This window comes from Ranitomeya variabilis, chromosome 2 (assembly GCF_051348905.1).
Source record: "Ranitomeya variabilis isolate aRanVar5 chromosome 2, aRanVar5.hap1, whole genome shotgun sequence".
Classification (NCBI taxonomy): domain Eukaryota; kingdom Metazoa; phylum Chordata; class Amphibia; order Anura; family Dendrobatidae; genus Ranitomeya; species Ranitomeya variabilis.
In genome coordinates, this window is record NC_135233.1 from 86,826,941 (window position 1) to 86,971,119 (window position 144,179).

The following is a 144,179-nucleotide window of genomic DNA, read 5'->3' on the forward strand; positions in this document are numbered from 1 at the left end:
GCACCTGGGTCCGGGTTGCGGGTAGCTATGAGAGATGGGAGGGTCTGGCTACCCACATACCTCACCATTGGGTGAGGGCACTCACTGTACCTTTTTCCCTGCAGGAGTATGAGGACCTGCAGTGATGTCATGATCACGTGATCAGCCCATGTGATATACCTCACCTATGGGGTGTGGTTACAAGGTACATAATGTGACCAGGGTGTGGGTCACATGTCCCTGTGTATGTTCCTGGGTTGGAAGACCTGGGAGTAGGCTTCCTGGAAAGCACATGCTGGCGTTGGGAGGTCCTGGGAGTAGGACCGGATCCCTGAGCAGCGTGGGAGGTCCTGGGAGTAGGACCAGATCCCTGAGCAGCGCACAGTGAAACTTGGGGAAGCTACCGTCCTCCGGTGGGTCTGGACTGACTAATGTGTGCCACCCAGGCAAGCTGGTGATCCCCGTGGGCAGCTTTCCCAGTGGACTGACAAGGAGTCAGCAGGTAATACCAGACTGTGTGTTTGGCTCCAGAGCGAGCCTGAATATTGGACTCGACCAAGAGTGTATGGTCACAGTCCTGATGGAACAGAGTCATGCTGTGAATATTGTTACTTTGTTTTGCCGTGCTATGAAGATTGTTGTTTTGTGTTTTCTGCCACTGGGGTTTATGGAGTAATAAACCCAGTTGAACTTTTGAAGAAAACGTCTTGCTGTGTGTTATATCGCTGCCAAGCGAGTATTCCCCAACCCGTAAGTAAGTGCAATCTTACAATATGTATATATATATATATATATATATATATATATATATATATATATATATATATATATACTGTATATATATATATATATTTATATACATATATATATAATGTCTGTGTAGACTGTATATATGTTTTCACGAATATTTGAGCCCATGGATACATGTCCATTTTGCAAGCCGGTGAGGAAATCTTGCAGTACGGATGCCATACAGATGACACACGGATAATTTCTGGAGAAAAAAAAATGCATCCTCGCTTTGAATACGGATCACTGTTCAGGGAATTTTCTGCGTATCTCGGCCGTAAAAAACGGACCGTATTTTGATACATTAGGTGTGACCCTGGCCTAAGCCTGGATAATGGAGCCTAAAAATGTCTGTCGTAGTTTTTCCTTCCCCCATTCTCACAGTATTCATGAAACTTTCCTTTCCAGTAGTCAATATAAGCCCTACTGTCCTCTTCACTTCCCCTTCCCAGTACCCTGCACAAGGCCACTACTTGCTCAGTTGACACAGCAGTTCCTTTGCCACTTCCCCAATAATCAGATCAGACTTTCCTATCTCCCCAGTACTCAAAGCAGGTCTATGCTACCTCTCCCAGTTATCACATCTGCCCCTGCCTTATGTCTCCAGTAGTCCTAGGAGGGACCCGCTTTCCAGTAATCACAGAAGCTTTCAACTTTTCCCATTATTCAGAGTATCTCCATACTAGACCTGGTAGTTCCCCTCCCCCCAAAATTATAAGTCACAGCAGCACCCCTTAGTAATCACAATTATTGATGCCTCATGCATCAGTGTATTCTGGGAGAGATGACGCTTGATGTTTTCAGTGACAGCTTGTAACTATGTATTTGGCTCCATGTACAGTATGTGACCCTGGACTTCCAAAATCTTGTCCTGGTTTTACAAGGATTAATATTTAAGAATTGACTTAGTCCCGTAATCCAAGCACTACAGCTGTAAAGTAATCTTGCAACAAAAATCTGTAATGAAAAGAACAAAAAAGATCAAACAACTACATAAACCTGAAATTATTATTATTTATTTATATAGCACCATTAATTCCATGGTGCTGTACATGTGAAAAGGGGTTACATACAAGGTTATAGATATCGTTAATAGTAAACAAATTTACAATGACAGACTGGTACAGAGAGGAGAGAACCCTGTCCTTGCGGACTTACATTTTTCGGGATAATGGGGAAGAGACAGGAGGTCAGTGCGCTGCAGCACTGGTGGTGGTGAGGCGGCAGTTCTGGCGGTGGTGACACGGCAGCTCTGGCGGTGGCGACACGGCAGCTCAGGTGGTTGGTGGGGCGGTAGCGGCTCAGGTGGTTGGTGGGGCGGCAGCTCGGGTGGTTGGCAAGGCGGCAGCTCGGATGGTTGGTGAGGCGGCAGCTCGGGTGGTCGGTGAGGCGGTAGAGTGGTTATTGCAGGCTGTAGGCTTTCCTGAAGAGATGGGTTTTCTGGTTCCGTCTGAAGGATCCGAGGATGATGGATAATCGGACGTGTTGAGGCGTGGAATTCCAGAGGATGGGGGATATTCGGGGGAAATCTTGAAGGCGGGTGTGTGAGGAATGAATAAGTGTGGAGGAGAGTAGGAGATCATGGGAGGATCGAAGATTACGTGAGGGAAGATAGTGGGAAATTAGTTCAGAGATATAGGGAGGGAACAGGTTGTGGATGGCTTTGTAGATCAGTGTTAGTAGTTTGAACTGGATTCTTTGAGGAATTGGGAGCCAGTGGTGGGATTTGCAAAGGGGTGAAGCAGGGGAATAGCGAGGAGAGAGGTGGATTAGCCGAGCAGCAGAGTTGAGGACAGACTGGAGTGGTGCAAGGGAGTTAGCGGGGAGGCCACAGAGGAGAGTGTTGCAGTAATCGAGGCGGGAGATGATGGGGACATGCACAAGAGTTTTATTTCATTGTGGGCTAACGAAGGGACGGGTTCTGGCAATATTTTTGAGTTGGAGTCGACAGGAGGTGGCAAGTGTTTGGACGTGCAGTTTGAGGGACAGGGCAGAATCGAGAGTTACCCAGAGGCAGCGGATTTCAGGTGCGGTGTTATGCCGCCGCCACCCGCTTCCTCCTGCTATACTTACCTGTCCTCGGCGTCCCAGCGCGGCTCTGCTGCTGCGGAGTCCCTCCTCCAGCGCTCGCTCTCGGCGTCAGCTGATCGTCGGGTGCGCGCGCACGCTGGCTTCCGTTCTGCGCGTGCGCACCTCTAATCTCCTTCTAACGCTGTATGCCCTGCCCACTCTATGATCTTGGAGGACCCTCTCCACCCGGAAGTAAGCTCAAGCGCTACTATTTCTTCCTGTCTGCTCCTTGCCTCTGTGCCTGATGATCACTTGTGCTTCGCAAGTGCTCCTGGTCGCACGTACTCTCTGTGCATCTTTTTGTGCTCTGATCTTGTGCTCTGTTATTTGTTTCTTCCCGCAGTTCCTGCATTAGTTCTTGGCCTCGGCTCCTGAAGTTCCAGTCTCGTCGCTGTTCCTGTGTTTCCAGCTCTCCTTGTGTCTCTAGCGGTACCGTGTTCCTTCTAGTTCCCCGTCTCCCTGCGGTCTTCCTGTATCCTTCCCTCTACCCCCGTGTCCTGGCTCTCTTCTCCAGTCCTTTTTCTCGTTTTCCGTTTCTCTCTTTCTCCTTGGTCCCCCAGCTTCCGTGGCGATAGTCCCTCAAGCACCTGCCCCTAACACTCCCTGAATAAAGGGTGGTCCACCTGGTCAGCTCGTCCGTGAGGGGATCGTCATCACGGTCTTAGAGGGTCCACCTATTTTTCCTGAGATTTCTCACAGTATCATCAGGCCATGGACCCCGCTGGTGTTTCGGCCACCCAGAAGGAATTACTCTTCCTGTGTGAAAATCAGACCAGGATCATGTCTTTCCTTACGAACATGGAGTCTCGTCTAGCGGCCTTACAGTCGTCCGATCCTGGTAACGCCACACAGCGGGCCGCTCTTCAGCAGGAGCTTGGTCAACAAAGGGATACTCAGTCCCATATCTTGAATTTTATGGCCTCTGTGGATGATCGGCTTCGCTCTCTCCAAAATGTCGCCTCTGCTCCTGTCCAGGCCTCCGATCCCCAACCGTCGACCCGTTTAGCTAGGCCTCCTCGGCATGGAGGGGAACCTAAACTATGCCGCGGTTTTCTTAATCAGTGTCAACTGCACTTTGAATTATCTCCACTACTCTATCCCACCGACCATGCTAAAATAGCTTTTATTGTTTCTCATTTGGAGGGTGAGGCGCTGGCATGGGTTAATCCCCTCTGGGAACGAGTTGATCCGTTAGTCACTCAACTCGCACTGTTCCTTGATACCTTTCGTAAAGTCTTTGACGAATCAGGTCGCCTGGTCTCTACTACTGAGTCTCTTTTCAACCTTCTTCAGGGTAGTCTTTGTGTAGCTCAGTACGCCATCCGTTTTCGAACTCTGTCCTCAGACCTAGGTTGGAACGAGGCTTTGGTTGGTGCATTCAGCCGTGGTCTGTCCTCTCGGATTAAGGATGAGTTGGCAGGACGAGATACTCCCACCTCTCTGGATGATCTAATCTCTTTGGCTATACGCATTGATTTGCGTTTTCAGGAGCGTTCTCGCGAGCTTGTCAGAGAGAAGAAACCCCTCCGTCTGTCTACACCTTCTCGAGGGTCTTCTCTTCCTCTAGTCACTTTGGCTGCTTCCACTTCCTCTCCTGTACCCATGCAGGTAGATCGCCTCAAGCCTGCCGAGCAACGTCACAAGGAGAGACTCGCACAGGGTCTTTGTTTTTATTGCGGCAGTGCCTCTCATCTCCTACGTTCCTGTCCTCTGAAGCCGGGAAACGCCTCCGCCTAGGACAGGTAAGAGAGGTCTCCCTAGGCAGCTTTGACTCCTCTCCCCCCCCCCCGATTCTGTCCGTTATTTTACATTTGCGTTCCCGTCGTTTTTCTCTTGACGCCTACGTTGATTCAGGTGCTGCTGGTAACTTTGTTCAACTTGAGGTAGTAAACAGACTTGGGATACCTGTAAGACCTCCTGGAGACTCCTAGACATATAGCTTCTGTTGATGGTCAGCTTTTGCGGGAGACCGTCAATTTGGTCACGGAGGAGGTTGAACTTCAGATCGGAGCCCTATATCGTGAGAAATTGATTTTTTGGGTTTTACCATCTCTGTCTCATTCTTTTCTTTTAGGGCTTCCCGGAATAAGAACTCATGAGCCCACTCTGGATTGGCGTTCGGGGGATATTTTACATTGGGGACAGTCTTGTCAGAATAGATGCCTACTCTCCGTCACGCCAACTGGCTCCTCTCGAGCCTCTCCGGAATCTGTGAATATCCCTTCAGCCTATCACTCTATTTCGGATGTGTTTAACAAGAAAGAGGCGGAGATCCTACCACCGCATCGCTCTTATGACTGTCCAATTGATCTGGTTCCTGGTTCTACTCCTCCTAGAGGCCGTATTTATCCTCTATCGCCTGCTGAGACTCAAGCCATGTCAGATTACGTCCAAGAAAATCTGGCCAGAGGCTTCATTCGGAAGTCTTCTTCACCTGCTGGAGCTGGCTTTTTCTTCGTAAAGAAGAAAGATGGGTCCCTTCGGCCATGCATAGACTACCGGGGCCTCAATGCCATCACGATTAAGAGCAAGTACCCACTCCCTCTTATTTGATCGTCTGCGAGGAGCACGAATCTTCACCAAGTTGGATCTCCGAGGGGCCTATAATTTGGTCCGTATCCGTTCAGGTGATGAGTGGAAGACTGCGTTTAACACCAGGGATGGTCATTACGAGTACCTGGTCATGCCCTTCGTGTTATGCAACGCACCCGCAGTCTTCCAGGAACTGGTAAATGACGTTTTTCGGGATCTTCTTTACACCTGTGTGGTAGTGTACTTGGACGATATTCTCGTGTTTTCTCCAGATCTGTCTTCCCATAGGAGAGATGTTCGGCAAGTGCTTCAGTGTTTGAGAGAGAACCGGCTTTAAGCAAAACTGGAGAAATGCGTTTTAGAACAATCATCTCTACCTTTTTTGGGTTTCATTATTTCCGATGCTGGTCTGTGCATGGATCCAGGAAAGGTTTCTGCTGTTCTCAACTGGCCAAGTCCTGGTCGCACGTCCTGGCTCCTGGTCGCACGTACTCTGTGCATCTTTTTGTTCTCTGATCTTGTGCTGTTATTTTTTTCTTCCTGTAGTTCCTGCGTTAGTTCTTGGCCTCGGCTCCTGAAGTTTCAGTCTCGTTGCTATTCCTGTGTTTCCAGCTCTCCTTGTGTCTCTAGCGGTACCGTGTTCCTTCTAGTTCCCCGTCTCCCTACGGTCCTCCTGTATCCTTCCCTCTACCCCCGTGTCCTGGCTCTCTTCTCCAGTTCTTTTTCTCATTTTCCATTTCTGTCTTCCTCCTTGGTCCCCCAGCTTCCGTGGCGATAGTCCCTCACGCACCTGCCCCTAACACTCCCTGTATAGTGGGTGGTCCACCTGGTCAGCTCATCCGTGAGGGGATAGTCGTCATGGTCTTAGAGGGTCCACCTATTTTTCCTGAGATTTCTCACATGCAGGAGAGAGCGTGATGCCGTTTACCATAATAGATCAGGTAGGGGGGATATTTGAGATGGGGGAAAGATGATGAGTTCGGTTTTGTCTACATTGAGTTTTAGGAAGCAAGAGTTGAAGAAGGAGGATATGACTGACAGACACTCCGGGATTCTGGACAGAAGAGAGCCAGAGAGGTAGATCTGAGTGTCGTCCGCATATAGGTGGTACTGGAAGACATGGGACAAGGGTATAGATGGATATAAGTAGAGGCTCTAGGACAGAGCCTTAAGCGACTCCAACAGAGAGGGGGCGGGGTGAGGAGGTAGTGTGGGAGTCGGAAACGCTAAATGTGCTGTCGGAAAAGTATCAGGCAATCCAGGACAGAGCAAGGCCTTTGATGCCTGTCACCACCTCGCGGTCCGGGGCACCTACTTTCTCTTCCCCGCCTGTTCTTACCTCCTCCGGTTCTGTCCTGAGCCAGCAGGGTCACGCTCCGGTCATCCGCCGGCGCTCCGGGGTCCATCCCTGCAGACATGCTGCCCGGGTCCTTGCTCCCATGTCTGCTGCACTTCCTCGTTCCTCTCCCTCTCCTAGGGAGTGCATAGGGGGCGGGCAGGCCAGCTCTCTGGCTTCTTAAACGGCCAGCCCGTTCCTACTCACTGCCCCTCCTCCCGGCCTATCACCTGCAGGCTGGAGGGATAAAAGGATCTCAGTCACTCCTGGACTCCGCCTGGGCAACTTCTATTATCCTGAAGTTGCTGCTCCAGGTCTTGTCCTGCTATGCTTACCAATCCAGTTTGCCTGCCTTACTCTGTGTTCCTTTTTCCCCTAGGATCGTGTCTGGCCTTCTCGGCATCCTGTGTCCTGGATCCTGGACGATTCCCTGCAGTCTTCAGCCTGCTTCCTAGTTCCACGTTCTGCCCTGTCTTTTCAGTTCATTTCTCCCCAGCCTCCTAGGTCGGTTTAACACAGGTGTCTGCTTCATCGGACCCTCTATTGGTGGTCAAGGGGAAATCCCTGTATAGGGGTCACTCCAAGCCTTGGACTCCTTAGAGGCACCCTGGTGTTGTGGTCCTGTGGCCCTCCTTTGGGGAGTCTCCCCTAGTATTTGTATTACTTTACAATAAACCTTTTGAACCTGCTTTCTTGGTCTGGCTCTCCCTTCCTGGTATCAGCAACCGCTGTATTTGCGGTCCAGAGGGTCCACCCGATAGACCCATCTGTAGGGCGTGACAGATTTTGCCCAGGCCATGGACCCCGCTGATGCCAGGTTCGATGCTCAGAGGGAGCTTGCTAGTCTCCGCCAGAGCCAGGAACAGGTTGTTGTGTTCATGCGGACCCTGGAGGCCCGTCTAGGTTCCCCTCAGGGGGTGGATGCATCTTACTCCTCTCATCTTGCAGATCTACATCAGGAGCTGGATCAACAAGGACGGATACAGACCCAGATGCTGGAGTACATGACGTCTGTTGACGAGCGGCTCTCGAATCTACAGCGGTCTCCTCCTGCCCCGGTTACTGCACCCGTGTTGGATCCCGTTGCCGTAGGAGGCGTCTTCTCTTCCCCTCGTCTCTGCAAACCCACCAGGTACTCTGGGGATCCAAAAATGTGCAGGGGTTTCATCAACCAATGCCAGCAGCATTTCAGGCTTCTCCCTCATCAATACCCTACGGATGTGGCGAAAGTGGCCTTTCTGGCATCACACCTGGAGGGCGAGGCCTTGGCCTGGTTCAACCCACTACTGGAGAGAGAGGACCCCATTGTATCTGATCTGCGGTCCTTCTTGGACACCTTCCGGAAGATCTTTGATGAGCCAGGTCGAGTGGCTTCGGCCACGGAGGAGTTGTTCAGCTTACAGCAAGGTACTCTCTCGGTTGGCCAATACGCCATACAGTTTCGCACTTTGGCTTCGGAGCTTCGCTGGTCTGACGAGCCCCTGATCGGTGTCTTCCGGAGAGGGTTATCCAGTCGCCTGAAGGACGAGCTTGCCGTACGAGACCTCCCCGATACCCTGGACGAATACATCTCCCTTGCCGTCCGGATGGACCGCCGCCTACAAGAACGCACCAAGGAGAGAGCCCAGGAGAGAAGACCACCTCGATTGGCACCCTCTTTACAGAGGCCCCTGTTATCAGGTAACGCCTCGTCTGCCGAAGCACCCGAACCCATGGAGGTGGATCGTCTCCGGCTGAGTCCCCGGGAGCGTGAGGAGAGAGTCGCCCGGAGGTTGTGTCTCTATTGTGGTGGCTCCAACCACTTCCGCCGGCAATGTCCCAGAAGACCGGAAAACTCCTCCACCTAGGACAGGTAAGAGAGGCCATCCTAGGTGAGAGTGATACCTCTCTACCATTAACTGTTTCCATACAGGTGAAAATTGGTGACAGGCGGTTCTCAGAGTTGGCGTATTTGGACTCGGGATCTGCAGGTAACTTTATTCAGCGAGACATGGCTCTCCGCCTCGGCATCCCTATACACCCCCTGCAGCATCCCCGCACCATTACCTCCGTTGATGGGAGACCCCTACAAGACTCCGTTGAGGGCATTACCAGTGAGGTGGAGATTCAGATCGGAGCTCTCCATACTGAGAGGATTGCCTTTCTCGTGCTACCCACTCTCTCCCCACCTTTCTTGCTCGGTCTGCCATGGCTGCGTATGCATGAGCCCGTCATAGACTGGCGAAGTGGGGAGATCCAGCGTTGGGGTTCGGCCTGCCATAGCCATTGCCTGCTGTCCGTCCGGCCTATCCGTTTGCCTCCCTCACCTACGTCCTTGCCTGGACTTCCGGAGGCCTACTGGGCATATGCGGACGTCTTCGATAAACGAGAAGCAGAGGTCTTGCCCCCGCACAGGCCTTATGATTGTCCCATCGATTTGGTTCCAGGTGCCTCTTTTCCTACAGGACGAATCTACCCACTGTCCCCTGCTGAGACCCAGGCGATGTCAGAATACGTCACAGACAGCTTGGCCCGGGGATTCATCCAGAGGTCCACATCCCCTGTCGGAGCCGGGTTCTTCTACGTGAAAAAGAAGGACGGGTCTTTGCGTCCTTGCATTGACTACCGTGGATTAAACGCCATCACGGTAAAGAATAAGTACCCTCTGCCTCTTATTCCAGAACTCTTCGATCGGCTCCGGGGAGCCCGGTTGTTCACCAAGCTGGACCTGCGAGGGGCTTACAACCTTGTCCGCATCCGGGCCGGTGACGAGTGGAAAACCGCCTTCAACACCCGTGATGGTCACTTCGAATACCGGGTGATGCCCTTCGGACTGTGCAATGCACCAGCCGTCTTCCAGGAGTTCGTGAACGACGTCTTCCGTGACTTGCTGTACGTATGTGTTGTGGTATACCTAGATGACATCTTGGTTTTCTCCCCAGACCTACCCACACACAGAAGAGACGTCCGACGAGTTCTCCTTCGATTACGGGAGAACCGCTTGTACGCCAAGTATGAGAAATGCCTCTTCGAGCGGTCTTCTCTGCCGTTCCTTGGATACATCGTCTCTGACTCTGGGCTGGAGATGGATCCTGATAAGGTGTCGGCCATCATGAACTGGCCTCGGCCGGTCGGGATCAAAGCCATCCAGCGCTTCTTGGGATTCGCCAACTACTACCGGCAGTTTATCCCGCACTTCTCGGATCTGGTCAAACCCCTCACTGCACTCACACGCAAGGGAACACCTGCTAATGGATGGGCTCCAGAGGCTGAGTGCTCCTTCCAGGCACTCAAACGGGCCTTCTCCTCCGCACCAGCCCTGCACAGGCCCGTCGCTGAGAAGCAGTTCTTTCTGGAGGTGGACGCATCCTCCACAGGTGCCGGGGCCGTCCTCACGCAGAGAGCCGCCTCCGGACGTAAGGTCTCTTGCGGCTTCTTTTCGAAGGCCTTTTCCCCCTGTGAGCGGAATTACTCCATTGGTGACCGTGAGTTGCTTGCCATCAAAATGGCCTTGGAGGAGTGGCGTTACCTCCTAGAGGGAGCAGTGCACCCGGTGGTGATCTACACTGACCACAAGAACTTGGCCTATCTCCACTCTGCCCAGAGGCTCAATCCTCGCCAGGCCCGTTGGTCTTTATTCTTTGCTCGGTTTGATTACCGTCTTCATTTTCGTCCCGCAGATAAGAATGTCAAGGCTGACGCCCTCTCCCGCTCTTTTCTTACCGACGATCATGAGGAGGAACCTCGTCCCATTATCGATCCATCCAAGGTGATCATGGTTGCACCGCTCCGACTGTCGCAGGTACCCCCAGGGAAGACGCTGGTGCCTGAACCTAATCGAGAACGCATCCTCCGCTGGGGACATTCCTCCTTACTAGCTGGGCACGCGGGTCTGACTAAGACCCTACAGTTGATCGGCCGGTACTACTGGTGGCCTGGGATGCGTCAAGAGGTGACAGACTACGTCTCTGCCTGTTCTTCCTGTGCCTGCAACAAGACCCCCAAATGGCTTCCCGCCGGTCAACTCTTGCCCTTGCCTGTACCATCAAAACCATGGCAACACATTGCGATGGACTTCATCACGGATCTTCCTGCATCCTCCGGGAATACTGTCATCTGGGTCGTGGTGGACAGATTTTCCAAGATGGGTCACTTCGTTTCTCTGCCTGGTCTTCCTTCGGCACCCAAGCTGGCCGAGTTGTTTGTTCTACATATCCTCCGGTTGCATGGGTTACCCTCCAACATTGTTTCCGATAGGGGAGTTCAATTCGTGTCCCGATTCTGGCGGTCTCTCTGCAGGAAACTCGATATTACCTTGGACTTCTCTTCGGCTTATCATCCACAGACTAACGGACAGGTGGAACGGGTAAACCAGGTGTTGGCAGGTTATCTACGGCACTTTGTCAACGCACACCACGACAACTGGACATCCCTACTGCCTTGGGCGGAGTTCTCGTACAATAATCATGTTGGTGAGTCTTCACGTAACACTCCATTCTTTATTGTATATGGGCAGCACCCGAGGATCCCGACCCCCTTGGACATCGCTACTACCAATCCTGCAGCAGAGGCCGTGGCTCGTGACTTCGCCGACATCTGGAACAAGACTCGTGTAGCTCTTGAGAAAGCATCCCAGCGTATGAAGGACCATGCCGACAAAAGAAGACTTGATGCCCAGATGTTTCAACCGGGTGACAAGGTATGGTTATCAGCCAAGTACGTCCGCCTTAAGGTGCCCTCCTTCAAGCTCGGACCTCGGTACATCGGACCGTTCGAGGTGTCCCGGAGACTCAACGATGTGTGCTATCAGCTACGACTGCCTCCTTCTCTGCGAATACATAATTCTTTCCACCGTTCCCTCCTCAAGCCTGTGATCCTCAACCGCTTCTCCCAGGATCCGGGAGAGCGTCCTCCTCCTATATCGGCCAATGACGAGTATGAGGTCAGTGCCATTCTGGACGTGAAGAAGAGAGGGCGTGCCACATGGTACCTGGTCGACTGGAAGGGGTTTGGTCCTGAGGAGAGGTCCTGGGAACCGGAGGGCAACATCCATGCTCCTCGTCTCCTACGTCGGTTCCTTGCCAGTCGCCGCCCGGGGGGGCCTGGAGGGGGGGGTACTGTCACCACCTCGCGGTCCGGGGCACCTACTTTCTCTTCCCCGCCTGTTCTTACCTCCTCCGGTTCTGTCCTGAGCCAGCAGGGTCACGCTCCGGTCATCCGCCGGCGCTCCGGGGTCCATCCCTGCAGACATGCTGCCCGGGTCCTTGCTCCCATGTCTGCTGCACTTCCTCGTTCCTCTCCCTCTCCTAGGGAGTGCATAGGGGGCGGGCAGGCCAGCTCTCTGGCTTCTTAAACGGCCAGCCCGTTCCTACTCACTGCCCCTCCTCCCGGCCTATCACCTGCAGGCTGGAGGGATAAAAGGATCTCAGTCACTCCTGGACTCCGCCTGGGCAACTTCTATTATCCTGAAGTTGCTGCTCCAGGTCTTGTCCTGCTATGCTTACCAATCCAGTTTGCCTGCCTTACTCTGTGTTCCTTTTTCCCCTAGGATCGTGTCTGGCCTTCTCGGCATCCTGTGTCCTGGATCCTGGACGATTCCCTGCAGTCTTCAGCCTGCTTCCTAGTTCCACGTTCTGCCCTGTCTTTTCAGTTCATTTCTCCCCAGCCTCCTAGGTCGGTTTAACACAGGTGTCTGCTTCATCGGACCCTCTATTGGTGGTCAAGGGGAAATCCCTGTATAGGGGTCACTCCAAGCCTTGGACTCCTTAGAGGCACCCTGGTGTTGTGGTCCTGTGGCCCTCCTTTGGGGAGTCTCCCCTAGTATTTGTATTACTTTACAATAAACCTTTTGAACCTGCTTTCTTGGTCTGGCTCTCCCTTCCTGGTATCAGCAACCGCTGTATTTGCGGTCCAGAGGGTCCACCCGATAGACCCATCTGTAGGGCGTGACAATGCCAAGGGAAGAAAGAATCTATAGCAGTAGGCAGTGGTCGACTGTGTCGAAAGCAGAGGACAGGTCGAGAAGGAGGATGGAGAACTGTACTGTCTGTTAGCTTTGGCTGTAAGTCATTAGTTATTTTGGTCAAAGCAGTTTTGGTGGAGTGGTGGGGGTGGAAGCCAGATTGGAGGTTGTCAAGGAGAGAGTTAGATGAGAAGTGGGAGGAAAGTTGACCATGGACATGCTGCTCAAGGAGTTTAGAAGCAAACGGGTGCAATGATATGGGAGGATAGCTGGGCATAGCAGTTGGGTCAAGGATAGCTTTTATGAGGATGGGTCTGATGGTGGCATGTTTGAAGGCAGAGGGGAAAGTACCAGAAGATAGCAATAGGTTGAAGAGATGGGTTAGTGCTGGAATGAGCGTGTTAGTGAGGTTGGGGAGCAGGTGGGAATGGATGGAGTCAAGTGCACAGGTGGTGAGGTGTGATTTGGAAGTTCTCCTTCAGTCATGTTGGAGAGGGAAGATATTGGGTAAGGGCAGAGGTCTGGTATATGGAGTGGTTGGGGTGGTGGAACAGTAAAGGTTTACCTTGTTTGGTCGATCTTGTTTTCGAAGTAGGTTGCAAAGTCCTCAGAAGAGATGATGGGAGTTGGAGGTGGCAGTGGCGGGCGGAGGAGAGAGTTAAATGTGCTGAACAGTTGTTTTGGGTAGTGGGATAGTGAAGATACAAGGTTAGTGAAATAGGTCTGTTTAGCAGAAGTGAGGGCAAGTTTGAAGGCAAGTGTAGCTTGTTTGAAAGCGGTGAAGTCGTCTGGCAGGCGTGTTTTTTTTCCAACGACACTTACCTCAGCCTCGATTTTGGGGGTGACAGATTCCCTTTAAAGGGAACCTGTCACCTGAATTTGGCGGGACCAGTTTTGGGTCATATGGGCGGGGTTTTCGGGTGTTTGATTCACCTTTTCCTTACCCGCTGGCTGCATGCTGGCCGCAATATTGGATTGAAGTTCATTCTGTGTCCTCCGGAGTACACGCCTGCGCAAGGCAATCTTGCCTTGCAGAGGCGTGTACTACGGAGGACACAGCTATGGACGAGTGCTATGCGAGAAAAAAAATCACATAGCACTCGGACCAATGTTAATCTCCCATCACTTTTTTTTTTTCACGGCCATATTATATGTGCGAGTGAAATTGCAGTATGCTGCGATTTGCACCGTATATCAGCCGAGACTCGCCAATGAAAGTCTATTTGTGCAAGAAAAACTCGCACCACACGGGCCATCAGTGTGACTTGCGAGAAATACACAACGGTGTCCTTTGAAAGGCCGACAATTCAGGTGCAGTGTACAGTAAAATCACACTGACAGGTTACAATAGAATAGATATACTGTATATACACAGTATAGGTGTATATAAAATCTAAAGAGATACACTACAGACCAAAAGTTCTGGGCTTTGGGCAGATGAGTCCAAATTTGAGATCTTTGGTTCCAACCACCGTGTCTTTGTGCGATGCAGAAAAGGTGAACGGATGGACTCTATATGCCTGTTCCCACCGTGAAGCATGGAGGAGGAGGTGTGGGGGTGCTTTGCTGGTGACACTGTTGGGGATTTATTCAAAATTGAAGGCTTACTGAACCAGCATGGTTACCACAGCATCTTGCAGCGACATGCTATTCCATCCGGTTTGCTTTTGAGTTGGACCTTCATTTATTTTTCAACAGGACAATGACCCCAAACACACCTCCAGGCTGTGTAAGGGCTATTTGACCAAGAAGGAGAGTGATGGGGTGCTACGCCAGATGACCTGGCCTCCACAGTCACCAGACCTGAACCCAATCGATATGGTTTGGGGTGAGCTGGACCGCAGAGTGAAGGCAAAAAGGGCCAACAAGTGCTAAGCATCTCTGGGAACTCCTTCAAGATTGTTGGAAGACCATTCCCGGTGACTACCTCTTGAAGCTCATTAAGAAAATGCCAAGAGTGTGCAAAGCAGCCATCAAAGCAAAAGGTGGCTACTTTGAAAAACCTAGAATATAAGACACATTTTCAATTGTCTTACACTTTTTTTGTTAAGTATATAATTCCACATAGTTTTGATGCCTTCAGTGTGAATGTACAATTTTCATAGTCATGAAAATACAGAAGAATCTTTAAATGAGGTGTGTCCAAACATTTGGTCTGTACTGTGGGTGTATGTGTATATGATGACACAGGTATCTATATATATATAATTGTCTAAGGGTTTTTCTGTCTGTCTGTCCTGGAAATCCCGCGTCTCTGATTGGTCGAGGCCGCCAGGCCTCGAACAATCAGCGACGGGCACAGCATGGCGATGATGATGTCATAAAGGTTGCCTCGACCAATCAGCGACGAGCACAGTCTGCCGCGAATTCGCCTCGACCAATCAGCGACGGGCACAGTATCGACGTAGATGTCATAATGGTTGCCATGGCGACGATGATGTCATAAAGGTTGCCTCGACCAATCAGCGACGGGCACAGTTTGCCGCGAATTCGAGGCCTGGCGGCCTCAACCAATCAGTGACGGGCACAGTATCGACGTAGATGTCATAATGGTTGCCATGGCGACGATGATGTCATAAAGGTTGCCTCGACCAATCAGCAACGGGCACAGTCTGCCGCGAATTCTGGAATCATCATTGTCCATATACTACGGGGACATGCATATTCTAGAATACCCGATGCGTTACAATTGGGCCACAATCTAGTATACTATATACAGGAAGAGATGAAATACAGGTATATACTATATACAGGGGAGATGACACACACATATATACTATATACAGGAGGAGATGACATACAGCAGGTATATCTATATATATAATTGTCTAAGGGTTTTTCCGTCTGTCTGTCCCGTTTATTCATTCTCTGATTGGTCGAGGCCGCCTGGGCCTCGACCAATCAGCGACAAGCATAGCATGGCGATGATGATGTCATAATGGAAATCCCGCATCTCTCTGATTGGTCGAGGCCGCCAGGCCTCGACCAATCAGCGACGGGCACAGTATCGACGTAGATGTCATAATGGTTGCCATGGTGACGATGATGTCAAAAAGGTTGCCTCGACCAATCAGCGACGGGCACAGTCAGAATCATCATTGTCCATATACTACGGGGACATGCATATTCTAGAATACCCGATGCGTTAGAATCGGGCCACGGGCACAGCATGGCAACAATGATGTCATAATGGAAATCCCACGTCTCTGGCGGCCTCGACCAATCAGCGACGGGCACAGTATCGACGTAGATGTCATAATGGTTGCCATGGCGACGATGATGTCAAAAAGGTTGCCTCGACCAATCAGCGACGGGCACAGTCGGAATCATCATTGTCCATATACTACGGGGACATGCATATTCTAGAATACCCGATGCGTTAGAATCGGGCCACAATCTAGTACTATATAAAAGAGGAGATGACTATATGACACACAGATATATACTATATACAGGAGAGATGACACACACATATACTATATACAGGGGAGATGACATACAGGTATATACTATATATAGGAGATGACATACAGGTATATACTATATACAGAAGAGATGACATACAGGTATATACTATATACAGGAGGAGATGACACATAGGTATATACAATATGCAGGAGGAGATGACATACAGCAGGTATATACTATTTACAGGGGAAATGACATGCAGGTATATACTATATACAGGAGATGACATACAGGTGTATACTATACGTAAGGGAGATGACAAACATGTACAGGTCCTTCTCAAAAAATTAGCATATAGTGTTAAATTTCATTATTTACCATAATGTAATGATTACAATTAAACTTTCATATATTATAGATTCATTATCCACCAACTGAAATTTGTCAGGTCTTTTATTGTTTTAATACTGATGATTTTGGCCTACAACTCCTGATAACCCAAAAAACCTGTCTCAATAAATTAGCATATCAAGAAAAGGTTCTCTAAACGACCTATTACCCTAATCTTCTGAATCAACTAATTAACTCTAAACACATGCAAAAGATACCTGAGGCTTTTAAAAACTCCCTGCCTGGTTCATTACTCAAAACCCCCATCATGGGTAAGACTAGCGACCTGACAGATGTCAAGAAGGCCATCATTGACACCCTCAAGCAAGAGGGTAAGACCCAGAAAGAAATTTCTCAACAAATAGGCTGTTCCCAGAGTGCTGTATCAAGGCACCTCAATGGTAAGTCTGTTGGAAGGAAACAATGTGGCAGAAAACGCTGTACAACGAGAACAGGTGACCGGACCCTGAGGAAGATTGTGGAGAAGGACCGATTCCAGACCTTGGGGAACCTGAGGAAGCAGTGGACTGAGTCTGGTGTGGAAACATCCAGAGCCACCGTGCACAGGCGTGTGCAGGAAATGGGCTACAGGTGCCGCATTCCCCAGGTAAAGCCACTTTTGAACCATAAACAGCGGCAGAAGCGCCTGACCTGGGCTACAGAGAAGCAGCACTGGACTGTTGCTAAGTGGTCCCAAGTACTTTTTTCTGATGAAAGCAAATTTTGCATGTCATTCGGAAATCAAGGTGCCAGAGTCTGGAGGAAGACTGGGGAGAAGGAAATGCCAAAATGCCTGAAGTCCAGTGTCAAGTACCCACAGTCAGTGGTGTGGGGTGCCATGTCAGCTGCTGGTGTTGGTCCACTGTGTTTCATCAAGGGCAGGGTCAATGCAGCTAGCTATCAGGAGATTTTGGAGCACTTCATGCTTCCTGGCACCTGCTCACAGTGCCAAAACCACTGGTAAATGGTTTACTGACCATGGTATTACTGTGCTCAATTGGCCTGCCAACTCTCCTGACCTGAACCCCATAGAGAATCTGTGGGATATTGTGAAGAGAAAGTTGAGAGACGCAAGACCCAACACTCTGGATGAGCTTAAGGCCGCTATTGAAGCATCCTGGGCCTCCATAACATCTCAGCAGTGTCACAGGCTGATTGCCTCCATGCCACGCCGCATTGAAGCAGTCATTTCTGCCAAAGGATTCCCGACCAAGTATTGAGTGCATAACTGAACATTATTATTTGATGGTTTTTTTGTTTGTTATTAAAAAACACTTTTATTTGATTGGACGGGTGAAATATGCTAATTTATTGAGACAGGTTTTTGGGGTTATCAGGAGTTGTATGCCAAAATCATCAGTATTAAAACAATAAAAGACCTGACAAATTTCAGTTGGTGGATAATGAATCTATAATATATGAAAGTTTAATTGTAATCATTACATTATGGTAAATAATGAAATTTAACACTATATGCTAATTTTTTGAGAAGGACCTGTATATACTGAGAGGAAAATGAGGTGTGAGGTGAAAATGAAAAGGTGTGAGTGCAAAATGAGAGGAGTGAGGGAAAATAGTGGAGTGATCGGAAAATGACAGATGTGAGGTCAAAATGACAAGTGTTAGTGGTGAACAAGAGGAGTGAGGGGGGAATGAGAGGTGTGAGGGAGAAAATGAGAGATGTGAGGGGAAAATGAAAGGCATGATGGGAAAATAAGAGAAGTGAAGTGCTATAACTAGCCACAGATATTTACTATGCCCAGGCAACGCCGGGCTCTTCAGCTAGTAATATATATAACTGACAGGGGCCCATACATTCTGATATCATCACTAATATATACCTGACAGGAGCCCACACATTCTGATACCATCACTGATATATACCTGATAGGAGCCCATACATTCTGATATCATCACTAATATATACCTAACAGGGGCCCATACATTCTGATATCACCAGTAATATATACCTGACAGGGGCCCATACATTCTGATATTATCAGTAATATATACCTGACAGGGGGCCATACATTCTGATACCATCAATAATATATATACCTGATAGGAGCCCATACATTCTGATATCATCACTAATATATACCTGACAGGGGCCCATACATTCTGATATCATCAGTAATATATACCTGACAGGGGCCCATACATTCTGATATCATCAGTAATATATACCTGACAGGGGCCCATACATTCTGATACCATCACTAATATATACCTGACAGGAGCCCATACATTCTGATAACATCACTACTGTAATGTATACCTCACAGAGGCCCATACATTCTGATATCATCACTAATATATACCTGACAGGAGCCCGTACAGTCTGTATCTACAATAATATATACCTGACAGGAGCCCGTACAGTCTGTATCTACAATAATATATACCTGACAGGAGCCCGTACAGTCTATATCTACAATAATATACACCTGACAGGAGCCCGTACCGTCTATATCTACAATAATATACACCTGACAAGAGCCCGTACAGTCTGTATCTACAATAATATATACCTGACAGGAGCCCGTACCGTCTATATCTACAATAATATACACCTGACAGGAGCCCATACAGTCTATATCTACAATAATATATACCTGACAGGAGCCTGTACCATCTGTATCTACAATTATATATACCTGACAGGAGCCTGTACCGTCTGTATCTACAATAATATATACCTGACAGGAGCCCGTACAGTCTGTATCTACAATAATATATACCTGACAGGAGCCCATACAGTCTATATCTACAATAATATATACCTGACAGGAGCCTGTACCGTCTGTATCTACAATAATACATACCTGACAGGGGCCCGTACAGTCTATATCTACAATAATATATACCTGACAGGAGCCCATACAGTCTGTATCTACAATAATATATACCTGACAGGAGCCTGTACAGTCTGTATCTACAATAATGTATACCTGACAGGAGCCCGTACAGTCTGTATCTACAATAATATATACCTGACAGGAGCCCGTACAGTCTATATCTACAATAATATATATACCTGACAGGAGCCCGTACAGTCTATATCTACAATAATATATATACCTGACAGGAGCCTGTACAGTCTGTATCTACAATAATATATACCTGACAGGAGGCCGTACAGTCTATATCTACAATAATATATATACCTGACAGGAGGCCGTACAGTCTGTATCTACAATAATATATACCTGACAGGAGCCCGTACAGTCTGATATCATCACTAATATATACCTGACAGGAGCCCGTACAGTCTGTATCTACAATAATATATACCTGACAGGAGCCCGTACAGTCTATATCTACAATAATATATACCTGACAGGAGCCTGTACAGTCTATATCTACAATAATATATACCTGACAGGAGCCCGTACAGTCTATATCTACAATAATATATACCTGACAGGAGCCCGTACAGTCTGTATCTACAATAATATATACCTGACAGGAGCCTGTACAGTCTGTATCTACAATAATGTATACCTGACAGGAGCCCGTACAGTCTGTATCTACAATAATATATACCTGACAGGAGCCCGTACAGTCTATATCTACAATAATATATATACCTGACAGGAGCCCGTACAGTCTATATCTACAATAATATATATACCTGACAGGAGCCTGTACAGTCTGTATCTACAATAATATATACCTGACAGGAGGCCGTACAGTCTATATCTACAATAATATATATACCTGACAGGAGGCCGTACAGTCTGTATCTACAATAATATATACCTGACAGGAGCCCGTACATTCTGATATCATCACTAATATATACCTGACAGGAGCCCGTACAGTCTGTATCTACAATAATATATACCTGACAGGAGCCCGTACAGTCTGTATCTACAATAATATATACCTGACAGGAGCCCGTACAGTCTGTATCTACAATAATATATACCTGACAGGAGCCCGTACAGTCTGTATCTACAATAATATATACCTGACAGGAGCCCATACAGTCTATATCTACAATAATATATACCTGACAGGAGTCCATACAGTCTGTATCTACAATAATATATACCTGACAGGAGCCCGTACAGTCTATATCTACAATAATATACACCTGACAGGAGGCCGTATAGTCTAGTATCTTCACCACCAGTGAGCTGGCTAGACTGTATGGGCTGCAGTCAGGACCTGGCAGGAGCCCATATATTCTACTGGCTTTAATAATTTATACCTTGAAGGAGCACATACATTCTAGTGTCATGTATGGGCTGCAGTCAGGGCCAGGCAGCAACCTATAAAGTCTGCTATGTTCAGGAATATACACCTGGAAGGAGCCCATACAGTCTAGCGTCTTCAGTAGTGAGCCGGCTACACTGTATGAGCTGCAGTTAGGACCTGGAAGGAGCCCATAAGGATCAACCCAAATCCAGCCATGACAACATCCACAGCTTCCTCTGTCTGCTCTAGTATGGAGGAGGAGGCGCCGCCCCTCCTGGTCACATGGGTATGACGTCAGGGAGGTCCTTTAGCCGTCTTGGATGTAGCCTCTACCATTACAAGCCTGTCTCAGGAGCAGAGCGCGCTACTACATGCGCCGCCTTCGATGCCCTGATGAACCAATCAGCGCTGCAGCTCACAAACACTGCCACTCCCACAACACACTTCCTGGTCGCTCACTGTGTGGATGATGATGGCGGGCTCCGGGAGGCCGCGCACAGGACGTGCAGGGGTGGCGGCATTGCTGGCCGCGGTGTCGGCGCTGTGCTGGGCGCCCGGGCGGTGTGAGGTGACGCAGCAGGAGGACGCAGTGAGGACGGTCACCTCCAGCAACTGGACGGCGGTGCTAGAGGGGCAGTGGATGGTGACGTTGTGAGTATCCTGCCGCCACTGACAGCCGGAGGGCGCGCACTGCTGTCACTCTGCTCGGTGCTGTCATTGTGTGGGCGCCATGGACGTGTCATAGCTGTACCGCCATTTATAGGGGTCTCACCAGGAGCCCAACTGCAGCCGTACATGCCCCCAGTAATCAACACTTGCAGAGTTTGGCCCCTAGTCCTACATAACGGACACAAGGACCAATCAGATGTCTTCATGAGGACAGGCCCCGCCCCTCGGACGTGTTAAAGGGAACCTGTCACCACGTTTTTGGAAGATGGGATAAAAATAGCGTTAAATAGGGGCAGAGGTGGGCGTTACATTAGTGTGTTTGTTATGCGTTTATTACCCACCTAAGTTGCCGAAATACCTTTGCAAAGTCTCCGTTTTCGCCTGTCAATCAGGCTGGTCTGGTCAAAAGGGCGTTGTCTTCCCCCAGATTTTGCGTAGTTTTCCGTTGGTGGCGTAGTGGTGTGCGCATGCCCAAGGTCCCGAATCCTCTGCCAGGGGATTTAAAAGAGCGCGCTGTTCGTTTTCATTGGTGATCGGTGGGCGCGGCCATCTTCCTTTGGCCGCGCGTGCGCAGAAGCGGCGCTCTGCTGGCCGCGGCTTCAGGAAAATGGCCGCCGCGATATCCATCTGCGCACGCGCGGCATCCCGCGGCCATTTTCCTGAAGCCGCGGCCAGCAGAGCGCCGCTTCTGCGCACGCGCGGCCAAAGGAAGATGGCCGCGCCCACCGATCACCAATGAAAACGAACAGCGCGCTCTTTTAAATCCCCTGGCAGAGGATTCGGGAACTTGGGCATGCGCACACCACTACGCCACCAACGGAAAACTACGCAAAATCTGGGGGAAGACAAGACGCCCTTTTGACCAGACCAGCCTGATTGACAGGCGAAAACGGAGACTTTGCAAAGGTATTTCGGCAACTTAGGTGGGTAATAAACGCATAACAAACACACTAATGTAATGCCCACCTCTGCCCCTATTTAACGCTATTTTTATCCCATCTTCCAAAAACGTGGTGACAGGTTCCCTTTAAAAGCCTGGAAGTGCTTCGATAATCACATGACTGTGTTGTAGGCTCTGATTGGCTGAGGGTTGTGTGTGGGGATATAGGAGGCCTTCTGCTAGGGGGCTGTGTACCAGGCAGAGCTGGAGTTGTGCTCGCTGTGGGTAGAGGGTCCCCCATAGTAATGTGCAGCGTGTCCATGGGATGTAGGAAGTGTCACATGTGGCGCGGCCTTCCTGATCTGGGGCCGCATTGGGTTTGGCAGTGGCCTCTTTCTGGAGGGAAAGGTTTCAGTAAAACTTGTATTTTATTCCTAGAAATCCTTGGTGTTTGTATGTATGAGTCCAGTGGACGGTGCTATTGAGTGACTGACAGCAGCGGTGAGCACACGAGCTCGGATACTATGTTGGAGTCCCCGCGGCTGCATGTCTCCGGGCTGTTTGACACATAGAGGGATTGCCTGTCTGTTAGATGAATAGCCGTGAGCCATGCAGCCGCGTCTTCCTGTATGACTGTGCACGCAGATCGCTGTCAGTCACTAGTAGGACCGCCCCCTGGACTCCTGTACATCCACACACCAGGGGTGTCAATGAATAAATTACAAGTGATACTGAATGTTTTCCACCGGACCCATATATCACTCTGCTCAGCTTCTCCCCTTACCCCGTGCCACCCACAGATAAGACCTCACTACCACGGACAGGTCCCCTTTAATGCCACGTATCATTTGGAGCTTTGTTATGAAGGGCTCTTCTCACCTGTGATGGGCGCGTTTACAGGTTCGCAATTTACTTGTTACTAATATTCTTCTGTTTCCAAGAGGGATTTCTAATGTTTTACTGCTCGTTGTCTGTTAGTGGCCGCCGGTGCCAAACCTTCCCAGTGCTTACAAGCTGTTTCTCGTGGATCTTGTAAGCGCTGCTGTGAAGATCGCTGTGAGGCGCTGGTCGCTCCTGATCCCGGCCGGCCATAGTGCAGCTCCGTCCTCTGAGGCCTCAGGTGCCAGGCCGCATTATTGGGAGCACATAGTTTGGGCCAGACTGTGAATGAAGCAGGAGCGCAGCAGGCGGAGGAGCGACGCGCTCCTGAATACAATAAGGTCGGACAATTCTTTCTCTTTATTCAACGTGTTTGTCCTGAGCTGTGGTGACTTGGTGAACGAGTGACCTGTAGGAAGTTGGATCTTGTGCAGCCTAGAGAGGTCCACCAGGGTCTTCTCCACCGTTATCTTGATAGTATGAAGCCATCGGGTGCTGGTCTTCCTCTTCGCCTTGTTCCTTCTATTCATCCGACCACGATCTCCAGTGATTTCTCCCTTCCTGTGATGTGTCTACAGTAGGCCAGTCGTAGCTTAGTGATCCTTGCTTGGAGTGACATGTCTGGTCTGATTTGTTCCAGAATCGGTTTGTTTGTTGTTCTTGCCATCCATGGTATTGATGACCTCCTTCTCCAGCTGCACATTTCAATAGTGTCGCTTCTTCTTCTGACTTGTTCCTTTATCGTCCAGGTTTCGCATCCGTATGTTACCACTGAGAAGACCAAACTATGTGCGAGCCGTGTCTTCGTCTCCAGTGAAATGTTCCTCCATCTGAAGACCTCGTCCGGTGACTTCATTGCTGATTTGCCCATAGCTATTGTCCTATCGACTTCTGGTGTCGTCGCTGCATCTTGAGTGATCATTAATCCGGGCAGATTTTCACCTTCCAGTTCTTCGCCGTCCATCTCAGATGTGTCCTGGTCGTACCTGGCAATAGTGAATATCTTTGTGTTCAGTATCGGTCCCATGTTCGAGCTTTCCATCTTGACTCCTTCATTCCATCTTGTTGCTGTCAGTATTGTATCTGTGTGTTCCTAGGTGCGATTCCTGTAACCTGTGGTAATACGAGGTAGACTGTGTATAACACCATTCATTGATGATTCAGTTTAGGACCATGAGGTGACACATTTCATCCCTGCCGCTTACATTGCTCCCTTGAGCCTTGCGTCTTCATGACGCCTGTAGTGCGATGATGCCTATGAAGAAGTGCGGCCCATCTTGGCTTTATCTTGTCTTACAAGCCAAGGCGTAGCGCCCTGTAGCCGCCACTGTACTCGCTGTGACAGGCGTTCAGCCTGATAAAGAGCGGTGGCCTTCCTGATAACCAGAATACAAAGCATGATCTATAAAGAAACATAGCGACCCCCTCAGATGTGTCTAAAAGCACCGAGCCCCAACCTCCCTGCCTGCACTGTGCTACAGGGGAATCATATATTTTTATATTGGACTTGCATACAAGGCAAAATAATCTGTGCAAAAGGAAATAACATCCGGTTTTACTACGGAACAATATTTGCTTTTATAAAGGTTTTTATTCTCTAGGTATGGAGGGAGTAATCGGTGCAGGAGCCCCAATGTTCGGATGCTTGTCACCTATTGTCTGCATACAGTTGTGCTCCACATTATTGACACCCTTAATTGTTTAATATAAGAAGCCAGTATCTCCATAAACAAGTGGCTATATGAATTTCTACCACTTTGTATCATTAGAATATTTTAATGGTGGCAAAGGTTAGTTGCTCTTTTTATAAAGGGGTGTCTCATCTCGTGCAATCATTGCGTATCTTGACAATAGGCCATACATGTATAGTAGATGCCTGTTCATCAATGGCAGCCGCATCTTTCTTGTGGATGGGACATATGTTGTTTTCAGTGGAGAGATGGTGCTTGTGTTTTTTTTTTTTTTTTTTTTTTTTTTTTTTTTTTTTTTAAACCTTATAGGCCAGGGAGCAAAAGACAGAGAATGAATGAGAAAAAATGTGCAAATTGGTGCAATGAAAACAAGTTATTACCCAAATATCAATCCCTTTCTACAGGTTAGTTTATCTCTTTTTACAGGTTAGTAAATAATTTGTGTATTGCTGAAGGTCTGACTACTTGGAGCCCCTTGGAGATCTTAAAAGGAATCTGTCAGCAGGGTTTTGCTATATAATTTGGGAGCAACATGATGTAGGGGCTGAGGCCCTGATTCCAGCAATGTATCACTTACTGGACTGTTTTTTTTTTTTGTAGTTTCAATAAAATCAGTTTTATCAGTGGGAGATTATTAGTAGAGGACTAGTTGTCTCATGCAACATATTCCTCCTGCTCTGTGAATTCATTTTATTAAACTCCACCAATCAGACCAGTAAGTGACACATTGCTGCAATCAGCGTCTCTGTCCCTACACTATGCTGTTCTTGGGTTAAATGGCAAAAAACTGTTGAAAGATTACCTTTAAGGCCGGGGTCACACTAGCTATGAATACGGACGAGTGCTATGTGAGAGAACATTCCATAGTACTCGGACCAGGATATTCCGCTATGGGGCCGCTCCCATCACCGTTTTTTTTCCTTGGCCGTATTGTATGCTGCGATAGTCACCGACACTCGGCCGAGTCTCGGCTCACTCGCACCCATATAAGCCTATAGGGGCGAGTAAGACAATGCACATCACTCGGATATCATCATATACGCTGAGCCCGGCAATGGAGAATTTCATTTCTCCGCCTCCTCCGCAGCAGTGCTCCGATCCTCTACGTGCGAGAGGCACGGAGCACAGACGCATGACACTCAGCTCCCGCTCGCAGCAGAGCAGGAGCCGAGGGTCATTAGCATATCACATCCGATGCCATGCGTTCGTCTGACCCCGGCCTAGGAATGTGGCTGCAGCTCGACCTCCACTCATTGTCTGTGGAACTGCCGGAGATAGTTGAGTACAGCACTCCTTTTGCTTTTGACAGTCCCATAGAGCATGAATGGAATGGAAGCAAAATTTCTCTTCCAATTTAGGCAATGACCCTTTATAGCTCAGAAAGGAAAGAAGGATTTCAGTAAAGGTTGGGGATTACCCTCTGGGAGGGATGTGCTGGACAAGGGAGCATGTGCCATCGGAGTCGGCCCTAAACAGTAGATGTTTAGGACCAGAATCGGATTATAATATGGCATACACTGCATACCACCATATGGTACCCTAAAATACAAATTTTATTAAATATAAATTTAAAATGCCAACAACCAATGGCACACCAAAAAAGAAAAAAACACCGTGAAAAAACTGGGGTGGGGGAAGAATCATGCCCTAGTATATGTCTATGCTGTGAAGCTGCCTATCTACGGGGGTTGGCACCCTAGGGGAAGCATTATGGCTCCCCCGCTCCGCGATGGCTGGCCCTGGGGTCCCTGATTTGACCCTGATCGACCCTCAAGGTCCCTCTACCCAAACACAATTGCACTGAAGGTACCCCTATTAGCTATACATAGATCAGACCTACACTTAGGGAGACCTAGACCCCACACTGTGCATAATAAAAACAAAAAGAGAACATGTAATTAAGGCGTTTAGTGGCAGAATTTGCAAAATAGCCCTGATTATAGATGCTCTTTGGCATGAAAATTGCCTGACATGGATTGCCACAATATCATTGGCCCCAGCTCCAAAGCAATAACAAATGAGTATCGTTAGTCTCAGTTCCAATAGCAAGTGTTTCACTCAGTAGATGCAGTAATGAGCACATAGGATGGTGAACAATACGTTCCAGAATCATTTGATAGGTTTTACATGCGCCACATATTGCAAGAGCTAGAGCATATCAATCCATATATATTTTGATACTCATTGTTCAGGTGCAATGCCGCCCGCCTTCTGTCTACTTAGCCTCAACGCGTTTTGCCTCTCTGGCTCATCAGGAGGCCCGATTTCTTGTCATGTTTCTCGATAGGTTGTGATAGAATTGAATCGCAATTCTATTACCTCAGTTTTTAAGGCCAGGGCACCGGAACTTTCAGTGTTGGTGCTTCCTGTTTTCCAGTATGAAGTGCACCCATAAAATGCTCCCTAGTGTCAGGGGAGAAAGTGCATTAGACATACGAGGCGGAACCTTTCTCCCCTGACACTAGGGAGCATTTTATGGGTGCACTTCATACTGGAAAACAGGAAGCACCAACACTGAAAGTTCCGGTGCCCTGGCTTTAAAAACTGAGGTAATAGAATTGAATCGCAATACTATCACAACCTATCGAGAAACATGACAAGAAATCGGGCCTCCTGATGAGCCAGAGAGGCAAAACGCGTTGAGGCTAAGTAGACAGAAGGCGGGCGGCATTGCACCTGAACAATGAGTATCAAAATATATATGGATTGATATGCTCTAGCTCTTGCAATATGTGGCGCATGTAAAACCTATCAAATGATTCTGGAACGTATTGTTCACCATCCTATGTGCTCATTACTGCATCTACTGAGTGAAACACTTGCTATTGGAACTGAGACTAACGATACTCATTTGTTATTGCTTTGGAGCTGGGGCCAATGATATTGTGGCAATCCATGTCAGGCAATTTTCATGCCAAAGAGCATCTATAATCAGGGCTATTTTGCAAATTCTGCCACTAAACGCCTTAATTACATGTTCTCTTTTTGTTTTTATTATGCACAGTGTGGGGTCTAGGTCTCCCTAAGTGTAGGTCTGATCTATGTATAGCTAATAGGGGTACCTTCAGTGCAATTGTTTGGGTAGAGGGACCTTGAGGGTCGATCAGGGTCAAATCAGGGACCCCAGGGCCAGCCATCGCGGAGCGGGGGCGCCATAACGCTTCCCCTAGGGTGCCAACCCCCGCAGATGGGCAGCTTCACAGCATAGACATATACTAGGGCATGATTCTTCCCCCACCCCAGTTTTTTCACGGTGTGTTTTTCTTTTTTGGTGTGCCATTGGTTGTTGGCATTTTAAATTTATATTTAATAAAATTTGTATTTTAGGGTACCATATGATATTATATATATATATATATATATATATATATATATATATATATATATATATATATATATATATATATATATATATATTTATATTAACTACCCCATTGGATTCATTTAAAATAATATACACTGCATACCACCTAAAAGCGGCCTGAGGCCACCATAACCAGGCTGGGAGCGATAAATGTATGCGGTGAATATTTGCATGTGTCCATGTGTGAGGAGTATATGGGCGTGCGTCCGTATGCGGGGAGTGTATGGGCGTGCGTCCGTACGTGCAGTGAGTGTATGGGTGTGTGTCCGTATATGCGGAGAGTGTATGGGCGTGTCCGTATGTGTGGGGAGTGTATGGGCGTGTGTCTGTATGTGCGGGGAGTGTATGGGCGTGTGTCTGTATGTGCGGGGAGTGTATGGGCGTGTGTTTGTATGTGCGGGGAGTGTATGGGCGTGTCTGTATGTGTGGGGAGTGTCTGCAGAAACTTGTAGGTGGGGGTCTCTAAGGCTAGTTTCACACTAGCGTTTTGAGGAGCTGCAGAGTGCTGCGACTTCCTCCGTGAAGCCCCGCCCTTGGCCGCACCTCCGCCGCTAGCTCCGACTACTTCTGCATGCAGCCTTCATGCGGCCGGCGTACGTATCTTTAACATTAGATATGCAGGTCGTGCCGCTGTATGCGGATGGTTCCACATGCGTCGTTTTGACGATGCGGCGACCAGCGTAGAACGCAGCTTGTAGTAATTTTTTTTTTTTTTCTTCTCTGCATCGTCAAAACGACGCATGCGGAAGCATCCGCATACAGCCGCACGACCTGCGTACCTAATGTTAAAGATAGGTACGCATGCCGCATGCAGAAGTAGGCGGAGCTAGCGACCGAGGGCGGGGCTTCACGGAGGAAGTCTGCAGTCCTCCGCAGCTCCTCAAAACGCTAGTGTGAAACTAGCCTAACATATTATTGGAGCACGCTGAAGTCCCTCTGTTAGCACCGAGCATGGTCGGACAGCGCGTTATCTGAGCACCTTCGCTCCTCACTAGTGGCCGGCTCTCCTGCCTCCTGTATTCCCAGCACCTTCTGTAAACATCTTGCTCATTCTGTCTGAGGTATAAAGCAGAATGATCCGTCCTGTTATTTCAGAACATTTGTTCGGCAGTCGTTTTTTTGTGTGTTTGTGAAGGAATAAAACTGCCGCAGGGACCATCTCCGTCCCCTCTCCACCTCATTACAGCTATGGCAGCTGTTTCCTGCAGCAGAAATCCGTTATTGTTGTTGGTTTTGGTTCATTTGATTTAGATTTTGCAGCGTTGGACTAAATTTAAAGGGAAACGGACCTCAATTGCCCTTATACATCATTTCTATATTGTATTTTTATTTTTACTGTATTGTTATAGTAGTAAGAATGTAAGTAATGCTAACTAATACCCTCCAGCACTGCTGGGATTTACAGGCTGGACATGTCGCTGTGTGATGGTCAGTGCAGTGCAGGGTGCTGGTTACATTTAAGGCTGTGTTCACACGTTCAGGATTTCCATCCTTTTTTTTTCCTGACTGAACTGCAGGTCTCTGCAGAAAACGCAGGTGCGTTTTTTGGTGCGTTTTTGGTGCATTTTGGTGCGTTTTTTGGTGCGTTTTTTAGTGCGTTTTTTAGTGCGTTTTTTGATGCAGTTTTGTCTGCAGATTGTCTGTGTTTGACAGAAATAAAGTTTACTGCAGTGGGGAGGAAAAAAAAAAAAAAATGATGTCATTTCCTTGTCCAACCCTTTTCTTCTTCCATCCTCCATTTTGGAACTTAACACACCAAAATGAGTGGACGTGTTTGTAATGACAGCGCTCTGCAGAGTGCTGAGAGTAGGCCAGATGACAGCCCGCGGATCCAGCTCCGCACACCACACCGGATTGCGATCCTGGGGTTGATTCTTCTAATCTTGAATCGTCATAAACGTCAGGTAAGCAGATGTCTGTTTGTTTTATATATTGGGTTATGGGTACATGGCCACGTTCTGGAAACGCTGTGTGTTTGGCGCTGCGTGGGGCCGCAGCGCCAAACATGCAGCGTCCAGATGTAACAGCATAGTGGAGGGGATTTCATGAAATCACGTGTCCACTGTGTGTCATGCGTCAGCCCTGCGACTCTGGACATGCTGCGCGTCTTTTATGATCACAGCATGTCCGTGTTCCTTGCTGAGAAGCTGCGGCTCCGCAAGGAATAAAACAGGGCCCTATGCGTGGGGTGCGATGATGCCGGATTTGTACAATGAACACATCTGGCATCATTGCGTCCCAGAAGGGGGTGGGCCTTCCTGAATGTGGACACGTACCCTTACATAATCCACATTGTTTTCCAGGCATGTTGGATATATTTTTCATTGTTGTGTTTACAAAATATATATTTTTTTTTGTATTTTAGAGGCTGCGGCAGAGAAGACGTGCGCATAAACGAATGTGGGTGCACCCGCTTGTAGCAGACCGAACGGAGAAGGGGCACTTTTATGTGCTGTACAATGATTTGAGGAGGTAAGTAGAAATATATTGAATGACTAATTTACATTTTTTTGCTAGCAATACTTGTGAAGTAACCCTTTTTTGTGTTTCTTTTTAATTTTTCAGATATCCTGAAAAATTTATCTCTTTTTGTCGGCTACCAATTACGGCCTTCGACAGACTGCTTACCATCCTGGCACCCCATTTAAAACGGCAAGACACGGTGATGAGGAAGTCCATCTCTGCTGAGGAAAGGCTGCTCATCACCTTGCGGTAAGTAACAATTTTTCAGGGGGGAATGTAGTTAGGTCTCTATTTTACACGTCTCTGTGTCCAGTATGTGTGATTAAACCCACCCAGTCCTCCTGTTGGACGGGGGGCACACATACACACACACACGTGAGATACGGCCGAGTGTTGCATGGTAATCCCCGGCCCTGCCGCCTGCACTCTGGAGCGGAGTGTGCACCCACATACCAATACATGGAGCCGCACGCTCCACAACGGAGTGCATGCAGCAGGTCCGGGGATTACCATGCAACACTCGGTCATATCTCGCATGCGTGTGTGCACAAGTCCCATCAGGCTTTCTATTTAAATTTTTTACACCCTTTGTGTTGTGCTGGGTGTTAATGCCATCATTATTGAATGGTGCTGGACGCATATTATAGCGGCTTTACTTGTGACATGTTGTAATTACCTTTTTGTGTGACATTTCTAATTTTCTTTTTTGTTTCTTTGCAGATTTTTGGCCACAGGAGAGAGCTATACATCCCTGCACCTCCAATTTAGGGTTGGTAAATCTACCATCTCTAACATTGTGAGGTGCACATGTACCGTGATCTGGCAGAAGTTGCAGCCTATAGTGATGCCTTCCCCAACCGAGGAGACTTGGCTGCAGGTTGCAGCAGGCTTTCAGTCTGTGGCCAATTTCCCAAACTGCATAGGTGCAGTCGATGGTAAACATGTTCGGGTTCAGCAGCCACCACGATCAGGATCACGCTTCTTTAATTATAAGAAGTATTTTTCAGTGGTCCTGATGGCGGTGGCTGATGCCCATTACAAATTTGTTGCCATTGATGTTGGTGCCTATGGTAGTACTGGGGATTCTCGGGTGTTGCGAACGTCACAGATTGGGATGCAAATTCTTCGAGATGGCGGCACGCTCCCAGCCCCAAGACCTTTGCCGGGTTCCACACATCCAGTGCCCTTTGTGATGGTATCGGATGAGGCGTTTCCCTTAACGACAACCCTGCTGCGCCCATACCCACGAAGGGGACTGGATGCCCGACGGAGGATTTTTAATTATCGGCTGAGTCGTGCACGCAGATATGTGGAATGCACCTTTGGGATCATGACTAGTCAGTGGAGGATCTTTCACACTGCCATTCAGTTGGACACAGACACCGTTGATGCTGTGATAAAGGCTTGCTGTGTACTCCACAACTATGCTCGTGAGTACAACACTGACGTAGATGTGGAGTACCAGCAGGCAGTATTTAATCCAGTGGTCAACGGGGGTCTGGGCAGGCCGTCCAACTCGGGTGTGCGTGTGAGAGAATCCTTCACTGACTACTTCATGAGTCCAGAAGGTGCCGTGCACTGGCAATACTCCTGTGCTGGTGTTGAGCAGCCTGACCAGCAGAGAAGGATGCATCTACACTGACCCCCCCAGAAATGTTGCCGACATCGCTGATAACAGTTTTGCCAACATCCCGAAGAATGAGAAACGCCAGCAACCAACACAAAAGTTTGAAAAAAAATTTTTTTGTTTCATGTTACCAAAAAAAGTTTTAAATAATTGGTTGTAATATCAATAAAAAATCTATTTGGGTGTAATTTGTTTTTTTTTGTTTTTTTTGGCTACAAAAATTTTGGTGTTTTATGAAAATAATAGCAGTATGACGTATACAATTGTTAACACATCAACACATAAACCACTAATTGATAGCCCATAAACCCAGGATAGCGGCCTTGACCGCATTGTAATAAAGACGAGAATATTATGTGTGAAATATAATATATTTAAAAGAACACAAATTCTTTGCAATATTTACAAAAGATTTTTCAATTAGAAAAAAACAAAAAAAAGCCCCTTTCAAAGGCAACCGGCAACTGGAGCTAAAAAACAAACAAAAAAAAACTCGGTGCCACTGAAAACTTTTGCCCACGTTCAATTCAGAAAAGTATATTCTGGAGAATAGAGGAAATTTGATCCCTCTGATTGATATGGTGCTCCCCCCATATGCTGCGAACTTCCTCTATCTCCAGAAGTAACTTGGCTGTGGGCCAAATACTGGGGTCTGGAAGCTGGTGTTTCCGGTGTTCGGTGTCGGGGCCTGAAAAGTCCCAACACCCCCATCAGAACTTCATTGTATGGAGATATCGGAGCAGGGTCCTCCAGAGCAGTGAGGGACATCTGGACCATGGACATGAAAAGAGATTGTCTATCCGGTGGCAGGGAGCGTGTTTTTCTTGCCACAGTTATTGCGAAGGAGTCGCAGTGGTCATCAGAACTTGATTTTTTTAATAGATCTAACGTGTCGCAAGCTATTTGGACAGTTTGGTCATCTTGGTTTTTCTTTGTTTTTTTTTTTTTTTTCTCTGCTGCCACCGGATAGACAGCTCTCTTCTCCACTCTCACAGCTTCTGCGGAATCAGATGCTTCAGCAGCTGCTGAACTAGATGTTGATGCAGCAGCTGCTGAAGTGGATGCTGATTCAGCAGAAGCTGTGGGAGTGGAGGTAGAGATGGTCCCTCCCACTCCAGAGGAACTGCCTGCTCCATCCTCTTTGTCGCTGTCCTCCAAATCAGCCACCGACATGTTTCCTTCCGTCCTGTTGGCGAAAAAAAAAACATCAATTTTTCGCACAACATATTATATTTAAATAATCATGTGGAGTGGATTTTAACTTACTTTCTCAATGTCCTACTGGACACAAGAAACTGCAGCTCTTCGCTAAAGGGAAATTTACTTTTGCTTGGCGAAGAGCCACTCTTAGAACATTCGTTCAGGAACTTCGTGAAACGGTCTCTGATTGAGCGCCAACGTTTCCTCACATCGTTAGCTACCAAAAAAAGGTTACAAAATACAACAACATTTTTTGTGAGATCTAAACAAATTATATTTTTAATATACTCAAGGTTTACTAAATAAATTTAAATAAAATTACCAATTTGCTGCTGTGTACTCCCTGGATACTTGTCCCAATCTGGGATAAGGTCTCGTACTATTTTAGTCCAGGCTAGTTCCCGGAAATATTTATCCTTGTAGGATTCATCAGCTGGGTCCCACAAGGCCGGATAATCCCGAACCTACAATAAATACAATAGTGTCATCTCATAATCTATAGCGCGACCAAGTAATGTTAAACAATTGCTGGAATTGTTTGTGTTTGGTGTGAACTTTAGTATTGTGCTAAGTCGCCGGACACAGGGACAACTCTCCCATCCTAAATACCGCATGGGAGTTGTAGTCCGATACGGCGACTTAGCACAATAGAGGCATATCGTCGCATGGGGACGGACACACGTATTTAAGTATTTAAGTGCCACGTATAAGTGCCACGTGCCACGTATAAGTGCCACGTGCCACGTATTTAAGTGCCACGTATAAGTGCCACGTATTTAAGTGCCACGTGCCACGTATTTAAGTGCCACGCATAAGTGCCACGTGCCACGTATTTAAGTGCCACGTATAAGTGCCACGTGCCACGTATTTAAGTGCCACGTGCCACGTATTTAAGTGCCACGTGCCACGTATTTAAGTGCCACGTATAAGTGCCACGTGCCACGTATTTAAGTGCCACGTATTTAAGTGCCACGTGCCACGTATTTAAGTGCCACGTGCCACGTATTTAAGTGCCACGTATAAGTGCCATGTGCCACGTATCACGTATAAGTGACACGTATCACGTATAAGTGACACGTATCACGTATTTAAGTGCCACGTATCACGTACAAGTGCCACGTATTTAAGTGCCACGTCTTTCATTTGCACGTATTTTTCCTATTGTAAGGTGGCATTAATCCCGGTTAATAATGGAGAGGCGTTAATAAGACGCCTATCCATTATTAATCCTATTAAAGGGTTAAATGGCGGAAAAAATTGGCGTGGGCTCCCGCGCAATTTTCTCCGCCAGAATGGTAAAGCCAGTGACTGAGGGCAGATATTAATAGCCAGAAGAGGGTCCATGGTTATTGGCCCCCCCTGGCTACAAACATCTGCCCCCAGCCACCCCAGAAAAGGCACATCTGGAAGATGCGCCTATTCTGGCACTTGGCCACTCTCTTCCCACTCCCGTGTAGCGGTGGGATATGGGGTAATGAGGGGTTAATGCCACCTTGCTATTGTAAGGTGGCATTAAGCCCGGTTAATAATGGAGAGGCGTCAATAAGACGCCTATCCATTATTAATCCAATGAAAGGGTTAAAAAAAAAACCACAAACACTAGAAAAAAAATATTTTAATGAAATAAAGACACACACTTTTTGACCATATTTTATTGTACGCTCAATCCGTCCTGAAGACCCTCGACCTGAAAAAGACGCAAAATAAAAAAACAAATTCATACTCCCTGGCCCTGTCCGCAGAAATCCATCGAGGGTCCAACGAAGATCTTCCATGGAGAACAGACACATCCAGAGATATGTCTGCTCTCCACGGCTGCAGCAACACACTGACAGGAGCCATAGTTCCTGTCGGTGTGTCACTGCGCATGCGCGAGCGAGTTAACCGGCGGTCATTGACCCCGGCTCTCTCGCTTAACGGCAGTGCTGCGTGGGAAAGTTCAACGCAGCTGTACTGCCGTTAACCGAGACGCCGGCGCCATTGAGCTCCGGGACAGTACGCGATACACTGCTAGGAGCTTCGCTCCTGGCAGTGTATCGCCGGAGAGCAGCCGATCGGCGTGGGACACTCGGTTATGGATTCTGCGGACAGGGAGTATGGATTTGCTTTATTATTTTGGGATTTTTTCATTGAGGATCGAGGGCTTCGCCTACAAGTGTGCTGTTGGTGAGTATATACTCTGTGTTATATGTTGTATGTACTGTACTGTGTGTCATGTTTGTGTATTGTGTGTTTGTGTTTGGTGTGAACTTTAGTATTGTGCTAAGTCGCCGGACACAGGGACAACTCTCCCATCCTAATACCGGATGGGAGTAGTAGTCCGATACGGCGACTTAGCACAATAGAGGCATATCGTCGCATGGGGACGGACACACAGACTTACCAAATCAATCAGACGCCCGACATCGATCCCCATGCGACGGTATAACTCCATGATGACAGTCTCTTCGTGACACAGTCGGGACCACACACGCCGCCCACGGACTTCCGCCCACGCACTTCCGCCCGCTTCCCCGCACTTCCTGCAGCAGCGGTTCTGCACATCAAACCGCAGTAAAACACGCAGATATATTTTTGATCTGCGTGTTTTACTGCGATTTTGACCTCACAATGGAGGTCTATGGGTGCAGAACCGCTGCGGTTCAGGAAGAAGAATTGACATGCTCCTTCTTTTTTCCGGGAGCTATTCAGCACGGCTTTTTTTTTAAATTTCCGGACCATGTGCACAGTGTGTCCTGTTTTCCATAGGGTACAGTGTACTGTACCCTGCATGGAAAACAGCTGCGGAACCGCAGCGGCAAAACCGCCGCGGTTCCGCGGTAAAAAACGCACTGTGTGAACATGGCCTAAGGGGTGCGTCATTTTCACCTATCACCTAATCACAAATGCGTGAGAGTCGTATGGAGAAGTGGCCAAGCATTTGTGGTCGGACCCTCATCAATCTAACATTGATCACCTATACTGTGGCTATAGGATCGATATTTCCCCCTAACAACTGGCATACAGTGTTTGTTGTGGCCACTGATATGGGGTGCTCACCTTCTGTGTTCAGGAGCGCACTGCTCCTCTGCCTCACGGCCTCCTTCTTGCCGGGGGAGTATTGTGTTCCTGGAGATTGACGATTCAGATAAGTTGCAACGTTGTACCACTGGTTTGAACTTTGGGCTCTCCCATGCTGCAAGCCGAGGAGACTGTCGGGGGTGGGGTGGGGGTGCGAGGAGACTGGGACTGGTCAGATCCAATGACCCAGAAGGTTTCAGATCAGACCTTGAAAATGTTAAAGCTAAGATCATGCAAGCATTGTGCTTCTTGCCAGAGACTCCTTCCACCACTGATAAGCTGCAGAGGTGACCGGTAACCTAGGCAACAAGCTATTCACAATAAAATTAACAATTACATTTTTGATAATGAAGATGGTTTTTAATAGAAAGTAAATTGCAAAGTGTCTTGTATCTAAAATCTTATGTAATTGTATCCATTTATCTAGACGAGGCATCTCCTTGGTGGTAGTTCTTCTACTGGGCTGATGTGAGGGTAGTGCTTCAGGAGATGGCAGCAATGTGCTTGTGAGAGGCTCGGCCTCTAGTGTCAGTGTCACACATAATTATAGCAGCAAACGATCACCGCTTCTGATCCTGCATAGTGGCAGAAGAAAAGTAAACTTCTTATGGAAATGTCGCTGTCATTACAACAACATTACTGCCGGCGAATAACAAATCTTATGAGAAACATCTTCTTTCTCCACTTCTTCTTTTCTGTCTCTTGAATAGAGATGAGCCACCTCCCTAGTGTTCGGATTCAGTTCGTCGAACAGGGACGTGTTCCACGAACTGTTCGAACACCGTTGAACCCCATTGAAACCAATGGCAGGCAAACACAAACACATACAAACACATAGAAAACACCTTAAAAGGTGTCCAAAAGCTGACAAACTGCTCAGAAGACACAACAAACACATGGAAAAGTCACAACTACATATAGTCATGCGAAAAGAAGAGGTGGAGGAGTAAAAGGAGGAGGAGACACAGATATAGGCATGTCATGCCCTTCTAAAGTTAAGAAAGGCTGGAGTAAAAATGTAAACTCACTCTACCAACACCCAGACGTCTTGACAAAAAAAAGAAAAAAAAGAAATATCTTTAGGTAGAATGGCGGCGGGTCCATTCAGAACACTTTCCTTAGAAGACGTAGTGGTACCCCCGTTGGGAGTTGTGCCAGAAAATGAACCCAATACATTCAGACTAATCCACCATTTGTCATATCCAAGGGGCAGGTCAGTAAACGACAACATCGACACGGAACCAAGTACAGTACTATGGCTGTACCTCCTTTGACGAGGCAATCAGGCGGGTCACGAAGTTGGTAAGGGGCACCCTAATGGCCAAAACAGACATTGAGGGGGCGTTCCGGTTACTACCTGTGCCTCCGAATAGTGTCCTCCCATTGGGCCGCTTCTGTGAAGGAGCATACTACATAGATCGCTGTTTGCCCATGGGGTGCTCCATATCCTGCTCACTATTTGAAGTGTTTAGTTGCTTCCTCGAATGTGTCGTCATGGACGTTTGTAAGGCGGCACATATTATCCATTGCCTAGACGACTTCTTATGCCTGGGCCCAAAAGATTCGCCACAGTGTGAAAACACGAGGTAGTCCACCTGTGAGAAGGAGAGAGCTGGAGGGAGCGTGGACACCCCAGAGCCGAGGGGATAGATTGAGAAAGAAAGAGGGTGGTGTAGCTTGCTTCATGGGTGGGGTACTCTGCTGAGTAGCAGAAATTGCTACTAGGCGGGCTACAGGCGGGCTACTCAGATGACGATCAGACAATGCTACTAGCCCAAAAGGATTGGCTGAGCTAGATTACACCAAATGCTGTGACTAACACTTGCACAGCACTGGCTCAGACCTGCCTGGCAAACAGTGCTATGAACTGCTGTAACCTACCCTGAAAAGGGCTGATATTACAACTAGTCCCAACTCCCGACTCCCTAAACCTATCTCTCAGAAAATTCACTGGCAAAAAAAGACTTTGAATGTATAGCGCCCACAGCAGCAGCGGTGCTGTCTAACACTAAGCTGCAGCAGTGAGGAAATGGTGGCGACGGGGCAAATGGCTGGTTCTTATAGGGCAAGGACATGTGACATACACAGCCAATGACATATGCCCTTGCTTGTGTGCATCACATGCACATTGCTGTGTGTGTGCACTGCTGATAGGCTGAGAGACTGCACCGCGCCTCTGTAAATGCGGGAAAGAAAAAAAAAAATGGAGATCGGCGTTATTTAGGCACAGACCTAACCCTCCCCTCCCACTATACACTGAAACAGTCCATTAACAATGATAAACAGTTTTAATGTGCAAATCAAGCTAGGCTTTTGGTGAACGAACAGTTATCGAACAGCCGAAGTTTAAGCAAATTGTTTGGGTTCGTCGAACGACTTGAACACGGCCCAAAACAGCTCGAATTTGAAATTGGCGAACAGTTCGACTCGAACACCGCTCATCTCTACTCTTGAACTCCTCATTCACTCTGCAAACAGCTCAAACCCATCTTGTTATTTTCTGCTGTACTTTGGGATTGTCCAGTAATGGATTTGGTCCAGAATAGCTGGAATACGGCAAGTAATCCATTACATAGGATGAAGCCACCATTGTCTCCAGCTTCCTGTTGGTGAAGCGGTGTGCGGGCGTATGATCCGGATTGTCATGAGGCTGACCCACGCTGTACTCTCCAAGACGGCTTTGTCTCTGCTGTATCTGAGGAGCGCTGGGGTCCCTGAAGATGGCCGGCTCCGGCGGCCTCAGAGCAGCGCTTACTCGCTCTATAGAAAGGAGCTTGTGCTTCCTGCCTAGTACACCGTCCACCCTGATAGACCGCCGGAGGTGGCTGGTAGTCTAGGCAACAAGCGGTGACAAGAATTGAAAATCCATCTGTCCTTGGGGCTTTTAATAACAGAGAAATTGCTTTTTAGAATTAATGAGATTAACCCTTTATTGTCCATACTAGTCAACGTGGTTGCTTTATAATTTCAGCATTTGCTTCCACAGCTTCCCCCCAGTAAAATGGCCACAGCTGCCGGATGCTCATGCTCAACCTTCATCTTAAGCTGGTTTGACCCAATAAGATTTTGGCCAAAACAGGAGTCGATTGACAACCTAACAACTGGTTTGGCGCCCGTTAAGTCCTTTTTCACGAGCTGGTGATATTAATACGATCTTTCAGTCCCCTACCGTTCACACAATGCCTGCAGCACATGCCTGGTGTACACAGGTAGATTTGTTTCTGACAGTGATGATCTTAGGCACACAGCCACATTCGGGATAGCCATTGAACAGGCGTTTTGCTTGTTTATCCTCTGATCTCTGCCCTTTTTATTTACATAGAGCAACAAATGGGGACAAGCCTTCTTTAGAACACCCAGATGGCTGAGTATAAGTCTGGATAATGGCGCCTACAAATGTCTGTCGTAGTTTTTCCATCCCCCCTCATTGTCGCACTATTCATGAAACTTTCCTTTCCAGTAGTCAATATAAGCCCTACTGTCCTCTTCACTTCCCCTTCCCAGTACCCTGCACAAGGCCACTACTTCCTCAGTTGACACAGCAGTTCCTTTGCCACTTCCCCAGTAATCAGATCAGACTTTCCTATCTCCCTAGTAGCTAAAGCAGGTCTATGCTGCCTCTCCCAGTAATCACATCTGCCCCTGCCTTATGTCTCCAGTAGCCCTAGGAGGACTCGCTTTCCAGTAATCACAGAAACTCTTTCTACTTTTCCCATTATTCAGAGTATCTCCATACTAGGCCTGGTAGTTCACGCCCCCATTAAATGTCACGGCAGCACCCCTTAAAGTAATCATAATTGATGCCTCATGCATCCGTGTATTCTGGGAGAGATGACGACGCTTGATGCTTTCAGTGACAGCTTGTAACTATGTATTTGGCTCCATGTATGTGACCCTGGACTTCCAAAATCTTGTCATGTGAGATGTGAAGACCAAAAATTGTGAAATTAATTTCATCCTGGATTTTACAAGGATTAATATTTAACAATTGACTTAGTCCCGTAATCCAAGCACTACAACTGTAAAGTAATCTTGCAGCAAAAATCTGTAATGAAAGGAACAAAAAAGGTCAAACGACTACATAAACCTGAAATCCCCCAAATCTGTACATAAGTAAAGGCTTTTGTACGTTGGATGTGATTCCTTTGTGGAAACTAAACATGCAGTAAAGAGGTCATAGGTGTCCGAATTATATATTGTGATCTATGTTGATCCTTATAACAATTGGGCAATACAGTACATAATTTATAATCTAGCAATGACAGTCCTTTAGGTAATCCAGCATGTGACCTTGGGTCTCTTTTATTGGCGTTTGGTATCCTCGGCACAACATGACAGTGTGATTGCCTCTGGCAGAATACAGGCTGCAGCATGTGCCCGCTGTGCGCTCCTACAGGTGTCTACAGAGGAGCAGAAGGGAATTACATGAAGGAGTGGACCAGTTATTCTGGCCACAAAGCAAACTGCTTTAAGGCTACGTTCACATTAGCGTTGTGCGACGCAGCGTCGGGCGCCGCTGCGTCGCCACATGCGTCATGCGCCCCTATATTTAACATGGGGGCGCATGGTCATGCGTTGCACTTGCGTTTTGTGACGCATGCGTCACTGCGGGGCACGCGTCAGGGCGCAGAGGACGCAGCAAGTTGCATTTTTTGTGCGTCCAAAATGAAGCAAAAAAAGGACGCATGCGTCACAAAACAATGCGTTTTGCATGCGTTTTGCATGCGTTGTGCGTTGCTTCGCCGATGCGTCGCCAACGCAACACACAACAACGCAAATGTGAACGTAGCCTAAGAGCGATATGTTTTCCTATATGAAGATCTCTAGCCTCTGAACTAATTTAAGTTCATCACCTAAGATCACATGAATTTTCTGTAGTCTTCATTTATCATCACAGGCAGAGTTACTGAAAAGTAACACCTCTGGATGGATAGCACACCATCTACCATTCTCAATAGGTGATGGTGACAACTCTCCTCCTCCCTCCTTGCGCAGTCACCTCCGCCCAGGTCTCGGACCATGCCCACAGCTTTCTTCCATGCAAGTGAAAAAGTAATCTGATTGAGAATTGCTATAAGTCTATAAGGCTTGTAGAGCAAATCTCTGAATTGTACACAATCAGAGCAGCAGCTCAGGGAAGATGGCTGTCTCAATGAAAAATCAACACCGATTAAAACATAATGGGCCATGTACAACCAGCTTAAAGGGAATCTGTCAGCAGGTTTACACTACCTAGGGGCAGATACTCCGATTCCAGAGATTTATCACTTCCTGGGCTGCTTGCTGCAGTTTGATAACATTCCTGCTTTTTTGGCTGCAGATCTACGAGTTCTCTGAATGCTGAGCCCTGCATAACCCCTCCAACACCACTGACTGGCGATGCTATGTGTACACTGTGCATAGGCAGAAAGCCATATCAGTGGTTGGGCAGGGTTATACAGAGCTCATGGATATGGAGGACTACATGGCAGCAGGTTTACTAGTCTCCTGGTGATAAAATCACTGCTGTATCAGCAGGAGATTATCAAAACCATAGCAAGCAGCCCAGTAAGTGACACATCACTGGAACCAGGGTCTCTGCCCCTACATCATGCAGATCTCGGATTAAGTGGTAAATACCTGGTGACACATTCCCTTTAAAATGTTATCCTTCAGAATAGAACAAAGTCTTCACAGAATCTCTCAGTAGTTATCAATTTCCTACACCAATGTCCTTCTGGCATTAGGTGGTGATGTGCCCAGGACTACACTAATGCCACTAAGGTCAGGTGCCAACAGCTCCCTCGCTTGTCTCCTGGTGCAGAACCACTGCCATCAGTCTTCCCACCATTGATCACATCCATTTCCCATGAGAGAAGTCAGAAACTGCTGGGGGTCTGAGAGTGCATGGACCATGTAATTGCACAAGTTGCCATGTTTTGGTTTGAGGCCATCTTAACCGCGGGCCATGTGAATCTCATATAAACGCTAATGTGACATATATTGTAGTTAGAATAATTTTATTTTGTGATCCTATCTGTGCACAAATGAAAGAGTAAAAATAGTTCTCTAATTTTGTAAAATCATTCTTTCTCTTGTATCGATCCCTAGTTATAGAAGGTGTTAAAGGGTGGTCCGAAACCAACTAAATCTCTATTTAATGGAATAATCTAGTCTTTATTCTAATATACTTACATTAAAAACTCCCTATCTGTTTTATTTTTATTTTTTTTTATCTCCTTACTGTTTGGGTTTGAGAAGCCTCAGTGCATGCTGGGATACTCAAATGAGAAGGGGCAGAGGCTGCGGTAACTGCCGAAGCCTCTGCCCCCACCCTGAAACAAAGCGTCATCGGTGACATCCATTTCAGGGGCTTTGCTAGTCCCTTCTCTACTGAGCGTGCGTCGGTTGTCAATTCCAACATACGCTCGTTACGATCTTGTTATTGTGCAATATTCTTCTTAATGCACAGTGACAGTGCGCTCCCTCGCCGGCTCTGATGAGCTCTGCTCTACAACATACTGCATACAGAAAAAGAACTGCTCACTTGACTCCTGAGCAGAGAATGAGAAGTACCATAAATGAGTTGCAAGCAATAATTCTTGTTACCTAGAATATTGCATTTTCTCCAGCTCTATAAGATACTGCTTTAATTTCAGAGCTCATGTTCAGTGTGATTGGAGGTTAAGGTTACTCTGCAAAAGAAGGAAGCAGCTGCCTCTAAACAGTAAATTGAGCCTGTCACTACATTCTATACCAGGGCTCCCCAACCTGTAGCTCGGGAGCCACATGTGGCTCGCGGCCCCATGAATTGTGGCTCGTGACTGTCTGCCAACTTGTTGCATTAGGTCCAGGTCTAGCAAACAGGTATGAAGAGTACATCTCAAAATGGTGAATTTTGTGAGTAGACCTGCACAGAAGTTCAGATCTGGATGCACATTTACTGGTCTTTGGGGTTTAGAGATCTTTTAGGTATGGTACACTGGAGAATGGTACTACCTGTTAGAGGAGGTGCTCAAAGCTGGATGTGACAGTGTGTTGAGAGTCCTTGCTGGGAAAATGCTCAATGGGGGCATTGTGGGAACCCCTGGATCTCAGTCTACTGCTTTGGAGTGATTTCTGTGGAAAAGCTTTGTTTATCATTATACCTGTTATCATTATACCTGAAATGGGGGCTTTGGCTCACCCTGCTTTGAAGGGGGTGGAAACTGGATGTGGCTCACGACCCTCTCTCAGTGCTGAATGTGGCTCGCGACCCTCTCTCTAAGCTGAATGTGGCTCTCAAGGTCAGAAAGGTTGGGGACCACCTATACGCAGGCTACCTTATAGAGCACAGTAGAAAAGAGCAGGGTGGATTGATTTAAATCACGCCGATTTAAATCATGATTTAAATCACGATTTAAATCAAAAGATTTTTTTTAATATAAATCACGATTAAAATGAAAAGTGAGAGCAGTGCGCATGTGCGCCCATAGTTACACGGACAAAACTAGGGGCAACGATCTAATGCCAGGGTGAGGGGGGGACCATACCTCCCAACTTTAGGGGAAGGGAAAGAGGGACAAAGTCAGCGGCGCGCTACGCGCGCCGCGGCAAATTTTAGGCCACACCCATTTCACAACTAGCCACGCCCCAACCACACCCATTTAGCACTTCTGATCACAATGTTTCGTTAACAATAATTATGAACAAAAAAATATGGCCACACACGACGCTCCATACTGTACAATGCAGCACAGCCCCATAGAATATAATGCAGCACAGCCCCATAGAATATAATGCCGCACAGCCCCATAGAATATAATGCAGCACAGCCCCATAGAATATAATGCAGCACAGCCCCATAGAATATAATGCAGCACAGCCCCATAGAAAATCTCGCAGTACGGATGCCATACGGATTACATACGGAGGATGCCATGCGCAAAATACGCTGACACACCCTGACTACGGATCAATATTTTGGGGACATTTCTCCGTATTACGCCCGTAGTACGGCCGTATAATACGTGGCGTATTGTCTTACGCCGAGTGTGACGCCGGCCTTAGGCTGGTATAATTATTATAGGGGCCAAGTCCCTTTTGTATATATATGCAGCACTCATGTTACTTCGACAGCGCTGCAGCCAATCAGCGACTCATGCCGTCAACTCTGGGTGAGAAACTGAGTTAAGTGATTGGCTGCAGACAATAACAGACACTAGGAGCAGCGGCGGCAACTCAGAGGTGGACCTGGGGAGAGGGAGTAACACACACAGTGAGGCCGGGGGACGGGCGAGGGCCCCTTTTATCATAGTGGAGCGACAGCTCGTACACGGTCGGCTGCAGGTCTTTTCTACCGTCCAGACCTCCACTTGCTGTCAGTGAAGACTGATTTCCCTTTTAATCATCCAGAAGCTGAAAACAGCAGCGGTTCCGTTACAACTGCATCCAGTGCGATCATTTCCCCTGCACTGACACATTGTAGCAAACAGTCAGCCTGCTACAGCTGGAGGAGATTCAGGTGTCCAGTCACTGACAGCAAGCAGAGTGGTGAACAACACGTGCAGACATGATGCGGCAGCATCCCAGATCTCCGGGCCTGCTGGCACCTGTAGTCCCACCAGAGCCACGCATGCCCAGCCCTGAGCCTCACCTCCCGGCCGTTCTCCTGCCCCACCAGCCCGGCCGCCGCCTGCTTGGCCATCCCGCTCTCATCCAGGCCGAGGCCCTTGACATGGCTGTGGGTGGCGATGCGCTGAGTCTTCGTGGTGCTCTTCACCTCCTCGATCTTCATGGTGCCGGGAGCGGACGGCGGAGCTGGGGTCAGTGCGTGCGGCTCCTCACAGCGTGCGCGGGAATGTGCGCCCGTACAGCGGGTTACCATGATGCGGTTACCAAGGCCGCAGCAAGAAACGCCCACCGAACCGACATGCTGCGTCCTGATTGGTTGCTATGGCTTGGATTCCGCACACTGAGATTGGACAATTAAAATGCCAATCTGTAATTTCAGTCAGCAACTTCCGCTTCCCGAGTGGGCGGGGCTGCTTCACCGGCGGCCGCAAATTCGGGATTTTAAATGCCCGAAGCGGGACAGCGGGACCCCGGTGCCAAAGCGGGACTGTCCCGCTGAAATCGGGACGGTTGGGAGGTATGGGGGACCCCAAAGTAAGTAAAAATCTTTTTTGTTTTACTATATGGCAATAGGTAGGTGTTTAAAAGCAGCATGTCTTAATTGTATAAACTATTAATAGCCTCCACATTTTGTTCATACTGCCCCTTTAATTCCACACTTCTAGCTTGGTTTCACTTTTGGTTTAGTTTCTTTTTCCATTCAGTTGACATGCCCAAACTTGTTGGATAGTCAGCATCCTACAGAAACCTCTGGAAGAGCATGGCATTGTGAATGTTACACATATACAGCCTTTATTCTACTGAGTTAAACAACTCAGCTTTATCTCATGATGGAAGAACCTTTGGATGGTAAAATATTTTCCTCAAAAAGCAGTTTATTGAAAAAAATCCGATTTAAATCAAAAAAATCCGATTTAAATCAAAAAAATCCGATTTTTTTGATTTTTTTTTTAAAAAACATTGATTTTTATCCACCCTGGAAAAGAGTAGTATGCAAACAATAAGGGATCACCAGAAGTATTTACCAAAATATAACAATTTTATTAAACCACACTCTTTGAACACTACACCTGTGCCCGGTGCCACCCGCTTATATATTTCTTCCATCTTCTATTGCCCTGATCTATCCTATGGGGACGCTACCTGCGAGTCCTGGTACATTTTTGTCAGGTAGTATAGTACACCCTATGGTCTGACTGGTTGTGAGCCATGGGGGAACTTTCATTCTGATCCTGCAGGTAGCCTTTAGGGTGGCACTGTGGTTTGACCTTATCACAGGCCTTGTCTCTATGATTTATTTTGCTATGTTTTTTGCAAATTTTAAGTGCTTTTAATTATTTTGTGTAGTGTTCAAAGAGTGTGGTTTAATAAAATTGTTATATTTTGGTAAATACTTCTGGTGATCCCATATTGTTTGCATACTACTCTTTTTTTTTTTCTCTGTTTTTTTCTACTGTGCTGCTCTGTAGTATGCTAGAGGTGATCCCTGGCGGTGGTGCCTGCCTGTACTTCCTCTTGTGGCTACCTTATAGAGCAGTTACAACATTTAGCCTAGTTGCTGTTTGTAGCCGCTCCTTCCTGCTGTTCCATCATACACAGGAATCCATCTTCCATTGCTCCATATATACATCCAGTATGATGTATGGCAGCAGTTAGGCCGGGGTCATACAGCCATATATTCTATCATTCCAGAGAACTGGGACGATTATTCCGATTTCACTCAGATTGTCACCTTAGAGTGATCTGATTCTCTCATATGAGCGAGACTGCTAAATCTGGGTACTTTCGCAATGGATCACTGGGAACGGAAGCTGCCGGCCGCATCGCGAAGAGCGGGACAGCTTCGGTGGACGTCGGAAGGTAAGAATAGAACGATATTTTAATTTTTTTTAACATTATATCTTTTTACTATTGATGCTGCATAGCCAGCATCAATAATAAACATTTGGTCTGGGAGACACACTGACACTGACTGGAGGGGAGTAGGGAAGGGCGAATTCGCGGCCGGACTGTGCCCGTAGCTGATTGGTCGCGGCCGGCCGCGACCAGTCAGCTACATGGGATTTCCGTGACAAACAGATGGAAGAATACCTTAGACAATTATATAGATTGTTCTTGTAATAAATGTCTTGCTCGGAGCTACTTTTGGGAGTATGATTAAGATTCAGCCATGGAAATTGAAGTACCTTGTTTTCTTTTCTGCCTTTTCTCCTCTCCCCTAAAGTCGCACAAATTGTTTTATCTCGGAGATGTACATTCATAATCCAAAGGGCAGATTGCAGAGATGTTAGAGCCTTGGGAGACATTTAATTATGTTGTGCTCATCGGCCCTTACAGCATCATAGAAAATAGAAATCTCACTTCCAAAGCTTGTTGATTATATTTTGCAAACAGATTTGATTTGTGTCACTTAACAATTTATAGTGGTAGTGGAAATCTGCAGGTTACTGCCATCAGTCACTGCTGACCCATTACTAGTCTGAGAAGGGCTGAAGACCGGGCAGCATTCTGCTACTTCTGATTGTTGGAAGTTGTAAATTTACAGCATTTTCATGAGTTTGGTAACACAAATGTGATAGAAGTGTTATGTGCGGTCTTTACAGTTTGTCTACTACACAGTTATGAAATATTAATGCTGGATACGCTGTAAATATCTTCTACCCCAACTACACTTTCCTAAACCATGAGCGTCATTAGCTCAACAGACCTAGACAAGAGCTGTGTTTCCTACAGTTGTATATAAATTGGCTACTAAGATCATCCTGAGACTGTTTGCTGTGAGAGCGGAGGAGAGGGCTGCCTGACTCACAGTCCAGTCACAAGGGTCTCATAAAGACCACAAGTGTTAAAACACTAAGAAACAGGGGCATAATTACCACGACCGCTGCGACCGGGCCCGGCGGGTCAGGGGCCCAGAAGGTCCTAGGCACCCCACACCATGTTGCTGTGCAGGAGATTTCTCCCTCACGGCAACAGTCAGAGGTGTATCTAGGGGGAGGGGGCAGTCAGGGCATGTGAGAGATAGGAAGCAGCTCCAGTCAGCACCGTGAGACAGCACGGTGAGACAGCTTCTCCTGCTCTGCAGCCCCAGGACAGAAGGTGAGAGCAGGGGGGAGGTGCGGGACATAGCTGCTGTAGTCAGGAGAAGCTGAGGAGCTGCATGTTTATATCAGCCTCCCCTGTACCAGAGAGGACAGTGTGAGATGTGTGTATGAGCTGGTATTGTGTGTGTGATCTGTAGTGTGTGTGATCTGTAGTGTGTGTGATCTGTAGTGTGTGTGATCTGTAGTGTGTGTGATCTGTAGTGTGTGTGATCTGTAGTGTGTGTGATCTGTAGTGTGTGTGATCTGTAGTGTGTGTGATCTGTAGTGTGTGTGATCTGTAGTGTGTGTGATCTGTAGTGTGTGTGATCTGTAGTGTGTGTGATCTGTAGTGTGTGTGATCTGTAGTGTGTGTGTGTGTGTGATCTGTAGTGTGTGTGTGTGTGTGTGTGTGATCTGTAGTGTGTGTGTGTGTGATCTGTAGTGTGTGTGTGTGTGTGTGATCTGTAGTGTGTGTGTGTGTGTGTGTGTGTGTGTGTGTGTGTGTGATCTGTAGTGTGTGTGTGTGTGTGTGATCTGTAGTGTGTGTGTGTGTGTGTGTGTGTGTGTGTGATCTGTAGTGTGTGTGTGTGTGATCTGTAGTGTGTGTGTGGCAGGGGCGTAACTACCACGGTCACAGTGGTCGCCGCTGCGACTGGGCCTGGCAGGTCAGGGGCCCGGCAGGTCAAAGACACCCGACTCCCCCCCGTCGCAGCCGCCGCATTGAACTATACTGGCGTCTATGATGCCGGTACAGTTCAAAGCAATGATGGAGGAGAGAGCGTCAGCTGACGCTCCCTCTCCCATCATTCTCCTCTGCCTCTGACACTGCAGGTGCGTGATGACGTCACTTCATCGCGCACCCGCTGTCTGCAGGACCCAGGCAGTGCAGCATCTGCAAAGGTGATGGCAGCTGCCATACTGGCAGAGCCTGTGGTGGCTGCTGGGTTCGAGGAACATTCGGCTCCAGATCTGGCGGGGGGGGCACGTGGACAGATCCGCCTAGGAGGGGCATGCCGCAGCCGCTCAGCCACGTGGAGGATCCAGGGATGAACATGGAGATGTACGGGACCGGCAGCAGTGAGGTGTGCCTGCTACCCGTGTGTCGCAGTCTTCGGCCCCCAACGTCCCCAGCCCCCTGTGACACTAGCCCCGTTTCCTTCCTGCTTTCCCCGTGCCCCATGTCCTCGTTGGTCCCCAGGTTCAGGTCATTGTGCTCCTCCAGGCCCCCGTATGCGCCTTGTCACTCCTCCCCTGGTCCCCCAATGCTCCCCATCTCCCATGCCCTGAGTCCTCCTGCTCCCCCATGCATTCCCAGCCCCTTGTCCCCATGTGACCCATCTGCCCTGCCCTCAAGTCTCCCCTGTCCCCTTTCTCACCGTGTGTTCCCCATCTACCCTGTCCTCATAATCCCTGTGCCCCCTTCTTCCCTGCTCCCAAGTCTCCCCGTCTTCCCCTGTCCCCTTGCAACTCCGTCTACTTGCATCCCTATCTACTCTGCCCTCAGTGTCCTCTTGTGCCCTTCTCCTCTTCCTGGTCCCCATGAGTCCCCTTGTGCTTGTGTCCCTTGTTCCCGTGTGTAGCCTTGAGTCAGTCTCCCTTGCCCACTAGTCCCTTTGTGCCCTTCTCCCCTGCCTCCTAGCCCGCATGTGTCCCCTTGTGCCTGTCTTCCTTGCTCCCTAGCCCCCCTGTGTCACCATTGTGCCTGTCTCCCCTAGCCCCGTTGTGTCCTTGTCCCCTGCCCCATAGTCACCATATGCCTGTGTCTTTCTCACTGCACCTGTATGGAGGGGCTGCATTATACTATGAGGGGGCTGCATTATATTTTAGGGTCATTCCATATCAAGTGATCCAAATATGAATATTTTTTTTACCTTACATCTTTAGATTGTTTTGATTTTTTGTTTTTATGAAGTACAACTTTAGTTAATTACAAATTAAAAGTTTAGAATTTTTTTCTTCATCAGTTAATTTTTTACAGATTTTTAAAGTTTTGAAAAAGCGTGGATTTTGGCCTGGTATAGCTTTACATTTTTTATCATATCTCGGGCTAGGATTAAGATATAGAGGTGGGAGAGGCATCATTTTTCTCAGAACGGTACTGGCTTTCATTTGATATGTCACAAGACTGTTTCTTTATATTTTGTTTTGGAGAAATCAAATTAAAAATTTTGATGCGCAATTCTGAAAAAAACGTATGTTTTAAAATTGTGAAAACATGCATATGTGTTACTTGTGTCCTTGTTTATATTTGTACAGGGATTCAACTTGGGATCTATCACATTTGTATTTTTTTTTAAGCCTTGAATCATCTGATTTTATGTTTGTGTGAGTTTCTTCCTTTTTTCTTTTCAAATTACAACTTATTGCATTCAACATTTATATGTAACAATAAAGAAACACAAAAAACAAATACCGAAGTGCCAGAATAAATACATCTTAATCATCATAACACAACTTGCTCAGCATTTTCAACCTGAATTCATTGAACAAGCCAAAAGATAAAAGGTGATCACATCCTCAAGTGTGGTTTTCTAAATACAGTCTCGTCCTAATTATGTTAAAAACAAGATTAAAAGAACCAATATTTCTACCACCTATTTATACATGGAACAATTTTTTTTTCTACTAGATCACTAAACATGTCATTTCTGAAGTGTTTAAGAAGAATAGTACAGTAGTTAAATCCTCGTACTATAAAATATGAACTAATCAAACAATTAATAGTAGGTTTTTACACTGGCCTGTTATCATCAATGTGTCCCTTCTAGCGGGTGAAATGTCATCTTGCCCATAAGCTCTTACTAGCAATGGCCGTTTCCTTCTGTGTCAGAGTATGTGCGGCCTGTCATGGTGCTCGGCTCCACCTGAGTTATATCTGATTTTTGTTCACTTTTACAATGTCTGATTTTCTTGGATAGACATAGGACGGCGCTGGACCAGACGTTGCAGAAAAGTCACTTCTAAGTCTTCATTTTCACAATCTTTGGAGAGTCCAGTAGCCGTCAGCGCTGATCATATTCACAGGTCACATAGCCAGTTGTGTCATCCATTGCCGATCTTGTGCCGCCTTCTACCACCTCATGGACGTCACTGTCTTTATTTCCACTACATGGGATGACAGTCTGGTATTGCTGAGTCCCTGTGATGGGTTCGGCTTCCTGTAACTGATGTTATAACAAACTCTCCTCCTCCCCATAGTCCTGGTTTGTACAATACATGAACTGGATGGTAAGAATATTTTTCTCCCTCCATTTGAGGAGTGGCCTGGGTGATAAGATTTGGTGTGAATACGGCCTCTGGAGGCTGCCGGCCTGTCATCTGCTCTGCATTCACCGTCTACCCCTGGTCATCCTCAGCCCTAACAAAGCTTCTCCTCTGTCCTCTCCTGCTTCTAATACTCTGTAACATAATAAATAATACAGGAATATCTAGCAATCATGGATTATTTGGTAAATCTAGACCCCACACTGTTAGACCACAGGCTGAACAGATCTGAAATCAAGATTTTTGAACTGACACTGTAAGTTTTATTTTTTAAAATATGATCCCATCACGATCCCAGCTTGTATTTTGGTACGGATGTGAATGGGAGCATAGCAGGCACATGTGCAGTTTTTGAAATTTTTAAATTAAACGTTTTTTTCGGAAATGCATTTTAAAATTTTGCGCTTGCGTTCGCATAGGTAAGTTATTATCAAAGATACTCTTGTGACATATCTGGTGAAAGCCTGTACTGTTCTGAGAAGAATGGTGTTTATTTTGTTTCTCTATCTCTTTTCTAGCCTGAGTTATGGGGAGAAATGTAAAGGCAGGCAACACCGAAATTTGCACTTTTTCCGAACTTTGAAAATCAATAAAAAATAAAAAAAAAAATCTAGAATTTTTTTTTTTCTTCACATTTTGCATTCTCTGGCACACTATTACCAAATAACAAAATCTCAAAAGAATTAAAAATATAGTGGTAAAAATCATTGGTTCACTTGACATGGAATGACCCGCCATGTGGGTTACATTATATTGTATGGTGGGGCTGCATTATACTTTTGTGGGGAGGCTGCATTATACTCTGTGGGGTGGCTGCATTATACTATATGTGGGCTGCGTTATACTGTATCGAGGACTATGGGGAATACATTATACTATATGAAGAACTATGGGGTGCATTATACTATGAGAAGTGAATTGTACGACATGGATGACAATGGCGGTGCATTATACTATATGGAGCACTATGAGGAGTGTATACTATATGGAGGACTGAGCAGTGTATTTTAATATATGGAGGACTATGAGGAGTGTATAATACTATATGGTGGACTGAGGAGTGTAGTATACTATATGGAGGACTGAGTAGTGTATTGCACTATATGGAGCACTATGAGGAGTGTATTTTAAAGGGACTCTATCACCCCCTCCAGCCGTTAGAAACTAAAAGAGCCACCTTGTGCAGCAGTAATGCTGCATTCTGACAAGGTGGCTCTTTTAGTTATTGGTGCAGTCAAAGCAGAAATAAAGCGTTTTATAATTTCGCAAAAATACCTGTCTTTAGTCCTGGAGGCAGGTCTTAACCCTCCTGCTGCACACGCCACACTGCCGTCACTCAAGACTTCTTTGGCGCCGGGCGCCGCCCCCTCCGCTCTGTTTTCAAATCAAATCCTGCGCTGTTTTGTTCTGCCTGGGGCAGGCGCAGTGAGCACTGCCCGTCTGACCTCAGATGCAGTCTCAGACTGCGCCTGTGCGGCCACCCAGCTTGTGAATCCCAGCCCCGCAGTGTGTTATGCATTATGCACAGTGCGGGGCTGGGATTCCTGGGCATGCGCACTGCGTGTGTCAGCCACTCACCCATTTCCCCCGCCTTACAGCGTGTGTATCTTCAGCTGATCGAGACTGCATCTGAGGTCAGACGGGCAGTGCTCACTGCGCCTGCCCCAGGCAGAACAAAACAGCGCAGGCACCGGATTTGATTTGAAAACATCACGGAGGGGGCGGCGCCTGGCGCCGAAGAAGCCTTGAGTGACGGCAGTGTGGTGTGTGCAGCAGGGGGGTTAAGGCCTGCCTCCAGGACTAAAGACAGGTATTTTTGCGAAATTATAAAACGCTTTATTTCTGCTTTGACTGCACCAATAACTAAAAGAGCCACCTTGTCAGAATGCAGAATTACTGCTGCACAAGGTGGCTCTTTTAGTTTCTAACGGCTGGAGGGGGTGACAGAGTCCCTTTAATATATGGAGGACTATGAGGAGTGTATTATACTATATGGAGGAGTGTATGATACTATATGGAGGACTATGGGGAGTGTATTATACTATTGTACTATATGGATGACTATGAACTGTGCAGTATATTATATAGAGGACTATGGGGGTGCATTATACTTCTTATATGGTTCCACATGACTTCTATGTAAGCCCGTGATGAGTATAATGGTTTATTTTCTTTTATAAATTACATAACAATGGCAGTACGTGGGACAGATGTATACCAGGATGGGGCACCGGATAGTTACGCCACTGAGGTCACACTATACAAATTTGCAATAAAGCTATAGTGTGCGAAATGAATAGGGAAAATCTGAATTTGGGTGGAAAATATTTTTGCGTGGTTGGGGGGGCCCCATTTGAAAGTTCGCATCGGGGCCCATAACTTTCTAGTTCCGCCACTGCTTGGAAGCATTGAAGAAAGGGAAGGAAGGACTACTGAATCTCTGCTTTGGGTTGAGATTACCGTAAAGGGGTGGTCCAGTCAAAACCGATAAGTCTGCAGCCTCTCTGTGTGACTGTAGACTTTCATGAATCATCCCAGCGCACGCCAGTTTCAGACCGGGGAACTCGTACATATCCCGGGCAAGTGGGTACGGTCTCGCTCCCCATACAGTTGTAGGGAGCAAGGTTGCACCCACTCGTCGACCACACCTTCTGTCCGTCCGCGTCAGTGGTCGGGGAGCGGCGTCTGCTCTATGCAGTCGTAACCATGGATACCTAAGCTACTTCAAGTCCCGGCCCAAGGAGTACGCAAAATAGCGAATCCGTAGAACTATACTACATTTCTAATTGGCGGTATTTGCTAATATTGTTATTATTAGTTCACCCACTACATATTTTGATAGGATCTTTTTGATGGGAATACCCCTTTAACTCTTCTCCTGAAATGTAACACTCAGCCAATCAGGAGAGGCCGGTCTCCATGGAAATAAGCTGTACACTATAAAAGATCAGATCTCTCATTGCTGGACAATGCCAGCAGATAGAAAAAGCAAGTCAATTACAAACTTGCTTATTTCCATGCTTCCAAGCTAAAACCATTTAAGAACTTGAGACTACTCCTTTTATTTTGGGTGCAGTGGACATGTTTCTTCGTGTTACAATAAAGCACATTAATTTAGGCATGGCTTGGCACAATGTCCTGCAGATGGCATGCCTTGGGTTACTGCTGTTCATTTACTTTTTAAAGAACTAAAATAAACATTAAAAGGCCAATAGCTAAAATTAAAAGTAGAAAATGAATGGTTTCTGTTGGCATGGCTTGTCTCATTGTGATTGCATTTGATTTGCTGATGAATAACCACTATAGGTTTCTGGCAGTAAAGCTGTTAGGCCAGTTCCAGAAGTGCTCAGTCTTTACTATAAAATCTACTACTACCCCAATTCTGTCCAGACGGGATTTATAATGCGGCACTGGGGACAGATCGGTGTTTATTTTGGTGACGTGGACCAGGAAAGTCACATTTTACACTTACCAGCTTTTATGTTTCTGAACATTAATGATAATACAGATGACTTATATACTCATATCAGTCATCTGTTTTATATGGTAGTCCTGTTTAATGGAAAAGAACACTAGTTCTAAAAATAAAATAAAGATACTAATAAAATAGGTGATTGTGATGGTGTGATATGCTATGTGGGTATCGTTCTTGTGTATATTTCTATTTTACTTATTTTCATGGTGTTCTCTTGTAGAAGGAGTTATTTGCTAATTGATGAATGGCTGTTGCTGCCATCTGATATCAGCCCCCACAGCACTGTATTGTTTGCTAATATGCTAATGACATGTTGACCTAGCTTGTTGAAACAATGAAGCCCCAAAAGGTACCTTCACACGAAACGACTTTGTAACGATATCGCTAGCGATCCGTGACGTTGCAGCGTCCTGGCTAGCGATATCGTTTAGTTTGACACGCAGCAGCGATCAGGATCCTGCTGTGATGTCGCTGGTCGCTGAATAAAGTTCATAACTTTATTTGGTCGTTCGATCGCCGTGTATCGTTGTGTTTGACAGCAAAAGCAACGATACCAGCGATATTTTACACTGGTAACCAGGGTAAACATCGGGTTACAAAGCGCAGGGCCGCGCTTAGTAACCCGATGTTTACCCTGGTTACCAGTGTAAAATGTAAAAAAACAAACAGTACATACTTACATTCGCATCCTCCGCCGTCTGCTTCCCACACTGACTGAGCGCCGCAAAGTGAAAGTGAAAGCACAGCACAGCGGTGACGTCACCGCTGTGCCCTGCTACTGCCGGCGCTCAGTCAGTCAGTCAGTGCAGGAAGCGGACGCCGGGGGACGCGCAGGTGAGTATGTACTGTTTTTTTTTTTTTTTAACATTTTACGCTGGTAACCAGGGTAAACATCGGGTTACTAAGCGCGGCCCTGCGCTTAGGACCCGATGTTTACCCTGGTTACCCGGGGACCTCGGCATCGTTGGTTGCTGGAGAGCGGTCTGTGTGACCGCTCTTCAGCGATCAAACAGCGACGCTGCAGCGATCGGCATCGTTGTCGCTATCGCTGCAGCGTCGTTTCGTGTGAAGGTACCTTTAGACCTTCTCCCTCCTGACCTTTGAATGAGGAGGGAGACTTGGGGTACTGTCACACTCTGCAACTTTCCAACGATCACGACCAGCGATACGACCTGGCCGTGATCGTTGAAAAGTCGTTGTGTGGTCGCTGGGGAGCTGTCACACAGACCGCTCTCCAGCGACCAACGATGCCGAGGTCCCGGGTAACCAGGGTAAACATCGGGTTACTAAGCGCAGGGCCGCGCTTAGTAACCCGATGTTTACCCTGGTTACCAGCGTAGAAGTTAAAAAAAACAAACCGTACATACTCACATTCCGGTGTCCTTCAGGTCCCTTGCCGTCTGCTTCCCGCTCTGAGTGCCGCCGTAAAGTGAAAGCAGATCACAGCGGTGACGTCACCGCTGTGCTCTGCTCCGGCCGGCAGTCAGTCAGAGCGGGAAGCAGACGGCAAGGGACCTGAAGGACACCGAAATGTGAGTATGTACGGTTTGGTTTTTTTTACTTTTACGCTGGTAACCACGGTAAACATCGGGTTACTAAGCGCGGCCCTGCGCTTAGTAACCCGATGTTTACCCTGGTTACAAGCGAACGCATCGTTGGATCGGTGTCACACACAACGATCCAGCGATGACAGCGGGAGATCCAGCGACGAAAGAAAGTTCCAAACGATCTGCTACGACGTACGATTCTCAGCAGTATACCATTCCAGGGTATGGATATCGCTGGAACGTCACGGATCGTACCGTCGTAGCGACATAAGTGCCACTGTGTGACAGTACCCTTAAGGTACCGTCACATTTAGCGACGCTGCAGCGATCTAGACAACTATGCCGATCGCTGCAGCGTCGCTGTGTGGTCGCTGGAGAGCTGTCACACAGACCGCTCTCCAGCAACCAACGATGCCCAAGTCCCTGGGTAAACAGGGTAAACATCGGGTTACTAAGCGCAGGGCCGCGCTTAGTAACCCGATATTTACCCTGGTTACCAGTGTAAATGTAAAAAAAAACAAACACTACATACTTACATTCCGGTGTCTGCCGCGTTCTCTGGCGTTCTGCTTCCCTGCACTGTAAGCGCCGTCCCTAACAGCAGAGCGGTGACGTCACCGCTGTGCTTTGCTTTACGGCCGGCCGGCGCTGACACAGTGCAGGGAAGCAGAACGCCGGGGGACGCGACAGACATCGGAATGTAAGTATGTAGTGTTTGTGGTTTTTTTTTTTTACATTTACACTGGTAACCAGGGTAAATATCGGGTTACTAAGCATGGCCCTGGGCTTAGTAACCCGATGTTTACCCTGGTTACCAGTGAAGACATCGCTGAATCGGTGTCACACATGCCGACTCAGCGATGTCTGCGGGAGATCCAGCGACGAAATAAGGTGCTGGCCTTCTAGCTCCGACCAACGATGTCACAGCAGGATCCTGATCGCTGCTGCGTGTCAAACACAACGATATCGCTATCCAGGATGCTGCAACGTCACGGATTGCTAGCGATATCGTTGTTAAGTTGTTCAGTGTGAAGGTACCTTTAAAATATCAGGGAGGTGAGACACAGATCAGTCCTGTGTGGAATGGACAATTTTTTTTTTTTTTATCCTTTGTGTGGTGGATCGTATATGGACCTTTCGTATTTTTGCCTAAATAAAGGTTGCTCACTAGTATCTTGCTCTGTTGATTGTGTGATACCGGAGTAGGACCCTCGTGACAGTGATAAAATATATATTTACATATTATTTACATATTACATATTAATATAAAATTGTTGCTTGAATAAGTGCTGTTAACCTGCAGATATGGGGTTATTCTGCAGGCTAATAGGGTTATTAACCTACCTGGTGTTGCCACTGAGACCCCTGATGCCTCTTGGTAGTGTTCAGGTTTCAGTCTTGGGGGGCGGCCTCAACGCATGTTCAGTCATCGCTCTGTATAGAGAGCGGCGGCTGTAACTGTGTCCCCAGCTCTGACTGAAAGCTCATTCTGCATTAGGGCCAGCTGTCAGTCAGTGCTGAGGGCGCAGTTACAGCAGGAGTCAGATGCGAATGATTCAGTAAGAGAGGTGCACACCTTTTAAGGAATCGTGCGCATCTTACGAGTGGTGTGCGCCTCCATGTGCTGGAGACTGGAGGAAGATTTCTGGCTTGAGGAATGCCACTAATCCACCCATTTTGAAAACGCTAAAAGGCACAACATTTTTCGACTTTTCAAAGCAATTTTCACCGGAAATTGCGTTGATGAATCGGCAATGTGTAAATCAATGTGATAAATGTATGACCAAAGGGGTCTATACCACTGTGATCCTAGCTGACTTTTAGAGGGAGTGTCTTGCGTATCAGTAGTGCGCATGCTTAACCACCACTGCCTTCCCTGTGTACGGGAGCGGTGGTCATGCATGCGCACTACCCCTCCATTGTTGGGGCCGGTAGATGTCTCATCAGTCCGACCCTCAGTCTATACAATTATCGCCTATTCTGTGTGTAGGAAACCTCTACATTGAGTTTGTGTGTTTTCCTTTGCTTGTGTAGGTTTTCTCATCACACGCAGGATTCTTTTATACTGATAGGTTATTTGGTTTTTCATGCTGTTAACCCAAGAGGGAAAATAGGCTGCATGTGAATGTGCTGCAGAATGCGGTGGCACGAGATAGACTAATAAAACAATGTATTATTGCATTAACAATGCTTTGTGTCTCATTTCAGCTTTGCTCCATGGTGCCCGGCATGTCAGCAGATGAAACCTGAGTGGGAAGATTTTGCAAGGAGAAGTCCTGTCCTTGATATAAATGTGGCAAAGGTGGATGTGACTGAAGAGCCAGGTACAGTCATGCTCTCATATAGTAATGCGTGTTTTACAGTGCCAGCAAAGTCTGAGATTTCAGGAATCTCATGCACACAGCTTTTTTGTCATCAGGGTTTTGTGCTTTGCATGTTTTTTGCACAATGGAGAATGTCACTTTTTTCAGCGTATTTCAGCATTTTTGAACAATTGAAATGAATGGGTGGTGACAAACGCACTAAAAAGGCACCAAGAACTCAGTTATCAAGTTTTGCTGTTTTTTTGTGCCAAGACCTGATTCTATAAAATAGGACTTTTTTTTTTTCATCACTAAACTTTATCCGCATGTACAAGAGACAAATCTAGCAAGCCAAAACCGCCGCAAAAACGCAAGAAAAACCAAAGAAAGCCAAGGGAAACATGCTTCTTTCTTGCCAAGAGATCAGGTTTTTCTGCAGAAAAAAAATGCTAAAGAAACGCCTAGTGTGAACGTACCATTATAGTTGCTTGCAGAGCTACGATGCCAAGGATATTACTTCTGCCCCATGTAATGCCTAGCGCTGGCTACTTTATTCTTGTAATGTGCCATGGTGGCCAAACAGCCCCCTCTCTGGATTAATGCAGATCTGTTAGCAGATTTCTCTCTACAAACTACATATATTATTAAAATAGATTTTCTTTTACACCTGATGAGGCTGGTGTTCTTACTTTGAAAATCCATGTTAGATGGATTATATATCCATTGTATATATCCATTGTGAAATGTTAATCTTAGTCTCCACCCACTCAGCCTGACTGACGGCTCCTTACTGTCCCTCCTCCCTGCAGCTGTGGAGATTTCACAATGCTCAGTACAAGCTGCAACTATCAGTGAGGCTGGATGGACAGAGACTGAATACTCTTGGACTCGCAAGCTCTCACTCAGTACCTGGACTATAGGACTATATGGATTATACAGCTATTTTGACTTTGTATTTTCAAAGTAAGCACACCAGCCTCTTTAGGTGTAAGAGATCTATTTAATAATTTTTGTATTGTGAATTCTGGTGACAGACCGACTTTAAGCTGTTCTTAGGATAGACCATTATCAGTACAGTGGTAGTTCCAACACCGAAGTTAGCAGAATGATGGAGGCACATACAACACCCCTCATTGTGTATCAAGCACATCACCGTATGTCTTGTAGTTATAGATTGGCAGATACATGGATGTTTGGGTCCTGCGGGTTCGGCCGAACAGTTTCCAAAAGTTCGGGTACCAGAACAGCACCCGAACCCGGACCCCATTCACTTGAATGAGCGCTCGAACATCCAATGTTTGCCACGCTGTCATGTGCATGACAGCGCGGCAAACACCGCTTCTGATTGGCGGTAAAATCATCCCCGCCGGTCAGACAGCCGCGGTTCCCATGCTGTCAAAAGACAGCGTGAACTCACAGCTGCTCCCATCAGCCGACCCCTGCTGCCGCTAATAACAGTGAGAGCATGAGTGGCTGATGATGATGAGTATTCATCAGTCGGCTCCTGTTCTGTAAATAAATAATTTGAAAAAAAGGCGTGGGTTTCCCTGTGTTTTTGCTAACCAATCTGGTAAAACCCACAGCTGGGGGCTGCAACCCTCAGCTGTTTTCTTCAGCAAGGCTGGAAATCAAGAATAGAGGGGTCCTCAAACCACATTTTTTTTAAATTATTTAAATAAATAATTAAAAAAACGTTGTTTGGGTCCCTCCCATTTTTGACAACCAACCAAGCTAAAGCAGACAGCTTTTGGGCTGGTATTCTCAGAATGGTAAGGAGCCATGAATATTGCCCCCCCAGCCTAAAAATAGCAGCCCACAGTCGCCCAGAAAAGGCGCATCTATGTATTGTCTGGTGACATTAATCCCGCATCTATAAGACATCTATTCATTACTAATCCTTAGGTTGTATTATAAATAAAGACACAGCCAGAATAAAGTGTTTTATTTGAAATAAAACAAAACACACTTTTAGTTTTTTATTTAAAAATAACCAAGTTATACTCACCTAACGCCTAATTCCACTGAATCCCTTGTCTCCTGTAATAATCCAAAAATAAAAAACAACCATATATCTCACCTCTCCGTCGTTCTGTCCCACGCCGTAATCCATGTCTGGAGGATAAACCGTTTTCAACCTGGATGGTGCCAAGATGTTACCGTCAAGGCTGAGAACCACTGGTGTATGAGCTGCTGCTAGCGCAGCATCATTGACCAGCGGTGACATCATCGTGGTTACTTCTGGTCACTGAGGCACTGTTCCCAGAAGGGCTGAACTGTGGTGACCTCGGTGAGATCCCCACTAGCACAGCGAGAAAAAGTCTCACGGTGCAGAGGCGAGTTCACCATAGTTCACCGGGAGAACTTCATTTCGGTGAATATGAACTGTGGTGAACTCGCCTCTGCACCGTCAGACTTTCTCATGGTGCTAGCGTGAATCTCACCGAGGTCACCGCAGTTCATTTGCCAGCTGGGAACACAGCCTCAGTGACCGTCAGTAACCTTGATGATGTCACCGCCGGTCACTGACACAGCAGCTCATTCATCAGTGGTTCTCAGTCTGCACAGTCGCATCTTGGCACCGTCCAGGATGAAAACTGTTTTCCCCAGATATGGATTACGGTGTCGGACAAAACGACGGACAGGTGAGAAATATTGTTGTTTTTTTTATTTTTGTTTTATTACAGGAGACGAGAGATTCAGTGGAATTAGGCTTTAGGTGACTGTGCACAATCCTGCTGACAGGTTCCCTTTAAAATCCCACACAGCAATGACTCCATATTAGCTATTATTTTTTGTACAACACTTACATTGCTATGTTGTTCTTGTAAGAATTTCTCTTTTACAGTCCTGTGACCTATAAACCGTACAATCAGTGTTCATGTTCTATACATCTGGGCACTTCTTGTCCCTCCCCCCGGCAGTCAGCCGTCATTCCACAGGGTAGCTGCATTCAGCTATTTATCTCTGGCAAAGACCGATGCATGGATGGACATATTTATGAGGCTTTTGTACTAACTTTGAAACTCTTTGTTAGGGCTCAAGAAACTCGGATGAGTCTCGCACATCAATACCCGGCACTGCACCTGGCACTCAGGAGCGGAGCGTGAGGCTGCAGGCATTGCTATGCGGCCGAACGCTCCACTCCTGAGTACCGGGTGCAGTGCTGGGCATTCTCATGCGAGACTCATCCGAGTTTCTCGCAGGTGAGTATGAGCCCTTAGACTGGCTGTAAAATCCTGATAGTTAAAAATGTTTATTTAAGTCCATTTTAATATTAGGCAGGAATACTTTAATAATGGATTATTCAGCCATTCTGATATGGATTTTTAAGTAAGTACAATGGCCTCATCAGGTCTAAGATCAAATTAGTAAAGTATATACTTTGTATTTTGAAATCTGGAGATAAAGCCGCTTTAAATCACTAAATATACTTTTGGCAGTGTGGTGTGGATAGGTGCCAAGTCCTGCTGGAGAATTAAATTTCCATCTAAAATTTCCTGGTAGACGGCTGCACTGACTTTGGTATTGATAAAACACAGTAGATCTACACCAGCAGATGACATGGCTCCCCAAACGGTCACTGGTTGTGGAAACTTCACATTGGACCTCAAGCAGCTTGGATTGTCTGTCTCTATTTCCAAGGTCTAGTGTGAAGTTTCCACAATCAGTGATGGTTTGGGGAGCCATGTCATTGCTGGTGTTGTTGAGGGAGGATCTGAAGTGACCCTTCACGGTTGACTGAGTTATTTTCAAATTGATCCACAGAGCGTGGCCGGCAACTGAAAATGACCTGACGGAGACGTGTGTCTCTGGGGGATCGAGCAGATCTCTAAGCTCCGTTTATTGTGTCGCACTTTTCATAATCTTAACAAGTTACACTTCAACCAATCAACATAAGAACACACTCACAGTTCTTAACCTATAAGAATGCAGGAACCGCCTGTACATCAAGGTCTTCGTAGACCCATACACCTGCAGTCTCATGCTCTTGTTCAAACTAGAACAGTCAAGGTCTCATAACAACTATGAACTTTTACCTAGTAACAAAATTTATCTCAAAACAGCAAGATGGAGTCGAAAAGCACAAAATGAAGCCTGCTTTAATTTTTCTTAGTTTAACCCTTCACAGTGTAGGTCCACTGTGTTTTATCAAGACCAAATTCAGTGCAGCCATCTACCAGAAAATTTTAGAGCACTTCATGCATCCCTCTGCCAACAAGCTTTTTGGAGTTGGAAATTTCATTCTCCAGCAGGACTTGGCACCTGTCCACACTGCCAAAAGTACCAATACCTGGTATCACTGTGCTTGATTGGCCAGCAAACTCACCTGACCTTAACCCCATAGAGAATCTATGGGATATTGTCAAGAGGAAGATGAGACACCGGACCCAACAATGCAGACAAGCTAACGTATCGGGTATTCTAGAATATGTAGGTAGTATATAGCACAGGCTATGTACTATATTGCACAGTGATGTAGTATATAACATAGCTACGTAGTATATAACAGAGCTACGTAGTATGTAACACAGCCACGTAGTGTAATTGCACATGTATGTAGTATATTGGTCAGCCACGTAGTATATAGCAGAGCCACGTAGTATATTGTAGAGCCGTGTAGTATATTGCACAGGCACGTAGTATATAAGTCACGTAGTGTATTGCACAGCTACGTAGTGTATTGCACAGCTATGTAGTATATTGGTCAGGGACATAGTATATAGCAGAGCCACGTAGTATATAACATAACCACGTAGTATATCGTAGAGGCACATAGTATATTGCACAGTCACGTAGTGTATATTGCACAGTCACGTAGTGTATAACAGAACCGACACAGCCACATAGTATATTACACAGCTACTTAGTATATAACACAGAGCACGTAGTATATTGCACAGCCACATAGTATATAGCACAGAGATGTAGTATATAACAGAGCCCACGCAGTATGTAACACAGCCCACGTAGTATATAGCAATGTGGCCACTATATGTGTGGTTAAAAAAGACTTTAAAATAAAAATTAAACACATACTCACCTTCCGAAGGCCCCTTGAAGTCCTGGCACCTGTGTGCGGTGCACGCTGCAGCTTCCGGTCTCAGGGTTGATATGAGCGCAGGACCTGTAATGACGTCGTGGTCACATGACCGTGACGTCATGGCAGGTCCTTCTCGCATAGCATCCTTGGCACCGGAACCTGCCGCTTGCACTGGCGAGGACATCGTGCGATGTCGGAAGGTGAGAATAACCTTTTCCAGGACGTCCCTCCTGACAGCACCCAGGAGGACGTCCTCCTCCTCCTTGCTGGGACAGGAAACACACGAGAGTTCAAATATCCGGTACCTCTCACCGATCCTCAGTGTTTTTCCTGTCCCTGCACGGAGGGACACACGTAGAGAAGCAGCACATGCTTACCGAGCTCAGGGGGATCGAGCGGTTTTCCAATCCTTCCCCCTGTCAAGCAGCTCAGGGTCGAAACTCCCCGGAGGGGAGTCCCTCTACCCCAGAGGCCCGGAGTGGACGATACTCCGGGATTGAACCGCTCCTCCCGGTGGGGAGGCTCTCTGTTCAGGACGCAGCAGGATCCGGCCTCCGTTCTGCAGAGCACGCAGTCCCGGAGAGATTACAGACAGGCGAGGCTTCCGGGTGTAAGGTAGCCGAGTCACTTCCGGTATCGGCAGAGCCGGCGGAACGTCACTTCCGGTGGCGTTCGCTTCAGCGGGGAGGCAGACGCTCCATATGGGAGCACACTGTACAGAGCGGTCGCTACGTTCTTTGCATCCAGCATCTGCAGTGGCCACACCGTCTGCCAGGATCGGCTGCCAGGATCAACGATGGAAGATAGAATCGACGAGGAGAGGGTAAGACTGCCTGGAGCAGTACGACCTAAGCCCCGTAACCTCCTCATATTTCCCCGCCTATTACTCCCTATCTTACATTACCTAGGATAAGGGAAACTCCGCTGTTCCCACGGTTACAGTTAAAAGATCGGGAAAAGCTACTATGAAGAGCGCCAGATGTCCTTTATGTCATGCTAAGCTCCCAGAAGCCTATAACAAAACCCTCTGTGCCTCATGTACCTCCAAGGTCATGAAAGATGAGCAGACAACCCTGTTTTCCGAGATGAGATCCCTTATAAGGGAAGAGGTACAGGCCTCTATATCCAGCCTGTCGCAGTCTCGGCCCGCCAGTCCCATACCCGGTCGTAAGCGTCCCAGGCGGGAGGAAATACAGGGGGAACCTGATTATTCATCGGAGGAAGATTCCGAACTCAGGGATTCGCTCGCAGAGGAAGAAGGTGAAATAGTGGAGAATCAGGAATTAGCCAGGAAGTATCTATTTCAATCTGAAGAAACAGATGGACTCGTACATGCTGTTAGGAGTACTATGCAGATAGAAGATACATCTAAACCTCAGTCCAGACAGGACTTGATGTTCGGGGGTCTAGTGGCACGAAATTTGACTATTTCCTATAAGTGAGCATATCAAGGCCATGATCCTAGAGGAATGGAAGGAGGCCGAACGCCGTTTGGTACTATCCCGCGACTTTAAAAGTCGATTACCATTTGACTCTGAGGAAGCCAAGTTATGGGACGAGGTCCCTAAAATCGACGTCCCGGTTGCGAAGGTCACCAAGAAGACTGCTATACCCTTCGAGGACTCCTCTAGCCTTCGTGACCCAATGGACAGGAAGGCCGATATATTACTTAAGAGGGCTTGGGAATCTTCCGCAGCCCTGATCAAAACAAACATTGCAGCCACTTCTGTGGCAAGGTCAATGTACATATGGATGGGGCAGCTGGAAGAGCAGCTATCCAATAAGACACCTAGAGCAGATATACTAAATTCCCTTCCTTTAATGAAATCGGCAACGGCCTTCTTGTCAGATATGACAGCGGAATCAGTTAGATTTGCAGCTCGTAATAGTTCCTTATCTAATGCAGCTAGGCGAGCTGTGTGGTTGAGGTCATGGTCTGGCGACAACGCCTCTAAATCCAAACTCTGCTCTATTCCATTCTCGGGACAGAGAGTGTTTGGACCTACTTTAGACACTATCCTTGAATCAGCCAGTGATAAAAAGAAAGGATTTCCTGAGGACAAAAATAAGCGTCCTCAGTCCTTTCGGAGAGGCTTCTTCTTTCCCAAGAAACAGTTTGAGCCTAAAGGTCAGGGTCGGGCCAGTAGAGGATCCTTCAGAGGCTCCCGTGGACAGAGCTACAGGAACAGAGGTTCCTTCTTTAACCCTGCATACAAGAATAAATCACTATGACGCCACAGGCATCGGGGGGAGGCTTCGGAGGTTCGCAGAAAACTGGGCTCAGATCACTCAGAATCAGTGGGTTCTCAGCATTGTCTCCAGGGGATACAACATAGAACTCTACGCTCCTCCCCCAGAAAGGTATATTACACCAACTATCGTCACTGCAGATTCAGCCATTCTAAAAGACTTACAAAACATGCTCAGAACCGAAGTAATCATTCCGGTCCCTCACTCAGAGATAGGAACGGGTCACTACTCCTCCCTATTCACTATCTCACGGCCATCGGGCGACACTCGCACGATCATAAACTTAAAGCCGTTAAATGTCTGGGTGAGATACAAAAGGTTTCGCATGGAGTCTATCCGCTCAGCGATTCAGCTAATAAATCAGAACGCGGTCATGTGTACCATCGATCTAAAGAGGGCTTATTACCAGGTCCCAATACATCCCATGTCTCAAAACCTGCTAAGGTTCGCAGTAAAACTACCAACCCGGACCTGCCACTTCCAATTTCAGGGCCTTCCCTTCGGGCTGGCCTCTGCTCCTCGCATCTTTACAAAGCTTATATCAGAAATGGTGGCATTTCTGAGAAGACAAGGAGTCATAATAATCCCGTACCTGGACGATTTCCTTTTAGTAGCAGATTCAGTGGAGATCTTGGAAGTTCACAGAAATCAAACGATAGCAACGATGGAACACCTAGGCTGGGTAATAAACCGGCAGAAGTCCAGCCTTCTTCCAGACCAAAGAGTAACCTACCTAGGGGTGCTTTTGGACTCCAGTCGCAGAATATCCTGCTTACCGGAGGGCAAAAGAAGAATAATTCAAGATCGAGTCAAGTACCTACTGGAGCATCGAGCTTCTATAAGGATGGCTATGCAGGTCCTCGGCCTTATGACGGCTTGCATCCCATGTGTAAGGTGGGCTCAGGCACACTCAAGACGTCTGCAACGACAAATCCTGTCGGTATGGGATCGCCGGAAATCTTCACTAGAGGCTACATTGAGGCTGACGGGTCCAACTCGAAGATCCCTCCATTGGTGGACTCGCACAAAAAACCTAGAAGTGGGCGTTCTATGGATCTCCTCACCCTATGTAGTTATCACTACAGACGCCAGTGCATGGGGTTGGGGAGCTCATCTACAGGGCAGAATCTTGCAAGGCAAGTGGCCAGAAAGCATAAGGAACAGATCATCAAATTACAAAGAGCTGTACGCTGTATGGCAGGCGTTAAAACACAATCGCCCTTTCCTCCTAAACCGGCACGTAAGAATTTTCTCCGACAATGTAACGACAGTCTCATTCCTGAATCATCAAGGAGGACCAAGATATCAACCTCTGCAAGATTTAGCAGAAGAAATCTTCAGCTGGGCCGAAGACACTATACTCTCCCTAAGAGCTATCCACCTAGAAGGTTCTCAGAACATAGTAGCAGACTACTTAAGCAGACAAAAATTGTGTCCAACAGAGTGGGAACTGGACCAGAACATTTTTCGGCAACTATGCTTTCGTTGGGGAACTCCCAGCATCGACCTCTTCGCAAGCAGAAGGAACTCGAAGACTCCAAGATTCTTCTCCCTGAACCCATCGGATCTTCCAGAAGGGGTAGATGCTCTGAGTCAGAAATGGAACCATTCCCTCTCATACGCCTTCCCACCGTTGGCGTTAATTCCAGCTGTCCTTCGGAAGATCAAGGAGGATCAGACAACGGTCATCCTAGTAGTTCCGTATTGGCCAAAGAGGAGTTGGTTTCCAGTACTGGGAACACTAGCAATGGACAACCCAGTCATTCTGCCTGCCAGCGGAAGAGTCATCCACCAAGGTCCAGTCTATCATCCAGATCCAAGCAGACTGTCTTTCAGCCTGGATCCTGAGAGGATCATCCTGAAGTCCAAAGGCCTGTCAGACCAAGTCATATCTACTATACAAAGCAGCAGGAAACCGGTTACATCAGCCATATACCGGAAGATTTGGAAACGTTTTTGTTCAGAAAGTGGCAGGTCCGATGTTGTATCAGGCTCACCGAACATTCCTGTTATCTTGGACTTTCTGCAGAAAGGGTTCAACTCGGGGCTTCGACCTAGCACATTAAAAGTACAAGTGTCAGCGTTAAGTTCTTATCTAGACTACCCCTTAGCATCACACCCATGGATAATACGCTTTATTCGGGCCACCCAGAGAATGCGTCCCACCATCCGGCACTTGTCCCCAGCCTGGGACCTTAACCTTGTTCTTAGAGCACTATGTAAAGGTATTTACACTCCGGGTGATGATATGCCGATAGCTATTCGCACTCGGAAAATGGCCTTCTTGGTTGCGATCACCACGGCTAAAAGAATTGGAGAAATTCAGGCGCTATGTATCAGAGATCCCTACCTACAAATCAGGGAGGATAGCCTAATACTGAAATTAGACCCAGCTTTTGTACCAAAGGTAGCTTCCACAAAAAATAGGAACCAAGAAATAATTCTCCCTTCCTTTTGTAATAACCCCTCCAACGAGAAAGAAAGGGCTCTGCAATCTCTCGATGTTAGGCAAGGAGTGTTAGATTATTTACAGGCCACGAACTCCTGGCGTATAGATTCTAACCTTTTTATTTTATTTGGGGGAAAAAATAAGGGTAAGAAAGCCTCTAGAGCCTCTATCGCCCGTTGGATTACTGCGGTAATCTCTCACGCCTATCAGTCCGAGGGTTTATCCCCTCCTCCAGGTTTAAAAGCCCATTCTACCCGGGGGGTGTCTGCCTCTTGGGCTGAGCGTGCGGGAGCTACCGTAGAGCAGATCTGTAAGGCCGCTTCTTGGGCCAGGACAGACACTTTCTGTAAACATTATAAGCTTGATGTTATGTCTGGTCAGCACACGGCTTTTGGGAGGAAAGTCCTCCAAGCGGTAGTCCCACCCTAAGGAGATGATCTGGTACTTCTCCTGGGTGCTGTCAGGAGGGACGTCCTGGAAAATCGGTATTAGTCTTACCGGTAATTATGTTTCCAGGAGTCCATACTGACAGCACCGGTAGTTCCCTCCCATATCTATTATAAATTACATATATATATTCAGAGTTATGTTATATATATTCTGTGTATTGAGTTTCAAATATTAAAATTTTATTTGCATCATTCCATGAGTTGGTCCTTGTTACAACACTGAGGATCGGTGGGAGGTACCGGATATTTGAACTCTCGTGTGTTTCCTGTCCCAGCAAGGAGGAGGAGGACGTCCTCCTGGGTGCTGTCAGTATGGACTCCTGGAAACATAATTACCGGTAAGACTAATACCGATTTTTTTGCTATTATTATTATTTGTAACATTAGATCTTTTTACTATTGATGCTGCATAGGCAGCATCAATGGTAAAAAGTTGGTCACACAGGGTTAATAGCTGCGTTAACGGAGTGCGTTACACCGAGGCATAACGTGGTCCGTTAACGCTGCCATTAACCCTGTGTGAGCACTGACTGGAGGGGATTATGGAGCGGCCATTTTGCCGCCAGACTGTGCCCGTCTCTAGACAATTATGTAGTAGAGAATAAATATATATATATATATATATATATATATATATATATATAACGCACCTGTATCTGTCTTGTTTTATCTTAATGGACTCAACATACTGTGATATTTTTTGGTAATATTATTGTTCCATAAACATCCTTTAGCACTCCAGCTGTTGTGAAACTACGACTCCTAACCTGCCCTAATAGTCATTTCCAGGTCATCCACCTGACAGCACCATGGAGGTTGTCTTCTTATCCACAGTGGGACAGGAAACCACGAGTATAAAAGGACCCTCCCCTTACCAATCATCAGTGTTTTTCCTGTCCCACTTTGGATAGGAACTGCGAGACTCCGGCAAGCTCCGTGGGGAGTGTGGATCGGGGGGTCTAGGCCCTTTTTACCCTTCCCGCTACAAGACCCCGTGCGCTGAAACCCGACACAGGGTCCCTCAGCCTACCCAGTGTAGCGCTGCTCCTGGGATTGCCGGCCGTTTCCTCCCAAGGGGGGCTCTCGTCCGTGCACGCCGATCTCCGATCCGCCCTGTGAACAGGAGGCGGTCAGGCGGCTCACCGCAGCACCGCATCACCTGAGCGGCGCCGCACGCTGAAGTCCGGAGTAGCCTCTTCCGGGTTGCGTCAGGCGGGGTCGGCGTCTCTGTTTCCGGCTATGGAGTCGGAGCACTTCCGGGGCATGCCGGCGAGCACAAGCGCTCCAACGCCAGAAAGGATATAAGGTAATGGGAGTAGGTAGACCCCTATCCTGCAATATCCGAGATGGAGGATTCCGCCAGGATAGAGGGTGATAATCAGGCTCACTTAAGTCCCCCTGAAGAGGGCAACTGTTAATGCTTACCTCCCGGGTGTTCCTACCTCCTTCTAAAACAGGGCCGCTTCTATTATTATAGGTAGCCTCCACCGCCGCAGCTAAGAAAGGGAGATGTAAGAAGTGCCCTTTATGCTCCACTAAACTAAAGGACACATGGCAGAAACCCCTGTGTGAGCCCTGCACTAACCGCATACTGGGCGAAGAGCAGGCCTCTCTCATGTCTAACATGCGGGCTATTATCAGGGAGGAGGTACAGGCATCAGTCTCTGGCTTAATGACCCCTCAACCCTCACAACCAGATAATAAGAAGAGAATGAGGGATTCGGACTCTACGTCTGAAGGAGCCTTGTCCGATTCAGAGCTGGAGGATGAGGAGTTTAAAGACCCTCCCGGGAGGGGGAAAAAATACTTATTTTCCTCTGCGGACACGGACGAGCTCCTGGGTGCAGTAAGGCACACTATGCAAATTGAGGAGCCACCAGCCTCTTGTTCTATCCAAGATGAAATGTTCGGCGGGTTACGAGCCCAGACCTCAAAAGTCTTTCCTGTCAACGCTCATATTCGTGGAATGATTCTGGAGGAATGGGAGGAGGCGGAAAAACGCCTGATCATTCCAAAAGACTTTAAACTACGCCTCCCTTTTGATCCAGCAGAGGTCAAAGACTGGGAGGATGTCCCTAAAATAGGCTGCCAAACCAGGTGAAGACCTCGTTGCGTTGGTGGACAGATCCCAAAAACCTCAGGCGGGGAGTGCCCTGGAATCATGCTCCCGAAGTGATAATTACCACGGACGCAAGTCAACAAGGCTGGGGAGGCCACGTCCAGGGAAGGTATTACCAGGGTCAGTGGACCCGGGAAAACCGCACGCGATCCTCAAACTTCAGAGAGCTGCTCGCAGTCTGGAAGGTCCTATCTTCAGCACAGGCCTTGGTGAAGAACAGACACGTAAAGGTGCTCTCGGACAACACAACAGCAGTTGCGTTCCTTCGACATCAGGGTGGTCCGAGACACAGGGCTCTACAGCAGTTGGCAGAACGAATCTTCAGGTGGGCAGAAGTGACGGTACTCTCAATCTCTGCAGTTCACTTGGAAGGTTCCAGCAACCAAGTAGCGGACGTCCTGAGCAGGAGGACGGTTCTATCAACAGAATGGGAGTTAAACAAAGTGGTTTTCAAAGACCTGTGTCGTTATTGGGGGTACCCGGAGATAGACCTCTTTGCAACCAGACGGAACGCAAAGGCCAGCATTTTCTATTCACTAAACCCTCAGGAGAACCCGGCCGGAGTCGATGCCTTCTCTCAATCATGGGAGAGAGGCCTGTTGTACGCGTTCCCGCCGCTTGCTCTAATACCAAGAACTCTCAGGAAGATCGCAGAAGACGGAGCCAAAGTCCTGCTTGTAGTGCCATACTGGCCGAAGAGGAGTTGGTTTGCCTTACTGAAAAAGATGTCAAAGGAGAAACCAGTTTTTCTTCCACAAAGAACGGATCTCCTCTTTCAAGGTCCCATTCTCCACCAAAATCCGGAATCCCTCCGTCTATCAGCCTGGATCCTGAGCGGCAAGTCCTAAGAGCAAAGGGTTTATCGGACGAGGTGATCTCTACATTAAAAGCAAGCAGGAAGCCAGTAACCTCTTCAATCTATTCCAAAATCTGGAAAAAATTCTGCAGCTACTGTGGAGAAACTACAGTCGATACTGACCGCCCTAATGTTCCCAAAATCCTTGACTTTCTACAGGCAGGGTTTAATGCAGGTCTCAGACCCAGTACCTTACGGGTACAAATTGCGGCCCTTAGTGTTTTCTATGACTGTACTTTATCAGCTCACCCATGGATAAGTTGATTTTCCAGGGCAGTTGCAAGACTAAAACCTCTAATAAGGAAAACTATCCCACCATGGGACATAAATCTGGTTCTTAACGAATTATGTAAAATTCAATTTGATTTGAAGGATAACCCAGACATAGGTAAATTGTCCCTAAAAACGGCCTTCCTTGTAGCCATTACTTCCGCAAAGAGACTGGGAGAGCTTCAGGCCCTCTCTATTCAAGATCCATACTTACAGATTTTTCATGACAGGCTGGTTCTAAGACTGGACCCAGCTTTCCTCCCGAAGGTGGTCTCCGATTCAAATATTAATCAGGAGGTCATACTTCCTTCTTTCTTTCAGTCACCCAGAAATCAAAAAGAGTCTCTTTACCATAGTCTGGACGTTAGAGAATCGGTTCTTAAATACCTAGAAATTACAGCACCCTGGAGGGTAGATAATAACCTTTTTGTTCAGTTTAGAGGCCCAAATAAGGGTATGAAGGTGTCTAAATCCACAATCGCGAGATGGATTAGATCCACAATAATCTCGGCCTATAAAGCCCGGGGGAGGGATCCACCGGGTTATATCAGAGCACATTCGTCTAGGTCAATGGCAGCCTCATGGGCAGAAAAAGGGGGGGCGTCAGCAGATCAAATTTGTAACGCCGCTTCCTGGTCGAGTCTTAGTACATTCTCCAAACATTACAAACTAGATGTGATGTCAACACAATTAAGTTTTGGCAGGAGGGTACTCCAGGCAGTATTCCCACCCTAGGAAGTAGTCTGCTTTGGTACTTCTCCATGGTGCTGTCAGGTGGATGACCTGGAAAACGGTAATTAGTCTTACCGGTAATAGTATTTCCAGGAATCCATCCTGACAGCACTGTTAGTTTCCCTTCCCATGCTAATTTACTAAGATCTGATGTGATGTAAACATTTGTATCTTGCTTGTGTTTAAATAAAATATTCTTTTTTGGCATCCATCCAGATGTGGTACTTTGAAAATCACTGATGATTGGTAAGGGGAGGGTCCTTTTATACTCGTGGTTTCCTGTCCCACTGTGGATAAGAAGACAACCTCCATGGTGCTGTCAGGATGGATTCCTGGAAATACTATTACCGGTAAGACTAATTACCGTTTTCGCATCAGCGGGAGAGCCAATGGCTGCTGGTCCCTGAATTATGGTCTTCAGAGAGATAATAATGTACTTTGCGAAGCCACTCCATAAAATGTTCTCCACACCGTGGTTCAACTATTTTGAATAATGCAGAACAGTGGAAGAGCAATAGACTGAATGCCTGTTCTAGTAATTAGTAGGGTTCCCCACTATCACACATCTTTTATCTTCTTCAGAGATATTTGTGAACAATGTAATTTGTTACATCACTCCATAAAATGGTCTACTTGCCGTGGCTCTACTGGGTGGGGGAGCGAGTAGCTGTGGAGGAGTAGGGCAGTGGAGGAGCAGGGGGTGGTGGAGGAGAAAGGGACCGTGAGTGCCCGTTCTATTAATCAGTAGGGCTCCCCACTATAATACATCTATCGATTTGTCCCTTGGAAAGGTGAAACATGTCTTTTCTGAGTGACATCCCGGTTAAAGATTGATGTTGGTCAGATTGTAACCGATTACAATACGTGATGTTTCTGCTTTTTCGTAGGACTGAGCGGGCGTTTCTTTGTCACGACTCTTCCAACAATATACCAGTAAGTATTGCCTTACTTTATAGATTGCAGACTAATTGGAGTCAGGAAGGCATTTTATTTCCTAATATTAGAAATTGTGACTGGGAGCTTTTTTACTTCTGGATCATTGCACAGGGAAGCTGCATTCATCTATTTATCTCTGCAGCGCTATGGTGAATGCGACCTACGACGCTATGAAATGGTGCATCCACTGTAGCGTAGGTCGCATCCACCATAATGGTGCAGCCTGGCATTACATAAGATAATACCTCAAGGCAATCAGGCTGCCACCTTGTGACAGACTTGGGAACTCCATTCTAGTTCTGATGACGGTCCAACATTAGGACCGAAAGGTTAAACTATTAGGATTACCACTAAAAAGAATTTCTCATTTACTGCAATTTGAGTGCCGAGTTCCTTACTTGCTAACGGGTTGTAACCTTACCAGAGCTCCTCATCTCCTAATCGGGGGGGTGCCGTATATCTCAAATATAATAATAATATACTTGTACTAAACGTATACATTTCATAATGATTCTCCCTAAAATCAAGGCACACTGGGCATCCTCTGCCACATAAAATGGCAGAAGTAACATTAGCGTCCTGTGTTCTTTTACTTTACATTAGGATCCAAAGATTTAAGAAAGTTCCCAGGTATATTACTGGTTTAAGGAAATTCCCGAGCATATTGATGACTTCAGAATGCGTCATCAATATCAGATCGGTGGGAATCTGACCCCCGTCCGCACCCCTACCGATCAGCTGTTACTAGCTCCGGCAGTAACAGATGGTGTAATGTGTAGTGACCGTTGCAGAGTACTGCAGATCAGTTGCTATAAAAGAGGATAGGAGCTGATCTGCAGTAACCATCAGCGGTCTCTACACGTTGTAAAGAACTACGCAGTGCCGTTCCATTCACTGTTTATACCCGGCTGCCCCAGAGCTGATAACAGCTGATCGGTGTGGGTACCGGACAGCCACAGATCTGATTTTGATTACCTATACTTGGTTCTATGCCATGATGACCTCTGTAGTGTTACTGTACCGGACCGACCTATTTGGCACAAATTTTTTCTGACTAATTCGTGAGGACCATCTGTGAGAAGTGCACATCCGTAGCAGAAATCAGAAGCTCAGCCTCATATTTCTGCTTCAGATTTCACTGCACATAGCGGATATTTCAGACCTCTGTGTGAACATGTCCTTAAAGATGATAACATAAGATATAGTTGTTACTTTTCAGTTCAATGCTCAGAAATTGTTTTATACGATGGAATAAATCTAAAATATAAAAGATGGTGATGAACTCCGCGAGCATTCTGCAGCTGTGGCTTATATGTAACCTTTGCCTCCTAGTGTGATGGATGGAGCGTTCCGACGTTATCATGGCTCAAGGATGGCCGAAGACCTTCACACATTCATTGCAGAGCAGAAATGGAAAGTGATAGAGCCGGTGGCAGGATGGCAATCGCCTTCATCTGTCTTGTAAGACAAAAATAAATTAAAAGCCTCCCATAAAGTAACAGTCTACATTAACACCATATCTTTGTAGGTCCAAAATTTTGCACTGATTTCTTGTTCTACATTTTTCTGATACAGACCTCCAGATTCAATGCATAAGTAAGATGTCCGAGCTCATAAATACACGGTGGTCTGTACTCTGACCCCAAAACATGGATGTGTGAATCCAGATTTAGTAAATACTAGCATTCCCTAGGAAGATTGATGCACTGTGCCTTTCCTCTGTCATTATTAATCATGGAAATGTAGGAACAAATTAATAGCGAAGCAATACATTTCCCTTGGGTAAGGGTTTGTCCTGCTTTATATGGTGGAAAGTAATAAAAGTAGTAATAATACTTGCCAAACTGATCACCTCTCCTCCTGTTTCACTGCTTTCTGGTTCACTTGCTGGACATTTACTGGCCACAGTAGTGAATAACACATTAATGCAACATCCAGTGATTGGCTGCAGTGGTCACATGTCCTTTCAGTCGGCATATGGAAAAATCACTACATTACGATGTGGGGGAAAATGACTTTCTGGTCCAGACTTTTCCCTACAAAAGCATTTGTCACATTTAGAAAGGACTTGTCTTCTGGTCTGTACTTGGGCAGAGAGAAGAAAGCGTAAGGATAAACCATAGTCTCCATACTCATTTATGTGGCCATTATCTAAGACAGGTCATATAATAATATCTTACAGTAAAAACAGCCTGTAGTAACTTCATGCGTCTCGCTCATAGTTGGCCCGGACCGCACTCAGGCATTTCCTACAATTATGATCAGCAGGACTTTAATTTATTTGAAAAATTGATTGTAATCTTCAGACAAAAGACAAACGGCAGAAAGAATGGGATCCCGAGTTATATTTAGGAAGCAGATTGGGATGAATACAAGATTTTTGTGATGCCAGTGAACCGCGCCTCCAATAATCCCCTACTAATCTAATCTAACCAAGAAGGAAAAATGCTCAAAAATCCACTGCTGGGGAATATAAAGGGCTTGTCCGGGTCTTGGGTCATCAATGTTAAATTGGAACCTGCAGACAGGTGGTCACCGGGTTGTCGGACCCCAATGGATCTGATATTGACAATTTTTTCCTGTATCTGAGTCCTGGACAAAATAATGTTAGATGTCACAATGAGGGATCGCTCCCACTAGCACGTAACACGGCGGAGTGCTATGTGATGTTTCATCGGATAGCACTCAGCCCACAGTCCCATAGAAGTCTATGGGTGTGTATAAAAAATCGGACTGCACTCGGAGCTCATCCCACTGCAGTCTGATTACCACGGACACAGAAAATGGAAATCTTAGGTTCTCCTTCTACTCTTCTCCTGTGCTGCGATTTGATCATGGGAGAAAATCAGATCACTCTAAGGTGACACTCAGATCAAATTCTGGCAGCGTACTTATCCCGATCCTCTCACGCGAGAAAACATACACTAGTGCGAGCGAGCCCTAAAAGTGAGAAAACAAAAATGTGAAGAATTAAAAAAAATAAATAAATAAATCAAGTTTCATAAGTATGTAAGGATTCATATCGTAAAGAAGTAAGAAAGAACTCCATGTGTGATGCAGCGGTGGGGCTGATGGTGAACATCACACAGCTCAGAGTCGCCGGCTGAAGTCATTCTGGCACTTGAAGACCCTCCTGGCGCTCATTTTGTCAGTCGCATGCAGCAAGCAGTTTACGAGGGATCTAAACCTATATAGTTTGATTATAGAGTATTCAATGAATTGATGACATCAGAGACAGTTTTGGTCAACAACCCCCAGAGCCCTTCCTCCCGACTTCCCAGCCCTCCACCTCCAAAACCAACTTCTCCACCATTACAGCAGGTCAACTCTCCACTCTACTCTCAAGATCGCATCTCACAACCTGTGCACTTGACCCGCTCCCATCCCACTTCATCCCAAACCTCACCACAGTCTTCATCCCAACCCTAACCCATCTCTTCAATCTATCACTAACAACTGGTGTTTTCCCCTCAAGCTTTAAACATGCCTCCATCACACCTTTCCTCAAAAAGCCCTCTCTTGACCCATCCTCTGTATCTAGCTATCGCCCTATATCACTTCTCCCCTATGCCTCCAAACTACTGGAACAACACGTCTACCTTGAACTGTCCTCCCATCTCTCTTCTTGCTCCCTCTTTGACCGCTTACAATCTGGCTTCCGGTCACACCATTCCACTGAAACTGCCCTAACTAAGGTCACCAATGACCTCTTAACCGCCAAGAGCAAGCGACCCTACTCTGTCCTCCTCCTCCTCGACCTGTCGGCTGCCTTTGACATAGTGGACCATTCCTTATTATTACAGACCCTCTCATCCCTTGGCATCACAGACTTGGTCCTATCCTGGATCTCATCATACCTAACAGACCGGACATTCAGCGTCTCCCACTCACATCTCACCTCGCCCCCCTATCTGTCGGAGTCCCACAAGGTTCAGTCCTAGGGCCCCTGCTCTTCTCCATTTACACCTTTGGCCTGAGACGGCTCATAGAATCTCATGGCTTTCAGTATCACCTCTATGCTGATGACACACAGATCTACATCTCTGGACCAGCTATCACCTCCCTACTAACCAGAATCCCTCAATGTCTGTCCACTATTTCATCCTTCTCCGCTAGATTTCTGAAACTTAACATGGACAAAACAGAATTCATCATCTTTCCCCCATCTCACGCGACCCCCCCAACGAACCTATCCATTACAGTAAATGGCTGCCCACTCTCCCCAGTCCCACAAGCTCGCTGCCTCGGGTAATCCTTGACGCTGATCTCTCCTTCAAACTACATATTTTATTATGTATACCCCTCCTCACATGTAAATAAATGGCGCTGTAACAATAAATAATAATAAGGCCATGTTCACACAGTGCGTTTTTTACTGCAGAACCGCAGCGGTTTTGCCGCTGCGGTTCCGCAGCTGTTTTCCATGCAGGGTACATTACAATGTACCCCTATGGAAAACAGGAACCACTGTGCACACGGTCCTGAATTTCCCTTAAAAAGCCGCGATGAATCGGTGCGGGAAAAAAGAAGGAGCATGTCACTTCTTTCCCCGAAACTGCAGCGGTTCTGCACCCATAGACCTCCATTGTGAGGTCAAACCCGCAGTAAAACCCGCAGATCAAAAATATATCTGCGGGTTTTATTGCGGTTTGTGGTGCAGAACCGCTGCAGCCGGAAGTGCGGGGAAGCGGCCGGAAGTGCGTGGGCGGAAGTGCTTGGGCGGAGAGACATGGAGGCGTACCGTCGCATGGGGATCGTGTCGGCCGTTTGATTGAATTGGTATGTGTGTGTGTCTGTCTGTGTGGTGTGTGTGTGTGTGTGTGTATGCGTGTGTGTGTGTGTGTGTGTGTGTGTGTGCGTGTGTGCGTGTGTGCGTGTCCCCATGCGACGCTAGTGCCACCATTGTGCTAAGTCACCGTATGGGACTACGACTCCCATCCGGTATTAGGATGGGAGAGTTGTCCCTGTGTCCGGCGACTTAGCACAATTGTAAAGTTACACAAAACACCTACACACAATACACATACATGACACACAGTACATACAACATATAACACAGAGTATATACTCACCAACAGCACACTTGTAGGCGAAGCCCTCGATCCTCCAGGAAAAAATCACAAAATAAAAAATCAAATTCATACTCCCTGTCCGCAGAATCCATAAAACGAGTGTCCCACGCCGATCGGCTGCTCTCCGGCGATACACTGCCAGGAGCGAAGCTCCTAGCAGTGTATCGCGTACTGTTCCGGAGTTCAATGACTCCGGCGTCTCGGTTCCCTTTAGGTCCAGTCCTGTGAATTTACAAAGATGCCCGTACTGTTTGTTTCCAAGTCAGACGGCAGCTGTGGGAATTGTTGTAATCCATGTCTGCTGAGCCCAGGACGTCACATTAGCCCCTGTCTCTGGCCACATCCAGACTAGCTGTAAATTGTGACTATTGATTGTGTTTCACGTATCTAATGTGGACTCTGTCCTTTGCAGGATGTCTGGGATGGCCGGCCTGTTTCACTTATCAGGATGGATCCGGGTAAGATTTCTGTTACAAAGTTGGATATACTTTACATTAATGAGTGACATCCAGGATTCTACCATCTCTTGTCTTGCCCATTACAACTGTGTGTCTCTCCTGACCACCCATGGTCTTTATTATGGAGTCCCGAGAAGGATGTTGTCACCTCTGTTCTCGGAGGATCATTGCTGAATGGATGCCACAATTTTCTCTAAATTTCATCGTCTGCATCGGAGCACTAGGTTCCTTCAGTAGAAATAGAGTTCTGACCCAAACCATTAATGGGGCTGTCTGAGAGTACAGGAAATGGGGGAAAAAATGATAAAGTATGAACCAAAAACTAATCTGTTCTCTTACCAAGATCCAGCGCTGAAGTTCTGGTGGTTCTCATTCTCTATATTTTTCCTACAGAAATTATATCAGATGCTTCCACGTGACGTCACAGCCGATCACTGGTCCCAGTGCCTCATACCGTCCATGTGAGCACCACTGCTGATATCAGATTTTGGCTGCAGAAGTCACGTGGATGTGTGGCACGTCTCTGCTGTAGAAAGTAAGAATACCAGTGGGAACCACTAGAGCGTCGGTGCTAGATTTGAGAAGCGAGTAATAGTTGATATGTTACTTTGTCACTTCCTGCAGGTATGTTAATTAATTTCTTGGACAAGTCCTTTAAAGTTTATCCACAGAATAAGACTGTGTCTGTTCCTAAAGTTATCTGTTAAAGCGAGCGTCCACCTGAAGAGACCATGCGTTAGTCATGCACCCTACCTGGTGCCCGTCGTTTTCTTCTGCTGTCTACTCTGCTGACACCATTTCCGGGTCTCATACATCTCCACAACACAGAAAAGACTGGAGACTAGGTTCACACTTCGATCTGTGCAGCCCATGTCACCATAGTGGCCATTTTGGTGCGGGAGAAATGAAACACTCATCTTGTGGAGGAGGCAGCAGGAGGCAAACTGTGCACACCGGACAGCTTGACTGGATGTGCCAAATCTATAGTTACTCTTCAGTATCAGAGAGGATTGTCCTTAGTACCAGAGGGCTTAACCATTCACTCCAGATTTCAGTGATGTGTATGATGACAATAGGCTTGTTTGCTGAAATCGAAGGCAGGGAATGTAACAGGTTTTTTTTTTTTTAATTTAATATCTAAATCCAGTAACTGAATGATAATTTTTTTTTTTTTATAAACCTTTTTATTTTCTTTGCTAATTTTCTTAGCGATCTGTTTCCTTATCATACACTCAGTGGGGCAGATTTCTTATAACTGACTTTTACATTATAGAAACTCGGACTAGACATTCCTAAAATGCACCTTATTTATTAGGGTAGCTCATGTTTTTGATGCACGGTCTAGTTTTAGTTCACACCACCTATTGGCTTACTTTGGTCAACTAAGCTTCACCAAATTCTGTCCCTCTTTGCCTCAAATGGTTGTGCACGGGATTGTAGTTTAGGCTGGGCCCTTTCTTCAGCCATTGACCAAATGGACAACACCCCTTTATAATGCCCAACAATAAGAAAAAAGTGTCTTAAACACATAGTAAATGTGGTGCAAGGTATGAGAAACCCTTTTTTTTTTCTTTTTTTACATAAGTTAATGGATTTGTCCAGGATTAATAAAGATCATCAATATGTGATTGGTTGGAATCCAATAACTGGCATCCCCACCGATCAGCTCCTTATTCATTTGTTTTCCTGGACAGTTCCTTTAAGGCCACAGTCACAGGTTCAGTATTTGGTCAGTTTTTTACCTCAGTATTTGCCAAAATCAGTAGAGGAACAATCAGAGGAAAAGTATAATAGCAGCCTGTCAGCACTTCTGTATTTTTCGCTTACGAATCCTGAGGTAAAAACCCTCACCAAATACTGAACGTGGCCTTAGGCCTCATTCAGACGGACGTGATTTTTCACGTGCACAAAATAAACAGTCCGAGTATTATTAGTGTTTTGGATCTGAGCTTCATCAGTGTTTTGGCCAGTTTATACCATCAGTACATAGCTTCTCCTGTACATTACAGTGTTAATCATGGACAGCACACGGATCGTACACCGATGGCATCCGAGCTCTGGGATTTTCACCGACCGATAGACTTGTATTAGTGATTTTCATCCATGACATCGATAAAAAATGGGCACGTCTCCAGGATTTTTTGTGCACAGTCTGCAGAAATACACAGACATGTGAACAGCCCCATAGATTACGTGTGCTGTCTGTGACAACTACGGAGGGAACATGTATGAGACACAGATGGGTGAATGAGGCCTCAGCCAGATTTCTGTTAAATCAGCTCCAATATCTGTTGAAGTGAAGTTTCCAGGAGTCTCCTGAGACTGAGGTATCAGCAGTAGGATGAGGCTGTGTCATTGTCCCAGACTGGACCTGCTGCCACACTACGGCCACTCCAGAGACGCTACTGATCTATGATGATATTAGTCTTATGTAATGGGTTTGGATTTGTTTTGCCAAAAAAATTAGTATTCAATAATGCATCACATAAAATGAAGCCAAATGCATGTTTTCCTAAATAACCTAACCTGCACATCCCCTCTGCTCACCCCAGCTAATTATTGTGGAGTGCTGCCCCTTCACTCCTCTCCTGGCTGCAGCCCCTCTTATCACTAAGGCTGCAGCGTCCCCAGCCCCCCCACTGTCCACTGCTCCCAGACATAAATCTAACCTTCTGCACTGCGATTGGCACCATCTACTGTTCAAATATGAAAATGACACGGCTGTAGAAAATAAATAAGCGTTTGTTTGTTTTTTAGTTTTTTTTTTTAACCCCTTAGTGACGGAGCCAAATTTTTGAAATCTGACCAGTGTCATTTTATGTGGTAATAACTCTGCAATGCTTCAACAAATCCCAGTGATTTTGGGATTGTTTTTTCGTGACACATTATACTTTATGATAATGGTAAATTTAGGTCAATATGTTTTGTGTTTATTTATAAAAAATATCAAAAATTTGAGAAAAATGTTAAAAAATTAGCAATTTTCTAAATTTGAATGATTATCCCTTTAATCCAGATGGTCATAGCACAACAAACCATTAATAAATAACATTTCCCTCATGTCGGCTTTACATCAGCACCATGTGTAGAATGTTATTTTATTTTGTTAGCATTTTAGGAGGTTTAAAAATGTAGCAGCAATTTTTCATTTTTTCAAGGAAATTTACAAAATTTATTTTTGTAGGGACTTATCCATGTTTGAAGTGACTTCAGGGGTCCCATATATTGGGAAAATCCAAACATGATACCATTTTAAAAACAGCACCCCTAGACATATTGAAAACTGCTGTCAGGTAGTTTATTAACCCTTCAGGTGCTTTACAGGAATTAATGCAAAGTGGCATGACAGAAATGAAAATGTGTATTTTTACCACCTAAATGCCTCTAACTTCTGAACAGATTACTACAGCCATCATACTTTAGGGCCGCTATTTGGATGTGAATTGCCATAGCAAACATGAGGACCACAAAATCATGATCTGAGAACAAAAATTGGGATAAAGAGGAAGCCCCCACACTCTGTTAACCATTTATAATGATGTAGTCAATATTGACAGCAGCATCTAAGGGGTTAAACAGAGTTGGATGGTGCAAACACTGATCGTGGCTGATGCAGAAAGTTGTCAGCTATACTGGACAGCCGACAGCTGCAGGATTGTCACCTGTATGGGGAGGCTATCCTCTTATATCTCAGGTCAGTTAAAAGACGTATTGGCTGTCATTAAGGGGTTAAATGTCCCTTAACCCTTTATTGTCCTTGGCAGTTTTGGCCTCCTGAACCTGGATGTTATGTTGTAATTCCCTGTGAATGTCCTTTGGCCACAGGCAGTAGTTGTAACATACCTGACAACATTGACAATACTGAGATACAGCCCCAGGGCCTTTCTGTGTAAGGTTATAGCGACTTCTTTACAAATAGTAGTTGTCAGTGCGCTATACGTGAAAACATTACAAATAATAGGTGCTGTTCTTTTAAAACTCATCATTTTTCATTGCATAGTATTTTAATATAAAAAACAGACTAATGACTGCGAGCGGAGGGGGTTCATGTAATGTTATGACGTTAAGGCCATTTTCCCACAAAATGCAGAATAGCTATTTGCCCTGTGTAATGTTTGTTGCTTTTTTGTGCAGTTTCCCCTTTTATGAACCTTTTTTGGTTTGATTTGACGCAGCGTTAGATTTCAATGCATTTCTTTTAGTACAGAAAATGCTGCAATTCTGCACTTAAAAGCACAATTGTTATTTATCATGTGTTTTCAGGCTCTCCATGGAATTCTATAGAGGCAAATAAACCCCCACAGTTTCACAGCGTCTTGATCCTTCATGAAATCTCATCTACTTACTTGCACTGTTAAGCCATGTTCACACTAGCAGAAATCCTGCCTCTTTTTCTGTGTTTTCCACAGGTGTCTGCACTGAAACACACAGTCTGCTCAGTTTAGTGCATTTTGTTTTGTCTTTAACCCCTTCATGACCTTGGGATTTTCCGTTTTTCCGTGTTCGTTTTTCACTCCCCTCCTTCCCAGAGCCATAACTTTTTTTATTTTTCCGTCAATTTGGCCATGTGAGGGGTTGATTTTTGCCTTACGAGTTGTACTTTTGACATCATTGGTTTTAGCATGTCGTGTACTAGAAAACGGGAAAAAAATTCCAAGTGCGGTGAAATTGCAAAAAAAGTGCAATCCCACATTTGTTTTTTGTTTGGCTTTTTTGCTAGGTTCTCTAAATGCTAAAGCAGCTGCCATTATGATTCTCCAGGTCATTACGAGTTCATAGACACCTAGCATGACTAGGTTATTTTTTATCTTAAGTGGTGAAAAAAAATTCTAAACTTTGCTAAAAAAAAAAAAAAGAAAAAGAAAATTGCGCCATTTTCCGATATCCGTAGCGTTTACATTTTTCATGATCTGGGGTCGGTTGAGGGCTTATTTTTTGCGTGCCTAGCTGACGTTTTAATGATACCATTTTGGTGCAGATACGTTCTTTTGATCGCCCGTTATTGCATTTTAAACAATTGTTTTTTGTTTGGCTTTTTTGCTAGGTTCACTAAATGCTAAAACTGACCTGATATTATGATTCTCCAGGTCCTTATGAGTTCATAGACACCTAACATGACTAGGTAATTTTTTATCTAAGTGGTCAAAAAAAATTCCAAACTTTGCTAAAAAATTTTTAAAAAAAATTGTGCCATTTTCTCATACCCGTAGCGTCTCCATTTTTCATGATCTGGGGTCGGGTGAGGGCTTATTTTTTGCGTGCTGAGCTGGCGTTTTTAATGATACCATTTTGGTGCAGATACGTTCTTTTGATCGCCCGTTATTGCATTTTAATGCAATGTTGAGGCGACCAAAAAAACGTAATTCTGGCGTTTCGATTTTTTTTTTTCGCTACGCTGTTTAGCGATCAGGTTAATGCTTTTTTTTTTTATTGATCGGGTGATTCTGAGCGCGGCGATACCAAATATATGTGTAGATTTGATTTTTTTTTATTGATTTATTTTGAATGGGGAGAAAGGGGGGTGATTTAAACTTTTATATTTTTTTTATTTTTTTCATATTTTTTTTTTTACTTTTTATTTTAACTTTTGCCATGCTTCAATAGCCTCCATAGGAGGCTAGAAGCAGGCACAACGCGATCGCCTCTGCTACATAGCAGCGATCTTATGTTTGCTGCTATGTAGCAGAAAATCAGGTGTGCTGTGAGCGCCGACCACAGGGTGGCGCTCACAGCTACCGTGCATCAGTAACCATAGAGGTCTCAAGGACCTCTATGGTTACAATAGAGAAGCATCGCCGACCTCCAATCGTGACGGGGGTCAGCGATGCGCATATTTCCGGCCGGAAGCGGTAGTTAAATGCCGCTGTCTGCGTTTGACAGCAGCATTTAATAACTAGCTAATAGGCGCGGGCAGATCGCGATTCTGCCCGCGCCTATTACGGGCACATGTCAGCTGTTCAAAACTGCTGACATGTCCCTGCTTTGATGTGGGCTCACCGCCGGAGCCCGCATCAAAGTGGGGCTTCTGACCTCTGACTGGATAGTACGTCCGAGGTCAGAAAGGGGTTAATACGCAGAGATTTAGGTTTCGTTCCCACAATGAGCTTTTGGCGAGTTTTTGCTGCTGTGTATTTTTGCTTCTTTTTAGCACTGTGTAAACTGACCTGCGGTGCGTGTTTCAAGTACACATGTCCGTTTCTTTTCCTGTACGCTGGATTTTCTGTGCAGATTCTCCTCATAGACTTGCATTAGATGCAGAAAATCAGTAGTTCTAAAGTTCACATGCGTTTAAAGTGCGTTTCCACTGCGGAAACACATAAACCCCCATATAATCCGCACATACGTATACTAATATAGTGTTGTCATAGCCAAATACCAGGATGTATCAAAACAAAGCAGCTTTATTTAAAACACGACATATCAACTAGAGACATAAAAACGCAGCGTCGAACACTCGATAAAACACGATGAAAAACAACAAGGATCGAAACATCAGAAGTTCTTTGTGGGAACGAAGCCTAAGTTTTCATGAAATCTCAGACACTTTGCTTAACCTGTGGGTTTTCCACCCAAAAACTACATTGTTGTAGAGAACGCCGCGTTTATGCCACATAGACCATAGCCTAAAAGTTAGTTTTGCAGGACCGTGGGGTTTTTAGACCCATTCACGCTCTGCACAAATTTTACCTCGGAGATCTAACCTGTGGTTTGGAGTTTGGAGAGCACAGCATGTCGATTACTATTGTAAATTTGTTGACTGGTCCCCATTGAGGTCAATAGGAAAGTCAAAGTCCACAACGAAACCCAACCTCTGGTTGGTTCAGCAGAAGCTCCTCCAATATTGCAGGTGCAGACTAATGTAAATTTTGCCTTTTAAAAAGACCTTCCGCTGCTTGGATGGTGTCTCCAGTCTCTTTATCCTGGCCTCCAGTGGTGACACATCATGGGCCGCCGCAGTCATGGCTGTCACACGGTGCTGATAAGTGCAGCCGGCCTGGCATGCTACAGGGGCAGCACTGGGCAGTCTACCCCTGAGATTAAAGCCCCGGGGACCATGTGCTGCTCCCTGCAGTGTTCACTCAGCAAAATTAAAATGGTTTTCCAATTGAGAACCTTGTGCCAGGCTAATGGAGCCGCACGCCATGACCGTCAAGATGGTTTTTTTTTACATCTGCAAAATAAAGAAATACACATTACTTACCCTGTGAATCTTTTGTCACTCTAGTGGTCCCCTCTGCTACAGGAAGTGGTATGTCCCATCATCAGTCACTTGGCTGCAGGAGTAAGAAGCTTGATGAATGGGATGTTATAACTACTGGTATAGTTGGGAGCAGCCTTCCTGGGAGTAATGTGGATTCGAGGGATATGAAATGCTTTTTTTTTTTTATTATTATTTTCTATTAACCTGCCAACTTAGAACACAATTTCTTACTTTGTTTAAAGGGGTTTTACTAAATTTTACAAAGTCAGTTATGTTGCAAGAGGCGGGATTACTGAAGAAAAGACTGTTCCATGCCTTGGCCACGCCCACTGGACACTTGCCAGCATGACCTGAGATGTGACGCAATTCACATTTATTAATATGAATGTCACATTGGGCATGTTCAGACTTGTTGGATGTGACTTATCCAGGATTGTTACTGGATTAGTAATGTGCAATGTGCTGAATGATTCACATTAAACTTTTCACCAGTGGCAACCCCAAAATGTACTGATTACCCTGACCACTCTCAGTGACAACTTCACATGGTCTCTATAAGGGTCAGATCACACAGTAAATATTTGATGTGGATGCATAATCTGGGCTGATTGCATGTGTGTTTATTGTGGACACCTCAATTCAGTATTTGGTCAGCTTTTTACCTCAGTATTTGTAAGCCAAAACCAGGAGTGGGTGATAAGTACAGAACTGGTGCATATGTTTCTATTATACTTTTCCTCCGATTGTTCCACTCCTGGTTTTGGCTTCCATATACTGAGGTAAAAAATTGACCAAATTCTGAATGTGTGAACGTGACCTTAGGTTGAATCCGCACACAGAATTGACAAACTGCATATTGTAAAACACCACCACCGGTTAATGGCCCTACTAAGGTTTTCAGCATTGTCTAGATGAGATTTCTTAGCCGTACTATATTAGGGTTTGTGCACATGGCTGTATTTTCTGTCCGAGTGCGATCCGCTAAAACATCGGATCACACTCAGACCAGAATTATTTTATGGGGCCATACACATGTCCGACTTATTCCTCAGACCAGTTCGGTCCAAGGAAAAAATTGCAGCTTGTCCACCTTGAATCCGATTAGGGATCGCATTTAGCCATACAAGTCAATGAGGTTGTAGAAAACATTGGACTGTTCTCAGATGACATCTAAGTGCAGTCCGATTTCAACGCACTGACAGAGAAGATGGAGACATTTTTTCCTCCATTTTCTCACACTATGATCACACTCGGATGAGAGGATATGTGCTCTTGTTACCCTAGCCTTATGCTGTAGGTTTTCTGTACCCAGATCCTCACCAAGTAAGCAGCGTTTACAATGTGTTGGCAAGCCCAGAACTTACAATTACCTGATATGAATAATTAGCTGCACTCTGAATTCTGCCAGGAATCCCCCGCACTCTGCATAATGGCAGCTCTGTATCTGGCAGCCGGTATCATGTCCGTTATCGGGCCAGGTCTGCTGCAGTTGCATTACTGATACCTTCCTTATGTTAGGAGATTGATATTTTCACCATCTATGAACGTTCCGTAAAGCGCCCCCAGTGCAGAGCTCCACACTATAATAAAGCGGCTCTTTCGCTTTGGGTTGACGGCATGATTTGCCATGTCACGCCGTAATGTGGTTCCAGTATTATTGAGCTGTTTATCACTTTCCTCCAACACGTGGTGACCCGGAGGGAAAACCGAATGAGTGATTATCTACCCTCGTCTACATCAGGCTGGAGATAGGCGCAGACTAGCAAGCAGGAATAGTGGCCATCAGCGCCCTCCTCTCCAGAGTATCTCCCAGAAACAAAGCGCCTGGTTTTCACGTGTGACATGTATTTCTTTTTGTTTTTTCTGGTGATAACCATGCAGACAACCTGAATATAGTAATAAAGAGGATGTCCAGCACCTTACACATCGGAAGGTATCAGGGGCTACAGACGGGGCTGCCTTAGGTCATTCGCCAGGTATCTGCAGATATGGTGCACACATGCTGTTCCGAAAAAGAGGACAGTTGCATGACACCTGCCAGCGATGCTCGATACCTGATACTGGAGGCCTCGTCTACAGCACCTCTGACAACCCGATGTGGACATGACAGGCCCTGGATGACCACTTTAAAAGGAACAGGTCACCATGATAAATGTCCTCCAATGTGCAGGCACCGTCTTAAAGGGCAGGGGGAGCGGAGCAGATTGCTACCTAGTTTTGTGAGAAAAGACTCAGTATAACCTGTGTTTCACTCATTTCAACTTCTGCTTTTTTGTGAATTTTTGGTCCAGTGAGCGGTTCCACCATGCTGGAACTGTAAGAATCAGCGTTTTGGTAGGAAGGAAGCTGCCATGCTCTGTGTGTTCTGACTCCTTTCTACCATGGTTGCCATGCTATGTGTTTTCCAACTATTTTCTACCATAGCTGCCATGCTCTTTTTCTGACTCCTTCCTACCATAGCTGCAATGCTCTGTGTGCTTGGATTCCTTCCTACAGTTGTGGCCAAAAGTATTAACACCCCTGCAATTCTGTCAGATAATACTCAGTTTGTTCCTGAAAATGATTGCAAACACAAATTCTTTGGTATTATCTTCATTTAATTTGTCTTAACCCCTTTACCACCAAGGGTGGTTTGCACGTTAATGACCAGGCCATTTTTTACAATTCTGACCACTGTCCCTTTATGAGGCTATAACTCTGGAACGCTTCAACGGATCTTGGCGATTCTGACATTGTTTTCTCGTGAGATATTGTACTTCATGTTAGTGGTAAAATTTATTCGATATAACTTGCGTTTATTTGTGGAAAAAAACGGAAATTTGGCGAAAATTTAGAAAATTTTGCAATTTTCCAACTTTGAATTTTTATGCCCTTAAATCACAGAGATATGTCACGCAAAATACTTAATAAGTAACATTTCCCACATGTCTACTTTACATCAGCACAATTTTGGAACCAACATTTTTTTTTTTGTTAGGGAGTTATAAGGGTTAAAAGTTGACCAGAAATTTCTCATTTTTACAACACCACTTTTTTTAGGGACCACATCTCATTTGAAGTCATTTTGAGGGGTCTATATGATAGAAAATACCCAAGTGTGACACCATTCTAAAAACTGCACCCCTCAAGGTGCTCAAAACCACATTCAAGAAGTTTATTATCCGTTCAGGTGTTTCACAGGAGTTTTTGGAATGTTTAAATAAAAATGAACATTTAACTTTTTCACAAAAAATTTATTTCCGCTCCAATTTGTTTTATTTTACCAAAGGTAACAGGAGAGAATGGACCCCAAAACTTGTTGTACAATTTGTCCTGAGTACGCTGATACCCCATATGTGGGGGTAAACCACTGTTTGGGCTCATGCCAGAGCTCGGAAGGAGCACCATTTTACTTTTCAATGCAAAATTGACTGGAATTGAGATGGGACGCCATGTTGCATTTGGAGAGCCCCTGATGTGCCTAAACACTGAAACCCCCCATAAGTGACACCATTTTGGAAAGTAGACCCCCCTAAGGAACTTATCTAGATGTGTGGTGAGCACTTTGACCCACCAAGTGCTTCACAGGAGTTTATAATGCAGAGCCGTAAAAATAAAAAATCATATTTTTTCACAAAAATGATCTTTTCACCCCCAATTTTTTATTTTCCTAAGGGTAAGAGAAGAAATTAGACCACAATTTGTCCTGAGTACGACGATACCCCATATGTGGGGGTAAACCACTGTTTGGGCGCATAGCAGAGCTCGGAAGGGAAGCGCCATTTGGAATGCAGACTTAGGTGGATTGGTCTGCAGGCGTCACATTGCGTTCGCAGAGCCCCTGATGTACCCAAACAGTAGAAACCCCCCACAAGTGACCCCATATTGGAAACTAGACCTCCCAAGGAACTTATCTAGATGTGTTGTGAGAACTTTGAACCCCCAAATGTTTCACTACAGTTTATAACGCAGAGCCGTGAAAATAAAAAATCTTTTTTTTCCCAAAAAAAGATTTTTAGCCCCTCAAATTTTTATTTTCCCAAGGATGACAAGAGAAGTTCGACCCCAAAAGTTGTTGTCCAATTTGTCCAGAGTACGCTGATACCCCCATATGTTGGGGTAAACCCCTGTTTGGGCGCACGGGAGAGCTCGGAAGGGAAGGAGCACTGTTTTACTTTTTCAACGCAGAATTGGCTGGATTTGAGATCGGACGCCATGTCGCGTTTGGAGAGCCCCTGATGTGCCTGAACAGTGGAAACTCCCCAATTCTACCTGAAACCCTAATCCAAACACACCCCTAACCCTAATCCCAATGGTAACCCTAACCACACCCCTAACCCTGACACACCCCTAACTAATCCCAACCGTAAATGTAATCCAAACCCTAACTTTGGCCCCAACCCTAACCTTAACTTTGGCCCCAACCCTAACCCTAACTTTAGCTCCAACCCTAGCCCCAACCCTAGCCCGAAAATGGAAATAAATATATTTTTTTAATTTTATTATTTTTCCCTAACTAAGGGGGTGATGAAGGGGGGTTTGATTTACTTTTATAGTGGGTTTTTTATATCGGATTTTTATGATTGGCAGCTGTCACACACTAAAAGACGCTTTTTATAGCAAAACATTTTTTGCATCTCCACATATTGAGACCTATAATTTTTCCATATTTTGGTCCACAGTGTCATGTGAGGTCTTGTTTTTTGCGGAACGAGTTGACGTTTTTATTGGTAACATTTTCGGACACGTGACAGTTTTTGATCGCTTTTTATTCCGATTTTTGTGAGGCAGAATGACCAAAAACCAGCTATTCATGAATTTCTTTTGGGGGAGGAGTTTATACCGTTCCACGTTTGGTAAAATTGATAAAGCAGTTTTATTCTTCGGGTCAGTATGATTACAGCGATCTCATTTATATCTTTTTTTTTTTTTTTTTTTTGGCGCTTTTATACTAAACATAAAGAAAAAGAAAATAGAAAAAATAATTATTTTGGCATCGCTTTATTCTGAGGACTATAACTTTTTGATTTTTTTGCTTATGATGCTGTATGGCGGCTCGTTTTTTGCGGGACAAGATGACGTTTTCAGCGGTACCATGGTTATTTATATCCGTCTTTTTGATCGCGTGTTATTCCAGTTTTTGTTCGGCGGTATGATAATAAAGCGTTGTTTTTTGGCTCGTTTTTTTTTTTTTTCTTACGGTGTTCACTGAAGGAGTTAACTAGTGGGACAGTTTTATAGTTTGGGTCATTACGGACGCGGCGATACTAAATATGTGTACTTTTATTGCTTTTTTGTTTTTTTTAGATAAAGAAATGTATTTATGGGAAATAAATATATATATATATATATATATATATATATATATAATTTTATTTTTCTTTATTTAGGAATTTTTTGCACAGCACTGTCAGATCAGCAATCTGACTGACAGGGCTGCAGGCTCACCAGCGCCTGCTGTGGACCCGGAAGTACTCCCTGCAGGACCCGGATGCAGCCCCGCGGCCATTTTGGATCCGGGGACTGCAGGGAGGAGACGCTCGGTACAAGGTGAGTACATCGCCTTGTACCGATCGTCTCAGGGAAGCACGCAGGGAGCCCCCTCCCTGCGCGATGCTTCCCTACACCGCCGGTACACTGCGATCATGTTTGATCGCAGTGTGCCGGGGGTTAATGTGCCGGGGGCGGTCCGTGACCGCTCCTGGCACATAGTGCCGGATGTCAGCTGCGATAGGCAGCTGACACCCTGCCGCGATCGGCCATGCTCCCCCCATGAGCGCGGCCGATCGCATATGACGTACTATCCCGTCGGTGGTCATACGGGCCCACCCCACCTCAACGGGATAGTACGTCCGATGTCAGAAAGGGGTTAAATGAAAAAAACACAAAGAATTATTCTAAAGCCAAATTGGATATAATTCCACACCAAACATAAAAAAGGGGGTGGACAAAAGTATTGGGCACTGTTCGAAAAATCATGTGATGCTTCTCTAATTTGTGTAATTAACAGCACCTGTAACTTACCTGTGGCACCTAACAGGTGTTGGCAATAACTAAATCACACTTGCAGCCAGTTGACATGGATTAAAGTTGACTCAACCTCTGTCCTGTGTCCTTGTGTGTACCACATTGAGCATGGAGAAAAGAAAGAAGACCAAAGAACTGTCTGAGGACTTGAGAAACCAAATTGTGAGGAAGCATGAGCAATCTCAAGGCTACAAGTCCATCTCCAAAGACCTGAATGTTCCTGTGTCTACCGTGCGCAGTGTCATCAAGAATTTTAAAGCCCATGGCACTGTGGCTAACCTCCCTAGATGTGGACGGAAAAGAAAAATTGACAAGAGATTTCAACGCAAGATTGTGCGGATGTTGGATAAAGAACCTCGACTAACATCCAAACAAGTTCAAGCTGACCTGCAGTCCGAGGGTACAACAGTGTCAACCCGTACTATACGTCGGCATCTGAATGAAAAGGGACTGTATGGTAGGAGACCCAGGAAGACCCCACTTCTTACCCGAGACATAAAAAAAGCCAGGGTGGAGTTTGCAAAAACTTACTTGAAAAAGCCTAAAATGTTTTGGAAGAATGTTCTCTGGTCAGATGAGACAAAAGTAGAGCTTTTTGGGCAAAGGCATCAACATAGAGTTTACAGGAGAAAAAAAGAGGCATTCAAAGAAAAGAACACGGTGCCTACAGTTAAACATGGCGGAGGTTCCCTGATGTTTTGGGGTTGCTTTGCTGCCTCTGGCACTGGACTGCTTGACCGTGTGCATGGCATTATGAAGTCTGAAGACTACCAACAAATTTTGCAGCATAATGTAGGGCCCAGTGTGAGAAAGCTGGGTCTCCCTCAGAGGTCATGGGTCTTCCAGCAGGACAATGACCCAAAACACACTTCAAAAAACACTAGAAAATGGTTTGAGAGAAAGCACTGGAGACTTCTAAGGTGGCCAGCAATGAGTCCAGACCTGAATCGAATAGAACACCTGTGGAGAGATCTAAAAATGGCAGTTTGGAGAAGGCACCCTTCAAATATCATGGACCTGGAGCAGTTTGCCAAAGAAGAATGGTCTAAAATTCCTGCAGAGCATTGTAAGAAACTCATTGATGGTTACCGAAAGCGGTTGGTTGCAGTTATTTTGGCTAAAGGTTGTGCAACCAAGTATTAGGCTGAGGGTGCCAATACTTTTGTCTGGCCCATTTTTGGAGTTTTGTGTGAAGTGATCAATGTTTCTCTTCACCACGACAGCACCCACTTGAGAGAGGGGATCTGCCCCTTAGGAACAGGAAACCCTATGGAGAGAATAAAAGGGGCGGTCCCCCTCGCTCCCGCAGTTGGTTTCCTATTCCTAAGGGAACCCATGGAGAAGAGGATACCTAGCCTGGACGCCGCCTGCGCGGTTTACCTGAGAGGACGGCAGGGGCTCCAGTGCTGGAAGCAGCGTCGGAGGTCCTGGGATCAGCTTCCCCCCTCTGCTGGCAGGCACCGTGAGGCCAGGGTCGGGGAGTCGCCTGGCTCACGGGAGAGGAGAACGCATCAGCGGGCCTGCGGCAGGTAAGAACGCTCTGGGGTCGCGACGCCACTCTCGGCGGTACGCGCGAGCGTGCAGCCTGCAATTTACTCCCCCGGAGGTGAAGTGAAAGCCTCCAGGGTGAGAGAAGGGGAGAGATGATGCCGGGCAATGCGCAGGTAATCCAAGATGGCCGCGACCCGGAAGAGGTGATGACTTCCGGGTTCAACAGGAAGAAGATGGCGGCCCCCAGCATTAAAGGATGCCGGGGCTGATCCCCCGGCATCCAAGCATGGCAGCTTCACCTCAGGACTCAGCGGTGCCTTCAATAGAAGACACAGCGAATTTACCTCGCAGCAGTACAAGCAGCGGGTGCAGATCCTCCACAAAGAGCGCTAAGGAGAAGAGATCTGACCGATCCTCATCCCAGCCTGTGCCTTCATCTCCTCCTCTTCGGCCGGTACCTGATTCATCTGCTTCACTGGGGTGAGTGTGTATCCCACCCTATTAAGCTGATTATTGCCCCCTCTTTTCTCTATACACCATAGGCAAAGAGATCCGAAAAAACGAAGCACAATGTGCCTTATGTACCCAGCCCCTCCCGGATAATTATGCAAAGAAAATGTGTTATGTTTGCATAGAAAACACCTTACGTGAGGAAGCCTCTGTAAGATCTGATGACATCAGACAGATGATCAGGGACGAGTTACGAGCCTTCCGTACTTCAGAAAGTATTCCTGAAACTAAAAGCAGGAAGTATAATTCTCCAAGGTCAGATCCTTCTACTGATAAGGAAGATACGGATGTCTCCCTAGAATATATTTCCTCGGAAGGGGAGCAGGATACGTGCTTTCCAACAGAGAGTATAGATAATCTTGTCAGATCTGTTTGTAACACCATGGGTATTAAAGACAGTAAAGACCCTAAGACACCACAGGATATAATGTTCGCTGGATTGTCAGAAAAGAAAAGACCTACCTTTCCCGTAATAACACCAATCAATTTAGTTTAAAAAGAATGGGAAAGTCAGGGGCAGAAGGGGTTACCATCTTCATCAGAAAGGCGTTATCCCTTTAAAGATGAGGACATGTCTATGTGGGCCAAAGCCCCGAAGGTAGACGCAGCAGTGGCATCCACGTCCAAGAAATCCTTACTTCCTGTGGAAGATTCTGGTTCCTTACAATACCCATTAGATCGTAAGGCCAACTCACTGTTAAAAGGAGCATGGGAATCATGTACTGGGGCATGCAGACCTGCTATATCGGCTACATGTTCGGCAAGGTCCATGTTAGTCTGGCTTAATGACCTGGAGGAGGGTCTAAAAGGGGGCCTATCGAGAGAAAAATTGATCTCTTCTTTACCCCTAATCAGAGGCGCTACGGCATTTTTAGCAGACTCATCAGCTGACTCTATCAGGTTGGCCGCCAAATCAGCAGGCATAACTAACGCGGCTCGTCGGGCCCTGTGGCTAAAGGGCTTGAAAGGATACGCCCAAACAAAAACTAAATTATGTGGCCTTCCATGCCAGGGTGAGTACCTTTTTGGTACAAAGTTAGATGAGATCCTAACCAAGGCGGGTGAAAGGAGAAAGGGATTCCCTAATAACTATATTCCATCCTATAGGAGAGCATTCCGGAAGCCCATCTTTAATAAGAGAAGGGATTTTAAAAACCAAGACCGCTGGGCCAATAAAGATAACAAACAAAGAGGCTCTTTTTTCGGAAAACGTCCTTTTAAAATGGAAGACAAACCACGTTAGTACAGATCTGCCAGTAGGTGGCAGATTGTCTTTTTTCGCCACACAATGGCGTGCAGTAACATCCAACTCTTGGGCAACTAGCCTCATAACTTCAGGCTTAAAATTAAAATTTGCCCGAGTCCCTCCGGACTCATTCCTATTGACTTCTTTAAAGTCGCAATCTCCACAACAATTTTTGGAACAGGAAATAATTAATCTCCTATCCAAAAATATATTAGTAGAAGTCCCTTTTCATCAGAGGGGAAAAGGGTTTTACTCCCCTTTTATTTTTGATCTCAAAGCCTGACGGATCATATAGGACTATAATAAATCTTAAAAAAGTGAATATCTTTCTGGAAAACCAAACCTTCAAGATGGAGTCGATCAGGTCCACAGTAAAACTTCTGTTTCCTGGGTGCTTTATGGTAGTCCTTGACCTAAAAGATGCATACTACCATCTACCAATTTATATTGAACACCAGCAGTATCTGCGTGTAGCAATCATGATCAATGGGCAAATATGTCATTTTCAATACACAGCAATGCCCTTCGGACTGTCAATATCTCATCCCTACAGGAAATGGGATGGTTGATTAACTGGGAAAAATCCAGATTATCTCCAACAACCCGTCAAACATTCCTGGGTCTTATCCTAGACTCTGAATGTCAGAGATGTTTCCTTCCAGAATCCAAACAGTCAGTAATAAAAAATAAAGTACAGTCGGTGATTAATAACCCTGTAATCTCCCTTAGAGAAGGTAGGTCCCTTTTAGGTTCCTTTACATCATGCATTCCGGCGGTTCCATGGGCTCAATTCCACACTAGGCAGTTACAGTACACAATTTACAGGAGGAAGGAAAATTACAAGGCCATTTAAGTAGTCGTTTATACCTCCCATTAAATGTAATAGAGTCCCTCTACTGGTGGTTAGAGCCGGACCATCTGGTCTGTGGAGTCCCTTGGGTGATTAGACCTTCAAGAATAATTTTTACTGATGCCAGTCCTACTGGTTGGGGTGCACATCTGGAAGACCAGATAGTTCAAGGCCAATGGTCTATTATAGTGAGCCGAACGATTCATCTAATGAAAGGGAACTAAAAGCAGTTTATCATGCCATATGTAAATTCCTTCCGCAGTTACACGGAACCCACACAAGGATACTTTCAGACAACATGACATCTGTTGCGTATATAAACCATCAAGGAGGAACGAGATCAGGAGCTCTCATGTCTATAACAGACGAGATCCTATCTATGGCCGAGATACATCTGTCTGTCAGCACTGCATGTCAGAGGAGTGGACAACTCAAAGGCAGATTTCCTCAGCCGTCACACTCTCCATCAAGGAGAGTGGGTACTCAGTCGGCGTATCTTCATGATGATAGCCAAGAAGTGGGGCACTCCCGACATAGACCTTTTTGCAACAAGAAACAACAGACAGGTCAAAAAGTTCGCTTCATTGTTCCTGTCCGACAACCCCGATATCCTAGATGCTCTCTAAGTTCCATGGACATTCCGGCAAGCTTACGCCTTTCCTCCATTAATACTCCTTCCGACTGTAATCCGGAAGATAAGAGAAGACAAAGCAAACATAATTCTAATAGCGCCATTCTGGCCCAAGAGGCCATGGTGTTCCTGCCTCAGAGCCATGTCTGTCTCGGATCCATGGATCCTTCCAGAGACTCAGGACCTTCTCTCTCAGGGTCCCTTCAACCACCCTCATGTGAAGGGCCTACGGTTGACAGCCTGGTGTTTGAAAGGCAACTATTAAAACTAAGGGGGTTTTCAGAGAGATTGATTGATACCCTTCTACTCAGTAGAAAGAGGTCTACAACAACCATATATGTAAGAATATGGAAAAAAATTCTAACTTTCTACCCAGCAGCTCTATCAACAGAAATTCCTATTTCTGCTATTTTAGTTTCTCCAGAAAGGACGTGACTTAGGCTTATTGGTCAGTACACTAAAAGTGCAGGTTTCTGCTCAAGGAGCTCTGTATAGTCACAATATTGCAGGAGACAGATGGGTAGCACGGTTCATCTCAGCATGCCAAAGGGCAGAACCAATCCAGATTCCCCACATACCACCATGGGATCTTAATCTAGTTCTAGAGGCCCTAACAAGGGAACCATTCGAGCCAATACACTCGGCCCACATAAAATATGTTTCTCTTAAAACAGCTTTTCTTGTTGCTTTAGTATCAGCCAGAAGAGTAGGCGATATTCAGGCATTATCGGTAGATCCTCCTTTTCTGTCAATATTCAAGGATAGGATTGTTTTAAAAACAGACCCTTCTTACTTACCTAAAGTAGGGACCAAATTCCACAGATCCCAAGAAATCTTCCTTACTTCCTTCTATAGTAACCCCACAAATCAGGAAGAGGAAAGATACCATACATTAGATGTAAGAAGGGCCGTAATAGCTTACCTAGACAGAACTAGCTCCTGGAGGAAGAGCAGGGCTCTTTTTGTTTCCTTCCAGGGCCATAAGAAAGGTTCTAGTGTCACGAAGAACACGCTTTCTCGATGGATTCCGGACGCAATTTGCCTGGCCTATTCAGCAAAAGGGGAGAACCCGCCTGAGACTGTAAAGGCACACTCTACCCGGGCAATGTCTTCATCCTGGGCTGAGAGAGCGGAGGTTCCAATAGAACTGATATGTAAGGCCGCAACCTGGTCTTCTCCTACTACTTTCTATACTCACTATAGATTGGACTTGTCTTCCTCATCTGACTTGTCTTTCGGTAGATCAGTTTTTAACACGGTGATCCCTCCCAAATGACTATCTCTGTAAGTCTCTCAAGTGGGTGCTGTCGTGGCGAAGAGAAAACACCGGATTACTTACCGGTAATACTCTTTTATAGAGCCACGACAGCACCCCTTCACTTCCCTCCCTAATAAGTTATTTTGCCCAAGAGCACTGATAAGGGTGAATGGTTCTTGTAGTTAGCTATACTTATATTAACTAAAGATAAACAATGATATTGGATTGCCTACTAAGGGTATGTGTCCACGTTCAGGATTGCATCAGGATTTGGTCAGGATTTTACATCAGTATTTGTAAACCAAAACCAGGAGTGGGTGATAAATACAGAAGTGGTGCATATGTTTCTATTATACTTTTCCTCTATTTGTTCCACTCCTGGTTTTGGCTTACAAATACTGATGAAAAATCCTGACCAAATCCTGAAGCAATCCTGAACGTGGAAACATACCCTAATACTGGTGGGCGGTTCCTCTCATTCTCTGTAACCCAACTGTGGGAGCGAGGGGGACCGCCCCTTTTATTCTCTCCATAGGGTTTCCTGTTCCTAAGGGGCGGATCCCCTCTCTCAAGTGGGTGCTGTCGTTGCTCTATAAAAGAGTATTACCGGTAAGTAATCCGGTGTTTTGCTTCATTCTCTTTTGTCTTTTTTCATTTAAGACAAATTAAATGAAGATAATACCAAAGAATTTGTGTTTGCAGTATTTTCAGGAAGAAACTGAGTATTATCTGACAGAATTGCAGGGGTGTCGATACTTTTGGCCACAACTGTAGCTGCAATGCTCCGTGTGCTCTAACTCCTTTCCACAACAAGTGCCATGCTCTGTGTTCTGACCTTTTTCTACCATATCTGCCATGCTATGTGTGTTCCAACTCTATTCTACCATAGCTGCCATGTTCTGTTTATTCTAACCCCTTTCTATCATGGCTACCATGCTCTGTGTGTTCTGACCCATTTCTACTATAGCTGATTTAATCTGTGTGTTCTGACTTTTTTTCTTTGATAGCTGCCATGCTCTGTATGTTCTGATTACTTCCTACCATAGCTGCCATACTCTGTGTATCCTGACTTTTTTTCTACCATAGCTGCCTTACTCTGTGTTCTGACTCCTTCCTACCATAGCTGCCATAAAACTCACCAAAACCTCATCGTGGGCACCACGTTGTTCTGTGTAAACAGGTGCTGTGCTGGCGTTGATACGATTGCTCTGTGCTCATAGAATATAACGTTAACGATCGTTCGGCGCTTGTAGAATATCGTCATCCGGTCTAAATGTGGCATGGCATGCAACCACGTGTCCATCCCCTATTCATTGTCACACAGTTGATAACTTTTCGTCTTTCCACTTCCCCATGTCTCTTCTACAGCTCTCTGCCCCCTTGTGAACCAAGAACATCAGCATGATCCGTGCGACATGTTGAAATAGTTCTGCAAAAGAACAAAAAAGTTAAAGAATATTAAAGAAAGTCTTTGTTGAGAAATGCTGCAATTTGTGGGGCAGTGAAAAGGCCAGAGTATGTCAGCGTGAGCAGGAAAGTAAAATAATCTGCGGAAAATGACAAACAAACATTAGAGAGAGTCCGCAGGTAGAATAGCAGAAGGGCAGTGTACGCTGTCACATCGGTCAGGAGCCACCAGATTTCTGAAGGCAGGAATATTGATTTCCTGATTTGCTGATGGGAGAGTACTACTCCCACCAGCCTACACCTGTCACTGATAACAGCGAGAGCAGGCGCCAGCTGATGATAGTATTCATAAAGCTTGTGCCTGCACTATAAAAAAAAAAATTACTGCATTGGTTCCACTCCAAATATTTGATAACCAGCATGGCAAAACTGACAGCTGTGGGCTGCAACCCTCGGCTGTCAGCTTTATCATGGCTGGTTATCAAGAAGCAAGAAATTTCTTAAGGCAGATGAGAGTAGTAGTCCCATCAGCCAACGCCTGTGACCGGAGGTAAAATTTTTATCTCTGGTCACAACTGCTGCCTCATGCTGTCATCTGACAGCATGTGAGCTGCAGTGCTCTGACCAGCAGTAATGAGCTTACCGCCGATCAGAGCAAGTGTTTGCCACACTGTCATGCAGATGACAGCATGGCAAACAATGGATGTCCGGGTACTGTTCTGGTATCTGAAGCAAACTTTTTTTTTTTTCTTTTAACTGTTCAGCGAGACCCGAACATCCACAGGTTCGTCCATCACTAGTCATTGGACCACTTTTGGTAGGTACTAACCACTGAGAATGTTACAAAACCCGCTGTTTTAGAAAACCTTTGCCTAGTCATCACAATTTGGCCACTGCCAAAGCTGCTTCCAACCTTACTGTTGCCCATTTTTCTTGCATGCTGCAAATTATCAGCTAAATGACCACTTTCTGCCCTCCCACCCCTTAACAGGTGCTATTTTAACAAAATATTTACTTTACCTTTGAGTATTTTTAGAGTACGGCATAGATAGTGTGGTAGGTGTGAAGCTCTGCCCAGCCACTTCAGGCCAACGACTAAATGATTGTGAAACAATGTAGTCTCAAAGTGCCTCCTAAATATTATGGATGGTCAGTGGAGCAAAAACATGGTGCAATGGTTGTAGCAATACATGAAAAGCATCAGAGATGGCCTAAAGCTGCTTTCCGGTGTGCAGTGTGGCAAGAAGTGTGTTTTGGGCTTTAATATACAGTAGAGGCTAAAATGCTCCCTCTGTATGAAGGCACCTAACTTTGCATTGCAAACCCCCATATTTGACCTGTTGTACTGTGGCGGCAGCAGTGGCATTAGTTCAGTCCATAAGCTGAGAAATACAAGTCACCTGAATGACCAGCGCAGTATCTGTGATCACTGGGTACATACCGTCAGTATAAGCTTTCCCTGGGCATGTGCGTCGTCCGTGCTTCCTGGCAGTAGCGGTAACTAGAGACTTTTGATCACAAGTGCCACATGGCTGCTGTGTGCTTTGCTTAATAGTGACCTTGTCAGACTGATGACTTTGCAGCGTGTAACATGTTGCTTCTCAGTGCTGGGAAACTAGAATGTGTTAGATAGTCACCCTAATGACTGTGAACATGAGCTGACCTCCCTGCAGCCATTAGGCGGCATTGCTGGAGGACAAAGATTGTTATTTCTTTGCTTGTCAGTGGATTGCACTTATATACTGACTCGAATGCTCAGTAAACTGGTCTGGCTGGTTGCATTGACACTGCAGGCGCTTATAAGAGGTACTTACAAGTTCACTTTTTTATTTCTTGACTTCTTTCTTTCAGCTGTCATCCTTGTCTATAAACAAGCCAGACTCTGACATTTCCATCTTCATTATAGAGATTGAAATTGGATTTTTGTTTTCTGCATTGTGGGGAGTAATAATAATCTTTATTTTTATATAGCGCTAACATATTCCGCAGCGCTTTATAGGTTGCACACATTATCATCGCTGTCCCCGTTGGGGCTCACAATCTAGGTTCCCTATCAGTATGTCTTTGGAATGTGGGAGGAAACCGGAGTACCCGGAGGAAACTCACGCAAACACGGGGAGAACATACAAACTCTTTGCAGATGTTGTCCTTGGTGGGGTTTGAACCCAGGACTCCAGCACAGTACAGAAATTAGTTACGTTCTTACCCGCTGCATCGTGCCGGATGCACGGTCACTGGTTGGCTTCCCCTCTCTGCAATCTTGTAGGATTAGTCTGCATAAAATTAAAGGGAGGGTTCACATTGCCTAATGTTTTGAACTAAATAATCCGTCGGGCTTCTATTTGAACAGTCGAAAAACGGCAGTCACACATGCATTTGTAGTGTTCAAATGGAAGACCCCAATATACTGCTCAGCGGAAAGCAGAAGGTGATGTGAACCCTCCCGAGCCTAAGTGCCCAGTAAGTCGATAGTGACCATCATAGCAATTATATTAGGAACTAGATGGTGGCCAGATTCTAACGCATCGGGTATTCTAGAATATGTATGTAGTTTATTTATGAAGTTTTCAGAATAATGCAATTTATACATAGTATTCGGCCGGCCGGGCGCGACCAATTAGCGAAGCGTGGTTCAAATTCTGCGCCTATTTGCGACCGGCCTGCGCCTGTCGCTGATTGGTCACGACCAGCCAGCCGATCAGTGAAGCCAGGGCCAGCTCCAGGTTTTTGAGGGCCCCAGGCGAAAGAGTCTCAGTGGGCCCCCCCCTCTTTAACACATACCACGATTCATGATGCACAGCCCACGCAGCGTATAGCACAGCCCACGCAGCGTATAGCACAGCCCACGCAGCGTATAGCACAGCCCACGCAGCGTATAGCACAGCCCACGCAGCGTATAGCACAGCCCACGCAGCCTATAGCACAGCCATGTATATTGCCCAGCTCCCTCAGTATATAGCACAGCTCCTGCAGTATATAGCACAGCCCACGTAGTGTATATATAGATAGATACTCCCAAGGTCTGAAGCTGAACAACACAGAGGCTTTGATGACAACCTTTCCTATTCTAATATCACATGCTAATGCCCATATTCTCATTAGCTATACTGTCTCATTTCTTCATACACATGCACTCTCGACTCAACTGAGCATGCAAGTGCTTAACCTAGGAGAAGCGACCAAACACCTCAGGCACTGGGTTATTTTGTTTGGGACGCCCTACATGCCCGATCCTAACCTACTGGAGGACAGTCTTGTTGAGGCCTATACGGAACTTAACGAAACAAACAGAAAAAAACAGGCGCAGCAGCTTAAATGGAATAAAAGAAATCCATGAATAAATATATGCTACACAAATTAGTGACATGTGTGACTTAAAGGACTGAATGGCAGATGATTCGGGGTGGGAGGAACCAAAAAAACCTCTAAGTATGGACCCAAAAGAGTAGTAGCGAGACAAAAAAAAAATTAACACCTTTATTAAGCAGTAGGTGGCAAAAGTTGGCACAGTGTGTAAAAGAGTGCCCACACAAATACACTAAGCAAATTAAAAAGGTATAAAAAGACAATATACATGGAATTAAGGCTGGTTTCACACTTGCGTTTTTATCTGCATGCGTTTTTTTAAAAAACGCATGTGTGAAAAAATGCATGTAAACGCGGTAAAACGCATGCGTTTTTTAGACGCATGCGTTTTTATAGAAAAACACAAGAAAACAAGAAAAAAACAAAAAACCCTACCCCTAACCCTACCCCTAACCCTAATCAGTGGCCACTTATATAAGTGCCACTTATATAAGTGCCACGTATTTAAGTGCCACGTATTTAAGTGCCACGTATTTAAGTGCCACGTATTTAAGTGCCACGTATTTAAGTGCCACGTATTTAAGTGCCACGTATTTAAGTGCCACGTATTTAAGTGCCACGTATTTAAGTGCCACGCATTTAAGTGCCACGCATTTAAGTGCCACGCATTTAAGTGCCACGCATTTAAGTGCCACGCATTTAAGTGCCACGCATTTAAGTGCCACGCATTTAAGTGCCACGCATTTCAGTGCCACGTATTTCAGTGCCACGTATTTCAGTGCCACGCATTTCAGTGCCACGCATTTCAGTGCCACGCATTTACGTGCCACGCATTTACGTGCCACGATATTTCAGTGCCACGTATAACCACGTAGTTATAGTATTTATAGTACGTGGCACTTAAATATGTGGCACTGAAATACGTGGCACTGAAATATCGTGGCACTGAAATATCGTGGCACTGAAATATCGTGGCACTGAAAGACGTGGCACTGAAAGACGTGGCACTGAAAGACGTGGCACTGAAAGACGTGGCACTGAAAGACGTGGCACTGAAAGACGTGGCACTGAAAGACGTGGCACTGAAAGACGTGGCACTGAAAGACGTGGCACTGAAAGACGTGGCACTGAAATATCGTGGCACTGAAATATCGTGGCACTGAAATATCGTGGCACTGAAATATCGTGGCACTGAAATACGTGGCACTGAAATACGTGGCACTATGACTGTCAGAAAATGTTCATTAAACGGTTAGGGGTGAGGTTAGGGGTAGGGTTAGGGTTTGGATCCCTTTATCACCTTGATGGTGGTGGGTGACTTTTCAGTGTGTTTTCTGTTTTTTTTCTATAAAAACGCATGCGTTTTTAACGCAAACCAACGCATGTGCTTAAAAACGCATGCGTTTACATAGACAGCAATGCATTTTTTGCCGCGAAAAAAACGCGCAAAAAAATACTACAGGTTGCATTTTTGAAAATGAACGCATGCAGAAAAAAACGCATGCGTTTGAAAACGCGACCAAACGCGTACAAAAAAACCGCATGCGTTTTCAATGTTAAATATAGGGGGGAAAACGCATGCGTTTTTTGTGCAAAAAACGCTGCAGACAAAAACGCAAGTGTGAAACCAGCCTTAATTGATTGAAAAGAGGGAGAAGGGGAACCACAGGGAAAATAATAAGGTAGATAATATATTGGAGTGCATTATAAAATGCAAAGTGATGGTAATCATCCCTTTAATGATAAGCCTATAAGTAAAAAATAAGCCAATACCACATTCATTAATCCAATAAATACTTCACAGTATATTAGATCATCCCAAAATACATATAAGGTGAACAATCATATAGGAGCCATCATAAGGAATGTATGCGAGGCACATAAACTGCACAGTATATGAAAGGGTAAAGGGGACGTGGAAATCAGCAATAGGCATTACCTAGTGGTAGTGAAATGGTGGTCCCTGGTCCAAGTGCGGCGCACACCCCGACGCGCGTTTCGGAGCTTTGTCCTTCGTCAGAAAAAAAGGAAAGGAGTATTTCTAGTGGCTGAAAAAAGTATCCCTAAAATTGTCATTTAAGTCCTTAGCCATACCAGCCATGTTTTTCTGGTGCATAGAGTGCCATCCTTTTCAAGATGTCTGCATGCAGTCAGTAAATATTTGTTGCACGGATTCGGAGACTGAAACTCCATTGTCATTGTGATAGAGTGCTGCGATGCTCTTCAGATTTGCACTTGTGCCATTTCAGCCATCTATTACAAGGGTATCTTGCTGAAGTACAATTAGAGACAAGTTAGGCTACTTTCACATTTACGTTTTTTTAAATCTGTCACAATGCGTCGTTTTGGGAAAAAAATGCATCCTGCAAATTTGCCCGCAGGATGCTTTTTTTTCCCATAGACTTATATTGCCGATGGATCGCAACTTATGGCCACACATTGCGTCCGTCGTGCACTGGATGCGTCGGATTTTGGCGGCCCGTCGTCTCGGAAAAACGTTCAAGGGAATGTTTTTCTGTACGTCGCATCCAGGTTTCCCATCTGCACATGCCCGGCAGGAAATGTCTCTCTCTAACTCTTTGCTGCCCATCAACACAGACGGAAATGTGAAAGCAAACACTTCCGTCGGTACGTCGCGCCGAGGCTTCGTGACGGCCCCGTACCGACGGAAGTGTGAAAGAAGCATTACAAAGAAAACCATGACCCTTTTTATGAAACCTTATTCACATGATGCTGATGAAGCGGTGTTTTCATTGCGTGTTCTTTCTAAAAACTGCTGCAATGAAGTTTTAGAACATTGACTTTTAATAGGTGACGTCATGATGAGGAGCTGACATCCGATGACCTTTATTACTCTGCTTTACATGGACTGGAGAATCTAAAACAGGTTGACCTCAAAGCAGAAATAAATCACTTGTAGGCAGCAATTGTGCTACGCCGGGTCTAGCAAAAAGTCACATAATGCAGTGTACACGTAGGAAGGCACATTTTTTTGATAATCATCACTTTAATTTGCTCTGTTTCTATTTCAGCAAATCCACAATTACTTCACAGGACCTCTTGGAATTCCAGCCTGGGGCTCCTACATCATCTTTATTGTGGCCACCCTGATGATTGGACTTATACTGGGTTTGGTAAGCCTTGTCTGATTTTACATTTTACATGTGTGAGTAAAAGCACCTCCATGTGTCTGTGTAGTCTGTGCCAAGTGCTTAAAGGGCACCTGTCACCCCGTTTTTTCCGTATGAGATAAAAATACTGTTAAATAGGGCACAGCTCGTGCATTACAACAGTGTATTTTGTGGACCCCGATTCCCCACCTATGCTGCCAAAATACGTTACCAAAGTAGCCGTTTTCGCCTGTCAATCAAGCTGGTCTGGTCAAAAGGGCGTGGTGTCTTCCCCCAGATCTTGCTTAGTTTTCCGTTGGTGGCGTAGTGGTTTGCGCATGCCCAAGGTCCCGAATCCACTGCACAGGGGAGTGAAAACAGCGCGATGTGTGCTATTTCATTGGTGATCGGTGGGGCCCAGGCCCTATTTAACGGTATTTTTATCTCATACGGAAAAAACGGGGTGACAGGTTCCCTTTAAGTTATATATGGATAAAATGAAACGTGTGTGTGTGTGTGTGTGTGTGTGTGTGTGTATAAATATACATATAACAAAGGAAAAATCTAAATCAAATCAATCTTTGTTGCCTCCACCGTTTGCCTTCAAAACCGTATCAAACCATCAATTCATCTAGGTACATTTGCACACAGGTTTTGAAGGAACTTGGCAGGGAGGTTGTTCCAGACATCTTGGAGAACTAACCACAGATCTTCTGTGGATTTAGTCTGGTGCAAATCATTTTTTTTCTGTTCATGTAATCTCAGGTTCAAATATGCTGAGATTGGGGCTTTGTGGGGGCCATATCATCACTTCCCACACCCCCTGTTCTGATTTATGCTTAAGATAGTTCTTAATGGCATTGGCTGTAAGTTTGGGGTCATTGTCCTGTTGCAGATTAAATTTGGAGCCAATCAGAAGCCTCCCTGATGGTATTTCTTGATGGGTACGGATCTGCCTGTATTCAGCAGCATTGAGGAAATCATTAGATAAAATAAAATTCTCAACTCCATCTGCTGAAATGCAGCCCCAAACTTGCAGTGGACCTCCACCATGCTTCACTTTTCCTGTAGACACTCATTATTGTACCACTCTTCAGCCCATCAAACTGCCTTATGTTACATCCACATTTCACATTTTGACCACTCAGTCAAGGGCACCTACAGCCATTTTTCTACACGCTAGTTCCTATATTTTCCTATCTTAGTTGACTCCCTAGGTCTTGTTTCCATATCAAAGGTACGGTTCTTGACCTCATTTCTAACATGAAGACCATTTCTGACTAGACTTCTCCGAACAGTAGATGAGTGTAGCTGGTTCCCTCAGGTTGCTGTCAGCTCTGAGCTGCTGGAAATCTTTTGATTTCAAAAGGAATAAAGCATGATGAGCCTTTCTTCTGCTGCTTGGGTGACCACTGCGTCTATGGTCCTTAACGTTGTATAATTTTTGGTGCTCTTCAAGAGAGCTTGAACAGCACATCATGAAACCCCAATCTGCTTTGAAATCTTTGCTGATGCAGTGTAACGACCTTGTGTCTTGTCACTTGGCTCGGTTTTGCCATGATGTTCAGTGCCTTGCGAAAGTATTCTGCCCCCTGAAACTTTTTAACCTTTTCCCACATATCATGCTTCAAACGTAAAGATACCAAATGTACATTTTTGGTGAAGAATCAACAAGTGGAACACAATTGTGAAGTTGAACGAAATGTATTGGTTATTTCAAATTTTTGTGGAAATTGGAAAACTGAAAAGTGGGGCGTGCAATATTATTCGCCCCTTTAACTTAATGCTTTGTTGCGCCACCTTTTGCTGCGATTACAGCTGCAAGTCGTTTGGGTATGTCTCTATCAGTTTTGTACATCGAGAGGCTGAAATTCTTGCCCATTTTTCCTTGGCAAACAGCTCGAGCTCAGTGAGGTTTGATCGAGATCGTTTGTGAACAGCAGTTTTCAGCTCTTTCCACAGATTCTCGATTGGATTGAGGTCTCGACTCTGACTTGGCCATTCTAACACCAGATGCGTTTATTTGTGAACCATTCCATTGTAGATTTTGCTTCTTGTTTGGGATCATTGTCTTGTTGGAAGACAAATCTCCGTCCCAGTCTCAGGTCTTTTGCAGACTCCAACAGGTTTTCTTCAAGAATGGTCCTGTATTTGGCTCCATCCATCTTCCCATCAATTTTAACCATCTTCCCTGTCCCTGCTGAAGAAAAGCAGGCCCAAACCATGATGCTGCCACCACCATGTTGGATAGTGGGGGTGGTGTGTTCAGGGTAATGTGCTGTGTTGCCTTTACGCCAAACATATCGTTTGGCATTGTTGCCAAAAAGTTCGATTTTGGTTTCATCTGACCAGAGCACCTTCTTCCACATGTTTGGTGTGTCTCCCAGGTGGCTTGTTGCAAACTTTAAACGACAATTTTTATGGATATCTTTGAGAAATGGCTTTCTTCTTGCCACTCTTCCATGAAGGTCAGATATGTGCAATGTATGACTGATTGTTGTCCTATGAACAGACTGTCCCACCTCAGCTGTAGATCTCTGCAGTTCATCCAGAGTGATCATGGGCCTCTTGGCTGCATCTCTGATCAGGCTTCTTCTTGTTTGAGATGAAAGTTTAGAGGGACGGCCGGGTCTTGGTAGATTTGCAGTTATATGATACTCCTTCCGTTTCAATATGATCGCTTGCACAGTGCTCCTTGGGATGTTTAAAGTTTTGGAAATCATTTTGTATCCAAATTCGACTTTAACCTTCTCCACAACAGTATCACGGACCCGCCTGTTGTGTTCCTTGGTCTTCATGATGCTCCCTGTGCTTCAAACAGAACCCTGAGACTATCACAGAGCAGGTGCATTTATATGGAGACCTGATTACACACAGGTGGATTATATTTATCATCATTAGGCATTTAGGACAGCATTGGATCATTCAGAGATCCACAATGAACTTCTGGAGTGAGTTTGCTGCACTGAAAGTAAAGGGGACGAATAATATTGCATGCTCCACTTTTCAGTTTTTGAATTTCCACAAAAATTTAAAATAATCAATAAATTTCGTTCAACTTTACAATTGTGTTCCACTTGTTGTTGATTCTTCACCAAAAATTTACATTTGGTATCTTTGTTTGAATCATGATATGTGGGAAAAGGTTGAAAAGTTCCAGGGGGCCGAATACTTTCGCAAGGCACTATATATATTACATATGACATAAAGCGGCATCCTCAACCTCACCCTTATAGCATAGCTTGACTGTTGCTTATCCAGTTTTAAGCCCCTTGCACAGTTGTTTCTGTCTCATGAATGTACTTCAATCTATATATCATATGAAAACGATTATCACATGTTAATTGGTTATTTATACACCTGACTATAATCCTAGATATATAAATTATTATTATTATTAGATGTGCTGCTGTTTTAAAGGCAGATTTTGCTTTTGCTCATCCACTTTGTGTTAGGGCTAGCGAGTCGCACCTAAGAATAATATGAAAGGTATCAGGTGTGTTTGCAACCCGGGGTCCACCGTGCAGAAAAACTCCTGCTGCTCAGTAATGGCGGACACTATATGGCGGTATAACGTGATCACATGGGTTAGCTTCACCCGGTATGAAAAAGGAGACTAACCCTGTTGCTTCACAGGGTCGCCGAACCGCAAAGTGAGCACTAGGACGAGATCACAGAACTCCCCAAGGAGTGGGGGAAGAGTCCCTCTAGACCACTAGTGCTTGGCGCCACTACTGCTGTGCCAGGGGAAAACTAAATAGACATTTACCGCACGAGAGTGCGTACAGTGCCGCTCTGACGGACGCCACTAACCACCCTGAGTAGGGCCAGGAAAGCGCACTATTTGCGCATGGTGCACTGGCGGTTGCTGCTGGTCTGACCCAGTAAGAATCGTGCTCTTGTTCTTGGATAGCACTGTCAGGTGCTAGGTAGCTCCAACATTCGCGAGCATTCAACAACACTACGAATGGGAATGATTAAGGAGCAGTCACCAGAACAGGCATACATCCACACACACACACGATAGCAGGTTTATACTAGCGCATGGCAATGCGAACCTTTTATAGCTGTAGCTCTCCGGGACCTTCCCAGTGGTCCAATAGGAGCTGCCACAGGACCTGAGCATGTGACCCCCGACCTCCAATGAGAGGTCTTCCCTTGGGCATGCTCAGAAGAAGAAAAGCATAACTTAGTCCCAGGAGTGCCTGCTCGCCACTGGTCAGTGCTGGTTATAATGGCTGAACCTGGAAGGGCAGCAGTAACCAAATGTAGAGCATCTGCCTGAGCCAGGCGCTGGGACCGACGTCTCTGCTGAGCAGGCTCCACTACGGCTGGAGGAGAATGGGAGACCTTAGCGGATGTGGTTCGAGATTCCCCCTGTGCAGCGGTGGGAACTCGACACCTAACACTTTGTAGTTTAATTGTTAAAAAAAGGAACTATTAACATTTCTATATTTTTAAAGCATTTTTACTTTGCAGCATATTTTTCCACACCTGCCTACAACTTTTGCACACTGCTGTATATATACTATGTGCAGGCTGTCGCTTAATGTGCGATCATTGTAAACTGATCATTGATTGTAAGTAACAGATCCTTATACCACTCCGATGACTAGAAGCGAGCAGCTGCAGGGAGAATATATCTTCATTTTTCTCCCTGTAGCTGCGCTTCCAGTAAAGCTGTTTAGTTTAAACACTATTTACCTGCAGATTAACCTTCTATCCATGCAGGTAAATATCTTTTCTAGAAGTGACAAAGTTAGCTTTAAGAAAAATGAGAAATAGACTGAAGTCTCCGTTTTCTCTTTACCAAAGTCTAAATGAGTTTATCTTTAAAGGCTCATGTTCTTTCCCATGCTATGATAAGCAGATGAAGTCCTGGCACGTCTAATCAGTAAACTCTTCCCATAAAGTAATGTAGGAACATCATTTCTTAGAACTCAATTTTTTTGCTGTTCCTCTAGTATTCCTCCTGGAAAGGTATCGCAAAGGCACTGTTCACACTTTTGTTTTTATAGCATGTTAAATGTAAGTACCACAGTGTATTCTAACATGAGGGCTGACCTATAACTTTGCAGAGGTATACAGTAGAATATGTTGCTCCTAGGCTCTTGTTATTAAAAAAAAAAAACATGTAATATAAAAAACAAGGTAATATTAAAAAACACATGGCACACTTTATTTATCTGCACTTCTTAATAGAAAAGTGATAAAAAATGCTTTGCTATGTAATGCATACTGGCCCAGCATATGCTACATAATTCATGGGACCTGTGTGGACTTCCAAGTATACATCCAGGTATTTCTCCTACTGTATATGAGTCGCCCACCAGGGCCGTGGTGTACTCAGTACCGGGTCAGCTACTCACAGGGGGATGTCACGGTTGCAGCGACCTGGTCCGTGGACCTGGGTGCCCATTTTAAAGGGTATGTCCTAAAAGTGGTTTTGAATAAAGTTTGTGTTCACGACGCCACATGTGGTATTCGGTCAGTGGGGACCGACACTGCTTAAAAGGGTCCTCTGGGGTGATGGTATGGCAGCTGAGATGGTATAACTTCCCACAGGTGAAGTATGTCCCCAGTGTTCCCTGTGTATGGATGAGGATGGTGAGTGGTGCAGTAAAGAACGGAGGACACAGGTTTACAGTCTCTTTGCTTGGTTTACTGAAGACTTCAGGCAGCCATAGTCCAGGGCACCAGATCACAGGTACAGGCAGGGTCCGTCCGGCTTGGAAGTGAATTCAGAGTTCCCCTTACCAGGTGGAGTTAAAAGCCTTCCTCATAGCATGGTGGTGTTGTAGTCCCTTACTGCCTATGGCTTCTGGCAAGGTCCTCACAGTTCTCTCTGTCCTCCATGAAGGTTAGGATACAAACCCGTATGACAGGTGGAATGAGCCTTTTTACAGGGTCTTTATCACGACCCGGGCTCTGTGTCTCCTGGGTATTAGGGCAGACAGGTGATGTGTAATCCAGCTGTCCTGCCGGTTTCTGCTGTAAGTCTTAGAGTCCCTCACAACCTCGGGCTACCGGTAATCTGCGCTTCACAGGGAGATAACTCAGTCGCCGCTGTCCTCCCCAAATGTCACTCTCCTGTGCTTCGCTCTCCTGCACGCTCACTAAACAATATTCTTCCTTTCATATTCTCTCATATTCTCCAGGAGCTGTAGCAAGCCTGGCTACACGACCCCTTCAGTCCTTCCGACACTCAATGTCTGAGTGCTCTGTCCTCTGACAAACTGCCTGATTTCCTTGCCCTCCAGACCAGCATATAGGGAAGTTCCCCTTAATCTGGGTTCAGAGCTGGCCTGAAGTGTGAACATGTTGTGTGCATTATGTTTACCTGATAGAAGAGATCCTTCATCGCTTCCAAGCTTAACATCACTCCCTATGAGGAAAGCAATGCCACTGTGACGACCAGGACCTGGGGCATCACATATACCTGCAATTTTACCCTCAAAAATGGCAAATGAATAGGAGTGGATCTGCAGTACCCCTCATTGATTAATATCTCACGTCTTGAAATGCTCTACTCATGTCTTACAGGATTATTTCTTAAGAGAAAAGGACATGGTTGTCTTTTGACTCTAGCTTTTTTTCCAGCAAATTCCTGTATTCATGTTGAATGTACTCCTCTTTGGGAGAGGGGGGTGTAGGTGATGGCAGCTAGTATATTATCATGGTTGACTTTTCCTGTTGTAGAATTGACTCCTGCTCTTTGTTTTGTTCCTTTGCAGATATTGGTCCTTCTAGCAGATTGCTTTTGTCCAGCGAAACCTAAGTCTAAAGTGGAAAGGCCTGGTAAGTATGGAAGGCACCGTCTAAAGTATTGTGAATAGAGATTATCTATGAACTAGGATTTTCCTCTTCTAAAAGATGATGCCAACCACACCAAATGGAGAACATTGTGGCTGTACGTGTCTTAGACCCTGTTCAGATTGCATTTCTGCAGTTAGCGCTGAGATTCCGCCTGAATCTGCCTACAAACGGGATTGAGATGAACATTCAGTAAGAATATCAAAGATCAGTACAAGGACCTCTCCCGTGACCTATTTGTACACAAGACTGTAACTATAAAATAGGGACTTCTAAAAGATACGAGGATTCTTCACCAAGTACAAGGGGATTCTTTACTGTAAGAGCACTGATGCTATGGATCTCTTTATCTGAAATGGTTATTATGGTGAAATCACTAAAACAATTAAAAAAATAAAGACCCTGGATGTCATTCCTGGGGGTATTATCATTATAAGTTATGGGTAGTGATGGGCGCACCTATGGATGTCCGGGTCTGATGGAACATCTAAAAACAAGTTTAATTCGGGTACCAGAACGGTCCTGGACCCCATTCACATGAATGAGGGGGCCCGAACATCCGTTGTTTGCCATGCTGTCATCTGCATGACAGCGCAGTAAACACCGGGCTCTGATTGGTGGTAAGATGAATAAAAGTAAAAAGGTTACCGCCAGTCACAGGCGTCAGATGATGAGAGAGCACTACTCTAATCGGCGTACACCTGCTGTAACAGCGAGAGCAGGCGTCACTGATGGGAGTATTCAGCAGCTGGCACCTGTGCTATAAATAAATCTGGAAAAACTGACATGGGTCTCTTCTGTTTTTGATAATCAGCGCAGGCAAAACCAACATACGAACTGCAACCCTCAGCTGTCAGCTTTGTCATGGCTGGTTATCAAGAATAGAGGGGACCCGTCTTTTTAAAAAAAACGATTTAAATACATTTAAAAAAACATTGTGGAGTCCAGCCAAGCTAAAGCAGACAACTGAAGCCTGGTATTCTCAGACTGGCATGGGGCCATGGATATTCCCCCCCCAGCCTAAAAATAGCATCCCCAAAAAAGGTGCATCTGTTACATGCTCCAATTCTGGGTCTTTGCCTGTCTCTTCCCGCTTGCCCTGGTGTGGTAGCAATTGGGGTAATAGGTTTGTGGTTCATGTCAGCTGTTTTTTTGGCTGCTGTCCTCAAGCCCAGAGGTTAGTAATGGAGAGGTGTCTATAAAACCCATAGTTAGATTGTAAAAAAAAAAAAAAAAAAGACAGCCAGAATAAAATTCTTTTTGAATTAATAGAGCACAGTTATGCTCATTTTATGCGTAATTCACGGAAGCCCATGTCACCTGTAAAAGACAGAAAATAATAAAGAACTATAATACTCACCTTTTATGCCTCTATGCCTAACCCTCCGATGCGCATGCTCCCAGCTCAAGAAGAAAAATAATAAACACATCACTCGCCTGTGCGATGTGAAGGTAATCTAGATCTGTCCCACGAAGATCCGTGTGATTTGGATAGCGGTCACATCAGTGATGCGACCGCTACCTATGACAGCTGGCTCACGCTGAAACAGGAGCGTAATCACTAGTGATGAGCGAATATACTCGTTACTCGAGATTTCTCGAGCACGCTCGGGTGTCCTCCGAGTATTTTTTAGTGCTCGGAGATTGTTTTCCTCACCTCAGCTGAATGACTTACATCTGTTATCCAGCATAAGTACATGTGGGGGTTGCCTGGTTGCTAGGGAATCCCCACATGTAATCAAGCTGGCTAATAGCTGTAAATCATTCAGCTGAGGTGATGAAAACTAAATCTCTGAGAATTAAAAAATACTCGGAGGACCCCCGAGCGTGCTCAGGAAATTTCGAGTAACGAGTATACTCGCTCATCACTAGTAATCACACTCCTGCAGTGTGTAGCGCTGAGCTGCCTTGAGAAAAGTCACCGAAGTTCATAGCTGATGAAAGCCTAACTTACTGCCAATCAGAGCCGCCGGTGTTTCTCCTGCTGTCCCACGGATGACAGCGTGGGAAACAGATGATGATCAGGGAGCCAAACCTGAACGGTATCATCGACTTCCCGGAAAAGTCTGTGTTCAGGATCCATGCACGGACACTAGGACCCCATGCTTTACTGTTCGGGTTCACTCATCACTAGCTGTCAGTACTAGATTGCTGGAGAGTGATTGCTGACCCAGGGATTCATTCTCATTGTGATGTGCAGAGTCAGGAAGAATTATGTTCCCAAAATGAGGAAAATTATAATTTTTTTTTCTCCCATGAAGTGGGGTAAATCTTCCTCTAGATCAACATTACAGGGAAATAGGCTGAACTAGATGGACACATTATCCTTTTTTATCCTTATAAACTACAACTTGGGTAACTATGTTAGATCTGGCTACAAAATAGCTAAACAAACAAGTTAAGAATGTCAGAAAACACATTTATGGGAATTACTGATGGCCTGTTTCCTATAGCTAGAAACCGACTTTCCGTAAATAGGAAATGTTATAAGTTGCAGATTAATGAGCTATTAGCTAAATAGGTTTCTTAAACTAGACAATTTACCTTTGAAAAGCCTGCATTTTATTACAGTAAAAATGAGATTCATTTTATCCAAACCGATCAAAGCTTGCTCTTTGTATTATGTTTTTATGCTCCTTTTTCTACCATGTGTCCGTCCTTTAAGATAGACCTCTGTCTAAGATAAATAAATAACTTTACATTACTATCTTGACTTTCAAAGGGGTATGTGTATCTTCCTTCCTGCCAAACACGTGGTGCCTTGAAAGCTTGCAATTACTTAATTTACCCAGCTATGCCCCCTTTAAAACTTTTTAGTTTGTGTTTTCTTTTCTTTTTCCCATTTTTAACCTTCCCACTTGCTTTGTACATTTACTATCTCTGAGCTCTTTTTTTAGAAAAAGGTTGTCTCCCTGATCAAATTGGTTTCTTTCTGTAAACGATAAAGCCGCATTTGTTTGGTGAGGCTTCCATAATGCTCGTCTGATCATTATCTTGTTCTGCTCTGTATATAAGATCTCCTTTTAGAGTCCTTACGGAAAAAAATAGTCTATCTTTTACAGCCAAGTGCTGTTCATCATCCCGAGACAGCTGGAGGAGAACATTGATCCTTATCCGTATGTTTTTTAGATAATGAATGACAATTCAGCTTAGATTGTATGTTCTTCATAAGTCTTCTATTTGAGGTAGAATAATGATCTGTTTCTATGCCTTCTCTACAGATACCATATGTTGATATAAACATCAAAGGCCTCCTTTAAACTGTCTGGGGATTCACATGCACATTACTGTAGAGGTGATTGAGCTTTCCTCAGACTCGCTGAGATATGAGCCTGCTGTGCATGCATATCACTAAAGGTTGCCTATCCAAGATGATATAAAGTTCTCATACCCATTCGGTGAATGTCAGTCGAATCCTCTGCGTTCAAAGGAAATGGCAGAGCATCTAATCTGTATATAATTGTCCCAATTCTTTTACCCCCGATGGCTTAATCCTTTACTGTAGAGGCCCCCATCCACATTAGATCTTGGGCCAACACCTATCTTTTCCAACTCCCCCATACCAAGGAACATTTGTCTCTGCCAAGTGCTTCCGTGTTCTCTATGATCGAGCTGCTTCCAGAACGTGCTGGCGTTGACTTATCTTCCCGCTGAACAAAAGAATCAGCTGATGGATCCTTCTTCACGAGCCACCAGAAACTTTAGATAATTGTCTGAAGTCATTGGGTTCTAGCTGACTTTTGGCTAATATATATATATATATATAGCAGCCTTTAGGGGAATAAACTGCTGTCATTGACAATTGTCCAATCACTAAAGTGTTAGGGTCAGTTTTCTGGTGTCCATACAACTTCACTTATTTATCTGGCATCGACCTCTCCCGTTTTCCCAGACTTTGGTTCAGCCATGTGTTTTGTATTGGAGGAGGAGTTAGCTGCTGCAAGACTCCTCTACCGATGACCATAGAATAAGTTCAGGCAATGAAATTCAACTTGGCTGATCCTTCTTGTTGCAAAGGAGTCATTTTTAGAGGTGGTGCGAATGGATTTGCAAGTGCTGATACAGTGGCCATGACCGTAATCTGTAACCGCTAGACTGGAGCCTTAAGAACCACCTCTTACCTGATGGCATCCATGGCTCTTCTATCGATTAACCTGCCTGGCGTCAGGCCAGCTAATCAAGAGGCGCTGGAGATGCTGTCAGCTAGGAGCCTGTTTTTAAGGCTCTTGTTTAGTGGACACAGATTAATGACGTTGCCGGTGGACCTGGCCCTGCGATTTAGATGTAATAGAGCTTTAATTATGGCAGTGATGGGTATGGACGTCTGCTTTCTCATCTCCTTTGTATGTAACCACTGAATTAATAAGTGCCTATACTACCGGTCAACTATGTAATGGTCCACTAAATTATTTATTCTAATTTACTTTAGATACAAACAAGGAAGACGTGGACGTTTCAGATAAAGATCAGAAAGATTCTTCTGATGAACCGAAGGATGCGGCTGAAAATGAAGACGTAACTGAAGCGGATAACGACAGTTGTAAGGAAGAAGAGGAGCAAGCAGAGGACAGTGAGGACGACGCTAATTCTAACAGTGGTGCTAAGGATTCAGAGGAGGACTCGGCGGTGGAGAAATCTGACCCAGAAGATGAAGAAGACCAGGACAGTCATCCACAACCCACAAGCACTCCGGACACTGAAAGTGCCTTGAGGCATCGCAGAACTGAAGCCGTGGACAGTGGACAGTAGACCAACATATTTACATATGGGTGTATTGTTTATGGACCAAAGATACGTCTCCTTATTATTGCTGCAGTTTTTATGGTGTGATTTGTATTCTGCATGGAAACTTCCTTTATTACAGCCACTTTGCAGGAAAGTTTTAGAAGTCGTCTCCCAGTGTTTAGGTCCATAGCACAAGACTTTCACAAGTTGTTCTTTTGGGGTTTCAGGCATTGCCCGTTTGTCGTGAGATCCCCCCCTTACTTCTGATTCACATCAGTTTACACCAGATTCTTTTTTTTAATGAGATAAGGAATTAGTCGTACAATTGTTATAGCCACAAATTTTTAACTGTTTACTTTTTTTTTTTTATAGATTTTGTTCTTTTCGTTTCAGGCACAGTGTGTATGGTTTATAGTGAAATACAGATGTTTTACTTGTTTAGTTAAAGAAATCTTTTTCTGAGGCACATCTTTACTAATTAAAGGGATCACATCTAGGAATTCGAAAAAAAAAAAAAAGAACTTAAAAGCAAAAAAAATTTCTAAAATAAAAATACACCCCCTAACTGCCTGTACAATCCTTCTGTGGTCCCCACCGGTCTCTGATATTTCCCGCTACAAAGACGTCATGTACATCCACATGACCACCACAGCCAATCAGCAGTCTTGAGCTGTACACGCTAACATCACCGCTGAGACCATTTAATTGGTTACAGTGGCCAAGTGGATGGACGTGATATCATTGCTGTAGGGTAATAAAGATAGACTAGCGGGAATGAAAGCAGTGGCGGCACTCCCAGCCTGTAATGTTAGTTTGTTTTGTTTTTTACTTTTTGATACATTTTTTTGATGGTAGCTTGTTGAAGTCCTGAAGAACCCCTTTAAATACCTCCTCCTCCTTTTCTTGTGATCAAACTGACAGGCAGATTACAGCAATATCATCTGGACTGGGACTTGTATTAGTATGTCTATAAGTTTTAGCATAGGCTGCTTAGTTGTTATGCGGTAGGTGATTATTATTTTATTTAATTATCATTGTTAGCTTTTGTAGCTATGTCTTTTTTGAAATATTAAAATATTTGTACATTTAAAGTAGCAGAGGGGAATCTGTAAATGAAAAACCTTTGAGTAACAATCTACCCACTGTACATACAGGAGTGATATGCAACATCTCTCATTATCACCCAAATCCATGGCCTTACTCACCCCCCTGTTATTACATGGAAACCTCTCCCCGAGGCCGAGAGGTCCGTCCCCTTATCAGACCACTATCCGACCATTCTGTCACCGTTACCAGATTCATCCTGCAAGATACAGATATTATACCTGTTTAAAATGACCACCCAAATTGACAGAGAGAAATGGTTGGTTCTTCCAAAAAGAAAGGCCACTAAACACACATATATCCCTTTATAAGGTTTGTCCCGACTATATCCTCTGGTAGGCTATATGGACGCTATAAAGACTGGTCCCCCAGTAAAGACTGAGAAAATTACAGTATTAAAAATTAAGATATGTGTGGGAAGGCAGAATAAATACACAGCCCACTAATAAATGCTCATTAGAAGTTTTCCCGGTGAAATATCACTCTAAAGCCGTGACTGTTGATAATAAAGTTTGCAATATAAGGTGCAGGAATAGATACGACACTCGCCCATTATGATCTCCAAGTCTTTATTCCAGTAAAAATATAAATTTCATGATCATTAGGGCAGCCAGACTTATGTAAGCTCCCTCCTCACAAGACCAGCTGTTTCGCATCTCACTTGACGCTTTCTCAGGTGCATCCCATGAGACACACAAGGGCTGTTGAGCTGGACTTGTTAGGAGGGAGCTTGCATAATTTACCCGCCCTAATGGTCATGAACCTTGTATCTTACTGGAAGTAAGACTCAAGTGTTAGCTGAAACTCCTAAACCCTTCATCCAATTTTAATGTGGATACCCTCAAATGAAAGCTGAAAGTCTGAACTTCAACTGCATATGAATTGCTTTGTTTAAAATTCATTGTGGTAATGTCTATAACCAAAATTAGAAAAATGTTGCCTCTGTCCAAATATATATGGACCTAACTGTATTTCTATACACAGATGCATAGTGAGCACCCCCTGTTTGCTGGGACCGTCATGGTAACATTTGTGTGTAAAAGGGTGTGGGGCTGTTAACAAAGTCTTTGCGACTGACAGAACACTGGTCTCATCCCGAAAATGGCTGAGGGTCATGTGATGCAATCAGTCCAGCAGCAGCAACATCGCTTGAAACATTCTGCGCATGGACTCGATATCTAGGACTTGAGCAAAGGAAGGTATTTAAAGAGCTCTTAATATTTTAAAATTTTGCTTTTTTTTAAATGGTGGGTATTAACGAAGATGTGCAGCAAATAGGAGGGATATGGATGACGGCCCTGAGCCCCCCACCGATCACTCAAAAAGCCGGTCCGCGGACTGTGTGCACGCTCACACAGAAGCTCAGCATTGCTGCAAAAGCAGCTTTTTGAGCCACTGGTGGGAGTTTCACTACCCGGCCCCCCATGATTTGCTGCACATCTTAGGTACTAACTATCAGTTAAAAATAACCAATCTTTCCCTTGCTTTGGTCCTGGACGTCCAGCACATAAACACCTACGCAGCGTGCAAGACGACTTTACTAACCGTGTAAGGTGACTTCACAGTCTGCGACAAAATAGAGCAACGCTTCTCCTGAGTCAGTATTAGTAAGTGTCCAATATTCCCCTAACACACACATTTGTAAAGATATGGATAAAGCGTCCAGCCTCCTCAGGCTCAGGTCTCTGACTGCAGCAAACATTGCTCCATGTGCTTCTTACTCACCTGCCCATAAATCTTGTTGATAGGTATGGGATATGTATATATAACTTGGACTAAAGAAATGCTCAAGGAAGTGTATAAAAACTCTCAAATCTTGGGAAATAAATGTCCTCCTAATGCACTGATTGAGACTCTAGTGATATTGCCTACTGAGCAAATATAGGACTGTCTTCAATCAGCATCCCCTGTTTTAAGGTGGCAATACACTTTTGTTGTGCTATGGGCCAAATACTCTCTGCTGAAAGCTACTCTTCTTGACCTCCCCCTATAAATATGCAACCATGAGAGAACAAAGGATTGGGCATGTTGATTTCAGCATGTCCCATCCCCCTTTACACTAATATCTGTCATGAGAGGAGAGTCCACACACATCCTGTCCCCCTGAAAAGGGATCGGATGACTTTCCTGTTATGTATATGGCCAACCCTAGCAAAAGAGACATAGCAGTCCCCCAACAAACGAAGAAGAGGCGTATTAAAGCAGATCTGTCTTAATAACCTGCCTTAATAAAGGGATTTGAGAAAAATAGCATTTTATAGTCATCAGTCCTCTGTATTTATGAGGGGTGGACTCCCCTGCCCCCTCCTGTGAGAAAATCTCAAGGAGGTGATTCAGAAAGTATAAACGATAAATCTATACCTTTCTGTTACACAAAACTAACCTTTGTGTTGAGCGTGGCCTAATGCTCCTCCATCACATGCCCACAACATGGCCTATTGTACTAGCAGTGAGTAATGAAGGTTTCCATTCAATGACCGTAAATTCATTTATTTAAAAAACTGAGGAATTGATATAGAAAGTATATTGGGAATTTTATTTTTTATTTTAGGATCAATACCTTTATTTCCTGAAATCCGAAAACCTGGCTGGGGGAAAGTCATTAAAGAAAGACTTTCAGCACACAATGACTGATCAAACCAAGCACAGACACCCGGTGCACCCTTGGTGTGGCCAAACAGTTGAGCGCACCTTCCCACCTACATTTTTTTTCTATCTACGCCGTCGTCTTCGTTGACTGACAACTCTGGCCTTCCAGGAGCCGGAATTGGATGGAGACGGGTTTAACACAAGTAGGAAGGTGTTCGGATGCGCGTCGGAGCCTGGGCTTTGTTTGAACAGTAATTTTGTGTTGACAGATTCCATTAAGGGCAGAAAACAAACGCACTGATCAAAAATGTCAGAACTTTTGCCATTTTACACCAATCTATTCACTTTTTCTTATATAAAGTGGTGGGATTAAGTGGGAGCAGCGTGACTAATCGGAGATGACAGCAGAGTAAATTGCACCAGAAATGTGCGGCAGCTCGGTGTCGGAGTCCGTTTCTGATCCCCAAGATCCGCCTTAAAAAATTTGAAGCACCTTGGTTCAAAAAAACTTTTGAAAGTCTTGATAACTTTTCCCCATTGTTTTTGGGGATCACTGCAGTGTTTTTCATTCGCAATATTTTATAGATGTCACTTCAGATACAGATGTTACTTTCAGGTTTTATTTGCTTTGGAGTTTTTAAAAGTATTTTAATAAGGAAAATCAAAATGAAGAAATAAAAAAAAAAACTTATGTGAAGTAATAGAAGCTCAGCAGAGTTTTTACTGTTTGTTACATTACCTGACTATATGTCAGCGTAGATCGGTGTAGACCTTCACTCCTCGCTTGTTCTGTTGTTATTGATACTTTTTGTTTTTTGTGTCGTTTCTTTTGTAATGAAGGGTAAACTGGGGATATGAAGAGGATAAAGTTTTACTTTTTGTAACTTTTTTGTTCGTTTAAACATGTAAATATGGAAGTAATCCTGTTTTTTGTTTTTTTTTGTTTTTTTTTTTATTTTAAATCTATGGATCTTTCTTCACCAAAATATTTTTTTTTTTATAAATGTTTTAATGGCTTTGGAAGCTTTGATGTTTTGCTATCGCTGCTTGCACAGAAAGTAAGATTATTAGTTACAGCCTGAGCTTTTAGTATTGAAGACGTTTACATTGGCTTTAGGGCTGTGTTTGGATCCTTCAAGTAATTGTGCAGATTTTTAATCCATTTTGGTGTTGGCACAATATCTTAATCTCGCACAAACCGTACCAAATACATGTAGTCACTGTTTACTTTAATATTACTTTGAATTTCACATATTTTCTTGGAGAATATTAGTTCAACCTATTTTTTAATGTTTAATAAAAATGTAAAAGTGAGTTACAAGCCGACCATGCATAGATATTCTGATTTGATCATTAGCATACTATCAATAAGCTCAGTTTGCAGCTTTTCCTCTATGCAGTAAATACAATGTTGCTTGTGGGACTTTTGCACTGCACCATCTAGTGGTAGTGAGTGAGAATTACAATGGATATTGAACTGCAATAAAGTTGTAAAAGCAACACTTCTTTCTCGTTTTCTTGTTTGTTTGTTTTTTTTATTTTTATCACCAGCACAAGATAATCGCATATCTTAGCAATCATTTAGTATTTTTCCTGAAAGTTCCTGGAATTAAAGGAACATGACACTTAATATTTACCTATATGCGTGTTATATAATTGTTACTTATTGAATGGGTTGGTTGGGAGAATTGAAGAGCAAAATTGTAGGATTATGTTCCAATTAGTGTTTTTCAGACTTGTATTGATGACCTATATTTTCAGGTACTGTAGTTCAGCTACTCAAGATGCACATAGGAGCTGAGCTGCAGTACCCAGAAGTGACCACTAATCGGCGCCATTATTTGGTTCAGATAATGTTGCTAGAAGGTGACAAGTAAGGAGGGTACCCATAGTTGGAACCCTACTTATCTGATCTGAGCTAGTATATTAAAACTGCATATAGGACTGACAATGTGCTGCATTAATAGACAGATTTTACTTTTTGGGATCTTGTAATGAATTACTCAGCAGGTGTTTACTATGTAATCTGACAGTAGCATGGTGTAGGGCCTGAGACCCTGATTCCAGCAATGTATCACTTAGTTCACTGGATGCAGCTGTTGTAATACAATCGCTATTTTCTCTGTTGCAGACCTATCAGAGCTCTGAATGCTGAGCCCTGTATAATGCCGCTCACATCACTGATTGGCAGCTTTCTGTGTACACTGTGCATAGGCAGATGTTGCTGGGGGCGTAGCTGGACAAGGAGGCACGAGACACTTAGTCCTCTAGTGATAATCTCCTGCTGATAAAACACTGATTATATTGAAACCGCAAAATACAGCCCGGTAGATGATGCATCAATGTAATCAGGGTCTCAGCCCCTACCTCATGTTGCGCTCTGATTACATAGCAATAACCTGCTGACATTCCCTTTAGGACACCCAGAAATATGAAACCGCTATTAGACTAAGTAGTAGGTGTCACTTTTAGCTTGTGGGGACTGAGCTACACACACAGTGAGTGTATCAGACGCTTATATTCTAATATATAAGCCAATCTTCTGGTATCCCTCAACGTATCACCTCCCCCAAGTATCACTGATCCTTCAGACATCACTTCCTCCCTCCACAAGGATGGACTGGGGTGAAAAAACAGCCTTGGCATTACAATTTCTTCCAACCCGATGGAAGTAACAATCTTGCTTAGGCAACCATTCCCCATTGGCTGTAGCACTTTCCCGAAGACCAAACTGCGAGACTGGTGGGAGCCCATGATAATGGAGGTGGAAGGGATATTATTCATTTGTAGGGTCCAGACTCGCGCTGGATGCAGACGCTGTAAAATCCCTGTGACCATCATGTGAGCACAGGTCCTGCCATTGTCAGTGCAGTTTCTGCTTTGCATGGCCGTGGTGCATTGCCTGAGTATCGCTCTCACCTCATGATATTATTTCCCCCTCCACTTCTAGGTATTGCCTCACGTTTTATCTCTTACTCCGGACATCATCCATCTCACCTCACTATGTACAGGAGCATCTTTGGTGGCGCCTATACTGGTTTCCTCTCGCATCATCTTACAAGCCACAGTTGCCACAAATCCATCATAATGGACCTTTCATGATGGCTGATAAGCGACTGAATGGGAATCGTACCGATCATTGGCTTGTGAAAACGATATTTTTTTTGCACAGTTCTATGTTCCATGTAAAAAGGATATATGGTGGATTGTGATTACTTTTTCTGAATGTTATGTTACAACACATGGTTAAAAATGTGTTATTTCAGTTTAGCAAGACACAAGGGGCGTCGAAGGGATTGAACTTGAATAAGTGTTGAAGAGATTGAACTAGAATAACCTTTCTCCACAATGGTTAAAAACAAATCCGTGAATTACAGATTTACTCCAGGTCACGTTAGGCCACGAATCGGCAGAGCAGGGCTGTTTTGGGTCTACAGACCCTATGAACACATGTATCTCAATGGTTAGAAATAGTGATGAGAGCAAGTGCTCGATGCTTGGGTATGCACAGAGTATCTCAGGTGCTCAGCTGACATGTCCGAGTCCCCGCAGCCCCATGTTTCACGGCTATTAGACAGCCACAAAACATGCAGGGATTTCCCATGTTTGTCAGGCAATCCCCTCATGTTTTGTGGCTGTCTAAAAGCCGAGAAACATACGGCCGCGGGAACTTGAACATGATACTCGGTGCATACCCGAGCACTCTCGGCAAACTCGAGTAGCTAGCACTTGGGCTCATTGCTAGTTACAAACTACCATTATCCTATGTGTGTTTTCTCATTCTGCAGCCATATTTCTCTCTGCGGCTAGATCCTCTGAGGAAGCTCCTTCACAAGTTCCATCATTTTTACCCAAAGAATAAAATCTGCAGGTTGTTATACTGGTCTGTCTCTGTAATTCTCATAGAGAATGATAGACCAGTGTTGCCCATGAATGGCCACCACACCATTACGTCAGGTCATTGCAGAGCTAGTTGGACCCCATGAACCTGCAAGTTATTGGCCATAGCTCGGACAAAACTTTAATGGAAATAACCCTTTAATGTCTAATGGTTGCTGTATCGTTAGTAAGCCCTACATAGTGTTGGCTGCAGGCCTTGTTAGTCTGAGGAGGTTTGAAAACCAACAGGAATTTGGAGCTCCAACTTGGAAAAAATGGTCTCTGACCCCTATAAGGATATGAATACCGGTACAGAATTTTGGAAATAATCACAGTCAGGGTAGGTTCACACGATCGTTTCCTCTCTGTCTGAGAAAAATGGTCGGATTATTCTGTACAGAGTTTGATCAGAGTGGCTTCAATTTTTCTCAGGTGGAGGAAAAAAAAATAAAAAAAAGCTCCACCATCTTCATTCTGTCAGTCCTTGAAAATTGTGTTGTGCTCAGATATCATCCTAGTATGTTATGATGTTTTTCATGGAAACATAGGCTTGCATTGCCGATTTTTGATAAAAAAAAAAAAAATTTTGTTCCGAGGAAAAAAATTGGACATGTGCACAGCCCCATAGAATATAATGAATGCTATCCATGGAGAGCGCCCGTCCAACATAATCGGTCTGTGCACAAGCCTTAAAATGTATTCTACTCACTCAATAAGAAGCTATGGGCACCATACATTTCTCCCCTCTATTTAGGTCAGACGAAGGGACCACTAGTGTTTGTTTTTCCCGGATTCTTCTAGTTCTAGTTCTTATTAAAGGAAATCTGACATCACGAGCTTCAGTGTAATGACACCGAGTCAGAATATATAACAGGCGGTATAAATAATTGTGGAATAATTGTGAAGCCACAAGCCCTAAAAGCATAAAGTGAGACCTAGAAGAGTCAGACAGTCAGGATCTGAGGCCACGGTGCCTGCCGAAACCCCATGGATGTTCGGCACAATACGACTCTTGTACATGACCTCTACCTGGTTTATTTAAAATTCTGCACGGAAATGTGAAGTGAGGGATTAAAGTTCTTTAGATTAAGGTTTTAGACGTTGCAGACAGAAAATATATTCAAATCAAAACTATTTTTCTTAAAAAAAAAAAAAAAAAAATAGAAAAAAGTCAAGCGAGCAGGATAAGTGAGCGGTTTCAGAGGTTATATTATTACTGTTTAATACGAGCCTCATCTGGCATGCATTACCGCAGAGCACAAACTGGCATGGGAAAACAGTTGACTCTGACCACAGCTGTTGGGATAGGAAGTTAATAGTTAGGGAGTTGAAAAAGAGCTCGGGAAAAACTAAATGTGCCCTCTGTTTACAGGCACAGATGCACGCTGACATTAACCAGTGGCACAAACAATAAGCTCTTGCAAACTAGAAACACTCCTTGCCCGGCATGAAATATGTCTCGCAGGGCTTTAAAGATCCAGCATGGATTTTTTTATGCCATAAACAAAACATTTTGTAAGCTACATTAGCATGTATAAAAGAGTCACACTACAGGACAAGGGAGGTTTATGGCGTGTTATATTAGACGATGTGACCTGGCTAATACAGAACAGCCATCGCACATCCCCTGCTACGCATTAGTTCATGTAGTGAAGCCCACAGGAACACTGAGGTTTTGTGAGTCTGTGGGACAAAGTGCAAAAATAGTGTGTTGGCAGCTGAATGAAACAATCATGTTCTCAGTTTGTTCTCGGTTTATCTTGGGGCCACGTATTGTTCTCCGTAAAGATAGCCCCTCCCCCCCCTAAATGTTTTTACTTGTTTCTTAAATCTCCCAGATCCTATCCCAATAGGCATAATAATATCAGCAAATGCCTCCTATGAGAAATGTAGTATAGTTTTTCTGATTCACTATGTCTCTTTCCTCATGAGGACCTTAGGTATCCATGGTTATGACCACTAGCAACTAGATATGTCATTATATCAGTGGTCGTAGCCATGGATACCTAAGGTCCTGCAATGCCTGCGCATGAGGAAAGAGACATAGGGAATCAGAAAAACTATACTACATTTCTAACTGGAGTTATTTGCTAATATTATTATTATTACATCTACTATATACTGGGATAGGATCTTGGAGATGGGGGGATACCACTTTACGTATTTTCTTATGCAGCAGAGGGGGAAACTTCATAGGTTTAGTATGAATAATGGTAACTTATAAATATTCAGATATGTAATGTGTCAACAAATGGAACGGAAATTGACATAGGTTCACAGCTTTTTTCTTTTTTGCAATGCAAATTATGCATTGATGCATGTGAACCACTGCCCTGATCTGGGGTATGTATGATGCGTAGAATTTTATATACATGTTATGTTAAGTTTCCTGTTTTTAAAAAGACCGCAGATAGTACATTTTCATAAACACTCGTGTATATCACACTTCTGTACATCCAAATTGTACAAAACTGTAATACAGCCCTCCTAAAAGTGTAGAAATATTTCTGGTACCTCTGTACAGCCAGTTTTAGGGGGAAGTATAAGTTTTTTTTTTTTTTTAATTATGTGTGCCTAGTTCACTGAGGAGATAATCTAGTCCAGAATCAGCACTGATTATGTATTGAGCACTTTATTGCCCATGTCCTCCATAGTCATAGACAATTCATCAAAGCAATTTTGCCAAAATTATGGCATAAATCGCTTAGAAAAATCAGCTAATTTTTTAGCAACTTAGAGTTGCGCAAAAATGTTGTGACTTGTGGTGTTTTCACTATAGCTTCTCCCAGCACCACTATAATAGGCAGAGCTGGGGTGGGCCAGATGTGCAGGCGGGCGTAATGCCACAGCTCGTCTAATTCATCACACCAGAAATCACTCCAGTCTCTTACTGGAGTAAGTTTTGTGGTGAGGTGCACAAATGTGCAAGCCACTTGTCAGATGCTCCTGATTCATTAAGAAGCATGTGCCTCGTAATGAATCAGGACTCCAATAATCTCCCTCATCAAGACCAGCTAAAAAAACTGCCAGTCTTGATGAATCAGGGCCATAGATTGTGGAACCACTGTCATTCGGTAAACCACCATACAGTCCAGTGAGGCGCAAGCTGCGAGGTTACCGACTAGTAGGTTATATTATACAATTTTCAACTTTCCAAACGGGCTGTCTGGGAGAATGTATGGCATGTATGAAGCTGCTGAGTTCAGGTCAAGAGATCTCTCCAACTACCTTCACCCATGTTTAATTACAAAACAAAGGGTGACAAAATCAAACACGCCGGATCCTTAACTCTCGCAGCAATCAATTTTCTGGAGTTCCCATACACATCAGGCCAGGGGTCTCAAACACGCAGCCTACGGGCCGCATGTGGCCCCTGAGACTACTTCATGAGGCCCTCAGGCACTGTAGACCCCTTAGTGATCCCTGCCTAGTCCAGGGGGCTGCAGACAGTAGCATTCTATTTCAGCTGAACTGACAGCCCCCCCCTACAAGTCATCAGACACAGAGAGTTTGCAGCACATCGGCTCCCAGTAATCAATTGTGCTAGTGTCTTTCAGACGCAAGTACAATTGAAGCTCTGACCGCTGGGTCAAAGCGACTCCAGCAACGTGATCAGGTTATGTGATCATGCTGCTGACATCACTCACTGCTGTCCAGAGGCGCACATTGGTGGTAAGTGCTCCACGTTAGTAGATCTGAAGACACTGAAGGTTTGGGGTGTAGGTGTGATTACGGTGTGTGGGGGATATGTGTCACGGGTGTGTCAGGTGTGACAGTCATTCTGGATTCAGCAGTAGAAGATCTTTGCACATGGCTTTGCAGACACCTTCTGGATCTTGCATTTCTGCTGTCGAGTGATATCCTTCTCCCTCTAGGACCTAGCAGTGATCTCTGATGCTGATTAACACACCTTTGCTGGATGTTTAAATACCTTTAGTTGCTTGAGCAGTGCAAAATTGATAGTTCTGTTTCCCTCTGTCGGTTGGAAGTACTAGTAGTCGACTAGTTCCTTCTTGGAGGATAGCTGGCGTGATCTCTTTGGTGCCTTCTCAAGATAAGTGAATTCTCTCATTTGTATACCTTATTTGCTTTTAGTTGTAGTGGGGGCTGACTTGTTTTACCCCGTCCCCTACCTATCCAGACCCTATCGCTAGGGGCAGTCAGGGATTAGGCTCCTGCTCGGTGATAGGTGCAGAACCTATTTAGAGACGTTAGGGAAGACAGGGTGTTGTCAGATCTGCCTAGGGGTCTCCACTCCCCCCTTTCCTGGTGTTTGGGCTTCCCCACCCCCTTCTCATTGTTGTGCACCTAGCTTCTCAGTCACCCAGCATGACAGTATTTCTGTGTGTGTTGGGAGTATTTACTGGGGGGGGGGGGTATTGCTCTGTGAGGAGTATTTATGGTGTGGGGGTGTATATACTGTGTGTATGAGGTTATTTACTGCTGTGGTGGGGAGTTATTTTTGCTGTGTGTGGGGGACACTTGCTGTAACAGGCCTGGGGAAGATTTACTCTTATGGAGGTATTTAGTGTAAGGGGCCTAGAGCAGATTTAGTGTAATGGGAGGTATTAAGTATAATGGGCCTGGCGGAGATTTTCTGTGATGGGGTATTTACTGTAACGGAACAAATATTAATTCAAGGGCTCAGTGTAGGGCAGATATTTTCATTCAGGAGCATTCTAATGACACTGCTATCTTTTTGGGTGTTGTGTGAGGATGTGCTGCTGGAGATTGGAGAAGATGGAAGTGTGCAGAGAAGGCTGTGGATGAGAAAACTTATCATGATGTGTGGACAAGATGAATAAGAAAAGAAAGAGAACGACTCCAGAGACGTCATCTATAAGGTATCTTGATGTAAATGTTTTTGTGATACTGACTAATTCTCATATTTTTATTTGCATTAAAGGGGTTATCCAAGTTAGTGATAAGTCTGCAGTCATTCTATGTGACTGCAGACTACTGAATTCTCACAGTGCTCACTGCACACGGTCAGGATTCTCTCGTGCTGACATACAGTCATGTGCTGACTAGACATGTATGACCTCACGCAATAAAAATGAATTGAGCGAGGCCGGACATGTCTAGATGGAATGTGGCCAGAAGTATACAAAGCACATACTTGTGCAGTGGAGAATTCTAAAAGTGAGTAGTGAATGCACTGTGAGAATTGAGAAGCTGCAGTCACCTATAGTGACTCCAGACTTTCATTTCCAACCTGGACGAGCCCTTTAATGATCAAATGAAGCCCTGTAGCCAATCCTAACAATACCATCACTGTCAGGATTCAGCTCTGTAGGTTCCAATAGTCATCACATGGCAGTGTCACTCATGCGATTTTCACGCTTACGTTCTCGTGACAAAGAGCTTCTCTTCCCGCTTTTCTGTGTTTCACTGAACATTGAATTAGGAAGATCAGCTCGTCGGTAAGTGACTAAGTGTGCAAATCGCATATGTGCTTGGGGATGGATCGGCGCCCAACTGAGTCCTTGCCCCGGGTGCCAGAAAACCTAGATACACGTCTGCTGTTATGCTCCAGCATGCAGATGTCAGCTGTTGGCCTCTGATTGGCTGGCAGCTTGGATTGGTACTACTGTGCAGAGAGTCTCTGCATGGCAATACATTTCAATAGAATTTCCTTCCAAGGGTACACATTCTACTGCAATGAAGTGCTGCCGGCGTAAAAATGTCACTTTGTCCATCAAAGAATGCTGCCCCCAAATTCATTTTTTTCTATATGCGGCCCATATACCCAGCCGATTTTGAGACCCCTGCATTAGACTGTCGACCAAACTTGTTGTTATCGAACGACATTTGTCTAATTTGTGTGGGGGGCATAAAGCACATGACAGCGCTGTCTATATACAGTTTGTATGGTGGCACATGCAGCTAATTAAACAGCCATAGACATGCTGTGTATGTCCATACCAAGCTCAGAAATGAGGGCAGGAGGCTCTGGGTTAGGGCTCGCTCACACCAGCCTACCCATTGGACGAGTGCTATACATTGGCGTCTGACTGCAGCCTTACATAGATGCTCTCCAAGAAGTAATGCTTTTTCTCTGATACAACATCCGCAGGAGTACACCATGAAACCAGAGGATCACAGGAGGTCAGTATCGCCTGTGGACTTCTAGTGGTGTCATATTAAAACTTGGTAAGACTCAGAGCTAGCACAGAGCCAGAATTTAGCTGTATAAGACGAACATCCTAAACCTTGAGGTTTATTTAGTCTAACAAATATTATTTTTATTTCCACTTAGTTACACAACACCAATCAGACCAACTCTAGAAGTCAAGAACGTGGCAGATTGATTCATCTCTCGATGTACCACCTACGAATATCTTTACTAATGTAACTGCAAATTATTTGATCATTTCAGAACAGACTCATCTATCTTCTTCTACTTTATTACTTTTGCTCATAGCAAGTGACCTTATTAAAGGGAAATTCCATATTAATGAGAAACTTCAATGAAGGAAACTTCTTAAAGACACAGGAGAAGCTATGTTCTAGAGAGGAAATAAAACAGGAACTGTACATTTAGTCTTTTTTTCCACTGTGGGAAGCCAAAGGAAGACTTTTTTCCCCCAGTAAAATGTAGAATTAATTCACCAAGATGATGTCACCTCCTAATAGTAATGACCACACAATACCGTCACTATATTTCGGTGCACCTCGCTTGATCCCTCAAGTTTCTTACTGTATATTTAAAGGAAAAGTTAAGTGTTTGCTGTCTTATTGAATAGACATCTGTGCATTTTGATGGTAATTGGAAATAGATTACAAAAAGGTGACTCGGGAAGTTTTCAGTTGCATATCCCTTCCTGAGGCAAATAGAGGTACATTGCAAATCGGGTTTGTAGTATTAACCTGTACAGTAGGCTATGAGGCCCCAAGAATTGTCTCTCTGTGCCACAGTATTTTCATCTAGGTGCATATGTGAGCAATGATGTCAAGCACTTCAGTGTGATAATTTCAATTTACAATTCTTTTATAATTAAAGATTAAAGTAGCACTCCATTAATGCTGGCTCAGTTGCATCCATACCTTTAGATCCTTTTATTATGAGCAGTTGTCACGTGAAGTCCATTCTGATTTAGGGCTCATATCCATCACCGTAAAAAAAAAAAAAGGTCCGATATCGGTCCAGAAACTGACGAGTTTCATGCAAGTGTCATGTGATTTCTTTTTTTTTTTTTGCGAGCATAATGCAATTTTTAGCACCTAACATCCAAATGATATCTAATTTACATGAGAATGTGATCAAGAGCTTTTAAAGGGAATCTGTCGCCTCAAAATTGGCCTATAAGCTTAAGGTACCTTCACACGAAGCGACGCTGCAGCGATAGCGACAACGATGCCGATCGCTGCAGCGTCGCTGTTTGATCGCTGGAGAGCTGTCACACAGACCGCTCTCCAGCGACCAACGATGCCGAGGTCCCCGGGTAACCAGGGTAAACATCGGGTTGCTAAGCGCAGGGCCGTGCTTAGTAACCCGATGTTTACCCTGGTTACCAGCGTAAAAGTAAAAAAAACAAACAGTACATGCTCACCTGCGCGTCCCCCAGCGTCCGCTTCCTGACACTGACTGAGCTCCGGCCCTAACAGCACAGCGGTGACGTCACCGCTGTGCTTTCACTTTCACTTTAGGGCCGGCGCTCAGTAAGTGTCAGGAAGCAGACGCTGGGGGACGCACAGGTGAGCATGTACTGTTTGTTTTTTTTACTTTTACGCGGGTAACCAGGGTAAACATCGGGTTACTAAGCGCGGCCCTGCGCTTGGTAACCCGATGTTTACCCTGGTTACCAGTGTAAAACATCGCTGGTATCGTTGCTTTTGCTTTCAAACACAACGATACACAGCGATCGGACGACCAAATAAAGTTCTGGACTTTATTCAGCGACCAGCGACATCACAGCAGGATCCTGATCGCTGCTGCGTGTCAAACGAAACGATATCGCTAGCCAGGACGCTGCAACGTCACGGATCGCTAGCGATGTCGTTTCGTGTGAAGGTACCTTAAGGCCACCAGCATCAGGGGCTTATCCTGTAATGCTGTAGATAAGCCCCCGATGTAACCTGAAAGAGAAGAAAAACAATTTAGGTTATACTCACCCTGGGGCGTTCCCGATGCAGTCCGGTCTGATGGGAGTCACGGTCCGGGTCCGGCGCCTCCCATCTTCATACGATGACGTCCTCTTCTTTGCTTCTTGCTGCGGCTCCTGCACAGACGTGCTTTATCTGCCCTGTTGAGGGCAGAGCAAAGTACTGCAGTGCGCAGACGCCAGGCCTCGCTGACCTTTCCCTGCGCACTGCAGTGCTCCTTAGCTTATAGGCCAATTTTGGGGTGACAGATTCCCTTTCACCCCTTTCTGACATTAGACGTACTATCCCGTCGAGGTGGGGTGGGCCCGTATGACCACCGACGGGATAGTACGTCATATGGGAGCGCGGCCGAGTGTCAGCTGACTATCGCAGCTGACATCCGGCACTATGTGCCAGGAGCGGTCACGGTCGCGGTCACTGCGGTCATCGCAGTGTTCTGGAGGTATAGGGAAGCATCGTGCAGGGAGGGGGCTCCCTGCGTGCTTCCCTGAGACCCCCGGAGCAACGCGATGTGATTGCGTTGCTCCGAGAGTCTCTTACCTCCTCCTCCCTGCAGCAGGCCCGGATTCAAAATGGTCACCAGGCTGCATCCGGGTCCTGCAGGGAGGTGGCTTACCAGCGCCTGCTCAGAGCAAGCGCTGGTAAGCCTGCAGGAGTGCTGTGCAGTGTACAGCAAAGTGTCAGATCAGCAATCTTACACTATAACATGATGCCCCCCCCCCGGGGCAATGTTATAGTGTAAAAAAAAAAAATTCACACGTGTAAAAAAAATAAAATAAATAAAAAAAAAATTCCTAAAAAAATATATATATATTGTTCCTATAAATTAATTTCTTCATCTAAATAAAAAAAAAGCAATAAAAGTACACATATTTAGTATCACCGCGTCCGTAACGACCCGACCTATAAAACTGTCCCACTAGTTAACCCCGTCAGTGAACACCGTAAAAAAAAAGAGTGAAAAAACAACGCTTTATTATCATACCGCCAAACAAAAAGTGGAATAACACGTGATCAAAAAGACGGATATAAATAACCATGGTAGCGCTGAAAACGTCATCTTGTCGCGCAAAAAATGAGCCACTATACAGCATAATCAGCGAAAAAATTAAAAAGTTATAGTCCTCAGAATAAAGCGATCCAAAAATAATTATTTTTTCTATAAAACAGTTTTTATCATATAAAAAAGCCAAAACATAAAAAAATGATATAAATGTGGTTTCGCTGTAATTGTACTGACCCAAAGAATAAAACTGCTTCATCCATTTTACCAAACACGGAGCGGTATAAACGCCTCCCCCAAAAGAAATTCATGAATAGCTGGTTTTTGGTCATTCTGCCTCACAAAAATCGGAATAAAAAGCGATCAAAAAATGTCACATGCCCGAAAATGTTACCAATAAAAACGTCAACTCATCCCGCAAAAAACAAGACCTCACATGACTCTGTGGACTAAAATATGGAAAAATTATAGCTCTCAAAATGTGGTAATGCAAAAAATATTTTTTGCAATAAAAAGCGTCTTTCAGTGTGTGACGGCTGCCAATCATAAAAATCCGGTTAGGGTTGGGGCTAGGGTTAAGGCTACAGTTAGGGTTGGGGCTAAAGTTAGGGTTAGGGTTGGGGCTAAAGTTAGGGTTTGGATTACATTTACGGTTGGGAATAGGTTTGGGATTAGGGTTAGGGGTGTGTCAGGGTTAGGGGTGTGGTTAGGGTTACCGTTGGGATTAGGGTTAGGGATGTGTTTGGATTAGGGTGTCAGTTATAATTGGGGGGTTTCCACTGTTTAGGCACATCAGGGGCTCTCCAAATGCGACATGGCGTCCGATCTCAATTCCAGTCAATTCTGCGTTGAAAAAGTAAAACAGTGCTCCTTCCCTTCCGAGCTCTCCCGTGCGCCCAAACAGGGGTTTACCACAACATATGGGGTATCAGCGTACTCAGGACACATTGGACAACAATTTTTGGGGTCCAATTTCAACTGTTACACTTGGGAAAATACAAAACTGGGGGATAAAAAATAATTTTTGTTTCTCTGCTTTACAAACTGTAGTGAAACACTTGGGGGTTCAAAGTTCTCACAGCACATCTAGATAAGTTCCTTGGGGGGTCTAGTTTCCATTATGGGGTCACTTCTGGGGGGTTTCTACTGTTTAGGTACATTAGGGGCTCTGCAAACGCAATGTGACGCCTGCAGACCAATCCATCTAAGTCTGCATTCCAAATGACGCTCCTTCCCTTCCGAGCTCTGCCATGTGCTCAAACGGTGGTTCCCCCCCACATATGGGGTATCAGCGTACTCAGGACAAATTGGACAACAACTTTTGGGGTCCAATTTCAACTGTTACCCTTGGAAAAATACAAAACTGGGGGCTAAAAAATAATTTTTGTAGGAAAAAAAAGAATTTTTATTTTCATGGCTCTGTGTTATAAACTGTAGTGAAACACTTGGGGGTTCAAAGCTCTCACAACACATCTAGATAAGTTCCTTAGGGGGTCTACTTTCTAAAATGGTGTCACTTGTGGGGGGTTTCAATGTTTAGGCACATCAGTGAGGCTGGTTTCACACTTGCGTTTTTGTCTGCAGCGTTTTTTGCACAAAAAACGCATGCGTTTTTTTCCTATATTTAACATTGAAAACGCATGCGTTTTTTTGCACATGCGTTTGGTCGCGTTTTCAAACGCATGCGTTTTTTGTCTGCATGCGTTCATTTTCAAAAATGCTACCTGCAGTATTTTCTTGCGCGTTTTTTTTGCCGCGAAAAAACGCATGCGTTTTTTCGCGGCAAAAAAATGCATTGCTGTCTATGTAAACGCATGCGTTTTTAAGCACATGCGTTTGTTTGCGCTAAAAACGCATGCGTTTTTATAGAAAAAAACCAGAAAACACACTGAAAAGCCACCCACCACCATCAAGGTGATAAAGGGATCCAAACCCTAACCCTAACTCTAACCCTAACCTCACCCCTAACCGTTTAATGAACATTTTCTGACAGTCATATTGCCACGTATTTAAGTGCCACGTGGCACATATTTAAGTGCCACGTGCCACGTATTAAAGTGCCACGTATTTAAGTGCCACGTGCCACATATTTAAGTGCCACGTGCCACGTATTAAAGTGCCACGTGCCACGTGCCACGTATTTAAGTGCCACGTGCCACATATTTAAGTGCCACGTGCCACGTATTTAAGTGCCACGTGCCACGTATTTCAGTGCCACGTATGCCACGTGCCACGTATTTAAGTGCCACGTGCCACATATTTAAGTGCCACGTGCCACATATTTAAGTGCCACATGCCACGTATTTAAGTGCCACGTGCCACGTATTTCTGTGCCACGTATGCCACGTGCCACGTATTTAAGTGCCACGTGCCACATATTTAAGTGCCACGTGCCACGTATTTAAGTGCCACGTGCCACATATTTAAGTGCCACATGCCACGTATTTAAGTGCCACGTGCCACGTATTTGAGTGCCACATATTTAAGTACCACGTATTTCAGTTGCACGTATTTCAGTGCCACGTATTTCAGTCACGTTTAGGGTTAGGGTTAGGGGTAGGGGTAGGGTTAGGGTTTTCTTGTTTTTTCTTGTTTTCTTGTGTTTTCTTGTGTTTTTCTATAAAATCGCATGCGTCTAAAAAACGCATGCGTTTTACCGCGTTTACATGCGTTTTTCACACATGCGTTTTTTTTTAAAAAACGCATGCAGACAAAAACGCAAGTGTGAAACCAGCCTGACTCTCCAAACGCAACATAGCGTCCCATCTCAATTCCTGTCAATTTTGCATTGAAAAGTCAAACGGCGCTCCTTCCCTTCCGAGCTCTCCCATGCGCCCAAACAGTGGTTTACCCCCACATATGGGGTATCAGCGTACTCAGGACAAATTGTACAACTTTTGGGGTCCAATTTCTTCTCTTACCCTTGGGAAAATAAAAAATTGGGGGCTAAAAGATCATTTTTGTGAAAAAATATGATTTTTTGTTTTTACGGCTCTGCATTATAAACTTCTGTGAATCACTTAATGGGTTAAAGTGCTCACCACACATCTAGATAAGTTCCTTAGGGGGTCTACTTTCCAAAATAAGAAAGTATGACGGCACCAGGATAAATGGTTTTTGAAGGCAATTAAAGTGGGCGACTTGCTGCAATAGTCAGATTTTCATGTGGCAGGCAGACCAACCGTGGACATTTATCGCACTGCGGTGCACAACCAAACAGTAATTCGTATCAAAACATCCAGAAAAAAACGGAAAAGGTGGCACTCATCCAAGCGATATACATAAAAAATCCTTTATTCATCAATAAATAGGAGTTCGGACATGCCTTTCGGGCTGCAGTTAAAACGAGAGGGTGCAGGGAGAGAACCGGACAACGGCCGTTTCACGCGGACTGCGCGTCAACGGGTCTAAGTATGTCATGTTTTAACTGCAGCCCGAAAGGCATGTCCGTACTCCTATTTATGGATGAATAAAGGATTTTTTATGTACAGTTAGGTCCATATATATTTGGACAGAGACAACATTTTTCTAATTTTGGTTATAGACATTACCACAATGAATTTTAACCAAAACAATTCAGATGCAGTTGAAGTTCAGACTTTCAGCTTTCATTTGAGGGTATCCACATTAAAATTGGATGAAGGGTTAAGGAGTTTCAGCTACTTAACATGTGCCACCCTGTTTTTAAAGGGACCAAAAGTAATTGGACAGATTCAATAATTTTAAATGAAATGTTCATTTTTAATACTTGGTTGAAAACCCTTTGTTGGCAATGACTGCCTGAAGTCTTGAACTCATGGACATCACCAGACGCTGTGTTTCCTCCTTTTTGATGCTCTGCCAGGCCTTCACTGCGGTGGTTTTCAGTTGCTGTTTGTTTGTGGGCCTTTCTGTCTGAAGTTTAGTCTTTAACAAGTGAAATGCATGCTCAATTGGGTTGAGATCAGGTGACTGACTTGGCCATTCAAGAATATTCCACTTCTTTGCTTTAATTAACTCCTGGGTTGCTTTGGCTTTATGTTTTGGGTCATTGTCCATCTGTAGTATGAAACGACGACCAATCAGTTTGGCTGCATTTGGCTGGATCTGAGCACACAGTATGTCTCTGAATACCTCAGAATTCATTCGGCTGCTTCTGTCCTGTGTCACATCATCAATAAACACTAGTGACCCAGTACCACTGGCAGCCATGCATGCCCAAGCCATCACACTGCCTCCACCATGTTTTACAGATGATGTGGTATGCTTTGGATCATGAGCTGTACCACGCCTTCGCCATACTTTTCTCTTGCCATCATTCTGGTAGAGGTTGATCTTTGTTTCATCTGTCCAAAGAATGTTATTCCAGAACTGTGCTGGCTTTTTTAGATGTTTTTTAGCAAAGTCCAGTCTAGCCTTTTTATTCTTGATGCTTATGAGTGGCTTGCACCGTGTAGTGAACCCTCTGTATTTACTTTCATGCAGTCTTCTCTTTATGGTAGATTTGGATATTGATGCGCCTACCTCCTGGAGAGTGTTCTTCACTTGGTTGGCTGTTGTGAAGGGGTTTCTCTTCACCATGGAGATTATTCTGCGATCATCCACCACTGTTGTCTTCCGTGGGCGCCCAGGTCTTTTTGCATTGTTGAGTTCACCAGTGCTTTCTTTCTTTCTCAAGATGTACCAAACTGTAGATTTTGCCACTCCTAATATTGTAGCAATTTCTCGGATGTGTTTTTTCTGTTTTCGCAGCTTAAGGATGGTTTGCTTCACCTGCATGGAGAGCTCCTTTGACCGCATGTTTACTTCACAGCAAAACCTTCCAAATGCAAGCACCACACCTCAAATCAGCTCCAGGCCTTTTATCTGCTTAATTAAGAATGACATAACGAAGGGATTGCCCACACCTGTCCATGAAATAGCCTTGGAGTCAATTGTCCAATTACTTTTGGTCCCTTTAAAAACAGGGTGGCACATGTTAAGTAGCTGAAACTCCTTAACCCTTAATCCAATTTTAATGTGGATACCCTCAAATGAAAGCTGAAAGTCTGAACTTCAACTGCATCTGAATTGTTTTGTTTAAAATTCATTGTGGTAATGTCCATAACCAAAATTAGAAAAATGTTGTCTCTGTCCAAATATATATGGACCTAACTGTATATCGCTTGGGTGAGTGCCACCTTTTCTGTTTTTTTCTGGATGTTTTGATACTTTCCAAAATGGTGTCACTTGTGGGGAGTTTCAATGTCTAGGCACATCAGGGGCTCTCCAAACGCAACATGGCGTCCCATCTCAATTCCTGTCAATTTTGCATTGAAAATTCAAATTGCGCTCCTTCACTTCCGAGCTCTGCCATGCGCCCAAACAGTGGTTTATCCCCTCATATGGGGTATCGGCGTACTCAGGACAAATTGTACAACAACTTTTGGGGTCCATTTTCTCCTGTTACCCTTGGTAAAATAAAACAAATTGGAGCTGAAGTAAATTTTTTGTGAAAAAAAGTTAAATGTTCATTTTTATTTAAACATTCCAAAAATTCCTGTGAAACACCTGAAGGGTTAATAAACTTCTTGAATGTGGTTTTGAGCACCTTGAGGGATGCAGTTTTTAGAATGGTGTCACACTTTGTTATTTTCTACCATAGAGACCCCTCAAAATAACTCCCTAACAAAATTAAAAAAAAATTCGAAAATTGTGCTGATCTAAAGTAGACATGTGGGAAATGTTACTTATTAAGTATTTTGTGTGATATATCTCTGTGATTTAATTGCATAAAAATTCAAATTTGGAAAATTGCGAAATTTTCAAACTTTTTGCCAAATTTCCATTTTTTTCACACATAAACGCAGGTAATATCAAAGAAATTTTACCACTATCATGAAGTACAATATGTTGCAAGAAAACAATGTCAGAATCACTGGGATCCATTGAAGCGTTCCAGAGTTATAACCTCATAAAGGGACAGTGGTCAGAATTGTAAAAATTGGCCTGGTCATTTACGTGCAAACCACCCTTGGGGGTAAAGGGGTTAAACAGAGTAATTCTCCATGTCATTTACAAATAGTTTAAAAGGAAATATTTTTTATACATAGACTAGCTGAAGAGCCCGGCGTTGCCTGGGCATAGTAAATATCTGTGGTTAGTTATAGCACCTCACTTCTCTTATTTTCCCATCACGCCTCTCATTTTCCCCATCGCATCTTTCATTTTCCCCCTCACATCTCTCATTTTCTCCCTCACACCTCTCATTTTCCCCCTCACTCCTCTCATTCCCCCCTAACACTTGTCATTTCGACCTCACATCTGTCATTTTCCGATCACTCCACTATTTTCCCTCACTCCTCTCATTTTGCACTCACACCTTTTCATTTTCACCTCACACCTCTCATTTTCCAGGACGTCATCCTGACAGCACTATGGAGGACGTCCTCCTCCCCCTTGCTGGGACAGGAAACACATGAGAGTTCAAAAGGTCCGGTCCCACCCCCATTCCTCAGTGTTTTTCCTGTCCCTGCAAGGGACACATGAGAGAAGCTGCGCAGCTTACTGGAGCTCAGGGGGATCGTGCGGCTTGCCAGATCCTTCCCCCTGTCAAGAGGCTCAGGGCAGAAACCCTCCAGAGAGGGGTCCCTCTGCTCCAAAGACCAGCGGCCGCTCCTCCCGGTGGGGGGGCTCTCGGCTGCGGACGCGGTCCCCGAGGTCGGCAGCCTCCATGCGGCGTGGACGCCGGGCTCTGACTCTTCCGGCGGAAGTTCCGGGGACCGCGTCACTTCCGGTTTGCGCCATTCGTTGCCGGCACTTCCGGTAATGCTGGAGATACAGGGGAGGCGTGTGCTCCAGCGAGAACTCAGGAATTACAGCGCTCAGGCAGACGCTGACAGCCGCAAGGAGCACCGATACTCTGGAGCTATGGAAAGCATGCCACCTGAGGATGGGGTAAGTGCGCAGAGCGCAAACTCCCCCTACACCCTGGTAGTAAGAGCCACCCTGTTACTTCCCTATCTTATTGTTTAAGGATAAGGGAACTCCAGCGGTCCCCCCTGGTCAAGTTAAGAAATCTGGAAAGGCTTCTGGGAAGTCCAGTAGATGTCCGATATGCAGTGCAAAGCTCCCGGACACTCATGGCAAGACCTTATGTGCAGATTGCACATCTAAGGTTATGAGAGATGAGCAGCCCTCCCTATTGTCTGAGATGAGGTCCTTAATAAGAGAAGAGGTCCAAGCTTCTCTGGCCACCATGGTGGAAAAGTCCAGCCCTATGCCCAGCCGAAAAAGGGCCAGACGGGAGCTGGATTATAGTTCTGACGACAGGTCTGAATCTGATGATCTTGTCTCTGAGGAAGAGGGCGAGCTTCCATCTGGAAGCCAGGACCATCGAAGGAAGTACCTTTTCCAGGCGGAGGACACGAATGAGCTGGTGCAGGCGGTTCGATGCACCATGCAAGTAGAGGAGACATCTAAGCCGCAATCCAGGCAAGACCTGATGTTTGGGGGACCTATGTCACGTCGGCAGACCGTCTTCCCAGTTAGCGAACATATCAAGGCTATGGTGCTTGAAGAGTGGAAGGAGGCAGAACGTCGGCTGACTCTGTCTAAAGACTTTAAGGCGCGCCTACCCTTTGAGCCGGATGATGTAAAACTATGGGACGAGATACCCAAGGTGGATGTCCCGGTGGCGAAGGTCGCAAAAAAGACAGCTATTGCATTCGAGGACTCATCAAGCTTGTGCGATCCGATGGATAGAAAGGCGGACATATTGCTAAAGAGAGCCTGGGAGTGCTCTGCGGCTCTAATTAAGACCAACATTGCAGCTACCTCGGTAGCCCGGTCTATGCACCTTTGGATGGGTCAATTAGAGGAGCATCTCTCTAATAAGACCCCAAGGTCAGAGATCCTAAACTCTCTCCCCATAATGAAATCGGCTACTGCTTTTCTATCTGACATGACGGCTGAGTCAGTCAGATTTTCAGCCAGAAATGGATCATTGTCCAATGCGGCTAGAAGAGCGGTCTGGCTGAGGTCTTGGTCTGGCGATAACGCTTCCAAAACTAAATTGTGCTCAATCCCCTTCTCAGGCGCGAGGGTGTTTGGTCCTTCCCTCGACACTATATTAGAGTCGGCTTCGGACAAGAAAAAAGGGTTCCCAGAGGACAAGCCTAAGAGGCCTCAGTCCTTTCGGAGGGGGTTTCCCTTTAGAAGACAGTCCGACTACAGGTCCGACTTCCGAGGGGGAAGGTCCAATAGAGGCTTTAATAGGGGTTCCCGTGGCCATGGCAGTAAGAACAGAAGTTTCTTCTTCAGCCCCTCCTCTAAGTCTAAATCACAATGACGCCACTCTTATAGGGGGAAGGCTTCGCCATTTCGCGGTAAACTGGAGCAGAGTCACGCAGAATCAATGGGTCCTTCGCACTGTGTCAGAGGGCTACAGTATAGAGTTCTACTCCCCTCCACCAGACAGGTACATCGTACCCACGGTGGTCATGCGAGACTCTCCCATGTTAAAAGACTTAATGGACATGCTTTCCTCAAAAGTCATAATACCAGTACCACCGCTAGAAGTAGGCCAGGGTCACTACTCCTCCCTGTTCTCCATAACAAAACCGTCAGGCGACTCACGTACGATCGTAAATTTGAAACCTCTGAATGCCTGGGTCAGGTACAAGAGGTTTCGCATGGAGTCCATCCGTTCTGCAATCCTTTTCATAGATCAGAACGCGGTAATGTGCACTCTCGATTTGAAGAGTGCCTATTATCAGGTCCCTGTCCATCATCTATCTCAGAGGCTTCTGAGGTTCGCGGTAGTTCTGCCGTCCGGGACCTGTCACTACCAGTTCCAGTGCCTGCCGTTTGGACTTGCCTCAGCACCTCGTGTGTTTACAAAGCTGGTGTCAGAGATAGTGGCTTTCTTAAGAAACCAGGGGATTATAATAGTCCCTTATCTCGACGACTTTCTTCTGATAGCAAGAACACCAGAGATCCTATCGGATCACAGGAACCGGACCATCGCGGTAATGGAACACTTGGGATGGATCATCAACTGGCAGAAATCAGACCTGATTCCGGAACACAAAAAGGTCTTCCTGGGTGTCTGTCTGGATTCTGCAAACAGAATATCCCTACTGCCCGAATCCAAGCTGGAGACAATACAGATTCAGATCAGACTCCTACTAGAACGCAGAGTTTCAATAAGGATGGCCATGAGAGTGCTAGGCCTAATGACGGCATGCATACCATGCGTAAGATGGGCACAGTTCCATTCAAGACCACTACAGAGCTTAATCCTCTACAAGTGGGACCGTCGTCAATCTTCTCTGGACAGTATTTTATATCTACCAGATCCAGTACGAAGATCTCTCCTTTGGTGGACAGACCCAAAGAATCTAAGAATCGGGGTACTATGGACTACCGATCCCTACGTAGTGGTTACTACAGACGCCAGCGCCTGGGGCTGGGGAGCTCACTTAGAAGGAAGGATCCTCCAGGGACGATGGCCTCCAGACGTAGCCGGCAACTCATCCAACTTCAGAGAGCTGTATGCTGTCTGGGAAGCCCTGAGAAGAAATCGTCGCACTCTGGAGAATCGTCATG

At 45.3% G+C, this 144,179-nt stretch overlaps 1 protein-coding gene across 1 annotated transcript; it reads left to right on the forward strand.

The window, feature by feature from the left end:
• The first annotated feature begins 20,962 nt into the window (after positions 1-20,962).
• LOC143804497 (thioredoxin-related transmembrane protein 1-like) lies at positions 20,963-119,025 on the forward strand. The gene is made up of 8 exons (XM_077282638.1): positions 20,963-21,299; positions 58,651-58,766; positions 73,799-73,844; positions 75,180-75,308; positions 79,332-79,377; positions 106,316-106,417; positions 113,128-113,191; positions 117,636-119,025. Exons 1-8 carry the CDS (start codon positions 21,115-21,117, stop codon positions 117,953-117,955), a joined length of 1,008 nt encoding a protein of 335 aa, XP_077138753.1. The 5' UTR covers positions 20,963-21,114; the 3' UTR covers positions 117,956-119,025.
• Positions 119,026-144,179: the final 25,154 nt, after the last annotated feature.

Coding starts and splice junctions, on each gene's coding strand:
- LOC143804497 (XM_077282638.1), top strand. CDS start 21,115: ATGATGATGGCGGGCTCCGGGAGGCCGCGCACAGGACGTGCAGGGGTG. Junction 21,300..58,650: donor GGGCAGTGGATGGTGACGTT/GTGAGTATCCTG, acceptor GTCTCATTTCAG/CTTTGCTCCATGGTGCCCGG. Junction 58,767..73,798: donor GGATGTGACTGAAGAGCCAG/GTACAGTCATGC, acceptor GCTTTTTCGTAG/GACTGAGCGGGCGTTTCTTT.